Genomic DNA, 144,179 nt, shown 5'->3' on the forward strand with positions numbered 1-144,179 from the left:
TATCATTTGTACATATTGATCAAAATAACAAATTTATTATAAATTTCTATGACCATTAAACATACAAAAATAAATTTTTAACAGAAATAGACCTCTTAATAAGAAGGAAGAGCTTTGCCCCCTAACAAATTAACGTATCCATTGATAAAATTCTTTCATAGAATAAGATAAGTTTCAGCACCCATATTACCCTTATTTTTAATTTTTATAGATGCAAGTGCTAAGAAACATTCTGACATGAATGCACTGGGGGTTGGAATGTTTTTTCCCTCAGGGTGGTCTTGCCTGGTGATGGGACCTAAAGTAGTTCCTCTGTACAGTTAACATGATGAGCGCTGAGTAATGTATAGAATTGTTGGATCACTGTATTGTAAACATGAAACTAATATAACATGGTATGTTAATTAAATTAAAATTGGAGTTAAAATTTTAACTAAAAAAATTATTAAATAAATAAAGTAGTTCCTCTGTACCTTCAGTAGCTTTTTACTGGGCTATGTAATCATCATAACACTTGTCACTCTCTGCAGATGTCTTGTTTGGGAACATATGCATTGTTTGTCTCCGCTGGAACATCAGTTTCTGTGAAAGGGACTTTGCCTACCTTGCTCTCTGCTGACATGTGGTAGGCACAGGGATATAAATTCTTCTTGGTTGGGGGTTCCTGGGTGGCTCAGTCGGCTAAGCCTCTGCCTTCAGTTCAGGTCATGATCCCAGGATCCTGGGATCGAGCCCCGCATCAGGCTCCCTGCTCAGCAGAGAACCTTATTCTCCCTGCTGCTCTGCCCACTTGTGCTCTCCATCTCTCTGTCAAATAAATAAAAAAAATTAAAAAAAAAAATTCTTCTTGGATGAATGAATAAATGATACGCTCCTCTGAGAGGATCATTCATTTATGGAGCAGCCCCTGAGATTGGAACTATTGTTTCTCTATCATCATCAAACCAAGATCTCCAAGTACCACAGTGGAAGAGGAATCTCCACACGGCCAGGGGGCCTACCCTTATGTCTTGAGGTTCTCCTTGTGGTACAACTGATACTCAGCTGCAACAGTTAAACTCGGCTCAAAATAACAAAAGAAAACAAAACACGGAGGGTAACATACAACTGGAAAATCTGGGATATGTTCAGGCTGGGATCCTTCCCTTGTTTGGAGATTATGGAGACACTTTTCAATAGGGTTGGGGTTGGAGAAATACCTGCACTGAGCTGTCTTTCCACATGCATGCTAAAGCCCTACAATTTGCAGGACAATCCTGCCCACCAAAGAACTCTGCATTTTCTCCCTCATCCTGGGCTGTGCTTCCATATAGCATGTTAGCTTTGTAGATCCAGGAGCACGCTCAAGCTACAGCAGGCAACGTGAGTGCCCATTCCTGCCTACAGTCTGTTTTCTGAGTTCAGATTTTCTGACTGAGCATGTTTCTTCCCAAATGCCCACCAAAACAAATGCCCACTGCATCTGGTGCTACCTACCCTGTCCAAACAGTACAACACAACACAACACAACACAGCAGGCCCGTCATTCCCAACAGAGACAGGTGACTCTTTAAAACTGTTATTATCCTGAAATGGGGTAGGGTGGGGAATGCGCTGCAGGAGGGGGAAATGAATCTATGCTGACCTAGGAAAGGCCGGCCTAGTACTGTGATGGATGAAATAGATTTAAAATATCTGCTGTTCTCTAACCCAGTGCATTTTTACTGTGGTCTTGGGAGCTCTCATACAACCAAAGGGCAAGAACGTGGACTTTCCAGCTATGAGGCTTGTGAAATGTTCCCTGAAACACTCCCTCATTCTGTGCATAGTATTTTTCTCCCTCCAATTAAGCCAAATACTCAGGCATTTTGTAAATTGTCTTTGAGAATTGATTTATTTTTTTATAGGCTTTGTGTCACATAAAAGCATGCAAGATTGTTTTTGCTGAGATTAGGCAGGGCTGCCGATGAAAGATATTTATCTCTTCCTAGTATTTGTGTTACAAAAATTTCAGCCTTGAGGTTGAGAGATGTGTATTGGCAGACAGATTCCAGAATCTTGCACAAATTCACTTCAGGTAACCAGAAACAAAGGTTGACTTCATTGGACAGCAAGAAATAGTGTTTGATATGTTTCAGAGCCGACATCTTATTCTTTACAATCATCAAGAAACACACTGACCATCTACTATGTGCTCAATAAATAGTTGTTGATTCAAAAGACTACTTGCTGCATGTGCATGTGTTATGTAAATAGATGTATGTAAATACATGTTATTTTTAAAAGATTTTATTTATTTATATATACGTTTTTTGAAAGGGGGAGTTGGGGGGACGGACAGACAGTGGGACAAGAGACAGAATCTCAAGCAGGCTCCATGCTCAGTTCAGAGACTATGCAGGGCTTGATCTCGTAACGGGGAGATCATGACCTGGTCTCAATCCAAGAGTTAGAGGCTTAACCAAATGAGCCACCCAGGCACCCCCTTAAAGATTTTGTTTTTTAAGTAATCTCTCCACTTGACGTGGGGCTGGAACCTACAACCCCTAGATCAAGAGTTGCATGGTCTACTGACTGAGCCAGCCAGGCGCCCATGGTACATTTTAAACTATTCACTAATGTTTACATTATAAACATTTCACAGTAAGTGTAAACTTTGGTATCAAAAACTTGAAAAAGTCTGGCTGTCATTAAGTAAGTAAAAAAAACTGCCTATTTCACTCGCTCCTGCTACCGGCCTTCATTGAAGATGGGGGAAAACGGAAACGCACATCGCCTGACAGCATGACCGCCTTAGTTGTAGGAAACATACCTCAAGTAACAGGGTTTTGTTTGTTTTTAGATTTCACGAACATGTGGGGACGGTTTAGGGCTCCCCTTAGTACTGAACGGCGCGGTGGACTCGGAAACTTTCTAGCCAGAGCGGCCTTTCTCAGCCGACACACCAAAATACCGGACTTAAGTTTTTAACTTTTACAACGGGATTACAAACCCCACAACTCCGGAGCACACGCCCCGTCCAACCTGGGACTCTGCGCGCTCCTGGGACGCCAGAGGGTCGCGCGCGGGGTGACGTCAGCGGACAGGAAGGGGCGGAGCCACCGCCGCGTTGGCGGGAAAAGAGGCGCGCAGAAAGACTGTACCCCCGAGCCCGCCATCAGCCGCTGCCCGCGTCCCGGCCCCGCAGCCGCGTGAGCGCCATGCCCGCCCCGGGCTCCGAGCTGCAGCGCCCGCCGTCGCCGTCGCCGCCCGCGGCGCAGAAACCGGCCGCGGAGCCGCAGCCGGCACCCCACGGGGAGCTGCAGTACCTGGGGCAGATCGAGCATATCCTGCGCTGCGGGGTCCGGAAGGATGACCGCACCGGCACCGGCACGCTGTCAGTGTTCGGAATGCAGGCGCGCTACAGCCTGAGAGGTGACCCCCGCGCGCCGCGGGCGAGGGGGCTTGTGCCCGGGTGGGCTCCGAGCGGCCGCTGGGGGCGGGGAGACGTGCCTGGGAACGGCTGGGCTTTACCCTGAACCTGTGTTCCTAACCTCGATCCTGGGAGCTCCTTAACCCCGCTTTGCAGACCCCCAAAACAGAGACTCGGGTTAGAGGAATGATTTGCGTAACGTCAGGAGTGACAGAAGTGGGAGGTGAAACCTGGTCATTTGGCTCCGAGTCCTGTGCTTACTGTGGTCGTGTCTGCCCCAGAGTGGACACGGTCTGGTAGTGTTCGCCTCATACTAGAGAGTGGGAGAGGGTCTGCCGGGGCTTGCTCTCGGACGTGGCTAGAGGTTCCCCTTTTTTGCTCCTCCTCCTGTCTGCGCGGTCCGGCCGTTCTGTTTGGCAAAGTTTCTAAAAATTAGAGTGAAGGAGTAAGGGCGGGCCAAGGGCCGCGGAAAGAGCGCGAACGGAGAGGCTGGGCGGGAACTTGTGGTTCCAGACAGTTTTCCCGTCTGGTCCGCACGAACCAGCTTTCCTCTTAAATCTTGAAACAGGAACGCCAGAGGGAGAGTAGAAGTTCTTACTCGTCTTTTCCATTAAAACAGGATGGCTCCCGAGAAGTTTCTCTTGACTGTTTATTAGAGTCAGGCTTTCAGGGGACAAAGAGGAGGGTGGGGGGTGGGGTACGCAAGACTAATTTTCTGGACACAGGTATAGGGGTGGTTTTGAGTAGGGAGAGACGCCCTATTAGTAACGCTGATTCACTGTGGTGAATAGGGGGAGGACCCTCAACCCCACACCCATTCCAGAGACTGGAAGATACCCAGGCTGCGGGTTGGACAGGGATCTGCCTTAGGGCAGCTTCCTGCAGCTCCACACAGTGGCCTCCAGTGAGCCACAGATCTCGTTTTTTTACTCCAGCCCATCCGTTTAGACCGTGCTCAAGTTACCTCTCTGGTCTTTGGCTTCCAGTGTGCTTAAAATAGAGAAAATAATGCTCAGTAGGCAGTACTGATAAAAGTAGGTGCTTGAAAAAAAATATCTCCTTGTTAGGTGATAAGGTGAACTGAACAGGTAGTGAATTTAGAGATAAGATTTTACATTTTGATCTCTCTGCTGCTTGATGCGAACTAATACATTCCCTCCTGGTGCCTGTAAAATGGAGATCTTAAGGATGCCTCAAGGAAGGTTGTTTGGAGGCTTCCATAAGGTCATGCATACAAGTATTTAAACGGTTACTATTTTTGGTACACTAAATAATAGAGGTTAATTTGCTTTGCAAATAATTAAAAACTATGCTTTAGCTCTGGTTAGTGTGGTATCCACTGTCTCCTAGACCTGAGCAAATTTTCCCTGGGAGGATAATCAAGGAAGAGCCCTGGGAGCCTTTAGCCTTTGTTTTAGGGCACATTTCCTGTGTTGTCTTCACACCTCTGTGAAGGAATCACACTAACTGGGAAGTAGATGGTATCTCTTTTCCTGTCCACATGGGCATCCCTGCCTAGCTCGTGCCCCATCTCACCACGTGGAATTCCTGTGGTAGGTCAAGGGATTGAGGAGGGCAGTCTCAGTCTGAATTGTGTCACTGACTTAGGCAGTAGTCTGGGAGCTCCACCCAATTCTGGGGCACCTATGCGATTGCAGTCATAGTTTTCTAGTTGGTCCTGTGGTCACTCAAGGGCCTTATGTCCTGGGGGCAATCCTCCTCCGTAGAGAAAGCTGGATGATACATTCTAGTTTCCCATCTTGAAATTACCTGGCAACCTGTTTTTCAGATGAATTTCCTCTGCTGACAACCAAACGCGTATTCTGGAAGGGTGTTTTGGAGGAGTTGCTGTGGTTTATCAAGGTAAGGAAGCTGGTATTGGAAAACAGTGTGTTCTCAAACCCAGCACCAGTGGTCCTTTTGAAAGTCTGATCATGTCACTTTTCACCTGCAGCCCTAGTGGATCCCATTTTACTCAGTAAGGTCAGTAAGACCCCACTCACGGGACGTCCTGTCCCAGCTCTAGCTTCAGCGAGCCACTCACCCTGCTCCACCCACCTGTCCTCCTTGCTGATCTTTGAGGACATCAGGACATTCCTACCTAGGGCTCTGGCGCTTGCCAGTGCTGAACCTTCTTCCTCTACATGTAGCATCACTCACTCCCTCACCTCCTTCAAGTCCCTGCTGAATGAGCCTTCTCTAACTTCCCGATCTAAGACTGTGATCACCCCCTACGTACAGGCACACATCCCTCCCACCCTCCTTTGTTTTCTCTATAGATAAACATTATCAGCTGATACATAATGTCTTCCCCCTCCTTTTCCCTATATAAGGGGGGAAGGTAGACAACAAATGAACAAGTAAACTGTTAGAAGTTCCATGAGGGCAGAGGATTTGTTTTTTCCTATTCATCTTTGTATCCCCTGAGCCTAGAACACAGCCTGCCATAGAGTAGGTACTCAACATAGATTGATCATTGAATATAAATCCCAGCCATGTTCTCATATTTGTATAAGCAAGAAGGACCTCTTGAGTAACAAGCTATCCCTCTTCCAAAGAGCCAAGTAGGTACCTCTGCCAGAGGCCAAAGTGCTTCCTCTTGCTCCGTCTCCTGGTTCAGACCAGTGATATTCTGGCCAGTGCTGTTCAGAGGGTACCTGAGGAGATGGGCTCAGTTCTGGGCCATGTAGAAGCTGGGATCCCTTCTGCAGAGCATGCAGTGTGGTGTGTCTGATCTTAGGCCAAATGAGACCCAAGACTTCTTACTACATTTTAGAAAGAGTTTATTTAGATTTGGAGCCAATCCAGTCTTCCCTTACTTCTGTATTCTTGAAGTGTTTTCTTCTGTGTTGTCTTATCTCAGCTGGCAGTGAGTGTCTAGTTCCAGGTACATCATCAGAAATCTCAGAAGAGCCCCTTTGTAAACCAGCTAGAGCCCTGTCAAATGGAAGAAAAGGGAGGCATTAGAAGCAATATGGGAGGGAGCATCTGGGTGGCTCAGTGGGTTAAGCATCTGACAAATGATCTCAACTCAGTTCTTGATCTCAGGGTTGTAAGTTCAAGACTGGCGCTGAGCTCCACCTGGGCATGGAGCCTTGAAAGATTTTGTTTATTTGAGAGAAAGGAGAAAGAAAAAGAACATGAGTGGAGCGGGGGCAGTGGGAGAGGAACAAGCAGACACCCCGGATGAGCGGGGAGCCCGGTGCACGGTTTGATCACAAGTCTCTGAGATCATGACCTGAGCCAAAGGCAGATACTTAACCGGCTGAGCCATCCAGGTGCCCCCATGGTGCCTACTTAAAAAAAAAGAGGGGCACCTGGATGGCTCAGTGGGTTAAAGCCTCTGCCTTCTGCTCAGGTCGTGGTCCCAGGGTCCTGGGATTGAGCTCCACATCCGGCTCTCTGCTCAGCAGGGAGCCTGCTTCCTCCTCTCTCTCTCTGCCTGCCTCTCTGCCTACTTGTGATCTCTGTCTGTCAAATAAATAAATAAGTAAATCTTTTTAAAAAAATTTACATGGGAAAGATTGAAAAATGACTTATTGGAGGTGAGAAAGATAGTACAAACTCAAAAACAGAAGGGAGGAAACAAGATGCTCAGAAATAAAATGGATTCCCTGGTTTTATCTTAATTTACCTTGAGTTCAAAATTCCAAGTACTCTTTACCAGGAATGTGCCAGACTCTCTGATAGAGTTGCTCCCTGGGTGATGGATGAAACACAGGAGTCAGGACAACGCACACTGCGGCTAGCATCTGTAGGCAAGATGGAGACATGGAGTCTGTGCTGAGGGTAGTCTCTGTTGAGCACTGAGCACTTTCTTGTGTTCTCTAACCCTCAACAGTAGACGAGTGGGGGTGCAGCTGTGTTCTTCCCTGGGTGGGGACAGCGAGGCTAGGGGTCAGAGCGCTGTCAGAGAAGAGTGCTGGAGGGCAGGCCTGGCGTGTGTGGCACCGTAGCTATGCTTGTCACCATGACAGCGCATCATACCAGGAGGCTGCCGAGGTCTGTCCTTAACCTGAATGCACGATCAGGACACATGTTGGGATGATATGGGCCAAATTAAGTGATAAACATTGGATTGTGCTTGGGAAAAACAAAGCCCCACCTTAACTACAAATATAGCTTGGGGTAAACAGAACTTTATAGTGCACATATGAGCTAATGTGACCAATCAATCAATCTGTAAGAAAAGCTGATACTGATTAGGCCAGTTATGACCTACATACCAGGTCTAAGATCCGTTGAACAGACTGAAGGGGAGACATTAAATACATTTTGGGGGATCACACTTACACAAAACACATTTGTTAAAGAACACAAAACTTTTAGGTGAGGTGGGAATAATGAAAGGACTTGGAGGTGTTTAATCTAGAACATTCAGTTGAGAGGAAGAATCCCTTGTCCTGGAAGCGATTCCAGGAGACTGTCCTAGGGGCCCTCAGAAAGTCTGGGCTGGGACTGGCCCTTAAGGACAGGATGCACCATGTGGGACATGCTGAGTGGCTATCTCTGCTGTGTTAGCACAGGCCAGAGGAGCAGTTTGTGGGAGGCTCCTGGGGTGTCAGCTTCTTCACTCGGATGCCTGCTCTGCTCTCCTGTCTCTTGCAGGGATCTACAAACGCTAAGGAACTGTCTTCCAAGGGAGTGAAAATCTGGGATGCCAATGGGTCTCGAGACTTCTTGGACAGCCTGGGATTCTCCAACAGAGAAGAAGGGGATTTAGGCCCAGTTTATGGCTTTCAGTGGAGGCATTTTGGGGCAGAATACATAGATAAGGATTCAGGTGAGAAAACAGCGATGCCTCATATTTCCTGAGCACCCAACATAGTATGAGTTGGCCCCATTGTTTCAAGTGAAACTGGGGGCCAGTGTCTACACAGATGCCGCTGTCTGCGGAGCTGATGTATAACTTTGACCTTGTGAGAAGCTGTTTCAGATTCAGGTAGAAGTCAGTTCACACTCTTGGTTGTTAGCATTTATTGGGTACTTGGTACTTTCCATACTGGGTACTTGGTACTTTCCATACTGTGTTTCATTAGCAGATAGCTACATGGTGGATTGGTTGGTTGCTGTGTTGGGGGAATAATGTAGGAAGAAGCCTCAGGATTGCCTTGTAGTGGCTTGATCGCCCATTTGAAGGCTGAGCCACCCCGCTCACTTTAAGTGGTGCTCATGTGATAGTAGTTCTTGGGTTACCCTTTTCTCCCTGCCCTTCTCGGGTGGAAGAAGATGAATCATCTTACTGCTGGACATCCACCTTAGTCTCAAGGTGGCACCATTTGCCCCCATCCTTTGACCCTTCCTCTCCTGCCTGTCCATAGGTCAGGTGTTGCAAAAGCAAATGCCTACCTCCTCAGTATGTGTGCACTGAGTGTTTGTGTGTGTACACACATTTGTAGGAAGTGCTAGCTTGCTGGCTGGACAGAAACCATTGATAATTTTAGCACCTGTACATTTATATAAGCACCACAACCAAAATACAGAACTGTACTACCACAGTGCACCTTTTTCTTTTTTAAGAAAAGAAATTTTCTATTTCTTTGCCATTTGGGGGATCACAAAATAGCAAATTCCTTTGCTATTCCTTTTCCTGAAGCTATGATCATGACAGGACATTCTTCCCCCCGAAACTAAGAACAACTGGACTAGACTATAGTCTGACCCCAGTAAGCGCAGATTTAACCGGAGGGGATATGAAGCTCCACACTTCTCAGACTTCACAGCTCCCAGTTCCATTTCAGAAGGAAGGCAAGGAATTCAAGTCCAGAGACCAGTAATGGGAGATGAGTACAGGTGGTGTGAGAGTTACAGAGGTTTCTTGATATTTATAAATTAGTAGGTGTTTGGTTGCTAAATTGTAATTTTAGGTGGAAGCGTTGGGAGAATAGCATTGAGACCACTGTCCTCTGTTGGAGCATGTGTGGAGTGGGGTCTTCTATTTAAGATCCAGTACTTTGCTTGGCAGCAGAGTGTGATGGAATGATTGATGGGTATAGAGACAGCCCCATGAGGACCATGGAAGAAACTGATTGCTGGGATTGGAGAAAATTAGCAATGGGGAGGGGGGCTGGCAGGGAGGGGTGGTGCCTTGACAGACATTTAAAGGATTCTTTTGTAGGAAAGAAAAAACCTTTGTTATGGTTCCAGAGGATAGATAACAAAGCCCTGAATGCAGCATCAACCCAAGAGAGCTGAGGAATTTGTAGAGTGCCTTAGATATCTTGTAGCATGACCTCGGGGGGCCTTGGTAAGAGGGTGATAGATGGCCTCTAAGGTCATCTCATGAGATGCTGTGATCAACACGTGGCGTGTCTTCTCTTGACAATTCCACAGATTATTCAGGTCAAGGAGTAGACCAACTGCAAAAGGTCATTGACACGATCAAAACCAATCCTGACGACAGAAGAATCATCCTGTGTGGTTGGAATCCAAAAGGTTGGAAGCATCCCAGTTATTCTTGTGTCCAGACTGTCCACTAGACAAAGGGAAGCCCTGTGGCTTCGCATGGAGGCTGCCAGTAGAAGGCTGGACCCTGGGAACCACCCCCAGCCACATGGCTGGTATGACCCTGGGCAAGTCACTCTTGGCCACTACCTTCAGATAATGGGGTTGGATGAAGATGATCTTAATATGTGTATTGATAGTTCTTTTACTCCAAAGAGGGTTTTATTTACCTATAAAAATACATCTTGGATTTTAACAGTTTAAATTGGGGTGGATGAAGTTTCATATCTCCTCCACCTGGCTGTTAACATTTTAACAGTTAGAGTAAAATTAAACTCTACCAAGCTGTAATAAATATTACCAGAGTGGAATATTTGCTTTTCCAAAAGAGAATTTGAATACAGACTTTGTGCATGGGATGCCAGTTTCCTGTGGCCCCTGGGAATGAATGAATTCTTCCTGCTTGTAGTTTGGCGCCACGAAGGCAGCACGAATAATTTTGGCTGGATGACTGTGGCTTCAGTTATGAGTGTACATCCGTAGACATCATGTGCTGTTGGATGGGTCACTGTACGCGTTGGGCCACCCACAGGATTGGAATGGTCCGCTTTTGACCTAGTGGAGGTCATGAGGTCACTGGCCCAGTGGCCTGTTCTTATCTCCCCCATAGGAGCTGGCTCCTGTTTCTCTCCTGTTTTGTGTGTAGCTGCATTAAGACTGCTGGCACCTCATTTTCCTTTGTGCTGGCTCCTCAGATCTTCCTTTGATGGCGCTCCCTCCGTGCCATGCCCTCTGCCAGTTCTACGTGGTGAATGGTGAGCTGTCCTGCCAGCTGTACCAGAGGTCAGGGGACATGGGCCTGGGCGTGCCCTTCAACATCGCCAGCTATGCCCTGCTCACCTACATGATCGCACACATCACAGGCCTAAAGGTGGGCTGCATCCTGAAGGGAATGGGGGCTACCCGCCTGAAGCCCTGAGCTCATAGGTTATTTACCGTGGAAAAATTCTTGCAGGGAGGCCAGTGTCTGGTTAGTTTTAAAATGTGATCTGTGTGAGAAACAGCTGCTCACCTGGCAGCCTTCCAGGGAGGCTTCCTGTTTCTGCGGTCTGTATAAGCACACAGGTTGGTGTGGGTTATATACGAGACAAGACAACTTTTGTGAACATCAACTTTTCTCAAAAGCTACGTAGGTGAAATTGCTTTCTGAAAAGTGTTGGAATGTTTGCATAGTCTACATAATGTGCTTTTAAATGATGTGTCTGAAAGGAATTGAAACTAAAACATTTGCCATTTTGCTTGCTCCCATGGGATTTAGCCAGGTGACTTCGTACATACTTTGGGAGATGCACATATTTACCTGAATCACATTGAGCCACTGAAAATGCAGGTAAGAGTGATATCTGTCACACTTTGAATTCTGGTACCTTCTCTTGATAAGACATTGCCTTCTAGAACATCCCTCATGTAACAGACCTTCTGCTCTGTGCTGGGGCAGAGATAAGATCCCCTGCTCCAGCTGCAGGAACGGGTGGTGGGCAGGGACAAGGCATTGAAATGGCAATTAAAAATAAGAGTGTCTGATGCTTAATGAGCCCCAAGGAAAAAAAAAATTAACCAGATCCTTTTAGCCCCTTCCAGATGATATCCAGGTTTTGGAAGTTCCTCCTTTGTGGGAGCTTGGCTGCTTTTGTGTAAAGGGTACCTTCGGGGTTTGTCCAGTGGCTTCTGTGGCCATCTGCTCCAGTTGTGCTGGACAGAGTGATGAGGTTAGAGCCTGTGTCCATGTCCCCATTGCTACCCTCTGTTGATTCCAGGAACCCCAGCTTACATCCCTTTGTCAACAGATGTCATCTTACCTCACCCTCTTTGCCAGGGACGGTTGAGATAGGGATTATGGGACTCAAATAACCATACTTGGGTGCCTACCAGGAGTTAAAGATACAGAAGTGAAAAAGTGTCCCATCCTTAATTTACCAAGAGCAGTCAATTGTAAGATGAGCCACAAGGCTCCTGATGCAGTGTGATGCCCCCAAAGATCCTTTAGTCTCCATGTGTGGGAGAAAATCCGCCGGTTACAACCTAGGAGTATTGCATAAGCCGGGGCAGATATCTGCACTATTACACTCCTGTAAAATAATACTTCGTCAATAATACTGTGTACTTGTTTCACATGGAGCAGAATTAAAGCAGGTTGTACAGATAATGGCAAAATAATCATCTCCTATTGTTTCTAGCTTCAGCGAGAACCAAGGCCTTTCCCGAAGCTCAAAATCCTTCGAAAAGTTGAAACAATCGATGACTTCAAGGCTGAAGACTTTCAGATTGAGGGGTACAGTCCTCACCCGACTATTAAAATGGAAATGGCTGTTTAAAGTGCTTTTAAAGGAGGTACTTGAAGGCTATTCAGTCTGTAGGGTTTGGACTGAGTGCCCAGGTGAAAGCTCATTTGCCCTAGAGGAAGAGGGAACTAGGTCAAAAATCTCTTGGTGACCAGCATTTACTAACTTGTAAGAATGTTGCCACTGACAAACATAACCTTGCCTGATCTCTTAGCAACAAAATGCTTTGAATTTGGTTAACTCACTGAGGACATGTAAAAATGCCGAGATGGGGACTCAGACGAGAATAAAAACTGGAATACTCCTAAAACATGTACATGCATTTCAACCCCCCATTTTTATGAAGGTCCATGAATTTCAGGAATTACACATCAGCTCTTCCCCCAAATCTGAGCAAGCTGAATAACACCAGCATTCATTAATAATGTACAGTTGTGGTTATGAACATTTAAAGTTACTTGCTTTATATATTGCTATAATAAAGATGTGTTCTGCATTCATCTTTTTAAAAAAATTTTTTTAAATTCTGTATTGCCATTCTGCTCACATCCTGCCTAAAAGATTTAAGTGAACCCTCCTAAATAAACATATGCTCTATTCTCATTTGGATATAGCTTAGAGGTTTAGTATATTTTAGAAATGGAGATTAAACTGTATTTTTCCCTATTTTTCTGCAGTTCATCTAATTCGGGTTGCATTTATCATTAGCATATAATTATTTAGGAATAAAGTTTTAAAGACTATGGAAAAATAATGTATGAGATGCCATTTTCCTGCCCATTATCACTGTCATGGTTTCAGTATGGTGTGAATCCTCTGCTAGTACCCTTAGAGCAAGAAAAGAAAGGCTAATCTCCACTCCGGGAGATAATGCATGAAATCCTTTTACCTTTGATCGTGCACCAGCTACCCCACAGTCCTGCAGAACTATTTTTACTCTGCTAATTTTTAACAAGTGTTAGAATAAGGCAGTGTTCCAGTAGTTATGCAACCTGCTGCTTATTTTCAAAGTACAGAGTAATGTACATGTACTAGCACTTGATAGAAATTTTTCTAAGAACATCTTTCTGAACTTGGAGTTAAATCTAAATTTGTTTAGGGACTAATTAGGAGAATACGTTTATTTGTAAAAGAATCAAGTAATAATGACAGCTGATTCCTAGGGTTAACAGGACTTTTGGCTGAAATTGTTTTGAACTCTAGGATGACTTCTTTCTCCTGTTTTTGTAAAACCACACCCAAAAAGTGTATGTAAGAATTTTCACTTAGGAAAGGGTGTTAGGGCTGAACATTTAATTCCCTTAAGCAGCAAGGAGTTTCTTCCAGACTTCACCATCTGGATACTGATGTTTCTTTACAGATTCTTCCTTCATTTCTGTTGAATAACCAGCATCCTATCAAAGACAAAGAATAGAATAGTGTTAATAACTACCTGGAATAAAACTCATATATGTGTTTCTGCTGCTCAAAGAAACGCTGTTTTCAGACTATTTGAAATGGGGAAGGATACGCTTTTTATTGGCTACATCTCAGGATTAAACTAATCACTTCCTTGACAACTCAGCCTCCACTGGTGAAAATAAGCCCCAGTGTCTTGGACATGATGAAGATAAGTGGTCCAGGTAACACAACCGGTCTAAACGTTTCAGTTCACTAACTTGCTAGGTGGTGCCAAGTTTTGTTTTGTTTGTGGCAGGGGGTGGGAAGGACTTTGCACAAGAGGTGTTCATTTTAAGGTCTCAGCTGGTGTTGGGAAGAAAGGCTGGCATTAGAGAAGCTTTGTTGGGGCAATTTCACTTTAACTCCTGACCTTCAGGCCTTGGGAATTTGATATTGCTAACTCAAGAGACATTTGTAATTTCTAGATACTGAAAATAAGCTCTAAGGAGACCGCTTTGCACTCTAGGGTCTAACCTACAAGAACAAGAATACCAGGGTCTGGCAGCTCCTTGCTTCCTCAGGGAGCCTCTGGCCAAGCTCACCTGAGGAGGCATGTAGGAAGCCTTCTTGATTACCACAGGATACCTGAAATGTTCGTGCAGGTGGTCGACATATTCACACATCCTAGGAGGAAGGAATCAGATTAGGGCAGTAATTACAGTCTTATGTTAGATGATTCATGTGGTACTAACTGTTAAAGCAAAGGCATGAGAACCGCTCAAGAAAGGGTAGACTCAAATTGGGTGCATGTCTATGCAAATCTTTCAACCGCTGCCTCAGGTTCTTTCTGTAAAATAATGTGAGGGTGAAGTCTCGTGTGGGTGGGTAAAAAAGTCTGTTTTAAGTCTACAGATGGTCTCCAACTTATGATTTGACTTAAGATTTTTCGATTCCCTGATGAAACAAAAGCCATTCAGTAGAATTTTACTTCAGATTTTGAATTTGAATCTTTCCCCAGCTCGTGATGTGTGATACAATACTCTCTTGTGACGCTGGGCTGTGGCGGCAGCAGCCCCCAGTCAACCATGCCATCATGAAGGTCCACAACGAATACACTGTTTTACACTTTCAGTAACGTATTCAATAAACTACAGGAGCTCTTCAACAGTTTATTATAAAGCAAGCTTCATGCCAGATGACTGCTCAAGTAGAGACCAATACAGGTGTGCTGAGCATGTCTGAGGTAGCCTAGGCTAAGTATGGTGTTCAGTAGGTTAGGCGTTATTAAACACATTTTAAAATATATTTTCAATATATTAGTATTTATCAATATTGGTAAATATATTACTATTTCAATATTTTAGGGAGGGTTTATTGGAATGTTAAGCTATCTCAAGCCAAGGAAGATCTGTAAAGGTTTCGTGACCCCCTGAAGATACCCATTTAGACTCCATAAGTATCTGGGATTATTTGGGTACCTTTAGCGAGTGGTGAGATGAATAGATTAAAATCACCCAGTGAGATCCCATCCAGCTACACACACGATTTAGAAAAAAGCACAGGTTTTACTGTCAAACCAATCTGTTCAAATTTGTGGAGTCAACCACCTTCTAGTTTTGTGACGGGGCAAGTGACCTAACTGCTGCCTCACTTTGGTCATCAGTTAATCAACAGCTAGGACAGGCAGCCCAGGTGCCTGGTGCTGGGCACTCACCAAGGAACTGGCAAGACATGGCTGCATGGTTTCAGTGGACACGATACCAAGTTACCACCTAGAATATGTGCTATGTATCATCTATAAGAACAGACTACAGGTGAAGAACCAGCCACATGGGAGAGGGTGTTCTGGCCTTGAAGAATGAGCAGGGAATGGGCACTCCCATCTGGTCACAAAGCAGGGGTGCCCAGTGGTGCCTGGCGGCTGCCCCGCCCACACAAGGACATTCTCTAGCCCCAGAGCAGCCTGATGCACTCGCACCTATTCGCACATGCTCACAGTGTACCACCCTCCGCGCGGGCCCTTTTCTCAGCCCGCAAGACTGGCAGGACCTTTCAAGGTTGGTCTGAACCTCCCCTTGGTCCCACCTGCAGGACTGAAATGAGAGAGGGCAAAAGCAGAATAACCTAGGAATGTTCACTTTTTATTGTACAAAATATTTCAGACATAAAAGGCACACCTATGTCCTCAGCCTCCCACCTAGAGAGAGAAACCATTACTTTATCACTGAGGCCCCCTATCAACCTTCACAGGTCCCATTTCTCACCCACCGCCCGGCGTTTGGTGTTTGCCATTCTCATGCACATTTTTATGTTGCCATCATATAAAATTATGGCCAGGGATTCTTCTGCAATACCACATTTAATTCCAGGAGAAAAGAAATGCATAATAAAGTCACACGGGGAGCCTGAGAGGCTCAGTCAGTTAAGCAGCCGGCTCTTGATTCTGGCTCAGGTCATGATCTCAGGGTCCTGGGACTGAGCCTCATGTCCTGCTCTGCATTCAGCAAGAGCTTTAGCTACAGCATTCTCTCCCTCTGCCCCTCCACCCTCTCACTCACTCTGAAATAAATACATCTTTAGAAAAATAAAAATAGGGGGGCCTGCGTGGCTCAGTCGTTGAGTGTCTCTGCCTTTGGCTACGGTCATGATCCTAGGGTCCTGGGATTGAGTCCTGCATCTGGCTCCTTGCTCAGGGAGGAGCCTGCTTCTCCTGCTGCCTGCCACTCCCCCTGCTTGTGCACACGCTCGCTCTCTCTCTGGCAAATAAATAAATAAAATCTTTTTAAAAAATAAATCAAAATAAATCCATATGTGTGCAGATTATTGGAAGACTGTCTTAAAGTTCACCTGGGACATCCTGAGAAATAAGATGAAACTAGATGTGGCCAGACTATGAAAGACTCCAGCGCTGGGACCAGGAGAAGCAGAGAATATAAATGTGATGAAAGCCATGTAGATTTAGAAAGAAAGGAATTCTGGGGGTGCCTGGGTGGCTCAGTAGGTTAAGTGCCTAACTCTTGATCTACCTCCGGTTTTAATCTCAGGGTCGTTGAGTTCAAGCCCTAGCGGACTCCATACTAGGTGTGGAGCCAACTTTAAAAAAAAAGGAGTTCTGGTTTCCCCGGGTTCTACCTCACCTGCCCATCATGTACTTAGAAAACAAAGGCAGCTACCCAGAACCCACCATCTAAAAGAAAAAGAGATCTATTCACTGCTGGGACTCTAGTGAAATGGCCCCATGGGAAAAAGTGGAAAGCAAAGCCAGCTTGGCCTTTGAGTTATAGAATGTGGCAAAGAACAGAGTTCTTAGTGCCTCTGCTCTCCAGAGCCGAATTTTATCCGACATTACCTGTTCTTGAGGCTTGCAGAAACGGATATGAAGTCAAATATAATCAGATGCTGAACCAATTCACAGAGGCCAACTCCACCAGCATGGGGGCAAACCGGAACTACAATAAAGACAGATCTCTACTTAATGCCAAGTGGGGTGGGGGTGGGCAAAGGAGAGAACACCTGAGGTTTTTTTTCATTGCCCGCAGGTGATTACATCATTCATTATTATTTAGGGAGGAAATTGCAGGATGAAAATCATCAAAGATTCCCTGATTCGGCTAAAAAGACAGTCTTTCCAGAGGGACCTGCCGGTGTGCGGTGGGCGGGGAAATGGAGGGTTGGTATGTGGTTCCCAGGCGCCCTTACTTTCAAACTTTTTGGCCATCAGCAACACTGAAAGGTTTTCATTGACACTTCCCAGCCTGCAGCTGTCAATCTGGAGAAACTGCAGGGCTTTCGCTTGAAGGAGTTGCTTAAATATCACTCTATTGTGGCACTGGAAATAGAATTAAAATAAAACCAGCAGAAGAGTTAACCTGGGCCTTCAGGAAGCCTGGGCTGTATTCTTTGCTCTCATCTGGCACGAAGCGAGCCCTGACAATGCAGGTGGGGTTCCTGACTGCTCACTGCTTCATAAATCTGCTAGCGGAAGGGTGTGAGTCACGCAAAAGTCCCACTGACTGGACATCTATTAGGGAATGATGGTCAGAGCGGCTGGCAAGGGGGAGGCGAAGCGAAGCATCAGGAGGGAATGTGGTGATGGCGATGAGTAGGTGGCTAGGACGACGGAAACCCCAAGGCCAGCCAGCACTGCTCCTTTCGCTGGGCAAACCAAGAATCTGTTCTTCCACGCGGCTCTACGCGTGGGTGGACGGCTGCGGGTCTTGGCAAGCATTTGTGCTCCGTTTATAAGCACGGAGAGTGAACGCAGTAATGTTTATTCAATTTGGAAGCTGGCTTTCTTAAAACCATACTGTGCGTCTTACGCCCTTGCAGGAGCAACTTCAAACTGCTGCCTTGTAAACTTTGATTAGATACTTTGGGAAAGACACTCGGCTTTACTTCATATGAATTGTCGGAAAAGAGACAAATTTTGACTCTCTCTGACTGCAGACTCTACCGATGTGCTGTAAAGCATCCTAGGTTCTGAGATTATGAAAACTTCCCCCCTCAAAATAACACAGGTGGTGGAGCCTAACATACGCCAGTGTCCCCAGTGGGTGGCCAGTGTGTACTGACCCCAAGGAGATGTCACTTACCTGTTCTCCGGTGGCAACGCCAATTCCTAATGGGACCAGCGCCTATAAAACAGAAGACAACCTGATGTTATTTCCCAAAGATTATGAACTGAAAATCCTAATTTTAAAAAAATTTACAGTGGTTTCACCACTCAGAGCTGAAGAAGGAGATGTCCCTGCGGGGGCTGTGTGAAGTTTTAGGAAGGGCAAAAGGTCGGCAAGGAGACTATGTGTGCACACAGGAGGGGCTAGCTGAAATGCTGCCATTAGCTCCCTTCCTGCTACAGCTCTGCAGATTCTCCCCGCCGCCCCGTCAGTGGGTGTTCTAGGACCCTCTCCCTTCAAGCTTAGCCAGTGGGCTTAGATCCACTTTACAGGTCAGGCAGAGCTTGTTCCTTACCTGGTGAACTCCTCACTGGGCGAATGCTGGAGTCTTCTTAACACAGCACTGCTCTCTCTGTGCTCCCCTCTAAAGCTACCTCACCCCCTCCACCCAGGCTCCGGCTGCTCCCCAAACGTCCCTCCCGACTGGGGCTGCCACAGGCACTTTCCTCAGGCGCCTTGGGTTTCTCCCTAGCTTATCTTCCCATTGTTTAGGGAATACAGCAACATGTCTGAGTCCTGCTACCTGTCTGGTGCTGTGTGAAAGCCTGACTGAAATGGGTCCTCATCTACAGCCCGTTGGGACAGGAGCCACCATCATCCCGTCCCCATTTCACAGATGAGAAACAGATGCAGGGCTAGTAACCCGCCCCCAGATCACAGGCTGGAAAGGGGTAGAACCAAGGCCTAGACTCCAGGCCAGCTCCAGAGCCAGTGGAAGCTTCTTAACCACTAGACAGGAAAACTTCCCTGCAGAAAAAACCCTTAATTTAGGAGTCAGGGGCTCCCGATCTTGCTACCTGTCCTGCCTCTATGTGTGGATGGGGAGTCATGGACCTCCCAAGCCTCGCCTCCTTGTCCCCAGGTGAGGGGGTAGAGTGGATGGTCAGTGGGGCACCTTCTACTTTCCTGGTTTATGCTTCCAGAGACCTCTATATGAGTGCAGTTCTTTATCTCAAAACAAAACCAAAAACCAGAGTGGGGAAAAACAGAGGGGTAGGAAAGTCACTTGGCTTACTCACTCTACCATTTTAAAGTATATGTTTCTGACACTAAATAGGTACCAACTTCTATTTCTTCCTTTTAAATATTTCCTGAGCCTGCTCTCGTCTAGCTGCCCTCTCCTTTCACTGCCCACCCTCCTTGATAACTGTGAAAGCCTCCTACTTCTGCTCTTTGCCTCGTTTCTTTCTGCCTGTTTCACACAACATTGTACCACATCTCAAGCCATCCTACAAGTTTTTTCCAGTCAAATCCTCTTTGATCCCACTCTCCCCTTCAAGACACTATGGTGGCTCACTTCTGCTCAGCTGGACCCATCACCCGGTCCCAGGGACCTGTCTTCCCCACACCCCCCGACGTGCATCTGTACTCCGCTGGGCATCTCCATGGCCCCACCAGGGCTGGCTGTCTCTGCAGCTGTCCCCTGCCTTGGGTTGTCTGTGCCCAGGTCATGGGAGACTTTCTGAGGGGTTGGCCTCCCTCATAAAAACAAAACTTCAGAGGGCCGAAGCCCTGAAGAGCTTCTAATGAAAATCTCCGGGCAGGGGTGTGTGCTGGGGGGCAGGGTACAGGTCCCTGTGTGGGCTGGTGGGCAGCACTAGAGCCTGGCTGCCTCCAAAAAACCCCAAGGTGAAAATCTTTGTCAAACCATGGCCTCTGACCCGATTCTCATGACTCCTCAGAAGCTTTCAGGTCGCTTTAAACTGACACGGTCCCCCTCTGGCTCCTGTTCCTCCCCCCCAACCTGCCATGCAGCTTTGCTCAGGGTCCGCTCGTATCTTACCTCCCCAGGCAGCTCCACCGCTGTAGCCCACCCTTGTGTCTCCCTGCAGTGACCTTCCTCCTACTGTCCTCAGGACTTGGCACCCCTCCCCCCATGCCGGCTCTCTCAGGTTCACGTGTCTTTGTTTCTCTGTGGCTTGGCTGTGACGTGGGGTGAATGCAGGGCATCCCTCAAACACAGGCTTCTATGGAGGGCCTGACAGCAGGGGCTCATACGTTCGTGTCCTGAGAGAAATGGGGCAGGATGGTCCCTGTAGGACCCACAATTGCCCGTAGGACACACTGAGGTGTCCTACCTCTGGGAGGTGTTCCTCCCAGAATGTGAAACTGCCCGTCCTCAGAGTGAAACTTTCTAGATCAGGGGAAAGTATAGCAATGCAGAACCACCTCAGGGGGAAACCTGCTCAGGCAGGCAGGAAGGGACATAAGGCCAGCAAACCTATACCCTGACAGCAGAGTGTTGGGGGGAAAGGGGCATCAGAGGAAAACATAAAAGGGTAGTTAGAGGTGAGTGCTGGTTGAGGAGGGGGAACTTGAGACTCAACATGCCGGGATGCCTGGTGGCTCAGTAGGTTAAGACACTGCCTTCGGCTCAGATCATGGTTCCAGGATCCTGGGATTGAGTCTCGCATTGAGATCTTTGCTCAGCAGGAAGCCTGCTTCTCTCTCTGCCTCTGCCTGCCACTCTGTCTGCTTGTGCTATCTCTCTTCCTGACAAATAAATAAGTAAATAAAATCTTAAAAAAAAAAAAAGAAAGAAAGACTCAACATGCCTCATGCCAGGAGCAGGCACAGCCATGTTCTGTGCATAGATGCGTGGGGCCCCCTTGGATAGACACCAGTGTATTCAAATCACACAACCCATTCCTGCCCTGATTTCTCACTCATCCAACAGCCTTTGGTTTAATGTGGCTCCTTGTGGAGCTTGCTCGGGTCAGAGGATACAAACACCTAGTGTCCCCAGAAGTTGGGAGTTCTCATAAGTGACCCAGCATTCTGGCTTTCTATTTATCAGTGCCGGACACTGGCTAAAGGGGGCCGCTTCCTGAGAAAGCATGTTCCTCAGATGTTCTGATGTACCAGGGTCTCCCTAAACCCAAGAGGTGGGAAGGCCAGTAGATCTGTGAGGGGAGTACCCTGGTGCGGGGACTCTAGGCAGCCTTCTCTTGGGGTGGCCTGACCTTGGCATTAGCTAGCAAACCTTTTCTTAAAATTTTGTTTCATTCGGGGTGAATAAAATATTTTAGTATCAGTTAGATTTCTGTATTTACGAAGTATGAAGTCGTGTCTATTAATCTTGGGTTTGCTGACAGCCTTTCAATGTTTAGCAATTTACTGTCTCTAAAATAAAGAGAAACCTACAAGAAAATAAGCAAAGGAGTTTTAGGATCCTTAGCAAAGGATCCATCACAGCCAGTCCAGAAACCCAACAAACAAACAAATATACGGCAGGAGTGGCAGAAGCAGGTGCAGTTTTTCTACCTTGGCAATGGTGGCGTGTCCCAGAATGTCATCTGGGGAGGTGGGCTCCTCAATCCACAGTGGCTTGAACTCAGCCAGCTTTGCCATCCACTGCACTGCCTCAGGCACATCCCAGCGCTGGTTGGCATCCATCATCTGCAAGGAGAGAGAGGGACCCTCTACCGTGAGGTCTGCCTGGTGCTGACCTGTGACGGGGCCCTGGCTCTAAGGGAGGAAATGCTGCCACTCAGTGCTCCCGATGGCTGAGCAAGACTGTGGGAGGGAGCCTGACATTTCCCCTGTGGAGGACCAGCACACAGCCAGCACGAAGGCGGCCGAAGCGCAGCCACCACGACTGGAACTGGGGCTCCAGATGCATCTTCTGAAAGAGGTGGCCAGCCAGTCGCAGGACCACTGAGATGTCTGCAGGTGCCCTGGGCTGGGCCCAGGAGAAGTGCTCGTGGGCCCTGGAGTTCTGGCCCCATCTGCACCTAGGTGCCACCCAACCGTGTCTGTCTCGCACTGTCCATTGTTCTGGAAACGATTTTAGCACCTTCCCAATCATGCTCATCAGTTCTGAATCTGTTTACTAGTCATTTTGACTCTTGTCAACTATGAGTCTGGCACTGGTTAATCAATAACCCAGACTCTCCCATTGAGGAAGCACGTACTCAACCGGGCAATTTATGGATTTTGTCCCATTTAATATTTAGAACAACTCTATGAAGCAGTTCACATTAACTCAGTTTACAGAAAAGAAAGCTGGCATGCAGAGCAGTTAAGCAAGTTGCCAAGAACAGGAAGTCACGTGAATGGCAAGTTCAGGTCCAGGCCTCTAACGCCCAGGCCCTAGCTCTCCGGAAGCCAGGTGCTGGGCGGGCAGAGATGATGAAAGGGCCTCCCCATCCCTGACATTATCACACCCAGAGAAGACAGACATGGGGATGGATCTGTCTAGTAGGAAGTGCTAAGTGGTAGGAGTCCCCTCAGGAGCCACTATGAGGACCAGAGGACAGGACATCTAGAATCACTTTGTAGCACAAGTTATTTGGGTAAGAATGGCCCCGGTAAGACAAAAGTCACATTAACTTGTATATGTAGTGGCACTTCTGATCCTAGGTCAAGGACTCAACTTCCATTTCTGTTAACTTATGAAACATGCCTCCAAAAACCATAAAAACATCTTATCCTGACTTTATAAGAATATTTTACATGTAATAAGAAACATCTTATAAAAATATGAAGACAGGAATCACTGATCCTTACATTGATCTCAACAAAAGTTAGGCATTTCTTCCACCTTGGCTCCCCGAGACTGGCCTATCTGCTGAACCAGGAGGGACAGATTTGTTCAGGGAAACTAGATAAGACACATGAGGGCACCAGTGGGGAACCTGTCTGCTCAGGCACGTCGCTGCTAGCAAGAAGGAACAATCCCTAATCTAGCTCTTACTTAAGGTTCTGCAGAAGAGAATCATTTAAAACTATCAGCTCCCTTCATAGTTGTTTTTTTTTTTTTTTTTAAAGAGTTTGCCCACTGCAAGACCACAAAGCTGTGTTTCCTCTAACATTCAGCTTTAACTTTCTTGTTGTTCTTTAATCCTTGCCTGAAGTGAGTTGTATTTTGGCCCAGGGCACAGGCTTCATGCAAGGCTGCTCTTTCTCGGTGAAAGGGGAGGACATTTACCAGCGTCTTCTCGGGTCCAATCATATTCCGGATGAGGCGGCACCTACGGATGTCATCCTGGAGATCAGCACCCACTTTCACTTTAAACCTGTAAAAGAGATGTGGCTTGGTAACTGGGACCTATCCCCTGGCGGGGCGAAGACACGCAGGTTCTCTGCAGAAGTGGCTGCTTCCGCTGATAATTCACAGGTGACCTTTTCTAGTAGCCACTGCCCTGTCCCCCTAGGTCTCAGACAAGTCACTGGAAAATGACCTCAGGACAATAAGGCCTCCTCTCCTGCTGACCCCAAGTCAGGGAACTAGGAGAGCTGTCAGATCTTTTTTTTTTTTTTTTTTAAGATTTTATTTATTTGACAGAGAGAGACACAGCTAGAGCAGAACACAAGCAGGGGGAGCAACAGGGGGAGCAACAGGTAGAGGGAGAAGCAGGTGTCCCACTGAGCAGGGAGCCCGATGTGGGCCTTGATCTCAGGACCCCGGAATCATGACCTGAGCTGAAGGCAGCTGCTTAACCAACTGAGCCACCCAGGGGCCCCATCACATCTCATCTTTGCAGAAAGAACCTGGCCTGTGTTGAAACTTGTCCCACGCATCCCTACGTGTCAGACTGTTCCTGGACGAACCCTGGCATCCTTGGTGCCTTTTGCTCCTGGCTTGTCTCCACTGCCCAGCCTGTGACAGGGAGAGTGAAGCCCATGATCACACAAACAGGTTACCTGGTCCAGCCGTCCTTCAGTGCCTCCGTGCAGAGCTGTGGGGAAAGGAGCACAGTTACCATCACACACCCCAAAACTCTCTTTTGTCTAACGAGTACCCCAGTTGTCTCTGGTCTCCTTTCATAACCACTATGGCTGCCTCAGGAACCGGAGGAACCACCACGTGTTGGTGATGTAAAAGCAGGAGCGGCTTCCCCAACAGAGCATAACTCTTCATACTTGTAGGATGACGATCTTTCCTCACCTCTAGGGGAACAATTTCTTAAATTGTTCACAACATTCCTAGGAGGGAAATGGAGCATTTCTGTCTATCCCCCTTCTTAAAGGAGGGTATTCTGCAGCCCCCTGAACACGTGGACATAAGGGAAACAAACAGAAGCTAGTCTTCCTCTCGGCGGCGAGGACAGTGTGATGGCAAAGTCATAAACCAACCACATTCCAACTGCATGCTGGGCGCCAGCGCCCGGGCTGAGGGTCTTACACAGCTCACAGCAAGATTCTGACTCCCCCCAAACTACCCACAAGATACCTATCATTTCCCCATTTCACAGTGAGGAAATCGAGGCTCTGTGTGACACTGCTGCCTCTGCCAGGGAATCAAACCCTGGCCTGTCATGTTCCAGAAGCCAAGGGGGGACACGCTAGGTCACGGGGTCCCGCGCCCACGACGTGAATGGCTTCACTTCGCTCCAGCGTTAAGTACTTTCAGAAAGAGGCCTTGGGTCCAAAATGATTTAGAAAAGCTAACAAGAAAACTCCAGAAAGCCAGGAATATAAAACCTGTCCACAACACCAGGTCCGAGTGCCCACCTGCCTCAGCTTGTCGTCTGAGTAGCCCAGCCAGGCGCATGACGTGGTGTAGGCAGGGTAGCCTTGCATCAGCATTTGTCCTTCTGTGCAAACACAATGCCAGTCAACATTTTGTGCTTTCCAGGGACCTTCAGAATTACAATTGCCTTTATTTATTTTTTTTTTTTAAGATTTATTTTTTGACGAGAGAGAGAAAATGCGCAGAAGCAGGGGAAGTGGCAGAGGGAGAGGGAGAAACCGGCTCCCCACTGAGCAGGGAGCCCGACATGGAACTTGAGCCCAGGACCCCAGGACCATGACCTGAGCCAAAGGCGAATGCCCAACCGATCAAGCCACCCTGGCTCCACAGTTGCCTGTAGCTAAGCTGCTGCCCCCAGAGAATCCAGCCTGTTGTTCTTCTGACCCTGACTTTCAAGTACACCCAGCCCCAACCAGCCTCTGGCCACATTCACAATCCTGCAAATACCAAGGGTCTCAAACTCGCCCAGGTCTTCCTGTTTGTCACACCCAGGGTGCCGCATCTTCCAGATGCAACCCTTTGTCAGAGGGCCGGGCTGCGGGGCACGGGCATTGCGAAAGATGATGTGAACCCCAAGTGGACAGGGACCCTCAAAAGGCCAATGACAACAAAAATAATGAAGGAAATTTCCTCACCACCCACCTCTCTCTTTTTTACCAACTTGACCTTTCTGCAGTATTTCTGGAAAAAAATGAGAAGCATCATCACTTTTTCAGACAAAAAAGCAAGCTACTACATTATTTAGACATCAGCAGGTACCAGAAAACTTTCAGCTCCGTCACTCGAGTATGACTCACCATAGGCTTCCTCCTCAGTCAGGACGTCTGTGATGTACCTGAAATCAATGCAGGATAACAGCGTCCTGGGGTCCTGGCAGTGTGACAGGAGAGGGGAAAGGCCCAGATCAATTCATGAGCAGCTTAGGTTTCTAAGGATAGACTTATCCTCTCTGGGAAAGGACATTCAGGATTTGTGTTAAAGTGTTTGGTTCTGTCATTCCTTGGTACAGAGCTCTTCGGAGGGTCAGTGCCGCCTCCCCAAGACATCTTCAGGCCCTCGTGCTGCAACCCCTTACTCCCTCCCCACCCCTTCCCTCCCCAGACATCTAGGCTCCACCATCCCAACTAACATGGCTCCTGGAAGGAGGATCTGGCAGGAGGCATGCAAGGGCTCAGCACGGGTTAAGTGGAGAGATGAGTACCTGGCATCCCTCTATATTTACGTCATTGCTCCACACTTCACGGCTTACGGTGATCCTGGAGCAGCTCAGCAGGAGATGAAAGAAGGCTGGTCTCGGAACCAGGCCCTCCAGGGTCAACCCTGTGCCCACCATTTATTCGCAGCCTGACCATGGGCCATTTCCTCTCTTGTCAACTCACTTCACCGACAGGACAGAAGGGATTCACCATGAACGACCCAGCACACTGCCTGGCCCTGGACCATCACTGGCTGTTCTCTCCCCACCTCTTCCTGCCCCTCATTCACTGCTCAGGCCATGCTGCCAAGGCCAACATCCTCATCTGGGCCTCTGGCAGAGACCCCTCCTCATCTCAATCTAACAGCTGGGAAGCAACCAGTAGCTTTGCTCCCACTCAGGTTTTACTGTGACCAACAATACTCCACTGGTCTGTGAAAAAGTGTAAAAGCTGGGAACCTGGCTGGCTCAGTTGGTGAAGCATCTGCCTTCGGCTCAGGTCATGATCACAGGGTCCTGGGATTGAGCTCTACAACCAAGTCCCTGCTCAGCTCAGCGGGGAGCCTCCTTCTCCCTCTGCCTGCCTCCCACCCCCGCTCGTGCTCAAGTGTGCTCTCTCTCAAAAATAAACGAAATCTTAAAAAAATGTGGGGTGCTGGACGACTCAGTTGTTAAGTGTCTGCCTTCAGCTCAGGTCATGATCCCAGGATCCAGGGATCGAGCCCCACACTGGGCTTCTTGCTCTACGACTCCCTCTGCTTGTGTTCCCTCTCTCGCTGTCTCTCTCCGTCAAACAAATAAATAAAAATCTTAAAAATAAATAAAGAAAGAAAGATGTAAAAGCTCTTTCAATGCTGAGATTTTGCCTCTTTCTAGACTACTGGCCGCTACTGAAACAGGAAATAGGGTCCAAAAGAATGAAGTCACAGGCATCTTCTCTAGTGGCCCTCAAATCATTCCATTTGGGAAGCCACCTTTTACACCCCTCTGAAAGTTTGACCTTGTGCCTAAAGGCAGCTCATGTCTTTCCCCTTTGGATGGAGCCCCCATGCCACCTGCAACCACATCAGAGAGCCAGTGTGATAGCTTCCTGTTTAACTTTCTCCCAGAGAAGAGGCAATGTCTGCCCACCTACAGTCTTCAAGGCCATGTTGTTCTTTGTGTTTCCTTAATTGTGATGTTAAACTCTTGCTGACCGCCAGAGTTTCAGCAACCATGCAAGACATCATCACCATGAGGCAGCTGATGCTCAAAGAAGGTTAGTGACATGTCTAAGGTCAACCTGCCAGGAAGTGATAGAGCCCAGATACAAAGCCAGGTCTGCCTGGGTGTGAAGCTCATGCCCCTTAACTTGTCCAGACTTTTTTTCCTCCTCAGCTGCCAGGTGTTCAGCTCTACCATAAACATGTCAAGAAAAACGGAAACATCGAGGTGCCTTATCGTCAGCATTTGGCTCCTTCCCTTCTGCAATCAGACAGTTGGAGACCACCACACTCTGATTTGTCACTTCCTTTTAAATTCAAAGTGACCAGACAATATCTTAATAATATATAGTACATATTATATGTACAATATATGTACAATTATATGTACAATAATATATAGTACATATTATTAAGATAATAATAATATCTTAATAACCTCTTATTCTTCAGGAAGCACTTTATTTGGTCTTTAAACAAGTTCTACAAGGTTCTCAGAGAAGTGAGGACAATCCCCTTTTCATAGTTATGAAACAGAGGCTCAGGGAATTTGCATGTGAAAACTCCATAGTGGGAGAGGCAGGATCTAAACTCAGTGTTTCCTGTGCACCACTCTGCCTATGTGAGCACAGCCAGCTGTTACTTCAAATATCAGAAAAGAAATACTAGGATCTAGTGGGATTTTGCTTTGTCATCACTACAGTGACCCAAAGACAATACTGAATATATTTACTAATTACCAAAAGCAAGTAATCTGTGAAATCCATCTCATTTACATTATGTTATTATAATTCTTTAACATTATAACAACATTATACTTACCATGTCAACAAGTAACTTCCACAGAGGCTTGGAGAAAAAAAGAAAGAGAGAGAGAGAGGAAGAGAGAGGGAGAGAGAGAGAAAGAAAGAGAAAAGAATTGTAAAACATGTGTAAAGTAGCCTTTTTTTTTTTTTTTCCTAAAAGAAAAGGAAAACTCCCACTCTCAAACACCTGCCCTCTGGCCCACCTGCGTGCCCAGGTCTTGGGGTCTCTAATGCTGCCTCCTGACTCCTTAGCTTTGCTGCCCTCCTATTTCTTTCTCTGCCCTTTAAACCTACTCCTATAGTTTCCTAACTACTGCCAGGGAGATAAAGAAACAATTCTTTATATTTCTTTTGGAGGCCTGCTATAAGTCTTTTGCCTTCAGAAGGTTGCTCACAGAGTAAGTGTTCATCTCTCTGCCACATGTCGGATTTTCCACAGAGCAAGTCCTCCTTCGATGAGTTACCTTTCCCTCCTGCTTGGCCCACAGGTCCCAGACAGCGTTGAGAACGGCTGCGGTAGCCAGATGCACAACACCTTTCTCAGGACCGATCTGGTTAGGAAGCAAAACACATCAGCATTTCTTAGAAATGAGAGGTATTTGGGTCTCCTAGCCAGGGACACATTTCAAGACTTAAAAGGCATCAATAAAGGCTCATGTAGAGGTTAAGCTTTTTTTTTTTTTTAATAGTTTCTAACCTATAGAAAAGTTGCAAGAACAGCACAAAAAACTCTTATACGTTACCCCCCCACTCTCTCTCTCTATATATACACACATATACATATACAAATAGAACATATATAATATTGATTTTACTGAACCATTTAAGTTGCAGATACCATGCTTCTCGAACCCTAAGACTTCTGCATGTAGGACCTAAAAACAAGAACCTTCTCTCACATAACTGTAGTAGTATAACGATCAAATTCAGGGAACAGAACATTGATAGAATACTACTGTCTAAAAGACAGTCCATAATCACATTCTGCCAACTGTCTCAATATTTTATTAACATATTGCATTTGGTTGTCTTGCCTCTTTAGTCTCTTTTTATCTGGAATAATTTCTCTTATTCTTCTCAAGCTGCTGTTGACATTTTTAAAGTGCACAAGCTGGCTGACTTGTAACAGTGTCCCTCTATCTGGGTTGGTCTGGAGTTGCTTCATCACTGGGATTCAGGTCATACTTTTTTGGCACAAATTTTAAGTAGACAGTAATGTCACTTTGGTTTTTTATTAGGGTTATGATCTTTCAGCACTTAGGTAAGTCAGGGTCCACTGGGCTGTTGCACTGTGAGGTTACCATTTTCTCTAAGTATGGAGATTAATATTATCCCCAAATTTGGGCATGCATTGAAGATTCTTGCCTCAATCAGTTATGGCTACAACATTTGCAATACAGTGATTGTCTAACATTACCATTCTTTTTACATTAAGTTTGTATTCTACTATAATGACAAGCTTTTCCTGGTTGCTTGTTCACTATCTAAATGGACTCATGGATTCTTATGTTATTCCATGAGTTACAAGCCATCACGCTAACATATTTATTTTGATCCTTGAATTGTCCCAGATTTGGCCAGTAGGAGCTTCTTCAAGGGAATGCCCTAAAAAACAAGTTCAACTTGCTTTGCAGAAAGTTCAAAATGAAATCCAAGGCAAGATGGCAAGTGCCTTCCCTTGTGCCTTTCTCCATGCATGGACAAGAACTGGAGCAGAGGTAGCAAAAGACAGAGCTGATGTCAGGAGACAAGGGCAAGGACCCAGTTATTGGACTGACATTACAGGGATAAACTCCTTTCTCTAGAACCTCACTCTTTTCATGCCTTGAACTTAGGGTTCAAAATACAGACTTTTACACATAAAAATACTCTGGTCTCTATCTTCTTAACTTTGGTTAAGAAATGTAAGATTCACATTTCTGGCTTTAATAACTTCCTCTCTTAACTCCAATACTACCCACATTATCTCTCCTCCAGAAAGGCTGCCTATTCAGTACTTAATCTTCTAGGGGGTCTAGAACACTTCCCCATTCAAGGAGTGGGAGTAGAGATAAGGTCCATAGGGCTCTCAAGATCCAAATGTGTCCAGATTCAAGTCTTATAGAAAGGAATCAATTACTTCCAAACACTGACGGTCTAAATAGTTCAAGCCCTAATTTATCTCGATACAATGTTTGACCTTAGAATTATAAGCCTGTTTGTTTTCGTATTTGTTGCCATCAAAGGACATCTTAAACCTTAGTAACACTACTTACAGAAGCATTCTTTAAAAATGGCCCTTACCCATCTGAGCTGCCCATCACTTGTGAGCTGCCTGTAGAAACCTCTGAAGTCACCGATGATGTCCCTGAGGTCCTTGTTAAGCACATGGTGGGCGAGGGCATTCACAGCACAGACCACTATTAAGTAAGGATTCAATTCTTAAGTATGTTTTGGTATGAACTCAAAAAACTAAGACATGAAAAAAAAAAAAAACAACTGCCCAGAATATGTCTTCTGTGTTTTTCGTAAGTGATACCATCCATGTGGAATGGCTGCTAATCCATAGCTCCATCTGAGTAGAGCAAACACATTTTTTTTTAAAGATTTTATTTATTTATTTGACAGAGAACACAAGCAGGCAGAGAGGCAGGCAGAGAGAGAGAGAGAGAGAAGCAGGCTCTGCACTGAGCAGGGAGCCCGATGCGGGGCTCAATCCCAGGACCCTGGGATCACGACTTGAGCCGAAGGCAGAGGCTTCAACCCGCTGAGCCACCCAGGCGCCCCGAGCAAACACATTCTGAATGGTTGCCATGTGAAAAACAGAACCACAGATATGAAAGTTTATATAATATTCCCAATCTATTTTCTTGTTCACTTGGGAAAGTGTCTGTCCAGGCAGTTTCAAAACCAAACCTTGCTAATTCATTGTTCCTAAAAAATAAGAAGGGTCTTATTTACCACCGAAGGGGGAAAAAAGACAAAAAAGAGAGAGAGAAGTACCCTCTAATTAATATCAAGCACAGAAAATATCTTGAATTCACAATATAACACACTATTACAGATGAAAAGGGGGCACCTCCGTGGCTCAGCTGTTAAGTGTCTATCTTTGGCTCAGGTCATGATCCCAGCGTCCCGGGATCAAGCCCCGCAGCGGGCTCCCTGCTCAGCGGAAAGGCCTACTTCTCCCTCTCCCACGCCCCTTGCTTACATTCCCTCTCTCGCTGTCTCTCCCTCTCTCTCTCTCTCTGTCAATTAAGTAAATACATACATACTTACATACATACACACATAAAATCTTTAAAATAAAATAAAAATTAGTGCATTTGACAGAAATTTGGGTACTGGTGATCATCTATGGTATGGGGACAATCTACTTCAGGTTTGCTTTGCTGCCATGGGTGAGAGATTTGATCTGAAGAAACTGGCCATTGAAGGCAGTGCCTTGCTGACTGACTCCCTGGGATTGTCTAGCCCAGGAAGGACACGTCAATAAAGCCTATGAAAGACCATGGGTTCCTGTACCTTAGGGCTGGTGTGAACACTTACAGCTGTTTTTTGTCTCTTTAGAAATTTTTCTTTCTTCGTATTTTTTCCCTCTGTTAAAAGCTGTGTTTTTTGATTCTATCCATAAAACAATAACTAGAACCCTCCCTCCCTTTCTCACACACTATGCTAGCACTGCCTTCGCAGTAATGAGGAAACCACTATTTTTTACTTTTTTTTTTTTTTGATCATAAAAGAATGAACAAGTAAGTAGGCTGACAAAGGCACAGAAGAACTGTGATGGACTAATGGAATTTTTTTCAACTTTAATGCAAATGCCATCTAACACATTCAGTGAGACTGGTAAATTGCCTGAAATATGGAGGAAGGTTAAAGTTAAAATGGGTTCTCTCACATTGTGGTCGGCAAAAGGTGGAAGCCGACTGTATCACCGCCAAAGAGCCATTTATTAAAGGCATAGAGGATGAAAACTGATTTATCCCTGGCTGAGATGCCCATCAGGACAGCTGGGAGGGGATGGGAGTGGAGGAGGAAGAGAAGTCAGTGAAGGCCCCAAAGCACAGAGCTCAGCAACCAGGGAGAGGAGCCTCCTATCTCCTATCTCATGTCTCAGTGAGCACGTGGGGTCCCTCCACTGTGCACCCGACTCAGCAAAGTTCAAAGTCTAGGCTATTAACAGAGTGTTTCCAGAGGCCCGTCCCATAACATATTTTGTAAGTTTGCTGAGTTTTATGCAACTTTTGGGGGCCGCCCTATATTGCCTGCAATAGAGAGAAGGCAGCGTCATAAACTTGGCTTAGACCAGACACAATTACAGGGGCGGGAGAAGCTGACACACAGCTCACAAACCTAGCGTGGTCAGCGGTTACTGCCTTACGGAAAACATTAACAGCAAATGGTTGACTTAATGGAGAAGGAGAAGGAATCACTGCCAAGTCTCCTCCTGCTACCTGGCAAATTCCTAGCTTCAAGGAATAATCTTTAAGATTAATCTCAAAGGCTCACCTCTGTTCTGAAGCTGCCCAAGACCCTCCTGGACAATGAACTGACCTTCTCTCTGTGTAGCTTGCACCAGCTTTTGAAAAATCTATCCTTCTCATGCTGCATGATCCTTTCTTTTATGGCTGTATGTCCCTGAGACGTTCGTGCATTCTTTCTCCATATACTCGAGATTCTGTCTCCTTTGTCTGTCTCACCAAAATCTCTCTCCAGTGCCTGACACATGGGAGAACCTCAAAGGAAGTCTGTTACAGAACTGGCTGAAGGCACGATGCAAGGCCAGCCCCGTGAAAAGTGGGACAGTAGCCACTTTGCATCCACTTAAAGTCCAAGAAAAGTTCCCTTGTCCTTACACACACGCATATACACGCACGTGTGTACGTATGCACACACAACTTTTGTCTGCTTGACAATACTAAAATCTTTCAGTGGACCAAAGACTTCTACTTTACATCTAAGGGAGAGCTGACAGTGCACATAGCTGACAGGGAGAGGTATTGCATCAGCACCAAATTTAGAGAATCCGTGTCCTTCCTTCTTAGATCCTCACACCTCAACTGTCATCATTTGGCTTCAGACCCTCATGATCCACAGAAACTGATCTGGCAAAGGTCACCTTTTATACTTTTTGAATTTTCTATCTTGTACATGGATTAAGTATTTCAAAACAAAAATCAAAGAGATCATTTGTATTTAAACGTTGAGGAAAGAGGGGCACCTGGGTGGCTCAGTCAGTTAAGCGTCTGCCTTCGGCTCAGGTCATGACCCTGGAGTCCTGGGATGGAGCCCCGCATCAGGCTCCTTGCTCAGCGGGGAGTCTGCTTCTCCCTCTGTGCTCTCCCTCTTTCTTTTAAATAAATAAAAAAAACTTTTTAAAGAAATGTGGAAAGAAAGCACTTCAGGGAGGGGCTAGCTGAGCAGCTATCTGGGCCTCAGTCTCCTTATCAAGAAAATGAGGGGCCTCAAGAGCCCCACTGAGCTCTCCCCAAATCTGAGAGAAGAACTAACTCATGGCTCGTGCAAACTTGCTTTGCCCAGATGACAGCTCTGAACCTGGGCAGCCAGAGGCCCTTCCGCCATGAGGACCACTGCGCGTCTGTCTATGTCATATGTCTGGCCACCTGCCTTTCTCAGTCAGAGAAATAGGCCAAGATTCATGGATATGCCCACAGTCCATTGACCCCTGCGAGGAGAAGGGCCAAGTCCTGCCACCATTTCATTTCTCCCCATGAAACAAATAAACCACAAGACACTGTTTTTACTCACCCTGAGCAGTGTAAATACAGAGAAAAGTAAGGTCACAACTGGAATCTAAGTGAAAATGAAGCATTCTAGTACCTTATAAGAACATTCCACTCACCAACTTCCGTGCCTTTTCCCAGAGTGAAGGTAAGCCCATACCCCTTGAGCCCGTCTTCCGCATCCGTCTCTAAGATGACATAGGCAGCCGAGTAGTCAGGATCTGTGTGCTGTGGGAAATATGCACCCCACCCCACAACGCAAACATAAGAAACCCAAAGGTACACCTCAGAGCATCTCATAAGAAGAGAAAACACAACAGGGGATGTGTGTGAAGAGCTCCAGTCTGATGCAAGCCTTGGGGCACCACCCCCCCAGGGGAGGAGTTCTGAATGGACAAAGGGAAAGTCGTCCTGACAGATTCCTATCATTTCAACGAGGGCAATGTATACATTTTTAGTGCCAGTTTGCAATTATGCCTCCTCTGATGATAAGCTCAGATTGTAATCCACGAGTTTTCATCCAAGCTACCTCTGCCAGCTCTCTGAACAGAGCTGCATTCATTCACAAGCAGCCTCAAATGGAAGCAGCCAAGGCTTCAGAGCGCCTCACAGAAAACTGGACTTTTCTTCGCAGCAGCCTGTAGCAGGGCTCAAAAGCCAATGGCGCTGGTTCAGAGGAGATCACTGGGGGAACACAAGGAATTAAAACCTCAGGACAAATTAGCCTATTTTTTGTTTTGTTCTTTTTTTAAACTTGCTACTATCAAATGGTATTTTGGTAAATGTTTACTGACTGACTGTGATGAAACTCAACACTACCTGTTGATGGGGGGAGGCAGAAGTGAAAAACCCAGTCTGTGTCTAGAAATTTCTCCTACAGTGGGGAGAAGAAGCCAACACACAAGAAGCAGGGGAGGACTACTGTGTGGTCAGTGAGAAGGATCCTGAAGAGTAAGGGAGCAAGCAAAGGGGAAGCAGGGGACAGAGACATGGGGATGGACAAGGGATAGCACGGGGCAAGAGAGAGCAATAGGAAACCCTGAGCCTTGTTAGACAGAAGGGAAATGCCCCTGGGGTGGCAAGTGAATGGAGACAAGACTGGAGAGGTGGTGTGGGGGCAGATAGTGGAGACCCCCAGAAGCCAGGCAGAAGATCTGCATGCATCTATAAGGAAAGTAGGATGACAGATTTTGCATAGGGCGGTGACAATTTATTACGGTTTTTATTGTTATTATTATTACTATATAACATTTGTTGCTCTGGCACACTACTTTTTTTTTTTTTTAAAGATTTTATTTATTTATTTGACAGAGAGAAATTACAAGTAGATGGAGAGGCAGGCAGAGAGAGAGAGAGGGAAGCAGGCTCCCTGCTGAGCAGAGAGCCCGATGCGGGACTCCATCCCAGGACCCTGAGATCATGACCTGAGCCGAAGGCAGCGGCTTAACCCACTGAGCCACCCAGGCACCCCTCTGGCACACTACTTTAAAAGCTACTTGATTTAATTTAACCCTCATAACAATATCACAAAGTAGGTGCTAGATTATCCCTACCTGACAGATAAGAAAACTGAGTTGTTGTTGTTGTTGTTGTTTTTAAATTTTATTTATTTGAGAGAGAACAGGTGAGAGAGAGAGAGAAAGAGAGCATGATCTGGGGGTGGGGAAGGGCAGCAGGAGAACAGCAGACTCTCGGGGGTTCAATCCCAGGACCCTGCGATCATGATTTGAGCTGAAGGCAGATGCCCAGCCCAATGAGCCACTCAGTTGACCTTAAACTACAACTTTCTTAAGGGAAAATGTATCTTGCTCCCCCAGCAACCTGCACAACTTCTGATACGTAGCCGGTGCCCAGGAACCCTTCACACTGAATGCCCTCCACGAGGCTCTGATGCCAGACAAAGGCCGCCTGTCTACCATGTTTGCCTCTTCCCTTCCCCTGGGTTTTGGGATCTAAACTGTCTCTTTAAACTCAGTTTCTGGGGCGCCTGGGTGGCTCAGTTGGCTGGGCGTCTGCCTTTAGCTCAGGTCATGATCTCAGAGTCCCGGGACCAAGCCCCCTGTCAGGCTCCCGGCTCAGTGGGAACCTGCTTATCCCTCTCCTTCTGCCCTTTCCTTTGTTCATGTTCTCTCTCTCTCAAATAAGTAAATAAAATCTTAAAAAAAAAAAAGAATGTTACAGTTAAAAGCCATGGTTACAGAAGCTCTAATAGTAAGAGGCAGGACGTGGTAAGTCTCTGGGAGAAATACAAACTATGGAAGCCAGGCAGGGAGCACTATTAGTGGCATGGATCTGAAGCTGGAGGAGGCTTTATGATGAAATTAGAATCTGAGATCATTGGTCCAGGATGGGGAGCTGTTCAGGAGTGGGAGAGGGCATGAAGGACAGGGACAGAAGAATCACCTTTGGTGACAGTGACAGTGAAGAGACAGAAAAGGGAAAGACTGGAGCGTATTTAAGGGTTAGTGACAGCCTGATTCGGCCCCTGAGTTCCTGAGAGGCAAGATTCAGAAATGAGATCTGGAATCACTGGCATACAAGTGGGCACTGAAGCTGCACACACAGAGAGGGTCTTACTGGGACCAAAGCATGAGACCGTAGGGCCCTTGGGGCCTGAGCCTTGCAGAGGGAAGAAGCAGGGTCAGTAAAGGAAGCAGCAGCAGCAGCCAGCCAGGGTGTAGAGCGACGGCTGGAAGCGGAGGCAGCCGACAACGTGACACGCAGACCCTGAGAAAGGACCCTGGAAGCAGAAATAACAATCCATCCCAAAGAAGGATGGAGACAGAAGTTCATTTCAGATGAAGGAGGAAGGAAGTACTGTAAAGGAAGGAAGGAAGTGTAAAGGTTGGAGGCAACAGGGATGAACCAGTGATTTAGTGTTTGGTGGGGAAGGAGCAGACACAGAAGGCAGACGAGGGGTGTTAGGGTCAAAAGAAGGTGATTCCAAAGTGCGAATCCCTGTGTATATGTGATAGAAAAGGAACCACTGGGAAAAGAAACTGAGGAAGAAAATACTGGAGATAGAGGGGATGAGAATAGGGCCTCCGCAGTCAAGAAGGGTGGGGATGGATTCTTTTGGGAAAAGGACAGGACTCTCACAGAATAAAGGGAAACATGGGGGTTAGTTGGGAGACTGACGGGTGGAGATGGGGCCCAGGGTCCATTTGTTTTCAGTCTTCTCCATGATGCAGTGGGCAGTTTTCCAAGTGCTGGGGGGTGTGGGACTGGGAGCTGGAGGAGGGGGAGAGTGGTCTGGGAGCATAGCCACTCCTGGGAGCTCAGCAGACAATGGGGAAAGAAGAGGAAAAGTATGGGCTGGGAAGTGGTGGTGGTTGTGGCACATGTCAGCTGGAGCTGGGCTATGAGCCCACAGCCCTGGAACTCTCTGGAACCTTGACGAGTGTCTCGACAAGCAAGCAACTTATAATGCAGGCCTGAGTGTTCCACATTTCCTTAAAGGGGAATTAAAAAAAAAAAATCACAGCTGCAATCCTTTGCTTTTAAGAGGTTGGGGGACAGTTTCAGTTTCTTTCATGAAAATATCCCGCTTCTTCTGATCAGGAAGCCTCCTCTGTTTTTAAGTGCTGAACAGAGCTGAATTGCTGAGTTCAGCATGCCGTGAGGGCTCGGAAGCAATACCCCAGGAACTGCAAAGCAGCACATTCTAATAAGAAGGCACATGAGAATCAGCACACAACACACCCCTTATCTCTGGAAGATAAATACTTAAGTATTTATTAGTTTGTAACACAGGTATCAGAGAATCTCTCTTGATCCAGAGGTCATAAACAACTTAGACCCAGAGACAAATTCCACAGTTCTTAAATTACTCTACTTAAAACCAGGCTACTTCAACACTTCACAAATTCAAAGCAGCGAAAAATCTAGGTCAGAGCCCCTTCTATTTCAGTTTCCTCATATGTAAACAGTAATTACAGACAACAATTTCTGGTGGCATTCTCTGTATCAGACACCTTACGAGCATCTCATTTATTACATAAAGCAGATATTATTATACCCATGTCGCTGATAAGAAAACTGAGGCCTTGGAAAGAGCCTGATGTCCATTGGCAGATGAATGGATATAGTAGATGTGGCGTATATACAATGGAATACTACTCAGCTATAAAAAATTAAAATGTCATTTGCAAGGACGTGTATGGAACTAGAGGGTATTATGCTGAGTGAAATAAGTCAATTGGAGAAAGACAATTACCATATGATCTCACTGATATGTGTAATTTTAGAAACAAAGCACAGGATCATAGGGGAAGAGGGAAAAAAAATAAAACAAAACCAGAGAGGGAGATAAACCATAAAGAGACTCTTTTTTTTTTTTTTTAAAGATTTTATTTATTTATTTGACAGAGAGAAATCACAAGTAGATGGAGAGGCAGGCAGAGAGAGAGAGAGAGGAAGGGAAGCAGGCTCCCTGCCAAGCAGAGAGCCCGATGTGGGACCCGATCCCAGGACCCTGAGATCATGACCTGAGCTGAAGGCAGCGGCCTAACCCACTGAGCCACCCAGGCATCCCCATAAAGAGACCCTTAATCACAGTAAGCAACCTGAGGGTTGCTGGAGGGGAGGGAGCTGGGGGAAGGGGTAACTGGGTGATGGATATTAAGGAGGGCACATGATATAATGAGCACTGGGTGTTATATAAGACTGATGAATCACTGACCTCTGAAACCAATAATACATTATATGTTAATTAACTGAATTTAAATTTTAAAAATGGAAGAAAAAGGAAAACCAAGGCTTAAGAGAGTGAGTGGTTTAACGCACAGCTGCTACACTTCAGAGAGCCAAAGTGGTTGCATTAGAGCAATTGTTTGATTTTTACAAGCCAGTGAAATTTCAAACATTTGGAGATCCACAAAGGATTGCCAACTGGGTGTTTTTAAAGTCATTTAACATAAGAAGGAACACAAAAATTGTAAAAAGCGGGAATAACTTCACCTCAGGATAAAGGACATACTTTTAAACATAATTTGTTTAGTCAGCATTTTCCACGAGAGACCTATCTTTTTTTTTTTTTAATTTCTTTTCAGCATAACAGTATTCATTGTTTTTGCACCACACCCAGTGCTCCATGCAAGCCGTGCCCTCTCTAATACCCACCACCTGGTTCCCCCAACTTTTCACCCCCCGCCCCTTCAAAACCCTCAGATTGTTTTTCAGAGTCCATAGTCTCTCATGGTTCACCTCCCCTTCCAATTTCCCTCAACTCCCTTCTCCTCTCCATCTCCCCATATCCTCCGTGTTATTTGTTATGCTCCACAAATAAGTGAAACCATATGGTAATTGACTCTCTCTGCTTGACTTATTTCACTCAGCATAATCTCTTCCAGTCCCATCCATGTTGCTACAAAAGTTGGGTATTCATCCTTTCTGATGGAGGCATAATACTCCATAGTGTATATGGACCACATCTTCCTTATCCATTCGTCCCTTGAAGGGCATCTTGGTTCTTTCCACAGTTTGGCGACCGTGGCCATTGCTGCTATAAACATTGGGGTACAGGTGGCCCTTCTTTTCACGACATCTGTATCTTTGGGGTAAATATCCAGTAGTGCAACTGCAGGGTCATAGGGAAGCTCTATTTTAATTTCTTGAGGAATCTCCACACTGTTTTCCAAAGTGGCTGCACCAACTTGCATTCCCATCAACAGTGTAAGAGGTTTCCCCTTTCTCCACATCCCCTCCAACACATGTTTCCTGTCTTGTTAATTTTGGCCATTCTAACTGGTGTAAGGTGGTATCTCAATGTGGTTTTAATTTGAATCTCCTTGATGGCTAGTGATGATGAACATTTTTTCATGTGTCTGATAGCCATTTGTATGTCTTCATTGGAGATGTGTCTGTTCATATCTTCTGCCCATTTTTTTTAAATATGATTGAGAGACCTATCTTTAAAAAAAATATCTCAAGTACCCAAAGAGCATGGGTAATGAATGTAATGATATCACCTTCCCACGTAGGAAGCACAACATTAGAGGGCATACTAGAGTCCTCTGGTACTCATTCCCCTCCCTCCACACATAATAGGTAAGTATCATCCTAACATAGATGTTTCTCACTTCCCCTCATGTATGCACACATTCCTTACAGACCCATGCAATTTTTTCTCCTCGGTGGACTGAGGGCAATGAGGATCCAGTGGATGACAACCCTCGGGGAGACCCCGTATAGAGCTCCTTCCTATATTTGGGAACCCCTGCAGGGACCCTGGTAGGGATGGAGGGTTTCCCTCCAAACACTGTCAATAAGCAAACATGCCCTTCAGTATTTAGGTAGAGGGCTGTGGTTTTACAACTTCTCCAAAGACTGGTACTTGCATAACTCTCTACAGTGACAAACCCTTTCTAACAAGGTTTTCAGGTAATTTCATGAGAGGCCCCTCACATGCCTCAGAATTACCACGGGCTTGTCTGGTTTTCCAGCCAGAGTGTGACTCCATTTCAAAGACAGGCCCAAGATGCCAAGAGAGGTTAGCGTCTTCTCTAGGTCACACAGCAAGTTGTGGGGGAGGCAGGATCCTCACCCAGAACAGCCAGGCCCACCACCACAAACCCCACCAAGGTTTCAGTGCAGCAGAAGCCAGCAGGTGTTCTAGGCTTTCACCGGTGGGGCTCCAACAAGAGCATTTCGCTGTTGCACATTACGCATTCTACCATTTCCAGCAAAATACGAATCATAAATGTAACAACAGGAAGCGCAAAACGTCAACAAAGGCGGGGGCAGGGGGGAAGCCCAGGAGTTGTGGATAGTTTCGGGTTACTTTTACTCCCCGTCCCCTTCCCGGCCTCCTCCTCGGCAAAAGCAACGGTTCCAAAGTGGGGAATCCCCGCGACCCGCCGGACTCCCCGCGCCTACGTGGGCCCGGACGTCCGCAGCAAGAGGCACCGGGCAGTCGCTCAGCGCTTACCATGGCGTCGGAGCCGTGGCCCTCCAGCGACGTGGGGAAGCGCACGTCGCGCACCGAGAGCCTGGAGATTCGGCCACGCACCATGTTGCAGCATAGCCCGAGCTGCCCGCGCCGCCCGCTCGGCTCCGGACCCTGCGCGCGGCGGGAGGGGCAGAGCCCGGCCCGGCGGGCGCTGATTGGCCGCCTGGCGCGCACGAGCACTCGACGGGACCCCAGGGGCAGGCCGGGCTCCGGGCTCCACGGGACGGCTCCCCGCGACGGCTCCCCGCGGCGTCTGCAACCCGGTGCTGCCCCGCACGGCCCTGGCGCGGATTCGCTGAGGGTCGCGGTGGACTCGAGATTGGGGGTGGGAGGTGTCCCGCGCTGCGTGGATATTTTGTCAGGACCCTCCCCCGCCCGGACTGGAAACTGGAGAAGTAACCTTCCCGGGAGCCGCGTCCAAGAGGAAGGAGCGGGATCTGAACAAAATTCTATTGCCCCATAGCACAGCTGGGCCACGGGCTCCACTACTGATCGGAGTTAAAGCCGGCGCAGCCCGGAGGGGAAGCTAGAAAATCCTAGGTGTCTTTAACTGATCTCAGCCCGTTTGTCACCTGATAAATTAAGCGAGTCACCATTTATTACACCCCTTCGAGGCAGAGTGGTTTAAATAAACATGAACTCTTAAACGTCCAGCTCTGCAAGGTCATTTTCATTTTATTGGTAGAAATGAGATTCAGAGAGATCAAGTGACTTGTTTGAGGCCACACAGCAAGTTAAAGTTAGTGGCGGAGTGTTCCGGCTGCAAATACTGGGCTGCGTCTTCTGGACTGCAAGGACTGTTGAAGGGGGAACTTGGTGGAAGCTATGGATTAGAAGGCACATTGATCCTTGGCTTTGAAGGACAGCACACCCCCTTTCAGTTCCTACTTTTGGGGAGTGCTTTGAAGAATAAATGAAATGTTTGGGAAGCACTGCTATAGATGCTATTCTATCAATATGTTTCTGTGGGTATGGCAGGGATATTTTCAGAGATGCCCACATCACCTCTGCTCCTCAAGGATGCATATAACCCTGCTGGATGAATTCCTTAGGCTTAAGGCTTAGAAGGTCAACTAAAATGCCTGTGGAGGCTGGGTGGGCACCAACAGCAAATAGGGAGTGAAGTAATAGGCCACTGGGACAGTAGCTAAGGACCGTAATTCTTTGAAAGCAGTAGCCAGTTGACTCCAGCTTATAGTGGTCCAGTGGGAATCAGAGCCCTGGATTGCTTATGTTCTCATTTTCCAAGGGAAGTCTGAAATTCAAATGTTAATATGAAAGAGACTTTCTCTTTCTTTGTCCTGCTCTACCCACTGTGTGTGTGTGTGTGTGTGTGTGTGTGTGTCTGGAATATATGCTCAATTTACTTTTTCAGAATGGGTCTGTGGCCTGGTTAATAAATTCTGAGTACTTCGTATTCTGAAGATGTCTTTTTCTTCTGGATTTGAATGCTGGTTTTATTATATAAAAGTCTTAGTTCAAATTAATACTTAAGTCCCCCTCCCTTCCCCCCAAAGGAAGAGAGGAGTGTGGGAAGGGCAAAGGGAGAGGGAGAGAAGCTTAAGCAGGCTCCACCTTGGGTGTGGAGCCAGACATGGGGCTCCATCTCACCGCCCTGAGATCATGACCTGAGCTGAAATCCAGAGTCCAATCCTTACCCTACTGAGCCACCCAGGCACCCTTGAGTTCCGTTCTTTAAGAATAAGCTGGGGTTTCAACCCCCTCTAGATAAAGGTTGGATGTTCTTTAAAATATCACTATTTGTGTTTATGATTAATTAAAAAATTCTGTTCTACAATTGAGGGATCCTTTCAACCAGAAGCAATATGTTTTTCTGGAAAAATATGCTCTATTTCTTTCATTAGTTCATTCTTTTGGCTCCCCCCCCCCCAAAATCTGGAACTTAACTGGATTGATACTGAACTTCTCGATCTATTATCCACATTTAAAAAATATATATATTTTTTACTCTGTTCTTTTGTACTGAATTCTGGGTATATTTTTGGCTTATTATTCCAACTCAGATTTGATCTCCAACTATGTTCTTCTACTTACCCCAATTTTTTTCCTTTGGTGTTGAGGGTTTTTTTCATTCCATTTTAAACTTCCAAATTTTCTTTTCATAATACAGTTGTCCCCTCTTATCAGCAGGGGTCACATTCCACGACCACCCCCACCCCCACCATGGATGACTGAAACCACACTTAGTACCAAATCTAAAGATATAGAGTTTTTTTTATATACATACTTACCTATGATAGTTTAATTTATAAATTGAGCACAGTAAGAGATTATTGTTAATCTCTTAACAAAACAATTATATCAATATACTAAATAAAAGTTAAGTGACTGTGGTCTCTCAAAAAATCTTTTTGTAAGGGTGCCTGGGTGGCTCAGTGGGTTAAGCCTCTGCCTTTGGCTCGGGTCCCGGTCTCAGGGTCCTGGGACTGAGCCCCACATCGGGCTCTCTGCTCAGCGAGGAGCCTGCTTTCCCCTCTCTCTCTGCGTACCTGTGCTGCCAATTGAATAAATAAAATCGTTAAAAAAAAATCTTTTTGTACTGTACTCACCCTTCTTGTGATGCTGTGAGATAAAATGTCTACATGATGACATGAGGTGAATGCGCAGTGTTAGGCTACTGAACTTCTAAGGATTCATCAGGAAGACCATCTCCTTCTGGTCAGCAGGCTAACCACAGGCGACTGAAATCAGGGAAAGCAAAACCACAAATGAGGAGACTAGTGTACTTTCATACCTTTTGAAAAAAATGGCTGAAACATCTCAAAACAAAGTTTTCATTAGTTGCCTCCATTCAGCTTGGTTCCTTAGGTGTTAGTTTTTGGTTGTTGATTTCTTTCCTTTATGGTGGTTTTCTTCACGTTAGTGTTCATATGTCCATTAATATTTATTGTTGAGCATCACATTCTGCCTTTCTGGGAAGCTAGGACTTGATGCCCTATGTTTGGTGGTTATGGAAGAGAGGGGCAAATGGCCCCACATGTGTGTAACTTTTCTTCTAGGTGAGGTGGCTTCTGTCCCTTCTGACCTTTCAAAATCATGTTCAGGGCTGGATCCCAGGGGTACGTTTCAGAATAAACGACTCCATTTTCTGTTTACTTTAGGATCTGCTTATTTCCTCACCAGCCCCCAGATTCCATCTAGGACTCTCCCAAAGCAAACTGGGAACTTTGTTTGGAAAACTGTTAGTACTGTTATCAGCTTATTATACCAGGGCAGGCCTACCCAGCCATTCTAAATGTTGCCCTCTAATTAATGACCCTAAAAAAAAAAAATATCACTACAACTAATAGCTCTGTTACTTCTAGGAAAAATAAAGTAACAAGGACAGGATTTATTCTACCATCTTAGCCAGAAAACCAGCTCAAATATTTCAAAGGACTTCAGACATGGACCAAGATTGATCTTCGAGAGAGCAATTGTACCAACTCACTATCTATAGGTTACAGTGCAAGGGGCACAGGTAGCGGGAGAGCCAAACAGAGCCCTGCAGTGTTACTGAGTTGAGGAGACAAAAATGAGTATTTATTTGTATTAGCGGAGGCCAATGTGGCTATAGTCTGAAAGGCAGAGAACAGAAGGACCCCTTCAAATATTTAGTAGAGCAGTGATAGACACATGAATAAGAGTAAACTACTCAAATTTGAGAAGAGCCACTAAAAAGGAACAGGCAAGAAAATCTTGGCCGGAGGCACCTGGGTAACTCAAGTCAGTTAAGCGTCTGCCTTTGTCTCAGGTCATGATCTCAGGACCCTAGGATTGAGCCCCTTATCACATCAGGCTCAACAGGGAGTCTGCTTCTCCCTCTCCCCTTCCCCTGCTCATGCTATCTCGCACGCTCTCTCTCAAATAAAATCTTTTTTTTTTTTTTAAGATTTTATTTATGTATTTGAGAGACAGAGATCACAAGCAGGCAGAGAGGCAGGCAGAGAGAGAGGAGGAAGCAGGCTCCCCGCTGAGCAGAGAGCCCGACACGGGGCTCGATCCCCGGACCCTGGGATCATGACTCAAGCTGAAGGCAGAGGCTTTAACCCACTGAGCCACCCAGGTGCCCCTCAAATAAAATCTTTAAAAAAAAATTATTGGCAGTTGCACAGGGTTAGAAGTAGTTACATATTCCTAATTGTCTATTCTTGGCAACAATACATGGAACACTAGGTAGAATCCTCAGCAAGGTAGAGATAAAGTCTTCTAAGATTGCTTTGCACCTAACAGACCTTTAATGTAAATCTTGAAAAGAGTCAACTGATTCCAAGTAAGGAATAGACAAAACAATCCCCAAAGGTTGAACAGGGCTTACAAAAATTCCTGACCCCACCAGCCACATCAGAAAATGAGCAGGAAATCAACATTCAACATTTTTAAAAATAATTTTTTAAAAAATTTCAGCAACCCAAAACTATAATGTACAGTGTTTAGCACAAAATCAAAATCACCAGGCATATATAAAAATAGAAACACATCATCCATACAGGAGAAAGTTTAATAAAATAATAAAAACCGACCCAATAGTGCTAACATCCAGATAAAATATCTTCAAGATGGTAGAGGGAAATGTAAGCATAATGAAGAGAGATATGAAAGACATAAAAGAAAAAAATTAAAGCTAGAATTTCTGAGATAAAAAACATATACTGCATGGGATTGAAAGAATAGACACTACAAAGAAAAGATTAGTGAATATAAAGACAAAGCAAAAGAAACTATCCAGAATGAAGCACAAAGATTAAACAGAAAAAAAAAAAAAAAAAAGAAAAAAAGAATAAAGCAACCATGACCCGTGAGACAATATTAAATTGTTACATGTATCTCTGCCTGAGATACATGTAACTGAAATCCCAGAAGTGGTGAATAAAAAAAAACAAGTTGTGGGGTGCCTGGGTGGCTCAGTGGGTTAAAGCCTCTGCCTTCAGCTCAGGTCATGATCCCAGGGTCCTGGGATCAAGCCCTGCACTGGGCTCTCTGCTCAGCAGGGAGCCTGCTTCCTCCTCTCTCTCTGCCTGCCCCTCCATCTACTTGTGATCTCTGTTTGTCAAATAAATAAAATAAAATCTTAAAAAAAAAAAGTTGAGAAATAATAGGCCCAAATTTTCCAACTTTGATAAAACTGTAAACCCACTGAATTAGGAATCTCAAAGAACCCTAAGTAGAATAATCTTTAAGAAAGTTGTGCAAAGGCATATCATAAATAAACTGTTGAAAACCAAGAATAAAGAGACTATATTTTTAAAATATAGAGGGGGAGAAAAAAAACCTTTACATATAGAAGAATAAAGTTGAGAACAACAGACTTTTTGACAGAAATAATCCAAGTTAGAAGACAGTGAAGAAACTTCTGTAAAGTACTACAGAAAACTGTCAATCAAGAATTCTTAACTGAGCTAAAACATATTTCAAAAAAGAAGTCAAAACTTTTAAATGCAGTGCTATCAGATCTGTGCACCTAGAAATAGTAAAAGGAGCTCTTAAGGAGAAGGGAAATGATACTAGACGGAAATTTGGTTTTAGCTAAAGAATATTACCAGGGATAAAGAGAGACATTTAATGACGATAAAATGGTCATTTTATCATGAGCACAACAATCCTAAATGGAAATGGACCTAATAAGGGCTTCATAATACATAAACAGCCTGAACTAAAAGGAAAAGTAAAAAAAAAAAAAACTACCAGTATAGTTGAGGATTCTAACATCCAGTAATGGATAGAAAGAATAGGCAGAAAAGCAATATGAATACAGAAGATTAAGCAACACAATCGACCTGACCAAACTGACCCTTTTCCTGAAAACTCCAGCTAACAAAAGCCAAGATGCATAAGATTTTCAAGTACTCGTGGAACATTCATCAGGGCAGAATATTCTGGGCAACAAAACAGAATTTTAATATAATTAATATACTTAAGAAGGCTAAAATTATAAAAAGAATGTTCTTTCACTAAAACAGAAATAAACTATAATTAATAAAAGAAAAATATGAGGGCACCTGGGTGCTTCAATCAGTTAAGCCTCTGCCTTCGGCTCAGGTCATGATCCCAGGGTCCTGGGATTGAGTCCTGCATAGGGCTCTTTGCTCAGCAGTTTACCTGCTTCTCCCTCTCCCTCTGCCTGCTGCTCCCCCTGCTTATACTCTCTTGCTACTCCTGTCAAATAAATAAATAAAATCTTGAAAAGGAAAAAAAAAAAAAAAGAAAAATATCTGGAAAATCCCCAAATACTTAACAATTAAACAACATACATATAAATACCACGTGGGTCAAAAAAGAACTTGGAAATTAGGAAATATTTTGAACTAAATTATGATAAAAACACAACATATCAAAATATATGGGAGGCAGTTAAAGCAGTATTTAAAGGAAAATGTACTGCATTAAATGCACAGATAAGGAAAGATGAAAAATGTCCAATCAATGACCTAAGCTTCCATCTTAAAAAAACTAGAAAAAGAACGGGAACTACACCACAAAAATAATAAAGTAAATAAAACCCAAAAGGATGGATTAGTAAAGATCAGAAATCAATGAAGTAGAACACACTCATGTGCATTCATACAAAGTGGAACAAATCTATGAAATACAATGCTGCTTCTTTGAGAAAAATCACTAAAACTGACCACAAGCTATACTAATGAGAAAAAAGGGGAAGACACAAATTACCAAAATCAGGAATAAAACTGGAGGTATCCATATAGATCATATAAACATTAAAAGGATAATAAGGGGGACGCCTAGGTGGCTCAGTGGGTTAAGCCGCTGCCTTCGGCTCAGGTCATGATCCCAGGGTCCTGGGATCGAGTCCCCCATCAGCTCCTTGCTCAGCAGGGGGCCTGCCTCTCTCTCTGCCTCTCTGCCTGCTTGTGTGCTTTCTCTCTCTCTCTTTCTGACAAATAAATAAATAATATCTTTTTAAAAAAAAAAGGATAATAAAGGAAGACTATGAACAAACACCAAAGTTCATTCAAGAAAGAATAATCAACAAAATGAAAAGGGAACCTACGGAATGGAAGAAATTACTTGTAAGTCATATATCCAATAAGAGATTAATATCCAAAACATAAAGAAATCCTACAACTTTTTTTCCCCAGAATTTTATTTATTTGAGAGAGAGACAGAGATAGCGAGAGAGCATAAGTGGGGAGGAGAGGAAGAAGCAGGCTCCCCTCCGCCCCAGCAGGGAGCCCGATGTGGGACTCAATCCCAGGACCCTGAGATCATGACTTGAGCTGAAGGCAGATGCTTAACTGACTGAAGTACCCAGGCATCCCTTTTCAAAAGATTTTATTTATTTATTTGACAGAGAGAGAGAGAGAGAGACAGCAAGGGAGGGAACACAAGCAAGGGAAGTGTGACAGGGAGAAGCAGGCTTCCCAAGCAGGGAGCCCAATGCGGGGCTCTATCCCAGGACCCTGGGATCATGATCCGAGCCTAAGGCAGACGCTTAGCAGCTGAGCCACCCAGGTGCCCAAAGAAATCTTACAACTTAGTAACAAAACAAAACAAAACAAAAAACCACAATAACCTAATTAAAAAGGGTAGTTCTGAATAGTCATTTTTTCCAAAGAAGATATATATAGATAGCCAATAAGCACATGAAAAGATACTCAACATCACTTATCATCAGAGAAATGGCAAATGAAAGCTCAAGACATCACCTCACACCTGATAAAATAGCTACTAACAACAAGACAAGAAGTAACAAGTGTTGGCAAGGATGTGGAGAAAAGGGAACCCTTATACACTGTTTGTGGGAATATAAGTTGGTGCAGCCACTATGGAATTTTTTGGTGCCTCAAAATTTGAGGTGCCTCAAAAAATTAAAAACAGAACTACCATATGACCCAGCAATTACACTTCTGGGTATTTATCTGAAGAAAATATAAGCATTAATACACAAAAAAAGTATAAGCATTCCTATATTCATTGCAGCATTTAGAATAACCAAGATGTGGAAACAACCTGTGTCCATTGATGGATGAATGGATAAATAAAATGTGTGTATATATAATGGAATGTTATTCTCTCAAAGGAATGAAAGATATTTTTCCAGTCAAGACAACATGGATGAGCCTTTGTAAGTGAAATAAGTCAGACAAAGAGAAATACTATGTGATCTTACTTATAGGTGGAACCAAAAAGCAAATAAATAAACCAAGTTCAGATACAGAGAACAGACAGGTGGTTGCCAGAGGTGGGGGATAGAAATGGGTGAGGAAAGTCGAAAAGATACAAACTTCCAGTTATAAAATAAGTCATCAGGATGTAATGTTCAGCTTGGCAACAAAAGTTAATACCACATTGCATATCTGAGAGTTGTTAAGAGAGATCTTCAAAGTTCTGATCAGAAGAAAAAATACTCTGCAACTACATATGTTGACAGATGTTACTAGACTGTGATTTCACAAAATATACAAATACTAAATCATTATACTGTACATCTGAAACATGTTGTCTATTAACTGTACCTCAATTAAAGAGGTCTCTGGTTAATAAGATCTTACAGTAATTTTACACTTAATGTTGTAAGCTGCTGTTACCAATAATGTTACTATTTTGTATAAACTGTCACTTTGATGCAATAATGTAAGTTTGTTATTTTCTACTGATAGTTATTGTTGGGCTGGCAGAAAGGGCTACTTAAGATGGCGAAAGTTCCCGCCACAAGACCTGAGCTCGGACAGGAGAACAAAGGCCCAAGCAGGAATCTGAGACCCTCCAGGCCCCAGCTCCCATGGACCAATGGGACCCTGATCAAGCAGGAATCTGAGACCCCTGCCCCAGGCTCCAGTGGACCAATGGGACCCCAAGGAGCAGGCGAAATATCCAAATAAGGGAAACTTGCCAAAAGACCCCTGAGGTCCCCTCAAGACCCCTTAAAAGTCCCCTCCTCCCTGCCTTGGGCGCGACTTCTGCCACTCTGCTTTCCAGTCACAGAACCTCGCCGGAGGGTGCCCACCTCCTCCCGTCGCAACTTTCCTGGCTCCCCTTCTCCTGAGCCCTGAAACTTTGCGGGAGAGTGTTTTTAATAAATCTTGCCTTGCACCCACTTTGCCTGGTGTTGTGTTTATCTCGCCGGAAAAAAACTTTATAGTTATTAGTAGCATGAGGAATATCAGTCAGAGTCCCAGCTGGAAACAGCACAAATTAAGAAGAATCAAAGATATTTACAAAATGGCAGGCAGGATAGGGGAATCACAGGATTAATGCAGTAACAAAATTAGAAGCACCTTACCCCTAAACAGAAAAGATAAGGGATGAGAGCTGTTATTACTCCCCCAAAAGAAAAAAGAGGTATACTGAAAGGAACCTTTGGTTGAAGGACATAGGCAATCCAACCTCAAAAGGAGGAAATAGGGAAATACTTTGACCTTGTCGGTTTCCTCCCATTTTCTGCTAGAGCTCCTCTCTGGCTTACCCCAACAGGACTCCAAAATGAGGGAATCCAGTCAGCAGAGTGGATGTGGAGGGGCCAACAGATGAAGCGATATATGAGCGGCTTACTTTAATAAATATTCCTTTCTGTATTGACAATTTAAACGTTAATTAATCAGGACCGTGGTTGCTGGTGACAGAAACGCAACTTGATGCCATTTAAACAAAAAAAAAAAAAAAAGAAAAAGGAAAAACTGGAGGAAGGGCTGGAGAAGAGCTGATTTTAGGGAAACAAATACTACTGGGGCACAATTTTCTTCATGTCTACAAGCTGGTTTCTTTTGTAACAAAGTGGGTCTCCCCAGTGGAGACCCCAGAGGTCTCCAGCAGTGACTGGGGTGACATCTTTAGAGCAGAATAATGAGATGAGATGAAACTCAGCTTTCAATTCCATAGAGAAAAGTCTTAGAGAAGAACTTTACTAAGAGATGTAAATGAAGATTTGCATAAATGGGTTAGGAAGATGGATTTTAAAGATGTTAATTCTTACCAAGTTATAAGCATAATGTGAACCTAAACGTCACTTGAATTTTTGGGTAATATGAAAAATAAAGTCTCAACTTCATCAAGAATTTGCCTCAAAAAAGGAATACAAAAGACAACTTGTTCAATTATTAAAATGCATTATCAAGTGACTGGCAATTCAAAGTGTTATTTTGATGGAAGAATAGCAAGTTAATTGAACAAAGCTGGTATGTGTAGATATGTGCATAATAAAAGTAAAGAACCCAAACTAATGGGATGGGAACGGATTAACCAATAAATGGTGCTGGGAAAATTAACTATATGGGACAAAATTACACTAGACCCTTAAATCATGTTTTATACCTAGATAACTTAAAAGATAAAGATAACTTAAAGAGAAATGTAAAAAAGGAAAGCATAAAATATAACAGAGAAGATGATTATTTAATCTTGGGATGCAAAAGGCTTTTTAAGTATAATAAAGGAGATTTTACAACATACAAATGTACAACTTAATTGAGAAAAAATTACATGTAAAATAAAAGGCAAACAGCAAACTAGAAAAACATTCTTAAATGAGAAACTATTACTACACTGTATAAAAATACTAAACAAATGTTTACTAAATGATGTTTTTGTTGGTTAAATGTACTGTTCTGAAATCATCAGGGAAAAATAAAGCTGATTATTTTAGATAATAGTAAAAGAAAATGATACTACCTTATTGGAAATAAATGCTTTAGATTGGCCATTCATAATTTAGTATAATTTTATTTTCATTACACCTATAATAGAAGAGTAAAATACACACAGAAGTAAGGCTCACATATTTTTCATTTTTAGAAAATTAAGTCCATTATGGTCAAAAGTGGTCATTTTATTTTATATCCTTCACACATATTCACTGTGAATAGCTTCACTCAAACTACCTAGGTTTTGCTATACAATACACTTAACTGTAGTTGCTGGTATAATTAAAAAAACCCAAAAGACAAAAAACTTATAAAAATGTCACTCACCTGACATGGGATTAAACGCACAGAGTAAGTTCAATAATGATCTGAATTTAATAAAGAATTGATTCAACTCTGCTCAAGAGTTATAACTGAACACTTTTTTCCTAATGGAAGAACAAATTCAGAATATGCTATAATACCGATTTTTTAAAAAACTGATGAGAAAATATGAATAGTGGCTGGAAAGATAAATGAGTGCATTCAATGAGAATTTTTATTTCAATTATCCACAAAACAATATTATAATACCTTATAAAAATATTACATTTTAGGCTACCATTATTCATTAAAAAAAGTGTTTGTGCTATAAAGGTTGTTTTTGTCAACTTCCTTTCCTGGTGAGGGTTGAATTCCACATTAAGACACTGAAGATGAAAAGCTGCTGGAAAAAAAAATCTTCAAATGTACAAAGTTTTTTATTTCTCTTGGCAATTTAAAAATACAGAACCATTTAAACTGAATACACATTAAGTTAGTGTTTTATTTCCTTACTATACAATTGATGTAAGGAACTGCTCCACTTCGTTAAAACCTAATGAATACCATCAACTTTTCCTGACTTATTTTTCTGAACAAAATTAGTACATAATTTTGTTATCCTTTTTTAAATGCTTAAAAAATTATAATACCATAGTTCCCATAAAGCCCTTTAAAAATTTGACATCCCAGGTTGTAGAAGTTCTGGGTAAATGATGACAGGAGTCCTAGGAAGACTCTTGGAAGAGAGATTGAATACTAAACAGGTTACGTAAACATTAGAAACCTCCACAACTTTTAGTACCAGAGCTATGACCAACCTAAATGAAGCTCATTTGTCACGTTTTAAAATTGTCTGAATTTCAATACAGTTACCATGGCACAGAATTTAAAACTTAATGATGAAATCATATAAGTGATGGTAGTTAAAAATCATAATTACAGGGGCTATTGGTTTTCAAGGTTACAGTGGAACTTGGGGTTAGGGGTTGTGAATAGAGCAAGTACACGACAAAGCTCACTGATCTTACTAGAATAAATGTTGATCAGAAAAAAAAGAATTACAATTCTAAAATATGGGAACCTGATGTATTGCTTTAAAAGTGTGACTATAAAGGAGAATATTTTAAAACATAAATACTTTTATTTGTCAGATTCAGTTCCTTTGCTACACTTAAACCAGTAATGATGCTATTTAAATTCCTATTTTGGAATTTCTTTTTGAGTCAGTCATAACACTTTTGATTTTCACTTCTACACTTTGGGCAAAAAACCTGTCCCTCCCTTTCCACTGCTTCTATTATTCTCAGTAAGTTTTCCTCCCCAAATCAACTAAATTCTAAAAAGGGAAAAAAATGATCACCATTAAGTATATTTTAAAAGTTAATATAGATTTAAACACAGATTTGAAAACTGGAGTTCTAAAAATGTTTCACATAAAAGCTCTATCACTGGAATTAGTGGGAAGCCTTAACTTAGCTATTTGAGGCTGAACGCTCATTTAGTGTTTACGTTAAGAAAGATTAGTTTCAGACATACCTTGGAACTCTTAAAATCTCAGAACAGGTGAGTGAGGAGCTGTGAGTGCCAGCAAAGCCATTTATCACTCCTTAACGTGAACATTAAGCACAACATTCCATTCCTCTACCTATAAAATTTTCACATTTTCTTTTCTCATATTTCTTTTAAATATTTTCCTCTCTGTCAGTCTATATTCAGGAAAAGCAAAAGTGCATTCAAGTCCCTGATCTAGTGGTATTTCATATTTGTGGCACCCATCACCGTAAGTTCATACTAGAAATATCTCACAGTACCAGTCTACTTTTTCAAAAGGACTGTTTAAATATCGGGTCTTATTTTTTCATGTTATCTAAATATTAAAAGATTTTCCCTTGGATTGGACAGTACAACTTCAATTATATAGTGCCTTAAAGAAAATCAATACAACCTTATAAAAGATTAACTCACTTTCTAGTTACCTTCATTATTCTAAACTGAGCTATTCAGAAAATGATTAATCAAAGTGAAAAATTTCTACTTTCCAGTTCCATGAGTATGAGTATTAATAGTGCATTATACTTTCAAATGTCACTACAGTCGTCTAACATTTAATCAAGTTTTAGATGCTGTTTATATTCCTTTTTGCTTCTAAAAACCTGGTGCATTTCCATGCAAAAGAAGGTACATATTAATAAGATTGTATACTAACTGTTCAACTTGGAAAAAGCTTGTGAGAACAATGAATGGAAGACATCTTTAAAAACTGGAATGGAATTGTTTGGTCCTATAAAGTTCCTTGACTTTAGATTTTATTATGGTATACCTGTTTTTATCTCCCAAGTTTTGTCTACAATGATACACACTTTCCTCTTAACGACTCTGAGTTTGGGGAATAAAAGAAAGGAAGTCATTTATAAAGAAGCAGCCTTCTTGCTCTTCATAATCATGCTATCACTCACAGTATCATTAACTGTACTTTCTTTGGACCCTGAAATAAGTTGGAAAATTCATCATTGGTATTTTAGAGTTTAACATTTGGGAAAAAAAAAAAAAAGCAGTTTGTGCAACCGTATCTGGAGTTCCAGTTTACCATTAAAAACATGCAGAGTGAAGATGACTTTCTTCTTTTGATTCCTGTATGTAAAGTAAGGAAGTCTACACAAGTTCTTTACATTTTGGCAGATGTGTGCATATAAAAGGCTACTTGGATTATAAATTTTCTCCTGGCTGGTACTGTGGCTCTGTAGCAGTGAAGTAGTCTTCCAAGAAGGACTGAATATATTCAAATGTTGGTCTTTCATCAGGGTCCTTCTTCCAACAAAGGTTCATCAATTCATGTAGGGATTCTGGGCAGCCCTGAGGGCAAGGCATCCTGTATCCTCGTTCCACCTGTTCTAGCACTTCACGGTTTACCATACCTAACATACAAGAGTCAGACATTAGAAAAAGTGATCCTTAACACCACTAGCAAGACAGAACAAATCCCCTAGCCACTAACTGACTCAAGGTATAGTGAGTTTATCAAGTGAAAGAGTACTTTCAACAACAAAAATACAACAACAAAAAATTCTAAATGTCAAGTATATCAAATGCTTAGAAAATGCTAATCTGTTTCAACATGTCTAATTGTTTTTCATTCCACCTAAAACCTTAATTTTAACCCTATGCCTTCAAAACCCAACCCCATTTGATTAATGAGAATTTAGAGTACTACTTTGAAGTACTGATACTTCCTGATATTAACAGTTCACAAGGACCAAATTTGGGTTAATGAGTGACAGTGGCAAGATAATGTCTGGAAGAACTTCCAAACAAATTCAGAAGAAAGCTCTGGTCCTGGTTTTGCCAAATAGATTAACTATGAAACTATATCAACGCACTTCCCTGAAAGTTTCCTTATCTAGTATCACCTGTTTGCCTTTCTTTAAGTTATTATATACAATTTCTTTCTTGTATTTCTTTGTAATCCTGCTTCCATTAGTAGCTCACCCTGTGTTATGATAGGCTAAGCAGACCCTCAATTATTGGGGAGGGAAGGAGGTTGCTGGAGAGATGACCCAGGATATTTAAGATATGCTTATTATCTGAGAGAATAGTAGAAATAAAAGGCCCATTTGGAAAATGTCTTGAGAAAGCTGAGGTGAATATGGGTCACACCTCGTGTGTTTGCCCTATCTCAAGAATCATGATTCTCAAAGGCTGCAGTCTATCCAATGCCAAAATAATGAGAGGAAGAAAGGGAGGGAAGGGGAAAAAGAGAACAAATAAAAGTTTTTCTTCCCCTTACAGCTTTTGCTCCTAATAAACTCTAGTGAAGGGTCTTGGGATAACAAAGAGCTAAAATGAAATGTCAGCTTACCTGGATATGGCACTCTGCCCTTTGTTACCAGCTCTGTCTGTAGAATACCAAATGACCATACATCAGACTTTATTGTAAATCGACCATATAGTGCAGCCTCGGGAGCTGTCCATTTGATTGGAAACTTTGCACCTAAAATAATGACAATCTTGCTTAAGTAAATTGTTCATTAAAATCTATTTTGGGGGCACGTGGGCAGTTCAGTCAGTTAAGCGTTTGTCTTTGGTTCAGGTCATGATCCCAGGGTCCTGGGATTGAATCCCACCTTGGGCTCCCTGCTCCTCTTTCTGCCTCCCTCGGCTTGTGTTCCCTCTCTTTTCCTCTCTCAAATAAATAAATAAAATCTTTAAAAATATATATATTTTTATAAATATGGCATAAGCAGGATTAATCTTTAGTCAATATCTTTATTTTATGTGTCATCAATGTCAGAGTCTTCAAAAGTACAAGATCCATGGGAAAAATTCTTTAAAATTTGAATTCATACTACAATAAATCACATTTCTTTCTCATAAACCAGTGACATAAGAAAAAGAAATGTTGGGGCACCTCAGTGGGTTAAAGCCTCTGCCTTCGGCTCAGGTCATGATCCCAAGGTCCTGGGATCGAGCCCCGCATCAGGCTCTCTGCTCCGCAGGGAGCCTGCTTCCCTTCCTCTCTCTCTACCTGCCTCTGTGCCTACTTGTGATCTCTGTCAAATAAATAAACAAAATATTAAAAAAAAAAGAAAGAAAGAAAGAAAGAAAAAGAAATGTTGGTGGGGACAGAAAATTGTTCAAGAAAATAGAGGTAGAGGGGGGCCTGGGTGACTCAGTCAGTTAAGCATCTGACTCTTGATCTCAGCTCAGGGCTTGATCTCAGAGTCATCAGTTTAGGCCCCATACCAAACTCCATGCTGGGCATGAGGTCTACTTAAAAGACAAAAACAAAACAAAAAACAAAAAAAACCCACAAAGGCAGAAAGTCTGATAAGCAACTAAAAACATGATTATAGGATCTGTAACTTTAAGGAAGTCTAGCACCTATTGGCTATACTTAACTGTTTGTTGATGATGGCCCATTCTGTTGAATTCTAATTTTAAAAGCCTATATTTACTCAAATATTTAGTGTATGTTTCTTATGCACAAGGCTTTTGCTAATCATTATGGGAGACATAAAAACACAGCCTTTGTGAAGCTTAGACATTTAGAGTGGAAATAAGATTACAGGTGTCTTATATACTTATGTATATACACAACAATATAAAATAGTTCTTTAAATAGGGGCGCCTGGGTGACTCAGTGGGTTAAGCCTCTACCTTTGGCTTGGGTCATGGTCTCAGGGTCCTGGGATGGAGCTCTCTGCTCAGCAGGGAGCCTGCTTCCTCCTGCCTCTCTGCCTGCCTCTCTGCCTACTTGTGATCTCTGTCTGTCAAATAAATAAAATCTTAAAAAAACAAAGTAATCTTACCTTGTCTTGCTGTATATTCATTGTCTTCAATTAACCTTGCTAAACCAAAATCTGCTATTTTGCAAACAAGATTTTCTCCTACAAGAATATTAGCAGCCCGAAGATCTCGGTGAATATAATTCATTCTTTCAATATACGCCATACCATCAGCAATCTTGAAAAGGAAAACAAACAAACACATATGATACAAAGGGAAGGAGGGAGGGGGGAATCAGAAAAGGGAGAACAGGAGAAGAAACAAGAGATGCATATGGCTCACAAAGCCTAAAATATTTATATGGCCCTTCACAAAAATGGTTTGCTGAACTCTACTGTCGTGTTTAAGAGACTTGATCACAGGACCATGGACTAGGCTTGGCATATGCCAAATCCTCACATGGGCAGTTTCTTGGTGTAAAGCTTCTCTAAACTGAGAGTCTGTGGACATCTGAATGCTCACCAAGAAAGCAGTCTTAGAACAGACATGTCGACTAAAGCCAATCAAAGGCTCCTCGAACACCTCCCACATTTCTGAACAGAAACTGTTAATAGTTTTTACTCACATTTAAAAACTAAGACTCAGGCGACTAAAAGGCACAGCATAGAGAATACAGTCAACGATGCTGTAATAGCATCATATGGTGACAGATGGTAGCAACATTTGCGAACACAGTATAAAGTATTGACTTGTTGGATCACTATGCTATATACCTAAAACTAACATAACACTGTGTCAACTATACTTAAATAAAATTTTTTTTAATATATAAAATTGCTCGTACATGGTGATTTACAATTCAAAAATAACACAAATTCAGAAGAATAAAAAAATCCCATTTTTCAGTGTATATTGCCATCTTCATTCTTGTTTTCAACTATATTAAATAAAAAGTTCAGCACATTCCTTAGATTTCCAAAATTTTCTTTGGAATAGCAATCACTCATTATCTTAAAATTTATCTGCTGAAATAGAAATACATGTAGATTTCATATTTGTTAACTCAGGTTTCTAAGGTCACATGATGCATGACAGCACCATACTGGGAATTACATGCTTGGTTCTAATACTAGTAAATTATATGAATCTGTTAGATACTGCAGGTCTTCAGACACTACGTTATCTGTAACATAAGGAAATCAGACTGGATTATCTCTAATGTTCCTTCCACTCTAAAATTCCATGATTTCACTATATAAACAACAGCTCCACTATGATTACTTTACATTTTTATGTATACTATCAATGCAAATTGATGCATGTGCAGTGCACAAATACCTGAGCAGCCATATCAACCAGTTGTGGGAGCTTCAAATACTTTCCATCTCCCTCCTTCAGGAAATCCAATAAACTTCCTATAAGAGAGAAAAAATGTTCACAGAAAATAAGCAAATCTTTTTTTTAAAAAAGATTTTATTTATTTATTTGACAGAGAAAGAGAGAGATCACAAGTAGGCAGAGAGGCAGGCAGAGAAAAGGGGAGAAACAGACTCCCCCCTGAGCAGAGAGCCCGACGCGGGGCTCGATCCAAGGACCCTGAGACCATGACCTAGGCCGAAGGCAGAGGCTTAACCCACTGAGCCACCAAGGCACCCCAGAAAATAAGCAAATCTTAAATTAGGATTGAAATGAACATTCCCCCACCTCCAAACAAATCACTGCATCACAATACAAAACTTAAAACTTGTTATTCTTTACTATTTATTGCAGCTTTGGAACTTCTGAATAATTATTCTAGAAGAGGTCTCTCAACTGAAATTTTAAAAACTTCTCTAATAACATAATGGAAAACTGAATAATCTCTCTAGATTGTAGACATTCCTTCTTTGCTTTGATCAAGATCAGCAATCCCAATTTTGATCCAAAAGGCGGTATCAGATACCTGTGTATTTTTAAGTCAATATGAATCAAGGGTGCAGACAACTGGGAATATCTTGGGGTACTTAAAGTAGACCTAGGTGGCTGAGCTGACATGGGAGTGTCAGTCGAATTAACTCCTCTCAATTTTAGCAGAAGATACCACGAAACAGCAAACCACTATGAATAATAGCCAACAGAAAGGCTAGAAGTCTAGTTGCTATTCTTGTAATACTAGTTAAAAACTTCCCATGTACCTGAAGTTAATCAAGGAAAAAATAGCATATAAACCAAAATTAAGGTACATTTTCAAAACAAACATAGTGTTCTTGTCAAAAGTAACAATGTCATCAAAGACAAGAAAAGCTAAGAGAGGGACAGCTCCAGATTAAAGGACACCAAAGAAAATTGACAACTAAAAGAACAGATTAAATCCTGGATGGGGGGAAAAGTGCAGTTAATTAAGGACATCACTGGGACAACCGATGAATGTCAAAAATGGACTGGTATCAGATAATGGAATTGTATCCAATTTTGTCTTTAGGAGACAAACACTGAAGTATTTAGCAGTAAAGCGAATATGTTTGCAATGTGCTCCTCGGTTTCAGGGAAAAATCCTTATATTTTTATGTACTGAAAGATACATATATAGTTAGTTTAAAAGTATTTCAAAATAAAACACAACAAGACGAGACAAAGAGAGCCCTTTCCATGACAGGACTGTGAAGCAAAGGAGAGCTATAATGTAGTCTCTTCCTTTATAGAGATTCAAAGTCAGAGAGTATCTGTATTTCTTCTGGTCCATCTACTGCAGATGGAACATGGTATTGTGTCTTTGCCTTTATCTGTCCATTTGAATATGTGCTGAGGATCTACTCCATGTAAGGCACTATAAAAGATACAAAATACAAAGATAAATGTGTCATGGTCCCTGACCTTGAAAAGACCTTGATATAGTAAGAAAGTATAATACAAATATCTAGAAAGTATATAAGTAATATATGAAAACAAATACTGTATAGTAGGTGTGATAAAATGTACTGTAAAACCTATAATTTTGTAGACACAATGGATATGGTTAATTCTATGAAGAAGTCAGAAAAGGCTTTACAGAGGAAACTGGTTTCTAAGGAAGAATGGGGGCAGACAGGGAATTCTAGGAAGAAAGATTTACAAGTAAAAACGCAGTACTGCATGTGACATCACAGTTCAGGGAAGTGAAAACAGTCCTTTGTGTGCAAGAACACAGGGGACAAAGATGGGAACTGATGAGGAAGAGGCTACAGAGGGAAAGAGAACAAAGAAGGCAAGCATAAATGGACTTTACATGAAGTTTTATACTGAAAAGCAATACAATCAGATTTATGTTTAAAAAGCAATCATTCCAACAGTAATATGGAAAATGAAATTGGGCCTAAACTGCATAAAAAGATTAAGTTTAAAAGTTCCTAGAATAGTCTAGGAAAGACAGACTATTATGTTAAAATCTAGCAATGAAAGTGGTAAAGGAGAAAAGGCAGTATCTTCCAGAGAGATGTGATAAATGGGATCATTGGCATTGAATGGACCGTTATCACACAAGGTGGTGGGGAAGTAAAGACTGGTGGGCCCTCTCACCATAGTTTTCATCTGTGAGTTTCCAGGTGATGTTAATGTTGCTGCCATCCAGTACACTAGAGACTCTTGCACATAGGCAAGAAGAGGCAAGCACAAGGACATTCACTGCAACACTATCTGTTATAGTGACAAACTAGAGGCAACCTAAATGTTCACTGGGAAAGGAATGAGTAACAATGGTATATTCATACAGAATCTCATCCAACAGTTACAAATAGACAAATTAGATCTTTAGCCATATGAATAAATCTCAAGAACATAATGTTGAATGAAAATAAAGCTAGTAAGATTAACATAAGTTAAAAGCATACAAATACTGTTAATAGACAAATATATATCAATACAAGTACATCAATACGGAAAACACAGCTAGAAAAGGTAAGCATCAACTTCAAAATTAAGGTTACTTCTAGAAGGGAAATGGGCCCAAAAGAACCTGAAGGGAAGGCTCTAATGAGAATGGGCTCAAGTAGGGGTTAAAACAAAGATGGAATTAGATCTGTAATGTTTTGCTTTCTTAGGAGAGAGAACTGAAGCAAATATGGCAAAGTGTAAACATAAGTTAAATTTGTATGGTAAAGACATGGTTGTTATTGTATTCTCTGTGTGTCTGAAATATTCCACAATTTAAAAAAAATATGAAAAGTGTTGACATTAAATAAACTTAAGTAGTTTTTAAAAAGAGTAAATGGCTGGTTAGGAAGTGAAGACAGAGAGTATTCTTTAAAAAATCTTGGCTGTGAACGGAAGCAAAAAAGCAGAACAGTAGGTGAGAGAAGCAGATATTGGGATCTAAGAAGGGTTTTCTTTTTAGATGTAAGAAAGGATTAAAAACACAAGTAAAAAAAAATGTCTTTAAATAGAGGAAGAGGCACTTCTTTTCTTTAATTCCTTTCCCGTAAGATAAATTGACATTACATAAATACTCAACACTGCAATGCAGAGTATAGATACAGTTCTTTTGTTTTAGGATAAAGAATTTAAATAAGGTGGCATGATCGATACATTAAGTAAAAGAACATTTTTCAGTGTAACAGCTGATAATTCTGTACTAAAATAGTACAGAACTGCAATGCACAGAAATCTAAGACTTATCACTGTCATTCTGACAATTCCTGATCTTTAACCAATGACAACAAATCCTACCTCCCCCCACCACACCCATGCGCCTTATACTCTCTTTCCAGGAAACACATATAAATAAGCAAAAATTTGACACATAACTTCAGGAAAGTTCATGGACCCTTTGAAGCTCATTCATGACCCTGTCAGAATACTCAATAAGTAATAGTGAAATCAATTCAGAGGAGTCTTAAATTTCTTACATACCTCTCCAGCCTTATTTCCAACCAGCTGTCTTCTGTACTTTCTACTTCTCATGGTTTTGTTCCCCATTTCCTCATATCTTCTTACCTCTGCAGAAATCCCATACCTTTCCCTTTACCTGTTCATAGCCTTTATAACCTTAAAGATCAGTTTAAGACTTGACTAATTTTTCTCAATTTATTCCAGCCTATGTGATCTCTTCCTCATCCCTTTTTAAAAAAAAAAAAAAAAAAATTTTTATTTATTTATTTATTTATTTGACACAGAGAGAGATCACAAGTAGGCAGAGAAGCAGGCAGAGAGAGAGAGGAAGGGAAGCAGGCTCCCTGCTGAGCAGAGAGCCCGATGCGGGGCTTGATCCCAGGACCCTGAGATCATGACCTGAGTTGAAGGCAGAGGCTTTAACCCACTGAGCCACCCAGTCGCCCCCCTCATCCCTTTTCTTAATGAATGTGTTAAAACACCTGGAAATTCATTATGCTTGGGCCTATAGCTTATTTTTTTATAGTGAGCTATTATTTACTTTGTTATTGAAAATTAACTCATCAGAAGGTTAGGTCTTTTCTCTGTGAATTCAATGTAAGTTTTTTCGGTGCTTTAGTTCTTTGATACCTTATAATAAGTTGGAGAGTGTCCTATAAATTAGAGCATTCAATACATTTTGGTTGTTAATAATTTATAGAATAGTCTGTTTATAAACATTTCATAGGATATAATGATCATGACAGATAAGGATATTAATGAACGGCTTTAAACACTTAAGTATAATATGAAGGAAATATGATTGATGGCCTGGTTGAGAGACAGGGAAATCAAATTCCAGATGAAGGAATCTGAACAGATTCATGGAAACCAGAAGAAGGAAGAAGACCTATATAGCAAGGAAGGTAGGTTTATCTGGGAGCACCTGACACAGTGAGTTTGAATGGATTACTGAGAACCAACTGCTAAGTACCTGAAATAAAATGGGAAATTATGGAGTTTTAAAACCAGAAGAATCATTTATGATCTTGCATTCTTAATCTCCCAACTAGAAATAACCCTAACCCAGCAATGTGACAACATAAGATATCTATTATGTTCCGAATTAAATAATTCTTGAAATCAATATACAAAGCTAAATGGACCATTAGCTTTTACCTCCATTATATTCTTATGCTATCAATATCTTGATTTAAACTTCCTCCTTGGGACACCTGGGTGGCTCAGTTGGTTATGCAGCTGCCTTCGGCTCAGGTCATGATCCCAGCGTCCTGGGATCGAGTCCCACATCGGGCTCCTTGCTCGGCAGGGAGCCTGCTTCTCCCTCTGCTTGCCTCTCTGTCTGCCTGTGCTCACTCTCTCTCTCTCTCTGACAAATAAATAAATAAAATCAATCTTTAAAAAAAAAACCAACTTCCTCCTTGTCCCTTTCTTCCCCTCCTTATATGTTCAACCAGCGCACTCTGGAAGGGATTATTTGGCAGTTGTTTGCAGTGAAGAGTCCTTCCAAAAAGTGCCATGTACCTTGGGGCTTTAGATATGTTTTGGCCACCAATTAACAGGCTACCTCAATTTTCTTTTTTTAAAGATTTTATTCATTTATTTGACAGAGTGATAGAGAGCACAAGTAGGCAGAGTGGCAGGCAGAGGGAAACAGAGAGGCAGGCTCTCCACTGAGCAGGGGGTCCGATACGGGGCTTGATCCCAGGCCTCCGGCATCATGACCTGAGCTGAAGGCAGCCACTTAATGACTGAGCCACCCAGGTGCCCAGGCTACCTCAATTCTTATTTTTTGGCCTCTATTCCTTTGGGAGGTTTCCTATAGCAAATATATAGCTTGTAGTTGGTCCTGTCACCACTAGATGGAACTACATTGTTAGCCAAAATGGGACTACTGGAAAGGGATGACATAATCAGTAGCTTTAATTATGGAGTGACTCATTAAGAGTTGGGTGTAGGGGCGCCTGGGTGGCTCAGTTGTTGAGCATCCGCCTTTGGCTCCGGTCATGATCCCAGGGTCCTGGGATCGAGCTCCACATAGGGCTCCCTGCTCAGCCTGCTTTTCCCTCTCCCTCTCCCTCTCTCACTCCCACTCCCACTGCTTGTGTTCCCTCTCTCAGTGTGTCTCTCTCCGTCAAACAAATAAATAAAATCTTAAAAAAAAAAAACAAAAAAACAAGAGTTGGGGGTAGAGGGATGCCTGGGTGGCTCAGTGTTAGGCGTCTACCTTTGGTTCTGGTCATGGTCCCTGCTCTGCGTGGCGCGACCTGCTCTGCAGGGCTCCCTGCTCGAGGGAAAGCCTGCTTCTCCTTCACGCTCTCCCCCTGCTTGTGTTCCCTCTCTCACCGTGTCTGTCTCGCTCTGTCAAATAAATAAAATCTTAAGATAAATAAATAAAAATAAAAAGAACTGGGTGGAAGAGATAAAATTCAAGAGGGCAAAAGCAGGACTATCAACATACTTAGTGCTTACTGGTTCCTCTTCTAATGTATCACCTGTCCTGGCCCTAACCAATTCTGCTACTAAAGATCTCATCTTAGGGTCTCGAGTTTGAAAGAATGGAGAAATTTTAGTGAAAGATAGTGGAAAAAGTTTCTAGGAACTCTGACTATGAAGATTGTGTTAAAATAAAATAAGATTTACTTAACTTGACCTGATTTCTTTGTTTTAGGAATAAAGATGTAAGCTTCTTTCTAATTGAGTTATTTTAATTTGTAGAAATACTTTTTCACTTTCCTAGGTATTTCATTTCCTTTAGTCAAATGGAATAAAAATCCACTTACTTTCAACATAAATTGAGCTGGCCTAATTTTCCTTTTAAACTTTGAACTATCCTCTGGAATAACTGGAACTAATCACTATTGCATTACACAAAATGTCAGATTTTCTCTTCTCAACATCTACATAGAAATCTTAAGTTAGGGAACACTACACAATAAAAAATTTGTATGCATAAAAATAGAAATGAAGACTTAAAAAAATTATCAACATGAATACCCTAAAAGAAACTAATATACACATACCTTTTGACATGAACTCAGTGACAATGTAAATTGGCTCTTCAGAAACAACAGCATATAGTGGAACAAGTTTATCATGTCTTAATTTTTTCATTATCTGAGCCTCTTGAAGAAAAGCTTCTGGCATCATTGTACCTGGCTTTAGTGTTTTGATTGCTACTTTCGTGGTTCCATTCCATGTCCCTAGAAAAACAGAGTCCACTATTTTAATCTATAATATTAAAAGATTTTTAAAGCCAAACCTTAATGAGCAGCAATTACCTTAAATATTTCAACATAAGTTATGGTGTTTTAATCTATGGCTAAAAAAATGACAAAAAAACAGTTCAGGGTTCTTACCCATCCATACTTCACCAAAACATCCTTGTCCTAATTTAACCTCTAGTCGCAAAGATTCTCGAGGAATTTCCCAAGCATCTTTTGCTAGACCTTGAGTCTGGGGTTTCACAGTAGGACACACGGTTGTTAACTTATGGCATAAACCATCAGCATGTTCTAGATAAATAAAAAACTATACTATAAAACAAATTAATTACAATATTAAGGTACATACAGTATATTAATGTTTTTAAAAGTCTAAATTGAAGAAAACAAAAACAAAAACATGATGTCTGTTTTACTCTAAAAGCACAAATACCAAAAAGGGAGCTGTATGCATGTAAGAAGCAAAACATACAAGAGGTGAAACAATCTTTGTTAAATACATTTTTGAAGTTATAATTTACTGAACACTTATTATGTCTCAGCTATTGTGCTAATTCAGTACTTTACAAATATCTCATGTAAATAAGTCTTGAAAAACTTAAGTGACTTTCTTCATGTCACCCAGTAAGTAAGTAACGGAGATGGGATTCAAACCATAGTTCTGGCTGCCCCCAAAGTTCTCTTTTTGATCACTGGGTTTTATTTCTTCCCAAAGAGAATGCTACCATTAACTGTTATTCCTAATAACCATTAATGTAAGAAGCATATCAAAAATTAAGGAGAAAACCTCTTCATTTAAGAGACTGGTTTTCAAATAAGGGAGACACAAAAACAGGAAATCCCAAATTCACAAAGGCTTGACTTGTGAATCCTGCTTACACTCTCTCTTATTATAAGTAAGACATGTTCCCTCCCATGTTCAACAAGTAACCACACAAATCGAATTCTAAAAAGTGCAATTACAACTGATGCCACTATATGCTTGGTAACATGTTTGATCAATGTCAAGACTGGTGGTTGATTTGATAGACTATACCTGTCACTGAAGAAGAGACTGCCATTGCAATTCCCTTCCTTAGTATTAATAATTTAAAAGCTTTTGGGGTGCCTGCATGGCTCTGGGGGTTAAAGCCTCTGCCTTCGGCTCAGGTCTTGATCCCAGGGTCCTGGGATCGAGCCCCACATCGGGATCTCTGCTAAGCAGGTAGCCTGCTTCCCCCCTCTCTCTGCCCGCCTCTCTGCCTACTTGTGATCTCTGTCAAATAAATAAATAAAATCTTTAAAAAACAAACAAACAAAAAAAACCAAAACAAAAAAACCCCCAATGTTTAAAAATAATAATAATAATAATTTAAAAACTTTTAGATGCATTCATATATCAAATTGGCAATGCAAAATTTTGAGACAGAAGAATCTAATACTGAATACCTTTCAAAGGTCCTTGAAAGACTAGAAGAATGTCTACAGTTGCAATGGGTTATTTTTTCAGGAAAAGAACAATGTACCTTTAGATTAAATGTCATTGGATTTATACTCTAGGAAGTTTTATGTGGTCCATTCCATGCAGAAGAAGGTAACCCAAAAGGACATTTGATAGAGCTTTTTACATTAAGTATTTAGTTTTACCCACTTAATAAATGTCCCTAAAAAATACATGCTTTTGCGCTTTTTTATTTATTGTCAAAATCTACCTTGATACTTAGCCACTATGAAACTCCAATGTAAACGCTATGTCAGTAAGATATAAGGAATCAAATAATGGTAGTCAGATTTTAGCATGTCTAAGAACCTAACTCAGGTAAAAAGTACTACCTGCTCCTCATTTTTTTTTTAAATGTTTTATAATTTTGGGAGGTATTTTATTTATTTATTTGACAGACAGAGAACACAAGCAGGCAGAGAGGCAGGCAGAGAGAGAAGAGGAAGCAGGCTCCCCGCTGAGCAGAGAGCCTGACACGGGGCTCGATCCAGGGACCCCAAGACCATGACCCTAGCCCAAGGCAGAGGCTTTAACCCACTGAGCCACCCAGGCGCCCCTACCTGCTCCTCATTTTAAACCTAGAATACAAAAGATTCTATCGAGCACACTCTTGTGGGTAAAGTACCACACTAAACCTTAAAGAGACATGAAGACAGAGATTCTGTCCTCAAAAAACATATCAAGAAATAATTTTCACCTGTGAAATATTCACATACCTGTGTAGTGTTTTACCAACTTCTGCAGAGTATCAAATTGTGCTCTGGTTGTGATATAGTATCCACCGTTGTCAAGTTTCCTAATTTTATAGTGTTTCACATTGTCACCTCTTACCTCATCCCAATCACGGATAGAGAGAGAATAAGCACCTAGTGGGGGAAATAAATACTTTTTTGTATCTTTCTCAAAATACTGTCCAAGAAAATTTTTGTACTTCTATTACTATAATTACCTTTAGTAGTTTCACTCTCTCTTACTAAGAAAATACCTCGCTGATTCCCAGGATTCAAAAGTAATCTTTCGGCGTCTTTTCTGCCCATTTTGCCAAAATACCATCTGGAAAAAATAGTGCTCTGAGTTAGAAATGTGGAAGGTTCAGAAAGGTTATAAATAAGGATCAGTAAGAATGGAGTGGCAGGATGACAACAAAGAACTACACAGCTTAAAAACACAGCAAAACACAATAAAGGGTCTTTATTAAATAGAATTACTACAAATATTACTGTCAGAATATACTGTGCTAATATTTCCATGTACTGCCTACTCAACCAGTCTCTTCAATTCCACCTGCAAGTTACATGATCAGTACATGGAGAAAGAAAGGCAACAGTAACAGAGAAGCTCCCAGTCACTGACAGACAGAGATATTAAGACTGTAGCAGGAAGAACAGAAGTGGGTCTCTGGTAACAGTGTGATCATCTGTATTCGGTAAGGTGCAAGTGAACTATATTCATATTATTAGCAACTCTACATTAGCACGGCTTTGATTTAATACGGATTTGTGAATAAAAATGAGTATCTGCTATGGAGAAGCTCACAGTATAAAACAGGAAGTAATAAGTGTCAAGCAGAATAGAGTTATGGAGACAAATTACTTATCATAAAAGCAACAAACATTGATAGAGCATCTACTGTGTACAAGGCACTGTTGAGTGTTGTGATATGAAGACAAAGTAATATTTATGAATCCCAGATAGCCTTGGTTTGACTTAAAAAATATATCACTGAAGGTGCATTTTAATTTTTTAGAAGTTGTGAGAATAGCACACAGAACTCTTACATATCCTCCACACAGATTTCTCAACTGTTAAAATTCTACATCGTTAGATTCTTTTCCTGTGTGCATATTTTTTCTGAACTGATTGAAAGTAAGTTGCAAACATTCTGATATATTACCCCTAAATACTTCAGTGTGTTTCCTAAAGACAAGGATCCTCTCCTACATAACCAAAGAGCAAGCACCTAAATCAAGAAATCAACACTGATACGATACCATCAACTGAAGGTAAATTTTTGAAATGAGTCTGCAGAATATAAAAAAGGTTAATGTAATTTTTAAAAGTGAAAATATAAAGGATACAGACCAGGCAAAACAGTATTATTATTGCAGATTCATTTATGATCCTACTGTAAGCAAATACTATGGCATTAATTATTAATTTTAAAGTAACATCTCCTATTAATATGATATATTAGCTGTATTAAGACTGGTATGTAATTGTATGTGTGTAAAATTGTGGCTAAGTAGAATGTGCATTAAAACATTTTAAAAACCAACGTAATTAATAAAATATGAAGTAGTGCCATACTCTTCTGCCTGAATGGAATCTGCAGGGGCTACATAATTGCTAGGGATATAGCCATTCTTTCCTGTAGCAATAGATCTTGCTTCCCACCAGTCTCCTTCCCTGCAATACATAAAACAACAATTACCACAAAGTAGACAACTGCTCGAAATGCAATTTAGGGCAGTGTTGCCTTCTATCTATGTAGAAAAGAGGCTTAACTTCCATTTTTTAAATGCATTCATTTGATCAAAAATCAAACTCAAAAGAGTAATATTTAAAAATAGGTTAGTTGAATTAGGGAATAAGGCTAAGCAAAAGAACAAAAGCACAAATATTTCTGCTCCAAACAAACAAACAAAAAGGTTTAGTTTTAGTTACAAGATTGCTCTTTTACATACCTATCTTCTTCAACCTAAAACAATAAACTATACTAACTAGAACAATTTGGGAGGTAAATCTTTCAAATTACTCAGTTTCAACTGGATGTTTTCTTTTTTAAAAGTTTTACTGACATAATTTGCATATCATAAAATTCCCACTTTAAGATGTACAATTTAATGGGTTTTAATATATTCATACAGTTGTGCAACCATTACCACAATCAATTTTAGAACATTCCATCATCCCCCAACCAAGAAACCCCGTACCCATTAACAGTCACTCTCCACTACTCCACCCACCTCCCCCTGACATTGCCTAACACTACATCAGTTTTCTGTTCCTATGGATATGACTACTGTGGGCATTTCATATAAATGGAATCATACAGTAATCTGGTGTGGTCTTTTGAAATGGTTTCTTTCACTCAGCATAATTTTTCATAGTTCACCTATGTTGCTGTATGTATGTTATCAGTAGTTCATTTTTTTTTTATTGTCAAATGCTTTTAACCATATTTAAAATGATAATGCTCCTTTTTAGCCATTTCAGGAAAAGTATCAGGGTGCCCTAGAACTCCTGTAGCAAAATATTTTCAACAGACAAGAATAAAAAATTTAACTCCTAGAATAAAGTATATTTACAAAAATGTTATCCATAAATATTCAAATAAGACTAAAATCAATTCAGAACATGAACATTATGTATAGTTTGCAATACATAAGTCTTGACTTTTCCAAAATTAATGTGAAAGAAGCAAATATCAGTCTTTAATGAGGAAGATATATATGGGTTCTGCCACTAAAAATTAAATGCATATTTTGCTTTGCCAGAGAAAAGTACTGAGAGTATCTTATCTAAATTGACATTTCAGGTGCACCTGGGTGGCTCAGTGGGATAAGCCTCTGCCTTCGGCTCAGGTCATAATCTCAGGGTCCTGGGATCGAGCCCCACATCGAGCCCCACATCGGGCTCTCTGCTCAGCAGGGAGCCTGATTCCCCCTCTCTCTCTCTCTGCCTCTCTGCCTACTTGTGATCTCTGTCAAATAAATAAATAAAATCTTTAAAAAAAATAAATAAATTGACATTTCATAAATGATCAAGGGGAATTTGTTCTCTAGAAAATGAGATGAAAAATCCTTTGGCAATTCATTATTATACTCATACACTTAGTTTGTAGATTTCTAGTATACATGAAGCACTTTCAGATATACAAACTGAAAACTGCATTTGTGCTAACCAATCATGATTCATTCAAACATTTATTGACAACCCTTTAAGTAACAGACTTCATGAGACAGTGTGCTAGAAATAGAAACAGAGGTAAAAAGACAGTCTGTAACCTCAAGACACTCAGCATAGAGCAGAATTTTTCAGCCTCACCCATACTGATTCTTTGGGCTAGATGACTGTTGTTGGGGGCTTCCCTGTGCACTAGAAGAGGTTCAGCAATATCCCTGGCCTCCCCCCACCAGAAAGCAGTGGAGGCACCCTGCCTCCAGACATTGCTAAATGTCTCCTGGGCATCTTTCCTTTGGTTGAGAACCACTGGTCTAAAGGAATAACAAGCACACAATAAATTATAATTAGAAGTAGTGATGGCAGCTATGATTGAGGTCTGCATGGGGTGCTACGTCAATATCTAAGACAGACACCTAATCCAGTGGGAGAAGGGGTGTGACCAGGAAGGAGAGGAAGAATGTCAAGAAAGGCCTCCTTGAGAAATAACATAGGAATATACATTTTGAAGGATGAACAGGGTTGGCCAGATTAAAGGAAAAAAAAAAAGCTGAGACAGGAAGTCATGTTTCAGAAAAAAGACACTGTACGTGTCAAGGCATGGGAATTCATAAAATTACAAGCAACTCAGTACGGCTGGGCCGTTAAATGAGGAAGGGGAAGCAGCTGGATGACTGATGTCTACCATTGTTATCGCTTTTCTTTTATCTTGACAGCAACTGGTAGCTACTGAAAAAGGCTTTTAAAGCAGAGAGACATGATCATATTTTATATTCTGGAACAATAATGGATAGCAAATGGGAGCAAGAATGTTAGGAAATATGACTGGAAGTAAAGAGACCATAACATACGGGATCTATTTTCTCTAACAAGTACTGAATTTTCAATTCAAACACTGAATTTGTAGTGGGCCACTAAATGGCTTTTATTACTGAGTGGTCCACTAAAAGCCTAAGAGTCATCTCAAACTGAAAGTCTTAGACAAGGGGCGCCTGGGGAACTCAGAGGGTTGAAGCCTCTTCATGATCTCAGGGTCCTGGGATCGAGCCCTGCATCGGGCTCTCTGCTCGCAGGGAGCCTGCTTCCCCCTCTCGATCCCTGCCTGCCTCTCTGCCCACTTCTGGTCTCTGCCTGTCAAATAAATAAATAAAATCTTTAAAAAATAAAAAGTCTTAGACAAAAACTCTAAGAGTCACCTAAGGAAAAAGCAACTTAGTGTGGTCAGATTGGGACTGCAGGGGCTCCTTACTTGGCCTTTTCCGGTTTTTGTTAAGAGAAAGAACGAAGATCCTTAAGTTATCTTATATTCAAGGAACAAAGAATCTCTTTATAAAGATTTTTTTTAAAGTGATGTACTTACCTGCAAATATTCCCTCAATCTTCACGTTTAAATCTCTACCGTTTATGGAAGAACCACACTACAGCACAATTTGTAGAAGTCATAACTCTGGCTACAAAAGGAGTTATTATGCCATGTATCTAAGGAAACCAAATGCATCATCCAACCCAGTGGACAGAGACCCATGCTTCACCACTCTCATCTTTAATATCAACCAGCTAAATGGTTTCAGCATGAAGACTAGGTTTCTTTCAGTATTTCTCCCTCAAAATATTCCCAACACTTACGTGTTGTTAATTATTTGAAACCGTTCACCTTTCTTGAATGAAAGGTCTTCTGTAGTTCTAGCTTCATAATCATATAAGGCCACAAATATAGTAACACCACCTATTGGAGAAAAAAAAAAAAACACAAGGTAAATTATATATATAAACAGAAGAGAAAAAAATGTCAGCAAAAGAGCTTAAGCATAATTTTCTTTTAAAAAGATTTTATTTATTTATTTGACACAGAAAGAGATCACAAGTAGGCAGAGAGGCAGTCAGAGAGAAAGGGAAGCAGGCTCCCTGCGGAGCAGATCGCAGGACCCTGAGATCATGACCTGAGCTGAAGGCAGAGGTTTAACCTCTGAGCCACCCAGGCACCCCTTAAGCATAATTTTCTTTCTAGTCTCCAAAATCTACTTCTGAATGGAGACTTGGGCAGCTGGAGTTTAAGCTAATAAGAAGCTCTCTGAAGACCTTCCATAAAACTGCTGCATGCTACAAATTCTAAAATTCTATATACCCTCAGAAATAAATTTGATTCATAGTAGCAGTATCTCTGACTTAGAATCACAGTTCAAGTTCAATTCAATTCTTTGGCAGAAAAAGTATTAACAAGTACTACAAACTGGCACTAATTATCTCAATTACTTATAAACAATGGGTGAACATTTCCATCCTTAAAACTGATCTGTAGCAGTAACTAGGGATTTAGCTAGATTAGTTATTATAAAAAATACTCAAAAATGGCTTATTTTTCTTAAAAATTAAATGATATGGTTGATATGAAAAATAATTATCATACATAGAATTATACACAGATGCTTAACAGATCAGGACACCAAACAACTAAACTATTACCTTCAAACAAAGGAATAGAATGGATTATTTACTATTCTTCCCTGAGTTTCAGTCATGTATTAACTGTCTATTTAACATTGCTACTTGAATGTCTAAGCAAATGGCACTACTATCTACTCGGGTACTCACGCCAAGTCCCTTTACTAGCACTGTTATTCTATCTCTAAAATACCTCTTTATCTACTTTCTTTTCCATTTCCACAGTTGCCACCCTAATCCAAATCCTTGTTACCCCTGACTGAGTCTGCTGAGCAGTCTCCTAACCCACTTCTGTACCTGCTTCCCTATATCCATTCTCCACACAGCTAGTTGCCAGAAAATTGCCAGGCTAGTTGCCAGGAAATTCAATTATGCAAATCCTTTATAAAAACTCTTCAACTGGGGCACCTTTGCCTTTGACTCAGGTCATGGTCCCAGGATTCTGGGATGGAGCCTCACATCAGGCTCCCTGCTCAGCAAGAAACCCACTTCCTCCTCCCCCGCTCCCCATACTTGTGTTCCCTCTCTTGCTGTGTCTCTCTCTGTCAAATAAATAAATGTAATCTTAAAAATGAAAAAAAAAAACAACAAAAAACCCTCTTCAATTGCTTCTTCTTGTCTTTGAATAAAACCCAAACTTCTTATCAGAATATATGACGTCCTGAGTAATCCTGACTCTTTAATCTCGTATTATACAATTCTATCTTCTGGTATCCTCACTAGTCCTCAAAACCGCCAGGTTCATCTGTACCTCCTAAACTCTGCTTTTGTTGTTCTCTCTCCCCAGAAAGATTTCTTCCCAGGTCTGCCCAGATTTAGGTCAGTCTCATCAATCAAACTTCAGCTTTAAATGATTTCTCTTCAAGACAGCTTTCCTTGATCTTCTAAAGGGCTTTCACCAATCACTCTGGTCAGTTCCTTCAGAGCAGTTAAGAACCATTAATCATCCTGTTTAATTGTTTATTCACTAATTATTGTCCAACTTTTGTTATAACGTAAATTCCATTAAGACAAAAACCTTGTTTCTCTTGCTTACAATTCTCTGTAAGCAGCACAGAGACTCCATATGTGTTAACAGACGTATACCATGAAGGGACTTTTCACATAAATAAACTGTTTAGGTAAGTAAGTATGTCCTTAAGTATCAAAGTTTACTTGGATCATTTTGGGTTACTGTCTTTCCCAAATATATAATCCTGAAAATAACTTAAACTTGGCTGATCACTGAGGACACTATCGTGGCCATCTATTACTGAGATAGTTAGAGTTAAGGGTTTAGAATTAAGACTGTAATCGGCCTTTGATGTCCACAATTCCTCAAATGAACAGTCTCACAGAATTCATTTATGGCATTCCTCTAGCACTATTACTGGTCTGGAGGTAAGCAGACTGAAAGGACAAATTTATAGCCCAAGCCTATAGAACAGATTCCTTTTTTGCCCCCTCTGGTTGATAGTAAGGACATGTGTTGCTCAGTTTGATGCTTGCAGCTGTTTTGCCAAGCCTAAGATTAAAGCTGATAATCTAAAGGCTACCAAAAAGAGATCAAGGACTGGAGTCCTTGATGACATCAAGAAACTACTGCTGTATCAAGGAATCCTAGAGCTCTCCCTGCCTTTTTAAAGCCAGTTATGCTTTGTTATACTCAAGGAAAAAGTATCCTGATCTGGAAACCCCATAAAACAACTCTTTCTAAAGTTTCTAACTACTTTTTTAGAGCATTTCTGACTCCATGAAAAGTTGTCAGCTGTCACTTCTTGTTCTCTGAAAGGTGATCATAATGTGATAAATGGAGTTCTGGCACAGGACATTAAACCTGGGCTCCCTTGCTTCTTATCTGTGACTCTGAAAAAAAAGTTAACTCTGAGCTTCAGGACTTTCATTTTTTAAATCAGTGTCTGAGAGAAAAACTGTATTATCATCACAACATTGCCCTTTAATTAATATTAAGTAACTACTATAATATTTTAATATTGGATAGTACTTTATAAACCCGAAAACATTGGTAAGTTGTAACATTAACATTCTTGAGGAAGGGGTACATGTTTTTAATTTTTATATCCCCACTACCTGCCTCATAGTAACCACTCACTACTTGAAAAAAATAAATTAATGAAATAACCAATGGTATAACCCATAGATAATCACCAGATTATCACCAAATTTTCAGAACAATATGATGTATAATTTAAGACTACAATTTTTATGTTAGAAGCTTTAATTTTCACATAAACTTTTAAGTCCCCAAGTAAGTTATTTTTCTCACAGCAGGCAAAAACTGTATGCACTGCCTGCCTGAGGTCATGTTCTCAAGCTGACAACAGAACTGTCCATTTAGATCTCACCTGTTAAACCAGCAGGATATGAACTTGGCACCACTGAGAATGAAGAAGATGCTCCTCCAAAAGGTGTCACCCCTGAGGATCCTCCAAATGGTGTCATGGAAAGACTGCTAAAATTAACAGATGCTCCCTTTGTTGAAGATGATGGTGCCACTGCAGTGTGTTCTGCTCCATAATGGCTGACACTGCTACTGACAGGTTCTGGAGTGTTTTCGGTTCTATATTTAATGGTTGGACTTTTGTTCTCTTTACTTTTAATGCAGCCCATTATCAAATCTACAAGGAGATAGGCAAATATTTTGAGAAGTGGTTAATATAAAGTACACTTCAAAAAAACACAACTGGGTGGCTCAGTTGGTTGAGCAGCTGCCTTCAGCTCAGGTCATGATCCCAGCGTCTTGGGATCAAGTCGCACATCGGGCTCCTTGCTCGGCAGGGAGCCTGCTTCTCCCTCTGCCTCTGCCTGCCATTCTGTCTGCCTGTGCTCGCTCTCTCCCTCTCTCTCTCTGACAAATAAATAAAATCTTAAAAAAAACACACACACACACACACACACAATTGAAAACTTCACTTTAAACAAGGAATTTTTCTCCTACAAAAAAGGAACAGTAATAAAATAAAGCAAACAAAAAAACTAGACAGCTGAAAATGAAGTTTCTTCTCCTCATTTATCTTTATTACAATTCTGCTGAAGTATCATTCCAATCATGTCATTCTCCAGCTCAAACACCTTTAATGGTCCAATGACAACATGCCACAGAGTGCTGGGAAAGCCACTGGGGCTGACGCCAGAGAGGCCTTGATTTGAATCCTGGCTTCTTACTCAGTAGTGGAGTGATTTCGGATATGTTGCTCGACCTCTCCGCACCCCAGTTACTTGAAAAAGAGGGATAATAATAACACCTACTTCGTAAGGTTTTCTATGAGGATTAACTTAAACTTATCACAAGTTCTAGACAATATGTGGTACGTAGTAAGTACCAGCAAATATCAGCTGTATTCTATACTAGCCCTCCGAATAGAAATATAATCTGAGTCACATATAATCTGAGTCACATATTAATTCTCAGTGTTCTAGCAGATACATTAAAAAAATAAAAATAGATAAAATCGATTTTAATAATATATTTTATTTAACCTAGTACATCTAAAATGCAATTATTTCAACATGTCATCAATATAAAAAAATTTAATGAGTTTTCTTGTACTAAGCCTCAGAAATCTGTTGCATATTTTATTTTTTTATTTTTATTTTTTTTTTTTATTTTTTTCTGTTGCATATTTTAAACTTACAGTACATCTCAATTTCGACCAGGTACATTTCAAGTGCTCAATATCCATATGTGGCTAGCAGCTACCATATAAAGGAGCGGGTAGCTCTGTAACTTTTCCTTATCTACAGTCACACTCCCACTGCTTATCAAATTTGATCCCAATCTATCTTTCCAACTGTATCTCCCTATTATTTCCTCACGCTTATCTACATACACACACTTTCCTGTTTCCCCAAGATATATGACCTGTGCTTTCCCAGGTTTGTGAGGATTTTACACCTAAAAACTTTCTATCTGCTAAAGTTCTATCCAATCACTGAAGATCATTACAAATGCTACTTTTCCATTCAAGCTTTTCCCCATAATTGGCAAAATATCGCTTTCCTTAAAACCTCCAATGTACTTTCGGGGAGATTTTTATATGGGACTCTCTCACCTTATTCTGTTTGGTTATCTTGTTTTTTGCTTACTGGCCTAATTCCTACCCTATCCCCAAATTACTGGCACTATAGTTCTTAAAAATCAGGAGTTACTCATCTCTTACACACTGTCCAACTTACCAGTGTGATGCATATAATACCATTATTACAAAATACTCATTTAACACCATTATTACAAAATCTGCATTATATTCACTTCCTGGGAGAGCATAAATTTTCATTAATTCACTTACTTTTAAAGATCATTCTCATTTTACAGCTTTTCTTTTTTTATGTGGCATTCAAAAGGAAGTAGAGGAGAGATAAGACAACTGCCTCATAAATTCTCAAAGACTGAACATTTACAACCTTGACTATGTAACATTTAAAATGTAGCTATACTGCAGTGATCAGACAAGAAATAAAGGGCATCCAAATTGGTAAGGAAGAAATGAAACTGTCACTATTTGCAGATGACATGATACAATATATAGAAAGCTCTAAAGACTCCATCAAAAAAAAGAATCCATGAAACAAGATGGGATAGGGAGGGAGACAAACCATAAGTGACTCTTAATCTCACGAAACAAACTGTGGGTTGCTGGGGGGAGGGGGGTTGGGAGAAGGCGGGTAGGGTTATGGACATTGGGGAGGGTATGTGCTTTTGGGTAAATTGGAAGGGGAGGTGAACCATGAGAGACTATGGACTCTGAAAAACAATCTGAGGGGTTGAATGGCGGGGGGGTGGGAGGTTGGGGTACCAGGTGGTGGGTATTATAGAGGGCACGGCTTGCATGGAGCACTGGGTATAGTGAAAAAATAATGAATACTGTTTTTCTGAAAATAAATAAATTGGAAAAAAAAACTATTAGAACTAATAAATGAATTCAATAAAGCTGCAGGATACAAATTTAATATACAGAAATCTGTTGCATTTCTACACACTAATAATGAAGTAGCATAAAGAAATTAAGAAAACAATCCCACTTACAATTACATTAGAAACAAAAATAACTAGGAATAAATTGGCCCAAAGAGGTAAAAGACCCGAACACTGTAAACTATAAAACACTGATTAAAGGAATTGAAGGCAATGCAAACAAATGGAAAGGTATACCATGCCCATGGATTAGAAGAATTAATATTGATAAAATGACTATAATACCCAAAGCAATCTACAAATTCAATGCAATCCCTATCAAAATACCAATAGCATTTTCCTGATATTTGTTGGATGGAACCACGAAAGACCTGAATAGCCAAAGCAATCTTGAGAAAGAACAACAAAGCTGAGGTATCATAATTCCAGATTTCAAGATTGGTTACCAAAGAGTTATTACAGTACTCAAAATAATATGTACCGGCACAAAAACAGACACACAGGTCAATGGAGTAGAATAGAGAGCCCAAAAATAAACCCATGCTCATAAGGTCTATTGATCGATGACAAAAGAGGAAAGAATATACAACGGGGAAAGGACAGTCTTTTTAATAAATGGTTTGGGGAAAACTGGACAGCTCCATGTGAAAGAATAAAACTGGTCCACTTATACAATACATAAAAATAAACTCAAAATGAAAAAAATCCCTCAAAATGGATTAAAAACCTAAATGCAAGACTGAAATCATAAAACTCTTAAAAGAAAAACAACAAAAGTGGCAATTTCTTTGACATTAGCTTTAGCAACATATTTTTGGATAGGTCTCCTGCAAGGGAAACAAAAGCAATATAAAGTACTGGGACTACACCAAAATAAAAAGCTTTTTGCACAGCAAAGGAAACCATCAACAAAACAAAAAGGCAACCAAGTGAATGAAAGAGGATATGTGCAAGTTATATATCTGGTAAGGGGTTATTAGACAAAATATATAAAGAACTTACATAATTCAACACCAAAGTAACAAATAATGGTGGTTGACAAATGGGCAGAATGGAACAGACATTTTCTCAAAGAAGATATATACACATGAAAAGACAAAAGACACATGAAAAGATGTTCAACATTGCTAGTCATCAGGGAAAGGCAAATCAAAACCACAATGAGATATAACCTCCCAGCAGTCAGAATGATTAGTATCAGAAAGAAATAACAAGTGTTGGTGAAGACGTAGAGAAAAGAAACCTTTATGCACTGTTGGTGGTAATGAAAACTGGTGCAGCCACTGTAGAAAACAGTACGGAGATCCCTCTAAAACTTAAAAATACAACTACAATGTGATCTACTTTTTAACCATAAGTTACATATCCAAAGAAAACAAACACTAATTCAGAAAGCTTTATGCACCCTTATGTTTACTGCAACATTTTTTATAATAGCCAAGACATGGAAGCAACCTAAGTGTCCATTAATAGATAAATGGGGGCGCCTGGGTGGCTCAGTGGGTTAAGCCTCTGTCTTCGGCTCAGGTCATGATCTCAGGGTCCTGGGATCGAGCCCCGCATTGGGCTCCTTTGCTCAGTGGGGAGCCTGGCTTCTTCTCTCTGCCTGCCTCTCTGCCTACTTGTGATCTCTGTCTGTCAAATGAGTAAGTAAAATCTTAAAACAAAACAAAACAAAACAAAAAAGATAAATGGATAGAGGTGCCTGGGTGGCTCAGTTGGTTGAGCATCTGACTCTTGATCTCAGGTCTTGATCTCAAGATCCATGGTGGGCTTCATGCTGGGTGTGGAGCCTATTTAAAAAAATTTCTTTAAATAGATAAATGGAAAAAGCTGTGACAAAATATACAATGGAATATTACTCAGATACAAAAAAAGAATGAGATTTTGACATCTGCAACAACATGGATGTACCTAGAAGGTATTACGTTAAGTGAAATAAATTACCAATTCAATATCTATAAAATAAATGGCTACTCACATTCTCAATTTTTGTGACACTTTGTAACTTAGTTTTTGATTTTTGTCTAATTATCCAAATTGTTAAGTTTATATTAGCATAAAGTTATTCATAACATTTATTAATGTACTTTAGTACCACAGCCCTTAGGGATTTCTATTGAAAGTTCTCAACGGCCAACAAGGACTTTACCCTCTAGCTATAAAAAAATCAAATGCTTTCCCACCGGCTAAGACCTTAAAAGGGCTATTAGCTCATATCAACCTGATCAACTCTTTGCCTGGCTGTATAGTTTCATTCTACACACACATTCCAGTATACAGAGAGAAATAAAAAGTCAGAGAGACTCCTATTGAAGCTCTTAGACTTATTTTCCTACATAGTGTCCTTCTTTTGGAATTTTGCCTGCAACTTTCAGTTGCCTCAGCCTCCATGAATTCTGGTCTCTGTCTCCTCAACTTGTTGAGACCACTGTCCTTTGCCCAAGATCCCTCTCCCTGCTCTGTTATTCAGACTGTGCCTCTAGGCAGGAAGTTGGGGTGATTAGGTGACCATATGGCTCACTTGTTTGTTTCCTTTATTTCAGGAATCACAGTCCTGCACTGCTATTATCCAATATCTGAAAACAGTTGCTTCATATATTTTGTTCAGATTTTCAGTTTTTAGGGTTTTTTGGGGGGAGGGAGCTGGCAAATCTATCATGGCCACTTAAAATGTTCTTAAAAATTAATTCCTAGAAAAAACACCTCATTCCCTGGTTCTAATATCATTAAAGTGCAGAAAGTATTAATTTCCAAATAAATTTGTACTTCAGTTTATATAACAGATTTATTCTTTAATAATGATCACTTTAAACAAATGAACATTTTAAATATTTTACTATAATTGGTTAAAATACTCTGTGGGATTTTCTTTTTAATTTTAAGAAAGAAAAATAATTTTTAAAGTATCATTTTCCTTATGTGCCCACATGGTAAACCTAAAATTTATACTCAGCTTAAGGCTCAGCAGGCTGTTTTGAACTCAAGAAGGAGTTTTTTCTAAAGATAAAAATGGTAATGGGGAGAAGTTAAAAATCTCATAAAGTCAGAAACTACAGAAAAATCTGATCATACAGATTAATCCCAAAAGGCTGGTGTTGCACTCTGAATACACATCTTGACAGCAGGTTATCATTATTTTATTGCTAGGAGTTTATTATTTCCCTATCATATGTGGATTCAGCATCGCTATTTCAGTATTCCTAATGCTTTAACCAACTATTTGCTCTGCTTGGATAGCTATTCCCTACCTCGTATCTTCTACTTATAATTTTTATTCAATTGTGCTCTATTCCACTTTCCCACAATTTCCCACAGCCACTGCTTGAGGTGCCTATTTCTGAGTGTGCACTGATAAGAAGGAGAGTAAAAGCAAAAGCCCTAACTTGAGGACCAGTTATGGTTTGGCCACCAGGTGCCCACCTCAGGTTCTCCTTAAGAGACTGTGAGTCTAGAAGCTACCATCCTGTCTGCTCAGCTTAGCATAAGTTCTTGCTTTTAGCTATACAGATGCCCATTTTAGTAAAATATACTTAAAGTGAAAACCTTTCAAATTGAAATAAATTTCTGTGTTAGAATCATGTTAATACAGTTGACTCTTGAAAAACACAGGTTTGGTTGTGCAAGTCTACTTATACACAGTTTTTTTTTTTTTTTTTTTTACAGTTCTGTAACTATTTCTCTTCCTTATGATTTTCCTAACATTTTTCATTTTTTTTTTCACTGTACGAATACAGTGTTTAATACACATAACATACAAAATATGTGTTAATTGATTGTTTATGTTATTTTAAAGCTCCTGGTCAACTGTAGACTATTAGCCATTAAGTTTTGGGGGAGTTAAATTTATACATGAATTTTTTACTGGGTTGGGACTCAGCACCCCCAAACCCTAAGTTGTTCAAGAGGCAAATGTATATGCAAAGTTTTACCCTGATTCCTCATCACGCCTCAACTACTTTCTCATCTTCCCTGGATAATTGGGCAAGAAAAAGTGTGAAACTAAAAATATTGAGTTTTTCTGATGAGGGAAATTCTCAGGAGCAGAGAAGTAAAATGGTCTCTTTACTGTTTCTCATATGGCTGTCCTGTCATCCCCCAAAAGAATGTAAATTATTGTACTTGAAAACCAGGGCCATTACATTTGTCTTTTGTCTCAAATTCCTGAAGGAAATAAAGGATTAAAGTAGTGACAACAACAAAAAATGCTACCAGATTTTTGACTCAGGCATTCTCTTTCTTCAAACCACTAGACTTTGATAATCCTATTTCAACTTTCCCACTTCTTTTCTTTCCATATACCCCCCAAATTATTTTAGCAAAATTTATTCCAACTCCCCTATATTTCGCATACTTGCTTAAAATGTTGATTTCTGACTATGCTTGCTGTTTCCACTACATTAAAACTGCCCGGTAAGGTCCCCAATTAACTCCACATTGCTAATCCGATAGTCAATTTTCAGTCCTCATCTTACTTGAGCTGTCAGCCACACGGGACACAGGGATCATCTCTTTTCCTAAAAATGCTTTTTCTACCTGGTTTTCTAGGACACACACCCCTAGTCCTCCCCCTACTATGTAGCCCCAGTCACTTCTCTAACCTCATCTCCTACTGTGGCAGTCCAGGGCTGCCACAGAGACTTCTTCCTATCCTTCAGATGGGCCATCTCAGATCACTGCACTTTCTTCTTCCTGCCTAGAAAGCTCTTCTACCAGATACTTACACAGCTTATCCCTCAGCTTCTTTAAGTCTTTGTGCTACTGTCACCTTCTCCATGACACCATCTCTGACCAACCTATATGAGGCAGCAATACAACACACTCCCCAGAACACTGCCTATTCTCCTTTAACCTGGTTTATTTTTCTTGATGTCATTTATCACCATATAAAACACAACGGCTAAGCACACAGACTGTTTTATTTGTTTACTGGATGTACAGCACAGTAGTTAAGAGCACAGACTTTAGAGACAGAATATCTGGGTTCAAAGTCTGAGTCCGACACTTAGCTGGGTAAGCTTTGGCAAGTTACTCAACCTTCCTGTGCCTCAGTTTCCTCAGCTACAAAATGGAGATAATAAAAGTAAGCCTCCAAGAGTTGCTGAGGGTTAAATGAGTTATCTGTAATGCACCTAAAACAGTACCTGGCATATATTAATGTCTGCTATCATGGCGATGATTTTGATGATAATGATGGCTCCCCTCTCCAGAATATAAGAAAAAGAAAACTGAAAAAAAAAAAATTAAAGTATAACACATACACAGAAAAATAAAATAACAAATGTACACTTCAGTGAATTAGCAGAAACTGAATACCAATGTAACTCAACACTAAGATCAAGAAATGTACTGCCAACAACCAGTCTACTGGAAATATACCTTACAAGTACACTGCTGGGTCAGAGTACACACAGCTGAACACTGCTGAACAGAGTATACACTACTGTTTTCCAGGGTGGCTGTACCAGTTTATACTTCCAAGAGCAGAGTATGAGAGTGACCACTGCTTCACATCTTCACTAGTGCTTGGCATTTTCAATCATCTGGTGGATGTGACAATTACCAATGAAGAAAGTGCCTTTTTTTTTTTTTTAATTTAATTTTATTTTTTTTTAAATTTTTTTTTTTTAAGATTTTATTTATTTATTTGAGAGCGACACAGTGAGAGAGAACATGATCGAGGAGAAGGTTAGAGAGAAGCAGACTCCCCATGGAGCTGGGAGCCCGATGCGGGACTCGATCCCGGGACTCCAGGATCCACGCCCTGAGCCGAAGGCAGTCGTCCAACCAACCGAGCCACCCAGGCGTCCCAAGCAAGTGCCTTTTAATGTTTATTGGCCATTCTCCTTTGTCAGATGCCTGTTCAAGACATTTGTTCACTTTTCTATAGGGTTATCTTTTTCTTATGATATATAAGCATTCTCTATATTTTCTAAATATCAGAGAAGTAAAATTTTTATCCCCTTCATTCCTCTATCCCCCTAGCACAAAGCTAAGAACATATGAATGAATGCTTATTTCGTCTTCAGATCACCTCCATTTCTACAACTCTGCTTCATAATCTGCAATTTATGGTGATTCTCAATCTCTAATTCTACTGAAATTCTAACACGTTGACTATCTAATAATCTTTGCATAGTAAAGATTTATAAAGACTTTATAAAGATCTATTAAAGTATTTCAGGTTAACCTACCCAATTTACTTTCCTAACCTGCTTTCCCCATCAATAATAAACTTCTAAAACACAGGCTTAAGGGCTGGAGAAGATAAAAAATAAAATAAAATAAAAATAAATTAAAAGTTGGGACGCCTGGGTGGCTCAGTTGGTTAAGCAGCTGCCTTTGGCTCAGGTCATGATCCCAGTGTCCTGGGATCGAGTCCCACATCGGGCTCCTTGCTTGGCAGGGAGCCTACCTCTCCCTCTGCCTCTGCCTGACATTCTGTCTACCTGTGCTCGCTCTCTCTCCCTCTCTCTGACAAATACATAAAATCTTTAAAACTTAATTAATTAATTAATTAATTAAAAGTTAACTACAGAAATCAGATACTGTGTTTTAGGCAGAAATAGCAGGAAAAGCCTACAGACAACAGAGAATAAAGTGGATTTTGAAACCGTAAGTAGCTCAGTGCTGAAATACAACATAGAAGAATGAGAGGAAAGAGGAGGCCAGAATAAACAGCAACAGGAACAGAGCCTATGTCCCAAGGATTTTTTTTTTTAAGATTTTATTTATTTGACAGAGAGAGAAATCCCAAGTAGGCAGAGAGACAGGCAGAGGGGTGTGGGGGGAAGCAGGCTCCCTGCTGAGCAGAGAACCCAATGTGAGGCTCCATCCCAGGACTTAGAGATCATGACCTGAGCCAAAGGCAGCTTAACCCACTGAGCCACCCAGACGCCCTACAAGGATCTTTTTTTTAAAGACTTTATTTACTAAGAGAGCTCTAGTGCGCACATGAGTGGGGGGAGGGGCAGAGGGAGAAAGATGAAGAGAACCTCAAGCAGACTTGTGCTGACATGAAGCCCGACACAGGGCTTGCTCTCACAACCCCAAGATCATAACCTGAGCTAAAATCAAGAGTCAGGTGCTTAAATGACTGAGCCATGCAGGCACCCCATCACAAAGATATTATATCTCCTTCTAATTAACATAAACTACTTCAGATATAAGGATATTCATTTCATTTTGTTGAAAATGGTTCTGAATATTCCATCCAAAAACCAAACGAATTGTTTTCCCTAAAAAGACCAAGCATAGAAACAGTTCTACAAATACTTGCAGGTTTTCCAACCATTTCCTAACTTATCAATTCCATAAGTCAGATAAAAATGTATTTCATTTTTATAATATATACAGATGGTCATGTATCAGAATTACCCTATTGAACTTACTGTGTAACAATGTGACTAACAGAGCTGGAACATATTTGATACATCTCATAATGCATCTGGCTCAGTCATTAGCAGGCAGCACAATGCAGATGTGTTAAGGTAGTACTTTTTTTTTTTTAAAGATTTTATTTGTTTATTTGACAGACAGAGATCACAAGTAGACAGAGAGGCAGGCAGAGAGAGAGAGAGGGAAGCAGGCTCCCTGCTGAGCAGAGAGCCCTATGCGGCACTCCATGCCAGGACCCTGAGATCATGACCTGAGCTGAAGGCAGCGGCTTAACCCACTGAGCCACCCAGGCGCCCAAGGTTTTTCATTTTAATAATATTTTAAACTTTGACAATGCCTTGTTTCCAAAGTACTTTATCACTTAATCTGATCCCATAATAATCCTAATATGTTATCAGCAAAAGAGTAAGGATAATTCTACATCATATAAGGAACCTGAAGCCTGGGGAGGCTGACTTGCTCACAGAGATGAGGCTGAGTCTTCTGAGTTCTAGGTTACCTTCTTCCCAATACCCACACAGGGCCTCTAGGGAAGCCTTGTGTATACCATTTTCTGTTCTTTGATAAATTATTAAATATTAGCCCTTTAGAAAATGTTACAAACATGATGACACTACTGGCATTCAGCTTCACTGCCCCACCTATAATACAAGCTAAATGAAAACAGTACCCCACCCCTCCGCACCATGACCATGTTGTTTTATTAGTAATAGTGATTAATATTTTTCAGACAATTTAACATACTTTTAAACTGTTAAAAAAAATTAAATGTACATTGTATCTATACACTAATTCTAGGAAGCTAAGCAATTATTACATCATATGCTGTATCCAGTGATGGGGTGGGGGGAGGGGGATAATAGTTTGGCATTTTGCCCAGATGGCTCCAGTTTACAACTAAGTTTTAAATGTGTAAGAAATAAATTAGATAATAAATAATTATAGAATTAATCATAAGATATGAAATGATCAGTTCTCCACAGGTCACAGTGCTCTACAGACCATAAACATGAGGGATGATTTTTCTTTAACTTTCACTTTTAAATCTCCTCCCTTTAGCATAAAGCACAAAAGGCAGGCAGGACTAGGAAAGAATAGAAAACATGGATGGAAAGGAGGAAACAGCAAACTACTAAAGGGCGTGCACTTTGTCTTGTAAAAGCAAACAAAGAACTTAATTTTCCAAGTCAAAGGAGAACAGAAAATGTGAGCAATGGAAAACTGAGCTTGCAATGCTCACTGATAGCAATTTTCTACCTTTTGTTTTGCTTTGTTTCATTTTAGATACACTAACAACTGACTTTAAAGAAAAAAGTCTGCTCATTCTAAATTCTTAGTGGTTCCCTACAGTTATTTTAATGAAATCTGGCATAGATCAGCCATAACAAGGATCTGATGTAAAAAATATGTAAAGAATTGTGAAGAAGGGGCGCCTGAGTGGCTCAGTCAGTTAAGCATTTGCCTTTGGTTCAGGTTGATCTCAGGGTCCTGGCATCAAAACCTAAGTTGGGCGCAAAGCAGGGAGCCTGCTTCTCCCTCTTACTCTGCCCACCAGTCACCCTGCTTGTGAGTCTCTATCAAATAAATAAATAAAATCTTAAAAAAAAAAAAAGAATTGTAAAGAATACTTAAAATGTATTAGGAGCTATAGTAATAAAAATCACTTATAACTTAAGGTAAAGTCCCAAGATTTTAAAAAAATTACTATATTCAACATGGAACAGATCTGAATTATGAAGATCCCAGATAAAAGTTAATTACCTTTGGCCACTTTAGGCAATTATTAAAAACCGTTTGTTGGCAGAAAGGCACATGAGCCATCACTCCCTCTATAAATTCAGTCAACTTTTAGGGGGGAAAAAGCTTATTTTATACCTATCATAAAAAGATTTTTTTAAAAGATTTTATTTATTTGAGAGAGAGAGGGAGAGCACAGAGAAGCAGACTCCCTGCTGAGCAGAGACTCACCACCCCCCATACCCCATGTGGAGCTCGATCCCAGGACTCAGATCATGACCTGAGCTGAGGCAAACGCTTAACCCACTGAGCCACCCAGGCACCCCCTCTCTTAAAAATTTTTATTCTTTCAGATTTGCACTTTATCTACTACTGTCCTTTACCAAAATTTTATACCTTTAAATTATAGTAAATAATTTGATATTACTTAAGACTAAAGAGCAGGAGAAATTAGATACATATTTTTAGAAAGTTTATAAAATTGACCTAAAGTCTTTTAATTTTCCCCCAAATTCCCACATTTAATTTCTTTCCACCACGCTTTTACTGTAACAATACCCTAAGTTTCAGTGTATGTTTTGGCCGATACATTTAAAACTTAGAAGCTTAATTGGTATATAAATTGAATATACAGCTGTACACGTGTGGGGCACCTGGGTGGCTCAGTGGGTTAAGCGTTTGCCTCAGCTCAGGTCATGATCTCAGGGTCGTGGGATGGAGTCCCACATCGGGCTCTCTGCTCAGCAGGAAGCCTGCTTCCCCCTCTCTCTCTCTGCCTGCCTCTCTGCTACTTGTGATCTCTGTCAAATAAATAAAATCTTAAAAAAAAAAAACTGTACACGTGAAATTAATACAGACAATTTGGGGAGAGGAAGCTTTCAGCATTAGAAGTTAACAAGCAAGGAATAATCAGATGTACTTCAAAAACCAAAAGAAGTCATATGAATCACATGAAGGGAAGCATAGCTGGAGATGAGTTGGGAAGTAAGGCAAGAAGTAATCAATTTAATCTGTTCTAATTCTCAAAAGCTAGGAACCTTCCTGATCTTTGATATCTTTTGGTACAGGTCTTGTATTCTGTTCAACTACTAATCTTTTCTCAGGAATTAGCAGAAGCTATATATTTGCCTCTCATACTCAAGCTAATATTCCTAGTAATAGGAGTAAGAAAGATGATTTTTTTTTAAAAAAGTAAGTTTTGATACCCAACAATTTAATTTGTGCATATTATATATATCTAAAACCACTTTTTTCCAGTTACAAAAAACTTTGTTTTGAATTTTAGATGTACAGAAGTTATAAACACATTTTTAATGCATGTGTTGCCAAAGAGAACACAATTTTTTTTTTTTTTTAAGATTTTATTCATTTGAGAGAGAGAGAGAAAGAAAGCACGAGCAGGGGTGGGGCAGAAGGAGAAGCAGACTCACCACTGGGCAAGTGAGGGACTTGATCCCAAAGTCCTGGGATCACAACCTGAGCCAAAGAGAGATGCTCAACCGACTGAGCCACCCAAGCATTCCTAAACATGTTCTTTTAAAACACTGTCCTTTTTAGCTTATTTTCCTACATAATATTCTTTCTCAAGCAAGATGATATATTACTACATGTAGTTTATTTTGTTAGAATTTGATACAAATTAAATTCTTCAAAATTTTAATTACCAAATATTAAAAGATTTTTAAATTTTTAACCTTCATTAAGAAAATTCTATCCTGGGGCGCCTGGGGTCTTAGGAGTTAAAGCCTCTGCCTTCGGCTCAGGTAATGATCCCAGGATCCTGGGATCGAGCCCCGCATCGGGCTCTCCACTCCACGGCGAGCCTGGTTCCTCCTCTCTCTCTGCCTGCCTCTCTGCCTACTTGTGATCTCTGTCAAATAAATAAATAAAATCTTTAAAAAAAGAAAAAAGAAAAAAGAAAATTCTATCCTGTCCTCAACAAATAAAAAAGTATGGTTTTGTATACTGTTTAATTTTCTTAGCCTGTCTCTCAAAATCAATACCAATACAATTGCCTGCAGATCTACCAGGTAATGGATATATTAAATACCAATTCTGCTTTAAACAGCCCTCTTTTTTCTTCTGCAGTCTATAGAATAATGGTAATTATACAGTAGAATAGCAAAGACAAGCAATGACTTTCTAGCAATTTGTTGCAAGAGAACATGATTTTACTTTTTAAATTAGCAGAAAAAGTCTCCCACATTTTCTAAAATAAACTTATTACATATGTACCTGCAGGCATTCTCTTCCAGAAATGAGGGGTGAAGATGAAAGATTAGTTCCAGTTTTTCCAAAACACCCACTACTCATTATAGGAGGCTCTTTAAGCTGGGCAACCATTGGAACACCTTCCAGGAATCTCAAATTTACTATCTCCAAAATGGGACCTGCCATCTTTCCCATCAAAACCCACCCTTCTTCTCTGTCACCCGTGTTTCAGTGAATGGTAAGTACATACTGCCTTAATCAGACTCCTCAGAGTCATTCTTAACTCATACCTCATATATCCAATGAGTCACCAGGACCTGACCATACGACTCTGTAATCTCCAAAATTCTTCCACTTCTCCAACTAATCACTACTTCACTTGGCTACTAATCATTTACTGTCTGTACTATTGCAAAACTTCCTTAACTGACTTCCATACCCCTAGTGTTAAAGTTTCTCTAGTCTTTTATGGTTGCAGTGTGAAGATGCATTTTCTACAAAGAAAATGTGATAAGGAGTGTGAAACTGAATGGATTTGGGAGGCCAGAGGGGGAATTCTCTGCCCTAGGGCTTGAGATTGTGGGTCCCAAGAAGAGACATACCTCACATTCCCAATAGGCAGAAGCTTACTTTATTCCTTCAATAGGAGAAGGGAAGAATTTCTCCTTGGCACAGCAACAAACTCAGACAATAAAAATACCACAACTCAGCCTATGAGAAACCATCACCACTGACTTCTCAATTTCCTATAAAAGACTTTTGTTCAACTTCCAACTTTCTCCTTTTCTCTACAAGATAAGGTTCTTCTCCTTTGATCTTGACTTGTCCCTGGTGTCCCAAATTGGAATGCTCTGCTATATCCGAATACACCCATTTTCCTGCTCAAAATAACTGACAGTTTTTAAAGGTCAACAGGTTCCTTCAATGGCCCTAACCTCCTCTTGCTCCCAAAATAAAGAACAAATAACTTAATATGAAATAGAAGGCCCTGAATAATTTGATTTACCTCTCCAGGCTCATCTCTTTCCATTCATCTACTACATTCTATGCTCCCTACATACTGAATTTCTTTTAGATCTTCAAATGCACCATGTTCTTTTCACAAATGTTTGGCAAAACCTACCTTCCCTTATGCTTGACTTATGAATACCCAACCTTCAGGCCTTAAACATTCAAGGAATCTTCCCTGACCTCTCAAGTGCTCTTAAAGCACATTTTATTCCCTCCCCCACCTATTCACTACCCTGAGTTGTCACTGCCTGTTTGTCTCTATCCTCGTCTGAACTATAAACTCTGGGACAGCAAATTTTTTTTATCTCTTTTGTAGGTTGGCCTACTGTCTAGCCCACAGCTGATATCCAGTATTTTTAGAGTGAATGAGTTAAGAACTAACTTTGGAGTTAGACCTACATTTCAATCCTGGTTCTTTCACTTTTGAGCTACTGTGATCCTCTATCAGATTACTTAAATTGCTCCTAAACCCTAAGTTCTTTTTCTTTCTTTTTTTTTTTTAATGATTAATAATACCGTATGTCTTGCAAGGTTGTGACAATTAACTGACAAACAGAGAACAGCTAACACATACTCGAACAAAGGCAAGTGTTTGCACTGGTTAAGACTCTTCTGGCTACAAGGACAGAATCTGACTAAAGGTAGCTAAGCAAAAAGGGGAACTTTTACAAGTTATAGATCTGCATTTTAGAGATAGACGAGGAATTCTAAGTATGAACTCCACATTACTCAAGGATTCTAGCCCAGACCCCTCAAGCCAATGGGATCACCACTGAAACATGGCAGATGGAGAAAGTCTTAGAAAATGAGGGAGTCTAGGCACTCAAAACACTCAGGGCTTACTACTCCATCCATTAAGTAAATGCTATTAATGTTTCACAAGAATTATTTAACTTCAGTGAATTAGCTATGATAAGAATATATTAGTAGTTAGTCAAGTTTTAAGTTATACTTCTCTGATTTAACTTCTATATAAACGGGAAATGTGATATTAAAATGAAACATGTAAAAAGGATTATTCTCTTTATTTCTACCTCCCTGAACTTCTGATCTAAACAGCTAATGATACAAGACAGACTAAAGGGACACCAGGTGGCTCAGTCGGTTAAGCGTTTAACTCTTTGTTTCTGCTCAGGTCATGATCTCAGGGTCATGAGATTGAGCCCCACACTGGGCTCCATGCTCACCAGGGGTCTGCTTGAAGATTCTCTCCCCGTGCCCCTTCCCTCACTTGCTCTAGTGCTCTCTCTGAAATAAATAAATCTTTAAAAAAAAATACAGACAGACTATAAAGGCATGTACATTATATATACATATATACATACATATATACATACTATATGTATATATGTAAGTACGTATATATATACATATGTATACATACATATAGTATACATACTATATGTATACTATGTGTATGTGTGTATATATATACATACATATGAGTGTGTGTATATATATAAGGAAAAATTTAAGGATATTCTAATAAAGTTTCAAATTATATAGTATACTTCTAGCTAGAGATTGAATGAGAGTTGGGAATAGATCTCAAAAAACACCCTTTAAAATGTGAATTAGCACACTCTAAATGCCTTTCTCCTATCTTGTTCCAACTGAACAGAAAACCTTATAAAAAGCATTTTATAAATTCATTTTATAAAAACATTTGGGAAAAATCACATAACCTTTTCTAGTTCTCTAGCAATAAGTATAGATCCAAGGTTATAACAAAACTAAATCTGAGAGCTCAACTTATTCAATTGGGAAAATCAGCATAAAACAGAGTGAGTTAACATATCTACTTCCCTCACTCAACAGATTTTTCTAAGCTTCTTCATGTAGTATCACTTACTGGTTATTTTTTCACCTGCTATTAATATTTGTAATATACAGGGACGCCTGGGTGGCTCAGTTGGTTAAGCAGCTGCCTTCAGCTCAGGTCATGATCCCAGCGTCCTGGGATCGAGTCCCACATCGGTCTCCTTGCTTGGCGAGGAGCCTGCTTCTCCCTCTGCCTCTGCCTGCCATTCTGTCTGCCTGTGCTCACTCTCTCTCTCTCTCTCTGACAAATAAATAAAATCTTAAAAAAATATACTTGTAATATACAATTAACAAAGATTTTTAGCTCTTTCTTTTAATAATAAACAAAATAAACAGAGCTATTTACACTAAAGAAAACAGGAATACTAAATTAAGTGAGTCTTCCTAAATTTCTTATTGGCAAAAATGCCTATGTTGAGACACATTTTGTCACAAATATGGCCAAAACTTTTCTTGTAATTTTAAGTGTCTATAGGACATTTATTTTTATTTTTTTTTTTAATTTGACAGAGAGAGATCACAAGTAGACAGAGAGGCAGGCAGAGAGAGAGGTAGAGGGAAGCAGGCTCCCCGCTGAGCAAAGAGCCCGACGCGGGACTCGATCCCAGGACCCTGAGATCATGACCCGAGCCGAAGGCAGCGGCTCAACCCACTGAGCCACCCAGGCGCCCCTATAGGACATTTATTAAGCATAATTTCTAATTTCTTCTTGGATTAAGAGCCAAGTTTTTAAATTTTGACTCTTCTGCCTTTCTCTTCCACTCTTAAAACCCCTTGTTACTAAACTGGACCCAGCCTATATCCAGGCTGCTCTTCCTACTTTAAAATCAGAAATTAGCCACCTTAATTCCATCTACAACTGTAATTCCCCTCAGCTATGTAACCTAATACATTCACAAGTCCTGGGAGTTAGGATATGGATTTTTCAGGGGAAGCCATAATTCTGCCTATCACAGTGCCTATAATCTATAATAAACAGAATTAGTATCACTAATTCGGTATAATAAACATGCTACCAAAATCATACTGATTTGTTATGGTGTAGATAGTGAGCATGTCTTGGCTCAAAATGTATATATGTTAATTAGGTATTAAGGAATGTAACTTTTCTAAATTAGGAGCATGGTTTAATTTATTTAGCTCTCAAAGCAAAACAAAGTCAATTGAGTGAACTTCCTCATCTAACCAGGTCTTAGGGGGAGTAAGTCAGTCAGAGATATCATCTTCCTCTTCCAGTATCAAACCTCTGAAGCACTAGCCTTGGAGGGAGAAAGAGAAACAAGTTGGCCTCGTTCTAAGTGGCTGAAGGACAGAAGCACTGTAAAAGGCCTGAATCCTGGTAACAGGCCTGTGGTTGGCGTAAACCCATAAACCTGTTTGGATGACACTCGACCCAACGTTCTTCAAGTGAATCCTAATGAGAATTCAACAGAAAACTGGTCTCAGCAATGACCAAAACTATTAGGGATTTAAAGACGGGAGACTTTAAGTACATGGATGATTTCCTTCTTTGTTACACCGAACATGGAAGGATTTTCCTTTTTTCCCCTCCCTGGAGAGGAAGGGGTGATTGATATAAAAGAGAACTTCACTTGAGGGAGTTATCTGTGAATTAGCCTACTTTAGTAAGATTTATCTGTAAACCCCTAACTCAATGCTTCTGGTGTTTTTATGGTCATTTGCAGATATGTGCAGAGCTGTGAAAATTTAAGTTGCCAGAACCACATGTCCCCAGTTCAGGTCAAACAAGGCTTTCATACTGTAAACAAGTGTCCCTTCTGCAGTCTATTTAGTGTCACTTTGGTGTGTGTGTGTGTGTGTGTGTGTTATGCTGGTGATGTCACTGTTTAAGCACTGAAGTGCTGTCTAGGGTTCTGAAACCAAAAAGGCTGAAGTGTGCCTGACAGAGAATACGTAATACAAGCTTCACTTGGACATCAGTTACAGTGCTATTTGTGAGTTCAACGTTAATGAATCAACAAGACACATTAAATAAGCTACCACCCATGGTACAGAAGCACACATGGAACAAGATTATGAATTGATCAGTTGACAGAAATGTGGAACTTAGCCTTGTAATTCCTCTAGGTGCAATGAGTCAGTATTCACTAATTTGGTGTTCACAGTGACTTTCTAAAACATAATTAGTGCAAATAATGAAATTGACTATACATGAATATTTTGATAGAAAAGATATCTAAGAGTCAAGTTATGCTTTTCTAAAGTTGTGATACATATTGCCGAATTTCCTTCTAAAAAATATCCCTCTAATAACAAAAAAATTTTTTTAATCTAAAATACCATATTTTTAAAATGTTTTTTAAAATATAGCTTCTTGGGGCACCTGGGTGGTTCAGTGGGTTAAAGCCTCTGCCTTCAGCTCAGGTCCTGATCCCAGGGTGCTGGGATCGAGCCCTGCTTGGTGGGGAGCCTGCTGCTGCTTCCTCCTCTCTCTCTCTGCCTGCCTCTCTGCCTACTTGTGATCTCTGTCAAATAAATAAAATCTTTAAATAAATAAATAAATAAATAGAAATATAGCTTCTTGGGGTGCCTGGGTGGCTCAGTCAGTGGAGCGTCTGCCTTCAGTTCAGGTCATGATCGGCAGGGTCGTAGGATAGAGTCCTGCATTGGGCTCCTTGCTCAGTGGGAAGCCTGCTTCTCCCTTTGCCTACCGCTACCCCTGTCTGAGCATGCTCTGACAAATAAATAAATAAAATCTTTAAAAATAAATAAAATAAAATAAAATAAAAGGCATAGCATCTTTTTTGTTCTATTTTTATTTTTTAAGATTTTGTTTATTGATTTGAGAGAGAGACAGTGAGAGAGAGAATGAGAGGGGAGAAGATTAGAGGGAGAAGCAGACTCCCTGTGGAGTTGGAGCCCAATGCGGGACTCGATCCTGGGACTTCAGGACCACGACCTGAGCTGAAGGCAATTGCTTAACCAACTGAGCCACCCAGGCGCCCCATGTTCTCCTTTTAAATTACATCTTTAAATGAATTAAAACCTCTAACACTATCCATACTATCTTTGCATTATTAAATAAATTAAAATTCATTCAAATGAGCTGTTACATTATATTGTTTTGCCTCAAATAGAAAAAGTATTGAATTTGCTAAGCATATAACTTATCGCCAATTACTAAAACAAATCAGGGGCATCTGGGTGGCTCAGCTGGTTGAGTGCCCAACTCTTGATTTCAGTTCAGATCATGATCTCAGGGTCCTGAGATGGAGCCCCACATTGCGCTCCAAGCTCGGTGTAGAGTCTGCTTGTCCCCTTCCCTCTGCTCCTCCCCTAACTCACATGTTCTCTCTTTCTCAAATAAACAAAATCTTAAAAAATAAATAAAACAAAAATCAATGTGAACAATTAAGAACAAGTAGTTGTGACGTTCATATTTTATATGTATATTTAATAATGTGGATATTATATTCACTACATATCAAAGGGTTTTGATGAATGAGTAAAGGAAGAAACTGAACACAAGATAATGCAGCAAGTAGTATGATGAAGCATGTAGGGTAGAATAACTAATGAACTGAATATAATCTATAAAAAAATACATTTCTCTTAATTAGATGACAATGATAGCTACAAAACAACAGATGACACTTAGTGAGCAGTTACTGCATTATAGCCTGCTTAGTACTTAAAATGATTTATCTCATTTATGCCTCAAAACATCCTAAAAAACAATTACTGTTACTTTTCTTATTTACAGATACAGAACCTAATATGCAGAGGGTTAAGTAACTTGTCCAAGGTCATACACCAAGTGAGGCAATAAGACTCCAGAGTCCCAGTGGTTTACCAGTGTCAAAATGAACATATTTAAAGCTTCAAGTTGTACAAACATGTCCCCACAATAGCCTCAGGTATTTATTAAAAATGAAGATTCTTGGCTCTCAGTCCAGGTTTACTAAATTACAATTTCTAGAGGTAGAATTTAGGAGCCTGCACAACCCAGGTGATGAAAAGCAACAGTGAAGTCTGAAACCCATCACTTTTAGTATATGACTGACTCCTATTCCTATGCTAGAAGCACATATATTTCTGTGCTAGATGCACCCTATAACCAGAAAGCACCTTGCCTTTGCCATCTTTGTGTCTTTGTTCATGTTATTTGCTCCCTCTGCAATGTCCATTTTATTTATCCATCAAAACATACTCAAATCCCACCCCACCATGCCTTCCCTGAATGTTTCTCTTCTTTTGATTTGCCATTGAACTTTAACCTCAAATACAAAACTTCTTGAGGTCTATAGTAGTATACTTAATAAACAGGAAACTAATAAACAGAGTTTCCTTTTTATCTCCTAAAAAGCTTAATTAATTAACATGATGCCTTGCCTGAAACAGACATAATTTTTTTTTTCTTTTAAAGTTTGTTAGGACACCTGAGTGGCTCAGTTGGTTAAGCTGCCTTCAGTTCAGGTCATGATCCCGGAGTCCTCGGATCGAGTCTCGCATTGGGTTCCCAGCTCAGCAGGGAGTCTGCTTTTCCCTCTGACTTCTCCCCTCTCGTTCTCTCTCTCACTCTCTCTCAAATAAATAAATAAATAAGATATTAAAGTTTGTTGAAATGGGGGGGGGCATAGGTAGTTCAGTCGGTTAGGCATCTGCACTCAGCTAAGGTCCTGGGATGGAGCCCCACCTTGGGCTCCTTGCTCAGTGGGGAGCCTGATTCTCCCTTTCCCTCTGCTTGCAGCTCCCCCAGCTTGTGCTCTCTCTGCCAAATAAAAAAACAAAATCTTTAAAGTAGATAAATAAATAAAGTAAGTTTGTTGAAATGAATCCTTTCCCAATCAATGTTTATGACTGGACTCAAAACGTAAATATTAGCCAACAAACTAATGTTTGAATCTGGCCTCTTTAACTGAAGGGAGTGTAGATTTAAAAAAACACAGCACGTAAGATAAAAAAATAAATTCAACCCACAATAAGTTAACATATATCAGATTAATTCACTAGTTACCTATATCACATGTAAGCTGTAAAGACTTGATAATGTTATGACTTCAAAAACTGCTCTAGCCTCAAAATATCAGTATAAAGTGAGTGACCCGAAAATAACAGTTATATTAGAAAGGCAAAATGCATGGTGACCATTTCCAGAAACCTCTGACATCATCTTATCAATTCAGGGTGACAAAAGTAATTGATAACATTAGTTTTCTGCACTGCTTGTTATATAGCAACAGCTACCATTTCCATGTAGAAATACTATAGATACTTGAATAAATTGAATCTTATGGGAAAAAAAGTATTTGGACATATCAAACTTTTATATAATTGAGTTCCATGGACCGTATCTGTATCATAAAATCAAACAGATCTGCAGGACATATGTTAAGAACTTCATTCCATCTACAATTTGAATCTCCAAAGAATATGAAGTTGCCTGCTTTTACTTTTTGAAGTAAAAAATTAATGTGGAAATAGTGTGAATGGTTTTGTTCCAGTCTGATGAAGTTGTTGCATTAAAAGGAGATCAAGTTTCTAATTAAAGAACAGTTGATATTTTCTTTCCTTCTACCTTCATATTGTATGATGAGCCTTTTCCCCTGAGCTAAGAATGATCACTTATTCTGTCTCGAGTTCCTTAGCATGACTTAAGAATTAAAGCCAGAACACTGGTACAGTATTTCTAAACTATTCCTTATCTTTGTGCCCTGCTATTTCAATCCTGAAATCATTTTTTAAAAACATGTATATGGTAACTATTTGTAAAACATTCTCTAAAATCTTCTTTAAAAAAAAAAGAACATGTTTGATTTCTAAGGTTTCTCATACACAGGAGTGGAAGTTTCCAACTATGGAAAACTGTTAGAATTCAACAAGAATTTCTTTACTCCCCAATACTATCTTGTGCTATTACCAAATCTTAACAGCAATATTAGCAGTATTTGCTTGCTTGCGTCAAGTGTCTAAAAAAGTTTGCTGAATTGAATTACATCAACATTTGTCATGTTATTATGGTCTACATTTTATATTTCTGGTTTGGGGAACAGATATTTAAAATTCCATATATATGAATACATTATATCTGACTGGAATCAATTTTCTAATTTTTTTTTATCATTTATTGAGTACTGACAACAGAATATATGCCGTAAGATCTGAGGTAACAGCAACAAAAGAATGTTGTTTGGAGTCCCTGACTGGCTCTGCCCATAGAGCACATGACTCCATCTCTCAGGGTCATGAGTTCCAGCCCTACATCAGGTGTAAAGTTTACTTAAAAAAATTTTTTTCATGTTTTCCTAAATAAGATAAATACATAAAGTTTTTCATGATCCAATACTCTTGTGTCAAAGAAGAAACAGACTAAATTAAAAATAAAAAGAGTAACAACTTTCTACCACATCAGTGAGCTGCAGCGAAGGCTGTATTCAGAGCAAAATTCATAGCCTTACACACTTATTACCAAAAAGGAAATAAACAAGGAAAAAATAAAAACCAAAAAACCCCCAAAGAGGATTTTTATTTGTAAATCATACTGAGATTTCTTTTTCTGTTGTTTCTAACTCATTAACTTTTCTCTTAATTTTGTTCTTTCACTATTTATAAAAAAAAATCCAGTATGGTTTACAAATACAAATCAGTGAAATAAGTTGCTAGATTTAATCTTAATCAAAAAATAAAACAAAAAACAGTATTAGATACAGAAGAGTGCTAGAGCCACTGAGGGTTTGAAAAGACTATAAAAAAAACTCTACATAACACCCTGCTCAAAAAATTTTAACTAGATGAGGGACACCTAGGTGGCTCAGTCATTTAAGCATCTGCTTTCCGCTCAGGTCATGATCCCAGGGTCCCACATCAGACTCCCTGCTTAGTAGGGAGCCTGCTTCTCCCTCTGCCTACCACTTCCTCTACCTGTGCACATGCATGCTCTCTCTCTCTCTCTGACAAATAAATAAAATCTTTTAAAAAATTTAAAAAAAGTTTTTTAACTAGATGAAAAGGATGACTATCCAGCAAACAGAAAGTAATAAAATTAGTTCAGTGAAAGATAAGAGACCTAAGAAATCAATACTTTAAATCTTTTTCAAAATCCATCCAAAAAAGCACATATTTCATGGGTAAATTAAGTTTTCTGATACTTACATGAATAAATTAGTCTTATGATCTTTAATCTCTTCCAAAGCATTCAGTAAAAAGCTTCCTTGTTATTTTTTTGCTAATAGCCCAATTCTGACAGAGACAGAAAGTTGAGGGAACAAGGGGAAGATCTAGTGAAGAGGCTCTGAGTGAGATAAATCTCCCTCTTCACACCCTCACAAATTTTCTCTTGAATTGCTAGCAAATATAAGCATTACTTAGTCACAAGCTTATCAGTTGTCCTGGAGAAGTAATTGTATTGAAAATCCCTAATATTCTATAACCACCTCTCCTGCCATATTTGATCACTGAATATAATCTTTTTTTTTTTCAGATCTAGAGTCTAGAACAGTCCTGAAAATGCAGTGCAAATATATGTTTTTCTATTTTCTAATATCTAATTTATCCTTCAATTTTTCTAACCCTTTGATACAAAGATTTAGCCTCAGAGAGAAGTCCAGGCCATTTGTCCTTTAGTGATTGCCAATTTTCATGGTTATAGTATTGCTTCAACAGACATTCTGGGTTATCAAAATACCTGCTTTCCAAACATTCATAACGGAGTAAAAGATGCCAGAAAAATGCCAGAGCCAAGGAGCTCTGGCACAAAACTAAAACCCCTTGGAATTTCCTAAGTGGTAAGAGCAATAAAGGTGAAAGGAACACCTTTTGTTATTCATAATAAGTCTCTTTTACTACATCTGAGTTTATGTTAATGTGGTGATTTTTAGAAAGCCCTAAGAGTAGATGGCTGGTCACCAGGGGACCGACTTATGTTATTAGCTGGTTGGGACTGTCAGCCCCACCACACACTCCCATCTCAGGGAAGGGAAAAGAAGCTGGAGGTTAAACTAAGAACCAACAGTCTATGACTTAACCAGTTATTTCTATGTAAAGGAGCCTCCATAAAAATCCTAACTGAGAAGGTTCAGAGACCTTCCAGGTTGGTGAACACAAGGAGGTGCTAGGAGGGTGGCTTATCTGGAAGTTTATGCCCTTTCCCCCATATTTTGCATTATGCATCTTTTCCACCTGGTAGTTCCTGAGTTGTACTCTTTTATAGTAAACCATCAATCTAGTAAGTGAACTGTTTTCCTGAGTTCTGTTAGCCATTCTAGCAGATTATCAAACTTAAGGGCAGAGTTGCAGGAACTCCCAATTTATAACCTTGTTGGACAGAAGCTGTATGCAACCTGAGAATCCACTATTTGCAACTGGCACCTGAGGTTGGGGGTGAGAGAGCAGTCTTGAAAAACTGAGCCCTTAATCTGTGAGATCTAAGGCTAACTCCAGGTAAACAGTGTCAGAATTGAACTGAAGAACACTCAGCTGGTATTGGAAAATTAGCTGGTATGGGAAAACCCTACATGTCTGTTCACCAGAGTATTCTGTGGGTACTGTACAGAGGAAACAGAGTTTTCCTTTAGCTTTTTTTTTTCCCTTTCACTACTATGCTTGACAGTGCTCGTAATCACAGTTGTATGCTTCTCTACTAAAAAAAAAAAAAATTGTAGCTTATTCTCAGATCTAAGTATAGTTTTATATTAGGATGTCTACTCATAATATTATTTCAACCTATTAAAAAAATAATAAAAGCCATTTATTTAAAAAAAAAAACTCAAGAAAAAAACTAAGTCAGCATCCACCCTTACTTGACAGGATAAAACCCTCCACAACACAGTAATAGAAATCCTTCTATTATGTATCTAGAGCTAAAGCTCAAATAAACTCTGGTATCATGACTTAATGGCAAACCCTAGAAAACAGTCTTACTAAATTTATAATTAACATTTTGGTCTGTTCTGAAAGTACTAACCAATGCAATTAGACAAGAGAACCAAATAAGATGAATAAATATTAGAAATGAGTTATGGGGTGCCTGGGTGTCTCAGTGGGTTAAAGCCTCTGCCTTCAGCTCAGGTCATTATCTCAGGGTCCTGGGATCGAGTCCCGCATCAGGCTCTCTACTCAGTGGAGAGCCTGCTTCCTCCTTTCTCTCTCTCTGCCTGCCTCTCAGCCTATTGTGATCTCTGTCTGTCAAATAAATTTTTAAAAATCTTTAAAAAAAATGAGTTAGGGTTAAAATCATTATTTATGCATAATGATTATTTATACAGAAAACCTAAGAGAAATGAAAAACCATCAGAAACAAGAGATGTGTATAGGGCAATTACAAAATATATACAGAAATAAGTTTTTTTGTATACAAAAATAGTCAATTATAAAAATATACTTTAAAAACAAACCATTCAAAACCACACATACCTGCTAAAAGGAATCAATGCTCTTTTGATAAGTGGCTAGAGCAAGGTAGCCTGATATATCTCATACCCCCTCCCCAAAAAAAGAAAGAAAGTAGTACTCAGAAAATGATGGGAATATATCAAAAGTACACAGGAGGGTGCCTGGGTGGCTTAGTTGGTTAAGCAACTGCCTTCAGCTCAGGTTATGATCCCGGAGTCCTGGGATCAAGTCCCGCAGCAGGTTCCCAGCTCTACGGGGAGTCTGCTTCTCCCTCTGATCTTCTCCCCTCTCATGCTCTGTTTCTCTCAAATAAATAAATAAAATCTAAAAAAAAAAAAAAAAAAAAGTACACAGGAGCCATCTTGAAGATCTTGCTGGCCAACAACAGAACAAATTTGAGCATCGAAATGAATAAGGACGGGGCACCTGAGTGGCTCAGTTGGTTAAGGGTCTGATTTTGGCTCAGGTCATCACCTCAGGGTCCTGGGATGAAGCCCTACATCGAGCGCCCCTGATCAGAAGACTGTCTGCTTCTCCCTCTCCCCTGACTCATGCACGCTCTTTCTCAAATAAACAAGCTATTTTTTTAAAAATAAATAAATAAAGATATTAATGGATTATAACCTGTTGGCTAAAAAAGGTCTATGAATCATTCTGATAATAAACGAGGAATATGGAAAGGTTTTCTCTTACAGAATCTCAACTCAAAAATGTAGAAGGAATCATAGAATTAGAAAAGTATCATTTTGCGGGCGCCTGGGTGGCTCAGTGGGTTAAGCCACTGCCTTTGTCTCAGGTCATGATCTCAGGGTCCTGGGATCGAGTCCCGCATCGGGCTCTCTGCTCAGCAGGGAGCCTGCTTCCCTCTCTCTCTCTCTTTCTGCCTGCCTCTCTGCCTACTTGTGATCTCTCTCTGTCAAATAAATAAAATCTTAAGAAACAAAAAGTATCATTTTGCAACCAATGTTACAATAATCAATTCAGCCAATCACTGATAAATGAGCTAAAAGTACTTCCTCACCTACTACTTATTAAAAGAGAAAAATACCAATTTCACAGTGAAGAAGTCTGACAGGTTTCACCTTACCTGAGTTAATACTGCCAAATGCAACAGACTAACAAGAAGTGCCTTTTCGTGGCCTATACTAGGAATGACATGATACCTCTTATATAGCATTGCTGCCCTAAATTCATAATCTGAATCCAACCACAAGAAACACCTAACAAATCCTAGGGAACACTGTACAAAACATGTAGTCTGACTTTTCAAAAACCAGCATCTGATAGAGCTAAACAACTGTTCAAACTAAAGGAAACTAAAAAGATGGGATAACTAAATGCAATGGATTAGATCCTAGATTATTGTTATAAGGAATTATGAGGACAACTGGGAAAATATTGGTTATGGACTGCTGCATTAATTCTTAGGGCTGCTGTTAAAAAAAAAAAAGGCTTAGAACAACAGAAATTTATGTTCTCAGACTAGAATTTCAAATTCAAAGGTGTTAGCAGGGCCACGTTGCCTTTGAAACTCTGGAAAGAATCGTTTCTTGCCTCCTCTTAGCTTCTGATTGTTGCTGGCAATCCTTGAGGTTCCTTGGCTTGGGCTGGATCACTCCAATCTCTGCTTTTGTTGTCACATGGCATTTTCCTCTTCTTAGAAGGCCTGGTCACATTGGATTAGGGCCCACCAGAATCTAGTTTGAATTCATCTTAACTTGATTGTATCTACAACTACCCTATCTCTAAATAAGGTCATAGTCACAGGTACTACGGGTTAGGATTAAAACGATCTTTTGGGAAAACACATTTCAACCTACAACTATATATTGGATAACTCTATAATAGAGTTTTTAAGATTTCTAAATTTAATAATTGTACTGTGGTTGTATAAGAAAATGTTTTTTTTTTTTTTAAGATTTTATTTATTTGACAGAAAGATCACAAGTAGGCAGGGAGAGAAGGGGAAGCAGGCACCCTGCTGAGCAGAGAGCCCAACGTAGGGCTCAAGCCCAGGACCCCAAGATCACCATGATTGGCACATAAGCAGTACTCAACATTAACTGCTCTTCTTGCTATTGTTATCATGGTCCTAATCATTAGGCTATGTGGTATTGGCACAGGAATAAAGAATATCTGGAAAAGAACGAAAGCCCAAAAATGGGCCTGAGAGTAAACAAACCTCATTTAAAATATAATTTTATCAAATTGCTTTTTTTTAAACATCTACCTGTCTCCATTGATTTCTCTATTACCGAGGCCCTGGGAATATGAGAAATATCTTTCAGAACATTCAAACAGAATTCTTCTGGACCTAGAAGCTTGAAATCAACTGAAGCTAGATGCCCTCTTAACTATCTATTATCTACTTTCTTACTCTCTTTTCTATCTTTTCTAACTTAAAGAACATGTTATAGAAGCCAGGAGATGAAAAGAAGACATGGTAGGCATTTCCCACTATCTATTATGTCACCTTCCCTAAGTTGTATATCTGTGGCTTCCTTCTTACTTCCAGCTTCGAATTTATCTCTAAGAATCATCCACATTGTCATTAGTTTTTTTCTTGCAGGGATCCCATTCTAAAAACCCTATTCATCTTCTGACAATATATTAAGAGGTTCTTGACCCTCTCTTCTACCTGGCCTTTATTATGAGTTCTTCCTTCTGACTTAAGTTCTATTAATTAAAAAATTAAAATTAAAAATAAAAACAAGAACTAAGTCCCAGAAGGAGTGCCTTAATGGGTGAGTAGTAATGAGGTGAGGAGGAGGGTGTAGGGTAGGTAGGACTTGTACTCCATCATGATTCCCACTTGCTACTATCCCCACCAATTGGCTAATTACTATCTTTTCTCAATCACTAAAAGGACTACATAAATGCAGAGATAATCCACAATTCTTCTCTGACCCCCTCCCATATCAGAGTGCTTTCTAAGCTCTTCATACAATAAGTCTGGGGCATTTTTAGACTTTTCATTCCTTTAGGTGGTATACTGCCCATCAGAATCTGAAATCACAGACCCTTACTGGTTTTCAAATATGTTTCCTAAAGTCTAGAGCATACATCTTCTTAAAGTCCAAAATTACTTTTCCTGTTACTTTTAATATAAACCCAGGAAAACATGGTCCCTATCTCCAAAAGTTCTTTCTCTACTTTGCATATCAGTTTTTTCTACTGACCCTAATTAAGTTCAAAACAGCAAATACCTTTATAGCTTCCTTTACCACCTAAACATGAAGTAATATTTTTCCAGATGTTCTGCTTCTAAAAAGCAAACTTCCAGAAGGTGCTGGGATGTTTGACTTTTTCCGTCATAATTAGTTTGCCTCTGTACTAATACGTTGTCTTAAATCAAGAAAATACCATCTTGGGGTACCTAGCTGGCTGGTTCAGTCAGTAGAGCATGCAACTCTTGATCTCGGGGTCATGAGGGCATTCAGCATAGGGTTTACTTTTAAAAAAAAAAAAAAAGATATCATCTTTGTCCACAATTTTCAAATACTCTAACTATGTTTCTATAATCAAACAGCGTATTTCTATATAGATGTCTTTTTTTTTTTTTAAAGATGTCTAACATTTTTAACACAGGTTACTTTCTCTCACCTTCTGGAGCAAAGACAACTCCTCTTTACACCAAAAATTCATTCTCCCGTTCTAAGGTTGTCACTGTAAGTAGCCTTACCACAGACTATTTTTCTTAGTCTACCTGCAACCAGATATATGCATATAATTCATTTATATCAACATAATGTAAGGGGAACTGGTGTGTGCCAGAGTTTTTAAGAAGCACAGCTGCTAGAGATACAAAGAATAACATATAAAGAAAAGAAATTCCCTATTGCACATACTTTTTTTTACTGGTCTTTAACACAAGTCACTGCAAAGTCAAACCTCAGTTTCTTCATCAGGCTCAAGTACAAAGTTTATTTGAATTCACCCTGAGCACTGATGCCACTAGTTTAGCCCTGGGCCTGATACTCCAAGGAGCCTGGATTGAAAAGCATCTGTGGTTACAGCATGAGCTTCTAATGAGGAGCTAGTTATTTGTTGACATTTCTTTCTCCCATGCCCAGGAGAAGCAAATACTGCCAGCGGACTGTTACACTGTCATTGATTTTATAGCATTTATTAAGTGTCCACATTGTGCTACTGCTCCAGATACTTGAGTTAACTTTGTAACCAAAACAAAGATTGCCCCCAACCTTCATGGAGCTTACATTCTAGCAGCAGCCACTCCCATCATTTAGACTTGGCACAACAGTTTAAAACCTATCTGCCAACACTTATGTAGAGTTAATAAACATGGGCAATGATGGAACTGCTGGAGTGATGTATGAAGGAATTACATTCTATGTGGCATAATAATGCTACAAAATCAACCTCGTGTTCCCATTAGAAAACAATGCTCCAGCTTATTAAACAGGACAAAGGGTACATTCTTAGATACAACTGAAGAAATAAAAGGAAGCCAAAGAATAAAAGGCTTCTAAGGTGGCTAAGAAAATCTTTGTCAACAGAATTTGACAGTGGTAAATGAGCAGCAAACAAAATTTCCGTTTGGAGCTTTAGATGAGACTTTTCATCCAGAGAGTAAGGAATGCAAATAACAGTAGACTCATAGGAACAAGGCAGGATGGAAGAAACCTACTGTTTTCCTCCAGAAGGAAGGAAAGCTTTGAATGGCTGATGAGTCAAGCCAATTCCTACATCATTCCAAGGTGTAGGAAACTGTCATCTTATTGACAAGGCAAAAGTATGCTCTCTTTCTGCAGCATATCCAAAATGTGCTGTAGGACCATTCAGACAATGCAGACCTTCCAACTATTTCTATCAACTCATCGAGGGAAAAATGGTTTAATTAGTGGAAATAAAGGCAATGTTGCAAAAAAGAAGTTTGAGCCAGCTTTTCACTCAGAAGGTTCATATTTGAGCATAAACTCAATTCAGGGGAGGAGGAATGACAGGGAAAGAGCGAGAAGGTTACTATATACACATAGACTCCAAATACACTTTACAAACCCAAACTTACAAATGGACACCACTTGCTACAGTTTAGTTAGTGTAATACCCATCTTTTTGTCTGCTTTGCTCTTCTGTTGAATTAAATTTAGATTAAAAAAAGAAGAAACTTGATTGGAAAAACATTCAAACATTGTATCCTTGTAAATCTGGGCTGAACATCTTGTTATTAAAAGATAAAGAATGCTCTGGAATTAGTGTATCAATTTTCCATTACAATGCCAAACCTACAAAAGGAAAGCATTTGCTAGAGTTTAGTGTAATAACCCATCTTTTAAAGTTCATATATCTGACCTTGATTCCCATTATGAAATATGTACTGCAAAGCTACTTCAATTAAAAAGAAAAGTGTAGGGCGCCTGGGTGGCTCAGTGGGGTAAGCCGCTGCCTTCGGCTCAGGTCATGATCTCAGGGTTTGGGGATCGAGTCCCGAATCAGGCTCTCTGCTCAGCAGGGAGCCTGCTTTCTCCTCTCTCTCTCTGCCTGCCTCTCTGCCTACTTGTGATATCTCTCTGTCAAATAAATAAATAAAATCTTTAAAAAAAGAAAAGTGTAAGTCATTGGGAATTCTCAGCCCCAATAAAAATGTACAGTTTAGGGATGCCTGGGTGGCTCAGTTGGTTGGGCCGCTGCCTTCAGCTCAGGTCATGATCCCAGGGTCCTGGGATTGAGTCCCACATCGGGCTCCTTGCTTGGCAGGGAGCCTGCTTCTCTCACTGCCTCTGCCTGCTTGTATGTACTCTCTCTCTCTCTCTGGCAAATAAATAAAATCTTTAAAAAAAAATGTACAGTTTAAGGGAGAAGGAAAAGAAAAGAAACCCTCCCTTCTATCACTGCTCTTTATCCCTAAGGACGTTATCTTCTAGGGAACAGGCTTCCTGTCAGAGATAAATTCAGTTCTTCTAGTCATCACTAGACATATGACCTTAGAAAATTACAAATACTTTCTGATACTCAATTTCTTCACATGTAATATCATCATCCACAATTTTTTTATTTTGAAAAGGTATTTCAAATATTTAAATGCAATAATGCATATGAACTACACATGTAGCAAGCACACCACCTGCCATAAAATGGGTTTTCTTCCTTCAAGCCCAAAGCCTATGACAGTAAATGGGTGGGAAACAGAAAAAAAAAAAAAAAAAAGGTACCAAGGAGGAAATTATAAACTTCCACATTACCTTCATTCCTCATTTTCCTAAGCCCTTTTCTACTTTACTCATTTTTCTTTCTTATTTCCAATCTTTTGAAGCTTTCCCATTCCTCATACTGTCCTATAGGGATAAAGTAGGAAGTAGGGTTAAGTGTCTGGAACAAGCAGGTGGAGAAGCTAGGGACCCTCCTATACTTAAATTCAGCTTAACAGCAAGGTGTCACTGGGAGGGTCCTGGCATCCTAATATGAAACTCATAACAGAGTGATTTTTAAATGGTGAAGAGTTGGGAAGGTGAGGAGATAGAGTAACTGGCAAGGGAATGAGGTCATTCCCTGTATAATCAGAGCATTTAGTTGATCAAATATTTCGTATATTCTAAGAGCTCAGATTAAAAAAAAAAAACTTGAAAATCAATCAGAACACATTTACCAATGAAACACTACTATAACTTTGTTAAATTTTTATAAACTTTAACGATCTGCCTAGAAATCTAACCAAAAAGACTAACCTTCCAAAAAAGACTTTCTCTAGGAAAAGATTTTGATTTTCAAAGACCCAACTGACAAACTTTGGGAACACAAACTACCTATAATTTTAGTGGCTTTTTCATTTTCTTCTTTTTTACAAAATCTTGTTTGCAAACCTTAAAAAGCTAACCATTTTCTAATGTCTATGCTTATTTCATTCTAACTAGTAACTAAACGTGTTAAAGAAAAAAATCTGGAATAATTACTCTGTGTTTTTATCAATTAAAAAAAATTAAATGCCTTAATGTTAGTGGTTATTTTCCTGATATAATGTGGCAAAGCTATCATCCAAATAGTCATGAATATCTGTTAACTGACATCACATCTATTTGCTTCAATGAATAAAGCCCTTATATTTTTAATTTTACTGCTAAATAAATCTGACATGTTTTTAAAGGCCTTATTTCCAAAAGTGTTTCTAACAGTAAAACATCTAGGTAAGTGTTATGGAATGTGCATATGTATCACATGTATCTGTAACAAACTGTCTAGAAAATCAAATCAAGCCTTCCTGCCGAGAGAACTGAATCAGTTTGCTTGAGGCTACAAGTATCTAATGCAAAGGGACTCATTAAAGTTTCAGAGGTATCACACACTAATACGATAAAAAACCAGAGAAGTGTTGTACTAGATTATCACACTAAAAAGATCTACCAATCTACAAAGTTTACAACAGTCTCCTCATCCTAGCCAGTGCCACCCAACTGTGAATTCCTAAAAGGCAGCAGTCACGCTGCAAACATTTTTATAACATCAAAACTAGCACAGTATTTGTTACACAACAGGTTTAATAAATAACCACTTAATGAAATAAGTGGATACTATGTTTGCTGGAGAAAAGCCCAGTGCCAAGTCTATGGGTCAGTTTTTTACTACAACCTTTACTTACCTGTTACTTATTTTATTTCAAATTCTAGATTCTGAAAAGTTTCCTTAAAATATTATCAGTATAAAAACTTCAACTGTAACAGAACCACACATTTATATAAGGCTGAAAGGATATCAACTACGTCCGTTTCAAATGGTGAAACTGAGGCATAGGGCATTTACTGAACTGACCAACACTACATAGCTCTTCACTGTCCAAAGTGGCATTAAAATCCAGATGGCCTTCTACCTTTTAGTCCTTTCCTTATTACACCATGTTACCTTCTCTGCTCCTTTTCAAATGCCTGACAGCTATTATTCTAAAAGTGCTCTTATCTGTAAAATGCTAATTTCAAGAGAACGAATGTAAGAAATAAACTTGCTAAAGAACAATTATAAGTATTAAATTATGCAGCAAAAGTCACCAACTTTCTCTACTCCACTCCCATTTCTATGTAATGCTAACAAACTGTAAGTTACGTTTAAAAACTAGAGAAGTAACTAACCTCCACAATTAGTTTAAGAAAATCTAGAGTTTACATACTGCTAGGAACATAGGCTGAAACCAGACAATCTTTAAGTTTCAGTGGTCAGTCCATTCCTCCCAGTACTTCCTGTCTTCACCCACACCCCCAGTAAGAGCAGACATAGCCTATGAAATCACATTCTTTTACACAAATTACATCAAGAAAATCAGGACTTTCTTTTTGTCCTTGGAAGATATGAATGTAAGCCATGATTGTCGCTAGTAACACGATAGGATGACAAATGTATTTTAGAAAACTCCAGGTTTTCTTTTTTTTTCTTTTCCTGTGGATAGCTTGGGCTTTCTATATTCATTAAAACAGTAAAAAATATTTCTTTAAAATAAATCACATTAAAGACTAGTTTAATTTCTCTACAAAGAGTTTCCATTTATTAGAAATACCAAAATGACCTTTCAATTCACATTTGCAAGTGTTTACAAACTGTTTTATAAAATCATTTTCTAAAGCAAAACTTTGAGGTTAAAAATCTAAAGAATTTAACATCAGCTTATGAAAAATCACTAAGTTTTACAGATTTTTTTTTTTTTAAGATTGATTTTTTTATTTGACAGAGACAGAGAGGGAATGCAAGCAAGGAGAGTGTGAGAGGGAAAAGCAGGCTTTCTACTGAGCAGGGAGCCTGACGGGGGCTCAATCCCAGGACCCTGGGATCGTGACCTGAGCTGAAGGCAGACACTTAACCGCTGAGTCACCCAGGCACCCTGAAAAAGCACTAAATTTTATAGAATTTTAGTAGACATAGAACTTTAAAACATAAGTAGCATGAGTCTGTATATTATAGTCATAAAATACACAACCACATCTTTGTATATAATTCAAAATTTATTAAGCATTTAATCTACGAGAGACTGTTCTTAGAGATTCATACAAAACAGTTCCTTGCCACATGTATTACTGTAATGGAAAGAAATAATTATGACTTAAGGAAAATGTGCTTTCTTACCAGAGGAGTTTTGTGGGAGCAAAAAGATGGGAGCCGATATACCAGTTTTGCAAAGTATGTGCCACAACTACAATGTGTACTTGTTAACATTCAGGAGTAGTCTTCCATACCTCCTCCTTCCTTCCGGTTATACAAGCTGGAGCGCTGATTCTCCCAACGCTCCCCATTACCCATCCCAAATTAGCCAACCCCAAACAAAGTTTCAAAGCCAGAATTAGCAAAAGGAATTGTCTCTGTAGATTTTTCTGACAGTCATAATAAAAGAGAGGACGAGATGCTGCTGCTCTTTGCTTAGCAACTTTATAAAATGAGAAACATTCCAGAAGCCCCAAATTTGCCTGTGGCATCCTCCGGTCTGGGGCTTCTTGCCATATATAGCTGATAATGTGTCTGTGTTTGCTGATGTCCATCTTCTCATACCCCAGAACAACAGAAGAGAATCTAGGGTTCCTACCTGCAAAATTCAGGCAGACATGGGATATACCATATGCAAGTAGCTCTAGAAATTATCTCTCTTGAGGGTCCTCCACCTCCTGGGAAAAAGCAGTATGTCCAAAGAACCTGCATATAAGCTCTCCTGCCACTGCACAAACAGTAATAGGAGCAGCACTTCTAAGTGACCCAGCTTATAGCAGCATGGAGTATATGGTATAAACTTCAGAGAGCCTGCAGTCACATATATACACTCAAGCAGGAAAAACTGAAGGGCACTGCTATCCTGAGCACTGAGGCTTGTAACTCGGTCCATCAGTATTATCCTGTACTTTAGAATAACACGATTCTCTCTCTTTCCTGGAGTGAGCTTCAAGATTTTAAAGCGTAACATCAGGTAAACTCAATCCAGACCAGGATATGTTGCCATCAAGTCTGCTAGTTCCAAGACAACAGTAGTGCTGCCGCAGCCAACAATTCCTTGGCAGAGAGATATGTTATAATGATATTGGCAGCAGCACTGGCTCTTCTCTTTCACCCTCTGCTGTTACTATAGCTCCTTTTGCTAAATCTGCCTCTGAGTTTAGACAGGAGCTGGATGGTTCATAATCACCCAGCAGCTGCAGCTGAGCAATACTCAGCCTAATTGTGGCACTGGAGCAGCTGAGAGGAAGAAAAGCAATAATACATACCCTACCATAGCCACACACAAACTGCTGTACACTCTACCAATAAGATACCAAGATACTTTAATAGGAACAGATTATTACCTTTAAGGAAAAGCAGCTGTACTTCTCTGGAAAAACTCTGGATTTGTGTTACAGACATGTTTAAAATGTGAACTGAAGGTGACCTAAGCCATGTAGAGCACTGAACAATGGAAGATCTTAACTAAAACTTCCTGTAAATATTCACGTAACAAAGCCAGTGCCACAAACATCACCTTTATAACATGACTGAAAGTTCCTGTGATATAAGAATCTGGCACAGATGTGATCTCTTCTTTAACTCTATATTGCAACAATGCAAAGCAACAAAATCAACAACTCAAACAGCAAGCCATTACATAAAGCAAGTAGCATAATACAATGATTCTCAGCATTTTTGAAACTCTAACACCATACTGTCATTTGCTTTCTTGAAACAAAACATACTCTTGTGTTAGGTGCCATATGGCACATCTTCATAAAGCTTAAGTAAATGAAAACTTCTTATGCTGAGAATTTCATGACATCCTTAAGAATATGAAAACTAAGGCCAAAATTACTGATCCAAGGAATTACTGTTACAGAACACAGAGACTGGGGGCACCTGGGTAGCTCAGTCAATTAAGCATCTGCCTTTGGCTCGAGTCATGATCTCAGGGTCCTAGCATCCAAGCCCTGCCTCAAACTCCCTGCTCAGTGGGGAGTCTGCTTCTCCCTCTCCCTCTGCCCTCCTGTGTGTGTGTGTGTGTGGGTGTGTGTGTATACACACACATACACTCCTTCGCAAATAAAATCTTTGAAAAAGATAAACAAAATGGTTAAGACTTATTACCTTGATGTGACAGTTTTGTCATTTACATAATTTTATGAAAAATAAACTGCATTTTATATTTGATGACAGAATAGCATCCATAAGTTTAATAAACATTTTGACTATCTACTATTTACCATTTACAATATATAAGCTAAGAGGATTTAAAGGTAGTAAAATCTGGTGTTCTCCCTCAAAATATTAACATAATTAACATGTTACTTATATGTCAAATTAGTGACAAACACTAGCTAGAATATGACAACGATGATTTAATAAGTCTAATCCTGTTTGCAAAGGACAGCCCAGGCAGTGTTCTTAAAGGTAGTCACTAAATGTTAAGTTCTTTATCCAAGCACCTTATATAATATATTACACACACAGGCTTCTTAAAAAACAAACAAAACAAAACAAAACAAAACATTTTATGTGAGTCATGATCTCAGGGTCACTGTAAGCCTACCTTATATATTACATACAGGCTGCTTAAGAAACAAACAAAACATTTTATATGAACTAAAACAGATAAAGAAAAGCACACAGAACATATGTGTGGCCTGGTGAATATACTAAGGAACACCCTTGCAACCACCACCAGGTTAAAACTCATGTAACCCCTGCAGAAGCTGGGTCCCAGTCACAACTTTCTCCCATCTCCCAAATCTTTACTTTTATAGAAATCATTTCCTTGCTAGTTTTTTAAAAATACAGTTTTATTTCCTAAGTTTGCATTCCCAGACACCAGAGCTTAGTATTGCTTTTAAATTTTTTGATATTAGGCACTTCTTTTAATTGAAGTATAAACGACATACAATCCCCTGCCTGTTTCTATCATATATCATAGGGACTTGATATTTTTATACATCATGAAACACACACCCCCATAAGACTAGTCACCACTTATCACCATACAAAGGTATTACAATATTATTAACCATATTCCCTATGTTGTACCTTACATTCCCACGACTTTTTTAATAACTGGGTTTGTACCTTTTTAAAATATAATCCTAATAGGAACTAATAAATGACATCTATATTAAACACTAGATTGAGAGTTACACATGTCATTAAGAAAAATTACTCATGTTAAAAAATTATTCACTGCCTTAAAAGATGGAAATTTGGACTTTGGACTAATAAATCTTATACCATGTGTTGGTAACACCGGCTTATTGCTATTAGCTCAGAACATTTATTCTTTTAACATCATATATCAGGAAGGAGATTTATTTGCATGCACACAGATTTTTCAGTTTGAGATTTTCCTGAGTTTAAAAAAAAAACAAAACTTAAGCCATGTATTAATATTATACTTCAACCATTAGACAAATTCCACCTATCCTAGGAAGACTGGTCAAAGCCGTAATTTCACTTTCGGTTGAATAGAAAGGAGTCAATTTTGTGGTTTATGAAGTCAGCAAAAACATACTGCAAAATTAAAAGCTATTATAACATTATGGTGGTTACACCAGAGTATATATTCTAAGAGCCTTTTTATCTTTTATTCTGGAAACATGGATATAAACTATCTTGTATTTAGATTCAGATCAAAGGCAATTGTTTCATTTTGTTTTTTCAAATTTAGGACCCTATGAATTGTCAACCAGCTTTCAAAATCTCCACTGAGATTTAGGTATGTCCCCAAATTTAAAATAATTCAACTTCCTGTTCTGAAATGTCAACTATGACAGGAGTCTCACATATTAGTAAAACATTATGTATGGCTTAGTGAGATACAGCTTTCTTACAGAATATATGAGAATCATGTTTGATGCACACAAGATCCTCTTTCTCCTAAACACACTCCTTCATAACCTGCCCATTCCAAATGTTTTCTGTCCACTGTATGCCACTGCCCTCATTATTAGATTTACCAGGTACTATGCCTTAAATGCATAATTACATGTACACATTTAGTAATATTTTCCTTAGTGCGTAACTTAACTTTAGAGATTTAACAAGATGGTTTAAATATACTCGGAATTATGGAGATACTTTTGGCACTGTAAGCCTACAGTTACATGGACACAAATGTACTACAATCAAATGCACATGTGTAATCATGTATGTGAAAACACACCATGAAACACATATACGTAATGGCATGAACATAAAGCTGCGGTTCCATTAGATGTCTCACTTCTTTAATAATTTATAAATTGTTAGAACGTGTATTATTCCATGCCTGTTTCAATAATTACGCAGAAAACAATTCAACCAAATGAGAACTATGTTGTGTCCCACTCGCTACAAAACAAAAATTAAAGCGATCCCTCCATTGGATTTATTTTCCACTCACCAAACAAAAATTAAAGCAATCCCTACATCGGAGTTGGTTTTCGAAGAGCTCCTTAAAACGACGCTGTCCCATGCCCAATAAAGCAAATACTGGAAGCAATTATCAAGAAGAAAAACACACTTTAAAACAATATTTTCTGTAAGATGTGGACGGAGAACAGAACCAAATGGGGGGCTGAGTGGCATAATACTGTAAAAGTGGATGCTGAATGGCATACTTCCCAACCCCCAACCCAAAACAAAGGAAAACTTTAACATGTTGCGGTTTTCAATCAAACCAAGTAAAGCGAGAGGCTCACCCACTCGCCCCCACACACACCCACGTCCGCTCTCCCAGCACAGTTGCCACCCGGCGTCAGCTAACACGGAGACCCTCAAGCTCCGGGACAGAAAAGGGCCGCCGGTCTTGGCCCTCAGTCCCGCCGACGGAACCAAAATTAACCTCGCCCCCAGGCACCGATGGGAGCTAGCGTACCGCTCCAAGGACCTGAAGTCCGACTGGGGCGGGACCGGGAAGGACTGGACGGGGCGGAGACGAGGCAGGGGGCAAGCAGGTAGCGCCGGGAAGGAGACACGCCCGCCAGGCGAGCCGGGACGGGGGAGGGGAGAAGTTTCTCCCCAACTTCCCGACTCGGAGCCTGCGGGGGCGGGGAGCGCCGGCGCCTTTCCGCGCGGGCGGGCGCCGGGGCCTAGCACTGCCCGGACCGGGATCGGCCGCCTCCGTCTGCGGGGCCCTGCCGGGTACTTACCTGCCCTCCAGCCGCGCTCTCATGAGTCGCCGCAACCGCGGCTCGGGCTGGCGAGGAGGGGGCGGCGGGCGGAGGCGAGGCCCGCGGGGCCCTCTCCCTCCTCCACCTCCTCGTCCCGAGCGCCCGGCTGCAGCGACGACGGCACAGCCGCCCCGCACTCGTTACTTCAGGAGGAGGGAATTCCCGGGCTCCCCCACCCCTCGGCCTCACTCTCCACCTCCACTGCGCGCGGCGCCCGCCCTCACTCCCGGCTCCGCCCCTCCTCAGCGGGGGCGGGGCGGGGGCGAGGGCGGGGCGGGGGCGAGGGCGGGGGCTGCGGCTACCTGCGCGCGCGGCCGGCCTGCTCACCGGAACTCGCGCCGCGCCCGCCCGGGCTCGAGCGCCCCCCGCCTTCCGGCGCCGGCGCGCTCCGCGAGCTGCGGGCGGTCCCCTCTCTGTCCCCGTCGGCTACTGGTCCGAATCACTTATCCGGACCCAACATGGCGGCAGGGTCCGGGGCGGATTCCCGAGGCGGCGCAGGCTGAGGGGGCGTGAGGAGGTGGCGCTTCTTGCACGGGGAGAGCCGACCCACAGCGCCCCCTCCCCTTCCGCGGACCTTGAGGCCGCGGACTTGCCTGCCCCTGGAGATGGAGTGAGGGGCGCCGCTTCCGTTCCCTCTGCCTTTCTCCATTCCCTTTGCCCTGTTCTCTAGTGCCGAGGGCTTTGGGGCTTTGTTTGTTTTTGTGGAGGAGGACAGGGTTGAGTTATTTTGGTTGACTGTTTGCTTTTTAGTACTATGCTTCCGCACCCTTTGTCGCTGATAGTAAAATCTCAGCCCAGCCGCGTGAGCCAGGGGGGCGTTCCTAACGCTCTCATCACCTGCCTGATCTCCGTCTAAAAACGCTCGCGTCTGGCCTCCTTCCGAGCCGGTGATCCTGTCCCAACCCCTGGAGCTTCCTGTTGACTGTTGGTTGAACTAGCCTTGCGGAGGGAGAGAACCGAAGCTGAGTTCCCTTGGCGACTCTCCCAGTAATGGTGGCCTTGGCTTCTCTGGAAACAATGTATTCTTGTAGGGTCCCGGCAAGTTCGCAGTGAGGGACAGGTATTAATAATCCTGTTTGACAGCTGTAGAAACTGAGGCTGCGACCCTGAAAGTGCAGCAGCCACAACTGGAATTCTGCTAATCCCAATCCAAGCACCTTTCCTGCCTACGCAGTAGCCAGTTCCTGAAGGAGAAGGGAGAGGATCCAGAAGAACAGGGCTAAAGATGAGGATTCGTCAGTGTCGGAACTGAATATTGAGGCTGAATATTGAGGCTCTTCTGCTAAAATCACTTCTGCCCTATCAGACTTGTAGATTAACTTCCTCTCTGTATTTCCTCCTTGGTGGGGTTATCAGAACTATTCATGTGGGTCTGTCGGTTTCCTTTGTGGTTTTCAGTGAAATTCAGAATCGTCTCTGACAAATAAGAAATAGTACAATCATATGTCAGTAGTCTGGCATTCTAGGAACTTAGGAAAATGCATATAAGGGTTTGAATTATTTTTTTTTTCAGCTCACTAAATGAACCAAAAGTAGGTATAGCCATTCACCTTAACAAAAAGGTACAATATAGGATGGGGCTTTAATTTGATTTAGCTACTAAAATTTCATTTGCCCTTAGCTGTACAGGGGATTAAACATTTTCACGCAGATTTATGTTCAGCTTTTTTTTTTTTTTTTTAAACTGGAAAATAAAGCTTTAGCTGTTACTTTCCTAAACTGGATAAAATAGAGATATTTTTGTTGTTCTAAACCCGCAGCCTCAAAAAATGAATTCTAAACTCCTAGTATAGGGGTAGCTGGCTGGTTCGATGGGTTAGGTCTCTGCCTTTGGCTCAGGTCATGGTCTCAGGGTCCTTGGATGGAGCCCCACATCCGGCTCTCTGCTCAACAGGAAGCCTACTTCTCCCTCTCTCTCTGCCTGCCTCTCTGTCAAATAAATAAATAAATAAAAATCTTTTAAAAAAATAAAATAAAATCCTAGTTTACCCCAGTTTAAGGAATGAGGTGGCTTTGAAAATGTTCTATATGGAGTTTTAAAGGTGGGAAGTGGTGTTGAAATCTACATGTTCTGTTAACTTACTGAGTTTTCTACTATTTACCCTCATTTTGATTCTTTTTGTTACCTCATTCCCTGTTTTGTCTTTTGGAATATTCACCTACAGTGTCAAGTTTTACTCTGTAAATAACCTGGAAACTTCAATTTTAGACTCAATGGCTCACTTATTTCCAAGGATATTTAAAACAACAACAAACCAAAACCAACAACAAAACAGCAACCAAAAGCCAACACTAACACCATCAAAAGCAAAAAATGTGAGATAGAGAATCTCTAAAGTCTTGCTGAGTTTGATATAATACAAATTGCTTTTATTTTTTATTTTTTTAAAGATTTTATTTATTTAACAGGCAGAGATCACCAGTAGGCAGAGAAGCAGGCAGAGAGAGAGGAGGAAGCCGGCTGCCTGCTGAGCAGAGAGCCCTATGCAGGGCTCAATCCCAGGACCCTGGGATCATGACCGGAGCATGAAGCCAAAGGCAGAGGCTTTAACCCACTGAGCCACCCAGATACCTCACAAATTGCTTTTAAATGAATGATCTGTGGGCGCCGGGGTGCCTCAGTGGGTTAAGCCTCTGCCTTTGGCTCAGGTCATGATCTCAGGGTCCTGGGATGGAGCCTCACATCTGGCTTTCTGGCCGGCGGGGAGCCCGCTTTCCCCTCACTCCCTGCCTCTCTGCCTATTTGTGATCTATCTCTCTCTCTGTGTGTGTCAAAATCTTAATAAATAAATAGATAAATAAATAAAAAATCTGTTCCTTCAGAAAGACAAATGAAACGCAACCCTGTATCCCTCCCACACAGCACAGAGGTCTGGTATGTATGTGTTAAGTAATGGTAAGTCTTGGAATCCCTGGGAGAGTCTGCTGGGTGAGGAAGCTAGGGGAATACATGAAACAAAATTAATGAAATATAATAAGTCCCCACAGAAGTGAAATGTATCATTTATTCAAGTTTATTAATGCTTGCTGGATGCTTTGAAAGTTTAAAAGATCCAGAGTTTAGCTAGGGCACATTTGATCTCACCCTAGAACATGTGATTTTGCCAGGAAATGTTTGTGTTTCGGATAAAGCTACCTGCTGCTGCTGCTTCCATCACTGAGGCTTTGATGATGATTTTCTTTTCCTGATAACTAGAAAGTCCTACACGGGATGCATGCACTGGTCTTTGCTCTCTAATTATCATCCCATTACAACCATCCTCAAAATGCCTTCCACTAGACTTGTTCTAACTACTCAAAGCCTGGATCTCCTTATGTCCACTCTATGTCTGAAGTTACCTATAGCCCATTAACTTTGCCTCCTCTACCTGGCCAAAACTGCTCCCAGGCCCAATTAGGAAGAATATGAAGACCCCTCTAAACAAAGAGCTAGAAAATCAGGCAAATGGGAAGTATTCATCCTTGAATGTTAGGCTAGTTTTGCCAAGCTTAGGGAGAGGTGCAGTAACCCATCAATTTTTGAATGCTCCTGATGCCTTCATTGCCTCAAGGACTGGTGCTAGTGTGTTATATTTTACTTCCCCTCAACTGGGCAAGGCCTAAGGGAACCAATTCATTGGATGTGTAAGGATACATCCTACAATGAATAAACGCAATAAATGCCAGTCTTATAAAAGCTTCAGCAAATCCAGCCCATGTTTTTGCTCTGTTTTATTGTTTTCTCCAGCTTCTAAACTTGGTTACCTCGTCTAAAATAGAATTGCACAGTGTGCCACATGGGCCTCCCCAGTTCTAGGACTACTTTTTGGAAGTCTGGTCTTTGGGTTGGAATCTACTTTGGGTTCATCTCTTAGTTCATTTCTCTAACTCGTGTTCTTTCTAGTTCTCCCACAATTTGGTCCCAGGATTATTATATCTAGCAAAATCCCTAGTTTCTGCTCTAGCTCCTCCTGGTACCCACTTTGTCTATTCCTAGGTAGCCTTACCTGTAACTTTAAATTTTCACACTCTCAACTTAGTTCTGTGTCAGCAATTTCTAAGCTGTGATCTGAATACCACTATTCCCAGGCTTCGGCTTGGAATTTTGAATTTTGAAGGAGTGACGCAAAGGTGACTCAGTGATTATTCATGGTGACTGTGGTATTGAGAATCCAGTGGCAGAAGACTGAAGTCTAGGGGTAAGGGAGCCCAGTCGCTGTAGGCAAGAGTCCAGTGCTGAAGGTGCCTACATCCTAAGCAGACAATCCCTATGACAGAACCTGAACTCTGTGTTGCTTCCTTGGCTCCTGCCTGAGTGTGCTCCACCAGTCTTCCTGCTCCTTCTCTGAACTTCCAAAAGAAAATTCTTTCTGCTTTAATTAAATATGGACCTCTGTTCTTTGCAAATAAAAAGCACTACTTAGTCTCTGTTACTTGTTTGTACTACTGACAGGAAACTCAAATGCTGTAAGGAAAGCATCTCCTGTCTCATGCACATAGAGGGGGTGGGCCTGGGATGGGGGAACTGGTTTTCAGAGAAGATGACGTAGCTGTACAGTGAAAAACAGGCATAATGTATTGTAGGACGCCAAGGCTAACTCTAATTGCCTTGAGCCATATGGAACATCCCAAACCTAGAACACAGCTGGCAGATCCTACCTGCCCAGGGCAATCATTGACATTAGATCACAACATAGTACAAACCTTTTCTCCCAGAGCACGAACTCCCATCCTCAAAATCCTCAACACAATTCAGGCAGCTAACACCTGAAATTGGTGTTAGATGTTGAAACTCATTTGCTATCTCTGCCTTACAGGCTTGTAATTTCCTCCCAAGATCTATATTTGTAATTCCTATAGCCATTACCAAGTATTTGGCCCTTACTTTTCTGGTACATTAAGCTGGTGTGTGGTCATAATATGTCAGTGTCTCTGACATTGAGTTTAAGCACGACTAAAATTGCTACCAGATTGCTACTTCCTGGAAATCTTTACAAATGGGTTACGAAAAGTAGAACATAACTTTGCTTGAAGGCAAGAAGTTAAAGTTTGAATGTTTACCTACATCAAAGATTTGGAAAAGAAACTATAAATCAGGTATGCTCTTATCTCTTAAGTTAACTGACATCAGATTATGAAACATACATACAGGGTTAGTAATAGGGAACCTATGATTAGATATTTTACAAGCTAACACTGTGGTTGGCTTTTTTAAAAAATATGTTGAAAATAAATCTATGCATTTTGAAAAACTTTAATATCCTTTTTAAACTAAGTCTTCTTTCTGCATATTCGGTGGTATAGATAATTATTTTTCACATTTGTGAATAGTAAATTAAATCTGAGCAAATTAAAATCTGACCAGATTTATAATGTTATGTAAACCATAATGTATTCAATCCTTTAGTAAAGTGTATTTACACTCCTTTTGATTTGTATATAAATAGGGCTTTTGAGTACTTAAAATAGCTACTTAATTTTTCTTCTTTCTAAGGGAATAACATAGGCAACAAATAAGATCTATGCTTTGGTGAAATGTTTTAGGTCATGTGAATGAATCAGTGAGACTGGCAATACAGACACCAGGACTGATAACAAGGACAACAATGGCTATCTTTTATTAAGCCCTCACTGTATGTATGACAAGTGCTTTACCTACATCATTCACTAAATCCTCATAATCACCCTAGAGGTTGATAGTATTATTCCCGATTACAGATTGGATTCCTCCAGCTTGGAGAGGGTAAGCAGCACACTAATAAGAGGAAAGTTTCCAAACCTATTCCACTGGAAGTCTTTGTGATTACAAAAAGAAAATTATTTTCAAATGTTTTTTCAATGACTGTGAAAACAGCATTTATTTCTCCAAATTCTGGAATACTTAAAATTGGTAAATTGTTTGTATAAATTGGAGTCTATAAATAAGAAATGTGGAATTCTACAGATTTGTAGGAAATCATTTTATCATCTTGTATCTCTAAGAAAAGTTTGGGGGCCAACTGAAAAAGATGTATGAGACTCACCTAAAAAGAATGAGTTCAATTCAGAAAAACAACATGTGTTAAGTATAACTTTCTGGAGATTAGCATTTGGCATCTGTTGTCAATCTTCCAATGACACCTCCCCCAAACCATGGTCTTTGGACAAAGAACCAAATGTCTGAGAAATGACAACATGTACAACATAATCACTTTGCCAATACAAAACGTCTAGGCTACATCAATGTTAAGGTTTACATTTTAATCGGCCACGGCTTGGTAATTGTAGTTAAGCCTTCCCTAGTAAAGATAACTCAGTGATTAGAGTCAGTAAACAGTTAATAACCCAACACTAGGAAAGGTTGTTTAATATTTTAAAATCAACTTATTCATTCATTCATAAAGCATCTATACAGTATTTCCTGATGAATTCTGTATATTTTAGTTTATATTGTATTTAAAAGGTCTTAGGCCTTGGAGAACTTGAAATTAATGGTAGGATATTTTCTTTGTGTTGAAATTCAAGGGATATAAATATTAATAGATTTTCAAAACTTTTAGTGTTTTTTTTTGAGAAAAGGGTTAATATCCTACCAAATTTGACATAAAATACGTAGTTTTCTTTTGAAAGTTTTCATTAGAGACTAAAGATCAGTTTTTATAGTTTATACCTAATTCGATTAATTTTTAAATTTTGTTTAAAAGAACTAGCTGCTATATTTTTTAAATTATTTTTTGGCTTTATTATCATTATCATTATTTTCATTTTTTCTAGTGCACTAATCTACAACCATTTCAAATTTTTTGAACCCTGAGTTCTTTTTTTTGAGCCCTCAGTTCTGAATCATTAATTTGCATGGGTGTATGTCCTTATGAATACTTGAAACTGTATTTACTAAAGAATCATCAACCCTGCACTGAAGAACCAAAAAATATACAATGACTCACACTTTAGAGAATACTATTTAAATAATCCAAATGTGACAGAGATTTTTCTTTTAGAGATCTGGTAGTTTCGGCATAAAATAGAAAATAGGCACTCATGTTCATTTTATGTGAAATTCCAACAAGTTAAAATAGAAGCAAAGCCAGAGACCAAGGGATGGATATTTTAAAAACCAGAGTGAAAATTTTGGTTATATTTCCATGAGGCACTTTTAAAATTTATTTGAACTCCTGCTCAAGAAAATATGTAGGTTTTCCTTAGACAGCTAAAGAGCCTATTGTCTGGTTGTGAGTTTTATTTGAAAACCTTGAAATAGAAAAAAAAAATTCTCCTTTTGTGAAAAGCTCTAAGTCTCACATATTCTCTAGAAGTCGCTAGTCTCATTTCCTTTGAGATGATGAGCTATACATCCAAAAAACAAAACATTTCCTGAGTCTGTTTAGAATACATAGGATCTGTTCCCAAGTGTTTGTCGTGTACCGTTAAGGATATGGTAGATATTTTTTAAAAAAGGATATAGAAATTTATATAAAATCTTAAGATAGTTAATGGCACAGACTCATGTAAAGTCCAAACATGTATTTGATAATTTTGGTCATTTAGACCTATTAACCCTTATTAAATTTACTTACCTTAAGATAATTAATTTGTAAATTCATATAAAACTTTGACAGTGGAAACATCTTTGGTCTGGGAGTGAATACTAATTTTGGTTCCACTGCTAGTGGGTATGGGGTTTCTTTTGGGGTTATGAAAATATTCTGGAATTGGATAGAGGTAACAATTAGACAACTATGTGACTATACCAAAAACCACTGAATTATACATTTTGAAGGGTGAATTTTATGATACGTAAATTATATTTCAAAAAAAATTCTGATCCCAGAATTTTATGCCTTTATATACTTATGTAATCTTCATCCTCAGCTTTACTGAGCTATAATTGACATATAACACATATAAGTTTAAGGTATAGAACATGATGATCTGATACACATATCTATTATGAAATGATTACCACAATAAGGCCAGTTAGCATATTCATCACCATTTATATTACATAGAATTGATCAAAAGTATAAAGTACATAAATATAAGGAAATAAAACACTACTAATGTAATTTCCAAGAATAGGACACTGGGACATCTGACTGTCCGTCTGAAGAAAGAGAAATTTGCCTAGAGAATTTGTGGACATTTATTGGCCATTCATATTTCTAATTTTACGAATTGTCCTTTACCAATTTTGCCGTTACATGTGACGGTTCTTTCTTTATGGAATTGTAAATATTCTTTGTATTTTGAATGTTTGAATTCCTTATTTTTCATTAACAATGGCAACATTTCCCCCATGTTTTCATGTACCATTTAAATGTATTTGCAGATTTTCTTTTCAATACAAAAAAATTGAAAAATATTTTAATCTTTTTATTGATCTCTTTGGTTTCTTTTAAATTGACAGTCTTAAAATTTCCTTTCTAATCCTAAATTTATTTATATATTTTTCTAGTATTTTTGTGATTTCCTTTTACATTAAAATATTCAGTGCATTTGAATATGTTTGCTATTGACACAGAATAGGAAGTAGTGACCTAATTTTCCCCTTTTTCCAAATAGACGGCCAGTTGTCCCTGTATCCTATTCTTTCCAATGGAAATTACACTTATTTACTTTTCTTGCCTAATTGCTCTGACTAGGACTTCCAGTATTATGTTGAATAGGAGTTGTGAGAATGGGCACTTTGTCTCATTCCTGAATTTAGAGAAAAAGCTTTCTGCTCTTCATCATTGAGTGTGATGTTAGCTGTGGGCTTGTCACATAGAGCCTTTATGTTCCTTCTATTCTTGATTTGTTCAAAGCGTTTATCATGAAATGGTGTGCAGTTTTGTCAAATGCTTTTTCTGCATCGAGAGGATTATAAATTTTTATCCTTTGTTCCATTAATGTGGTAAAACATGTTTTCTAGCTATGTAATCTTAAATGACTTCCGCAGGTTCTTAAGACTCCAGTTTTCAAAAAAAAAAAAAAAAAAAGACTCCAGTTTTCTACACTGTAAAGTGAAGGCATTTTATTAGATTAACTTTTTCACACAGTGTATTATAATTCCTTAGAAAGTAGCAAAACAATTTAGTACATGGCAACCAACATCTTTTAGAAAATGAAACAAAGAAATATGAGCATGAACCACATATAAAAAGTATTATTTTACCAAACTCTTGTTTCCCTTATAGATGTTTACATTCTGAGTCATGATGTAAAATTTTTTTTTCACCATGTGTTACAATTAAGTCTGCAATCCACATTAGCTGACTTTTAATATCTCTCCTTCTATAAAATTCTGTCAATTTACACTATTTGATTTGGTATTAGCAAAATCTCTACCTGATCTCGTAAAACTTACAGGTAACATTCTTTGAACACTTACAGTATATCAGAAGTTCCTGTCCTATAGGCAAAGAAAATGAAAGAAAAAGAAGGTCCTAACTAAGACAAAAATATATAGCTGGAAGTGGTAGAGCTGGTAATTAAATCCAAATAGTTTAATTTTTGAATCAACAGTTTTAACCGCTATGTCATTCTATTAAAAATTCTGGCAAAAGACTTCAAAGTTTTAAATTGATCTACAATCTTATAGTCATTCTCCACTTCATATTATAAAATTACATGTTTCAAGTGGCGAATATTGACTTAAAGAAAGAAAAAAGTTTCCTTGATATTAACAAAACCACATTTGAGAAAGCATTAAAAGAGGTGGGATTAGGGCGCCTGGGTGGCTCAGTGGGTTAAACCTCTACCTTTAGCTCAGGTCATGATCTCAGGGTCCTGGGATCTAGCCTCGCATCGGGCTGGGCTCTCTGCTCAATAGGGAACCTGCTTACCCCCCTCTCTCTCTGCCTACCTCTGCCTACTTGTGATCTCTCTCTGTCAAATAAATAAAATCTTAAAAAAAAAGGGGGGGTGGAGTTTAGTCAACATATTATTTCAGACCATCAACTCTCTTCCCAGAAACTTCCATAAATCTTAAGGTTTTGGCCAAGTAGCAGAAAATTTTCACTTAAAAAGAGACAGAGAGAAAGAGAGAGAGAGAGAGAGGGAGATTTCTTTGCAATAAATAGTCTTTCCTTAAGAAAAAACACACGTGGGTGCCTCGGTGGCTCAGTTGATTAAGCGACTGCCTTTAGCTCAGGTCATGATCCCAGTGTCCTGGGATCAAGTCCCGAATTGGGCTCCGTGCTCAGTGGGGAGCTGTCCTCTCCCTCTCCCTCTGCCCCTCCCCCTGCTTGGACTCTCCCTCTCTCTCTGTCAAATAAATAAATAAAATCTTAAAAAAAAAAGCCACTTTAATTTCTTTGTTTCATTCTACTAATATAAAGATTTCTTCAACTTTAGTTCGGTTGAATTTGGTCACAAAAATGTTTAGTGTCTTTCCAAATCTCAGAATTGTTCTAATTATCTTCTAAGAAAGGCAAATGATAATAAGATGCATGAGAAATGAGAAACAGAATTTAAATGAATGGCTGAAGTCAATGCAATTAAAACAACAGCAACAAGTTCTAGATTCTCTGTCTTCCTATTTTTTTTCCTTTTGAGGATAGCTATATTCTGTGGCACACATACATACTCACTCTTCTACTAACTCAATAAACATAATAATTGTTTTGACATGGTCTCTGCTTCTCAAGGAGCTTCCAGTCTCTTGGCAATAAAAATTGGAAACTATTTGGGGTGCCTGGGTGGCTCAGTGGGTTAAGCCTCTGCCTTCGGCTCACGTCATGATCTCAGGGTCCTGGGATCGAGCTCCTCAACAGGGAGCCTGCTTCCCCCTCTCTCTCTCTGCCTACCTCTCTGTATACTTGTGATTTCTGTCTCTCAAATAAATAAAAATAAAATCTTAAAAAAAATTTGGAAACTATTGCTGGCTAATTGAACATAATAAAAAAATTAAAAAATTAAAAAAAACACAAAATAGAAAATAAATTGGAAACTATTATTTGATGAATGTTTGTTCTTTACCAGGCACTTGCCCTGATTTACATGCTCATTCACTTTAATTTGTCTTCTCCACCATCTCTGTGAAGTTACCCCCCCTTTTAAACTGAAACTTAATTAAAATAATTTGATATTGGGGCGCCCGGGTGGCTCAGTGGGTTAAAGCCTCTGCCTTCAGCTTGGGTCATGATCCCAGGGTCCTGGTGATGAAGTTCTAGAACCTAGGTCGGGTTCGGTGGGGTGAGGTTCGGAGCCAACGGCTAAAGAAAGAATTCTTAAGTCTTAAGACGTCTCTGGTGCAAAAAGGTGGTTTATTAGAGCACGGGGACAGGACCCGTGGGCAGGCAGAGATGCGGCCGCCCCGAGTTGTGAGGGTAGGCGTGTTATATACCTTGCGGTTGGGGGGAGGTGGTGAAGGGATGGGAGATTTCAACAGAGCTCTCATGTGCTTAGGTGGGCCTACAAGGTGCCGGGGGGAGTCCTTGCCCTTATGGCTTGATCAATGTCGTTTTTAGGTCAGGCATTAACATTAAGATAGTTGGGAGATTCTTAGTGGGGCATTATGACCCTGCTGTCATTCACATTCCCTTCTACCTCAGTCTCCTCCAGTTTATGGTGGGGAGGGGGACATTAGGGCTTCAGGACATGAGAGTTATTTGCCTCTGGAAATTTGTGCTATTGATAAGGTAACCTCCCTGTTTAGATCTCTAGGATACCTGTAGAGCAAGGGAGATTCCTGTTCTGCAGGATTGCGATCCCTGCAAGTTAACTATTTATCGTTTTATGGCAATAAGGGGTGCCTGAGGAATGCTACACATATGGAGGGGAGCGGGTGAAGAGGGGGTGCAAGGCGCCAGCTTTTGCTTTGTCCTCAGCCAGCCTCCTGCTCCCTCATCACTGGGATTGAGCCCCGCATCGGGTTCTCTGCTCAGCAGGGAGCCTGCTTCCTCCTCTTTCTCTGCCTGCCTCTCTGCCTACTTGTGATCTCTGTCTGTCAAATAAATAAATAAAATCTTTAAAAAAAAAAAAAACACCAAAAAAAAATTTTAATATTAAAAGATCCATCTTGAGTTAAGCCCCAGATTCTCTGAGCCACACCTGGTAGTTTTTCCCACTAAGAGCCCTGAAGTGTTGCTCTTCACCCCTCCAGTATACATGTATTTAGTATGTTTTCTGTTGTTGCAATTATTTGAAATAAATATAATACTCTCATTCTTTGGCTTCCATCTGCTATGGAATCTATTTTACTATTCCAGTCTATTTAGCAGTTTTAGTTTAACTACAGGGAACATTATTATATTTTTTTTACCTTTGGTTCAGCTCAAATCATTTCCTTTATATTTACAATCATATGTACATTTTTCACATTTCTTTTTTAATGCTTCACTGTGAATTATTAAATTTAAATCCTGCTGCTAATGCCTAATGGACGAGGAACAATGCAGTTATTTAGATGGAATTTTGCAAATTCATCACAGAACTTAAAGAGGAAGGGAGACCCCTGGTTGGGTTTCTTTTAATCAAAACCTCTATAATCATACCTTTGGTGCCATGCTTGAGATAGTGATCCCCACAAAGAACATTAAATAGTGTAAAGTAAAAGCATTTAAATAAAGCATAACAGAGAGATAAACTTCTAACCTATAAAGCCTATTTTGGAAAAACCAGATGACCAACTTCTTTAAGGAAGAGGAAGACCACATTTAACAGACAGGTACCTGGATGGCTCAGTTGGTCAAGTATCTGCCTTCAGCTCAGGTCATGATCCTGGGGTCTCAGGATCAAGCCCTGCATGGCATCAGTGGGGAGTCTGCTTCTCCCCCTTCCTGTATTCCTTCCCATGTTCATGCTCTGTCTCTCTCAAAAATAAATTAAAAAGATCTTAAAAAATAAGTAAATAAAAAAGGGGTGCCTGGGTGGCCCAGTGGGTTAAAGCCTCTGCCTTCAGCTCAGGTCATGATCTCAGGGTCCTGGGATCAAGTCCCGCATCGGGTTCTCTGCTCAGCAGGGAGCCTGCCTCCCCCGCCCTTCTCTCTGCCTGCCTCTGCCCACTTGTGATTTCTGTCTGTCAAATAAATAAATAAAATCTTAAAAATAATAATAATAACAAAAAAACCCCACACATTTAACAGAAATTTTAGCCACATGGAAATAATGCAGAACTAGTATAAAGAACTTAGTGTGATGAGCCACATATAAGCTTCTGGCCATTTTCTTTCTTTTTTTTTTTTGTAAGATTTTATTTATTTATTTGACAGACAGAGATCATAAGTAGGCAGAGAGAGAGGAAGAAGCAGGCTCCCCGCTGAGCAGAAAGCCAGATGTGGAGCTTGATCCCAGGATCCTGGGATCATGTCCCTAGCCGAAGGCAGAGGCTTTAACCCACTGAGCCACCCAGACGCCCATTTATCTTCTAAGTCACGTTTAAAAAAATTCAACTGGGTAAATTTAAAGATTTATTTATTCAGCAATTCCTGAATCAAGAGCATCCCATCTAGCAAATAGAGAGATACTCTGAGGAACTGAACAAAATAGGAGACTTTCATTTATTTTTATTTTTTAAGATCTTTAAAAAAGGTTTTATTTTTAAGTAGTATCTACCTCCAATGTGGGGCTCAAACTCACAACCCTGAGATCAAGAGTCACATGCTTTATCAACTGAGCCAGCCAGGCACCCCATGGGGGTTGTCAGACAGATTACCTCACTACTGCTGACCAGGAAATTTCAGATTCCCTAGTTCAAGATTACATTCCTAGGAGAGATTGAAATTGCAATTAGGTTGGGTATCAAGTCTCGGTGTGCTGAGGTAAGTGTAGCACAAGTTACTCCATTTTGGATTGTTGTCTCTTCTTAATAGCAGGTACCATTTATTTCACAATCACTAAGTACTGCGCAAATTACCAGTACTTCAATCATCATAGCTCATTTAATCCCTCCAAATTTGGGTATTGATGAGGTTCAAATGTCCTGGGAATCAGAAATATTCTTCTGTGATGACTATCCTTTTCTTATCCCAAATAAAAAGAGAATAAAATTCTAATTTATAAATTTTCATTGTGAGATTTTATAAGACTAGTGTGTCCAAGTTTGTACTCTGATAACTGGTAGCATCACTATTATAATCTGAGTCTGATTCATAATCACTTTTCTCCACTTCCTCCACAAATTAAAAGGAGCTCCCAGCCCTACCTGTTTTCTTAGGGAGCTCAGTTACTTAACCACATATCAATAAATTTGAACTGTTAATTGTATCTGGCTTAAGCATTTTTCAAAAATTAGAATTTAACTATTGAATATAGATTAGAATCCTTACATAAGGGAATACTTTTGGATATTTGTCATGGATAGAAAATATCTAATCTCGGTAATAGAGTTGATTAATTTCCTTATTGTCATAATGACATTATGAACAGATTATTCTATTTGTAACCTACTTAATCTTTTTCTCTCTTGGTAACAAAAAATACTTTACATAAAATTCCCATTATCAAGTATTTTCTTCATTGTATAAATTATGAAAAATCAGGACATTGAAAAGAGGTGATTCTCCAGTTTCTCTTCACTAGTCAATAGTAGAAATCATTAGTGTTATTCAAGAAATGCTCATTGTACTGAATGAAACAAAGAAATACAAGGATATATTCTGCTTTTAGAAGCGTAACACCTAGAATATTATACACAAAGAAGGATAATAGCTCATATCTAATATATGTTAATGAAGATCATAGAAAATAAAAACTTTGGGAAATTAAAGTAGAGGGAGATCTTACTAGCAGTTGAAAAGAACTTTGAAAAGGCAGTGGGACATAATGGAGAAATCCATTCCATAAAGACATTTCTCAAAGGGGAGGATATGACTTAGGCAGAGTTTCAGAGCCTAAAATGTGTGTGGAGATAGAGTGCAAACAATGCCAGAAGGACAGAGTTTGTGTGGGGAATAGATAGGAAATAAAGGAGTCTGATGATTCAATATTTATGATTCTTGACCCTGGGCATGAATTTTTCTATCAAATGCCTCCAGCTCTCTTTCTACTGAATTTTTTAAGAGTGGGAATTTATCTTATCTACCCCAATATCTTTAGGGCTTAACAGAGTACACTTGGTGCCTTCTGAAAGTGTTTGGTGATTGAATGAATGAATGAATAAATGAGTCTCAGATTAAGTGAATTACTCAAGGTCAAACAACTAGAAAGTGATAGAGATCTGACTGGAACAGACCATTTGTTTTTATCCTATTCAGACATGATCTGTAAAACATTATATAATCATTATTTTCCCATTCTCCTTGGCTTTTTGAACATTTTCTTGAGTGGCCCTTAAGTTTGTATTAGTCAAAGTTCTCCAGAGAAACTGAGAAACAGAACCAATAGAAAATGTATGTATGTGTATGTATTGAGACAGAATGAAAGAGAGAGATTATGAGGAACTGGCTCATGCAATTACAGAGGCTGACAAGCTCCCAAATCTGCAGGTTAGGTCAGCAAGCTGGAGACTTGGATGAGCCAATGCTATAGTTTCAGTATAATTCTCAAGGCCTGAGAACCGTGACAAACTGATATTTTAGTTGTAGTTTGAAGGGAAAAGTCCCAGTTTAAAGTCATCCAGGCAGGAGCAATTCTCCTTACTTAGGGGACAGCCAGCCATTTTGTTCTGGACAGGCCTTCAACTGCTTAGATGAGGCCCACCACACCAGGAGGACAATCTGTTTTACTCACTCTACCAATTTATTTATTTATTTATTTGTTTGTTTATTTATTTTAAAGATTTTATTTATTTATTTGACAGACAGAGATCACAAGTAGGCAGAGAGGCAGGCAGAGAGAGAGAGAGAGGAGGAAGCAGGCTCCCCGCTGAGCAGAGAGCCTGATGCGGGACTTGATCTCAGGACCCTGAGATCATGACCTGAGCCGAAGGCAGGGGCTTATCCCACTGAGCCACCCAGGGGCCCTCACTCTACCAATTTAAATGTTAATCTCATTTAGGAGCACCCACACAGACATGCCCAGAATAATATCTGACCAAATATCTTGGGATCACATGACCCAGGCAAGGTGACACATAAAATTAACCATCAAAAAGCTTCCCTACTCACAAGTAACATGATCAGTGAATATTCCAAATCTATTGCATTAAAATGTCATGGTTAGGGCAGGGAGTCCTGGGGGAAGGGAGGGTAAAATGAAACAAGATGAGACTGGGGAGGGAGATAAACCATAAGAAACTCTTAATCTCAGGAAACAAATGGAGGGTTGCTGAGGATGGTGGGGAAGGGACAGAGTGACTGGGTGATGGATATTGGGGAGGGTATGTGTTATGGTGAGTGTTGTGACTTGTGTAAGACTGACGATTCATAGACCTGTACCCCTGAAACAAATAATACATTATATGTTAATAAAACAAATAAATAAATAAATGTACATATGTCGTGGTCTATAAATTTAACTCTAATTGTAGATTTTACAGCAGTTCCTTTTGTTGAAGTAGTACAGAATGGTGGTGAAGAACACCTCTGCCTGGGGTAAAATTCCAGTTACTAGATGTGGGACCTTCATAAGTTACTTCTGTTGTGTCAGTTTCTTTATCTATAAATTGGGAATAGTAATTTTTCATCAATCACATAGCTGTTTTGAGAATGAAATAAAATAAGAGCATAAAGCACTTAGCACAGTGCATGGTTCATAGTAGTCACTGACAGTTACTATTAACTGACAGTTACTATTAAAAGATATTAATAAAAACTTTAATGAGGCATACCACTACTACTCCTTTGAGTCTATCACAGAAATATTATTTTAAAATGCCAAATTATATTTTTAATTTTAAACACTTAAGTGGAATAATAATACTCTCCCTGGCAGATAATATTCATCTATATTTCTATTTTTAATTCCTAGTATCATGCCTGATACATAGTAAGTACATGACAAAAACTTTAGGAATAGTTGATACTGTTATGTAGGAAAAATGTGATTTGGGGCATTTGAATTCTGTAACTCTAAAAATATACAGTTTGAGGGTAACTAGTATTTTCTTATTAACAAATGTTAATGTGATTTTAAATGAAATTTACTGGAGAATTTGGAGAAGTTGTAATGGCAGAAGGCAGGTACTTTCATTTATTTCCTGTTAATTATGTCGCCTTAGAAACTTGTATGTCTAAAACAGTTTCCATTAAGCAACAACATGAACTTTAAGTTGACTCGATCAGTAAAGTATATAATTTGTATCACAACATCTTTAAATCTCAGTGGCATAAATGTAATAGTAATGCTTTACACATAATAACCATTTATAGTTTTCAAATTAATTGATCATACGAACACATTTGACTCTTAGAATGATCTCGAAGAGTGGGTAAGTAGATGTCAGTCACCATCCCTGTTTCACAGGTAAGGAAACTGAGAAATGACAGATCCAAACATTAGTATGCAAACCATCACACATCACATTAATGACTGAGCTTGAACCCACTAACTTAGTGTGCTTTCTAATAACCAAACTTCATTAGACTAAGAGAAATGGTATAAAATATCAGTACAATCTTTAATTAGGAAATGATTTTCCTCTAATACATGTGATTATTAGGCAGTATTTATCCCATGTTAAAAATCTCAAAATTGTATATTAATAGGAATACAATATAAACCTTTTTCTATCACACCAATAATAGGAGATTATAAGTACAGTAACTTATTTTCTACTTTTGAGTGTTAGTGAAGGTAGTTTGGTTTACTAAATAAAATAATGTACTCTAGCTTTTCTCATGTAAGAGAGTCTTGGGCTATGCACAGCTGCCTTTTTCTACATTACTGTAATATGTTTCCCACTGTTTACTGTGGTCTTAAACTCAATTAGAAACTTTTTAAAATAGGATCTTGGTTTGCAGTGGAAAGAATAGTTTTTGTGATTTTTCATATTCTTTTTTTTTTTTTTAAGATTTATTTATTTATTTGTTAGAGAGAGAGAGGGAGAGAGAGCACAAGCAGGCAGAGTGGCAGGAAGAGGCAGAGACAGAAGCAGGCTCTCTGCTGAGCAGGGAGCCAGATGCAGGGCTCCATCCCAGGACCCTGGGATCATGACCTGAGCTGAAGGCAGCCGCTTAACTGACTGAGCCACGTAGGCATCCCGGGATTCATATTCTTAACACCAATTTAAGACTCAAATTTGTAAGCGAAGATATAGTCCTTTCTATTTATTTATTTTTTTAAAGTAAACTCTATGTACAACATGGGGCTTGAACTCGCACCCCCCAGATCAAGAGTCACATGCTCTGACTGAGCCAGCCAGACGCCCCTGAACTTATAGTTTGACAAGATGATACAACAATTAGAATTACCCCAAATCTGCCACTCTGGTGGTATACTGGTATCCTTACATAATTTCCTCCTGCAATTCTGTCCCCTTAGTGTCTAAAGGAGAGTGAATTCCAGTTGGGTTTACAAAAACCCAACTTGAATGGCTTCCTGGTAGTTCTACCATGTTTGTACCCCTTCTTACAGTGCCCAGAACAATGCCTGGCAGGCAGAAGGTGTACAATATGTTCTTGAGCAATGAATATATAAATGGAATTGGTTTAGAAGAGAAATGGGACGTCTGGGATGGAAGAATGGGAAGACTCTGTTTGTTAGAAGTAAAGATGGATAGACACCTCAACACTGGGACATCAAAAATGGCAATCCTGTGTAGCAACTGATGAAGAGAAGCCAAAAATAAGGGGGAAATGAAGTACAGGCAGGCATAGAGGCAGTCCAAGGAAATAAAGGCAAGCTTTGACCATGAGACGAAAGACAAGGGGGTGTTGGGGAAGGGAATGATGTCATCAGAACAACAATAGAGGAAGACAGTTTTGGCAGCAGCTTTTGAATAGACTTTGAAGAAAAAAAATTAGAGAGAGGGGAAAAAGGAAACGGGAAAAGGAAGCCTGCTCAGAACTCAGCATGACATTTGGAGTGGGTGGGGAGCTTCCTGTCACAGCTTGATGTTTGGAACATCTGGTCACCTCTTATAATAACTTCAGCTTTCTCAAGTGACCAGGTTAGAAAATGTATGGATTCCATGGCCTAACGGTCATCACTGGTAGACAGGCATAGCTGAAGAAAAAGAAATACAGATGGGAGATGAACTCCTCTCTTGCCCTGAGAACACTCCCACTAGTTTTTCAAGGTCAGTATTCACATTTGTAATTGTACATGCTTTATGTGTTTGGGGGATTTATTGGTTTTGTATTAAAATTAAAGTATTGCAAATTCACTTTTAATTAAATGATCTCAAATGGTGAAATGTAGCTAACAGGTTTACAAAGAAGACAACTGTTTCAAAAGCTAATGATTTTCACCACTCATTTTTCTGTTGCATTGTTTAATTTCTACAAGATTGCATGCCTTACTTCGTTTACCACAATGACCAAAAATTTCTAAAACTCAATTGTGCCCTCTAGTGTTTCATAGTATTTAATGCAGGGCTACTTTGGAATTTTTTAAAATTGGTCACAGGAATGTGTTAATAAAACTGACAATTCACAGACCTGTACCCCTGCGGCAAATAATACATTACATGTTAATAAAAATAATTAATTTAAAAAGTGGTCACAGGTAAAACCAACCCTTGCAATGAGAAGGGATGCTAATAATGATTCCAGTTTTATCAACTGTAGTCATCCTGCTATAATAGCCCGTATCAGGGGGCTATGCTATGGTAACAAACCTCCAAATCTCAGTGGCTCAAAAAACGAAAAATTTTTTCTCACCAAAGGTCCAGTGCAGGCTGGCCAGGACTGTCAGTGTGTTGGACTTCGGGGATGCAGAATTCCTTCTTCCTGTGATTCTGTCACTTTCTTACATGCTCAAGTCACCAGGACAGGAGAAGGTGGGTTACACTGACTTTGATGACTTCCAGCCTGGAAGTGAAATGTCACCCTGCTACTTTCTATTGACCAGAACATAACCTGCCCCAGCCTGACCCCAGGTGGGGCTCAAACTCACAGTGCCAAGACAGAGAGTTGCACGCTCCTCCAGCTGAACCAGCCAGGTGCCCCAAATCTCCACTTTTCAAAGGAGGGTTTCTACACTGTAACTAATGGTGCTCTGGGAATAGTTAACCACACACATGGCCTCCAGTATAAACACGTGACGCCACTAAACTTCTAAACTTTTTCTTTTCTATCTTGAGACTGATTTTGTTGAAGTTATCTTATATAGAGATGCTATAGAGTGACAGGCATTTAACCACCAACTTCACCATGTTTATAAAGTCTTTGTCATAATTCTATTCCTAATTATGTTATGAACGTTCATGTAATAATAGCTACTGAGTACAGTACTATTTGAAATGCACAGTACATACCGATGCTAGTTTGTTTGTTTTTCAAAGATTGTATCTATTTATTTGAGAGAGAGGGCATGAGAGAGCACAAGCAGGGTGAGGGGCAGAGGGAGAAACAGAATCACTGCTGAGCAGGGAGCCTGATGTAGGGCTCGATGCCAGGACCCGGGATTACAATCTGAGCTGAAGGCAGATGCTTAACCGACTGGGCCACTCAGGCATCCCTGATGCTAGTTTTTGAAATAGAAAACACAGGAAGAAAAGCAGGGTGGAAAGGAGGAAAATGAGAACTTGAGTTTTGGACATGTAGGGTTTAAGGTGCCTGAGGAAAGAAGTATTATTTTGGAAGACAGCCCATGGAAAACACGAATTTGCGTCAAAATTCAGGAGCATTGCCAGGGCTGGAGGTAGATTTGGGGATGAATAATAGGTAGGCAAGAGCTGCAGCTGCAGAACAAATGACGTTGCCAAGGGAGAGAAGACTACGGAGTTTCCGCTTAGCCCAACACAAGCCCGGAGCTGAGCCCACGGCATGAGTAGGAATTAGTCAAGTAGGAAAGCAGGTAGGGACGTTTCAGGTGGAACAGGCAGCTCCCGGTAACCTCTGTTCTTCTTTTCGTCTCCATGAATGTGACACCTGGGTACTTTTTATAAGTGGAACCATTTGCATATTTACCTGTTGTGTCTGGCTTATTGGGAACAGTGGTTCACCTGAGATGCTTTGAGAAACGACAAATGCCTGAACTTCTGAGTCAGGAGTTCTGAGTTGTGTGGTCTGAGGAGTTCAGCATCTGCACTGAAACAAACAAACAACAACAACAACAACAAAACAAGTGAGAACATCTGCTGTAGAAGTAGAAGGTCAGGGGAGGGCAGTGTCACTTAAAATAAAGGGGGCAAGGCTCCAGGTCAGGGGACTAGCTGACAGAGAAAAAGGGCTTCCGGGGGGGCTTAGCAGGGAGAGGACTCTGGAGCAGCCATGGGTTTGGCAAATAAGGTTTTACCAGAAGCTTCCATGGAATACTTTCAGTAGAGGGATACAGGAAAAATAACTGGCAGAGAGAACCTTCTGGGACACCGAGGGAAATTGGGATCAAAATTATGGGTAGGAAGGGAAGGATTCAAGGACAGGTGGAAATACAGGTTAGTGAAGAGATGGGCTGGGAGGTGGGGGGAGGGCATGGAGGGACCCACCCCTGAGAGTTTCTGTTTTCTTTTTCTTTTTTTTTAAAAGATTTTATTTATTTATTTGACAGAGAGAAATCACAAGTAGGCAGAGAGGCAGGCAGAGAGAGGAGGAAGCAGGCTCCCTGCTGAGCAGAGAGCCCGATGCGGGGCTCGATCCCAGGACCCTGAGATCATGACCTGAGCCAAAGGCAGCGGCTTAACCCACTGAGCCACCCAGGTGCCCCAAGAGTTTCTGTTTTCTAAGGGGAGACCACACGAGGGGTGATGAGAACACACACTCAAATTCTGCCTCCACCATTTCCCCGGCCTGTGATCTCCGTACCTCAGATTTCTCATCTGTAAAATGGGGATTTCAAGTACTATTTCCTGCCGGGTAGAACTGTAGTGAATGGTCTTCGGACAGGGCGTGGCGCTCAGTGAAGACACAAATTCATTCACAGATGTGGAGGTGAAGGTTGGGCTTGACGACCACCCACCTCTCAGGCAAATGGAAAAGAAACCAACTTGAGCTGAAAAGGGAAGTTGTGGGGTCAGTGATGGTGGCGCAGCCCAAGCTGGAAACCATTGACCTGTGGCAGAATAGTTCAGTATTCGTTTGACTTCCTTGGCTGAATTCAGCATCAGGAAGCAGCGAAGGCGGGGCATTAGCAAAGGAGGGGCAGGGGGCGGGCCAAGAACCACAGGCACCGCCCAGACTGTGGTTGGGGGTTCACCCTCCAAACTAGGAGGGGCTGTGGGGCCCGGGATCTGGAAGGACTTCCGGTGCCTGCACCCTGCAGAGGTTCCAGAGAAACCTGCTTGTGCCTGCGAAGCCGGTGGAGATGCGGCAGGGGAGGAACTTAGGGTTTGAGAGAGAAATTCTATAAGGAAAACACGTTTTAGGACTTCTAAGTTTATTCCACCCATCAATCATTTTCAAACTCCTCTTAAGATAAGGAAACTGAAGGGACCCCATAGAGGACTGCTTGTTTTGCTCATTTTCCTGCTAGGACCTGCACCCATGCTTCACACACGCCTCGTACACAAATAATGCGTGTCCTCCTTGTAAGGGATAAGGAGTTAAAGGTGTCTTTGGAGTGTTCCAGCATAATAGATAACGTCTAAGAAACCACTGGGGGCGTTGTTATGTTCATCCAAGACCACTGACTGCAGACACCTTGACGCCAGGACCCCTGGCTCCAGGACACAAGTGAGTTGTGGAGGACATCTGAGCACTTGTCCTTGTTTTCTTCAGTTCCTGGATGCCTGAGAGGACATGCACACTGGACCACAATCCTCAGTAAAAACCCCAGATCCCAAGCAAAGACTCTCTCTCCTTTTCCTTTGAGTTTCCCAGGTGCTCTGGCTTTATCTGTTCTCTCTCTACATCTTCAATAAAGTCTACTCTCATTTCTTCTCTGCTTGTTTTTGATTTCCATCTTGCACAAAGCCAAGAACCCCCTCTTTGCTGGTTCCTAGGGACCCCTCTGGGTCCTCGGAGTCCCACCAGCCTACATCACTCTGAGGAGGAGGTCAGAGCGACTCTATTGGCATTTGTCTAGACAAGTAAGAGGGAAGGGTGTGGAAGGCTAGAAGAAATAAAAATTTGGGGGGTAAAATTTTCTTAGAAAAAGATGTGTTTTTGTTGTTTGCTTGTTTGTTTTGGTTTGAAAACCATGGCCCTTTGGTGGAATGAATTTGGGATTGACAGTGTGGAGACATGGACCTTGATCATGCCCTTGTGAAAATAGTCGTGTGGTTTGGGCTGGGTCATTTACCTTCCTTGGGTCTCAGTTTTGTCATTTGCAAAATGACAGCTGCACTCAGTGACCCTTTCTGCTCTAACATCCCCTCGTTCTGGCTGGTGAAGGCCGGGATTCAGCCATTCCGGCTCATAGCGCCTGCGGAGGTTGCGGACGCCACCTTGTGGTAGAAATGGATACTGCTGTCCGCATGCTCTGGCCAGACTTAAGACCCAGGGACCCACACCACTTTCTCCATGGACTTTTATTTACGTACAGAAAAATCTCTCCAGGGACAGGGAGCCCTATTCGGATAAGAGTGCTCCCTTGTTAGGATAAATTGAGGATGAGCTGGTCATGGCACAGTGGCCAGAATCTCATCACAGCGACCAGAATAACTCATCAACACACATGAATAATTTATGGCTTGCTCAGCCTGTTGGAGAAAGAAGGCCAATAACGTGAGCCAAACCTTACTCAGAGTCTGCTTACTTCGATTAAATTTTTCTTGATTGAAACAGTGACCTTGAAAATAACTCCATCTTTGTATTCAGGCCCATCTCCCAAGTTTCCCAGTAGAGTTGCAAAACTGCTCTGTGTTTGCTGTTTATGTTACCGTACCTGTTGAGTTGAAATGAAGTCAGGGTCACTCTGCAATGAGCCACAACAGCCTCGTTGGTCTCTGAAGGATTTTTAAAATGACTGATGAGTCATAATGGAGAGCCAGCTATTGATTCAGAAGGGTTGTTGGGACAATAGTTTCTGGAAATGGACTTGGATTATGAATTTCCTACCCATGGGCAGAAAGGGTGTCTGACATGAAGGTTGTCAGGAAACAGATACAATAAACTGATAAGAGAGTAGAAATCGGAGGGACTATGTCTGTCATTGTGCGCGTCCTTGAACTCTCAAGTAATGAGATCCATGCCTCTGGTTTCGGATTGCACATACTCTAAGTTTAACCTCAATTTTTTTTTTTTTTTTTTTTTTTTTTTAACAGCAAAGCTTAAGTTTTTCCCTCCAAAGAGCTGGCTTCAAAACTGTATTGGAGGCGGATCTGGGTGGCTCAGTTCAGCATCTGCCTCTGGCTCAGGTCATGATCCCAGGGCCCTGGCATTGAGCCCCACATTGCAGAGAGCCTATTTCTCCCTCTCCCTCTCCCTCTGCCTTTTCCCCTGCTTGTGCTCTCTCTCTCTCTCTGTCAAATAAATAAATAAATCTTTAAAAAAAATGTGTTCCTTTATATTTTGGATTATTTCATTTCCTCTATGAAGAAATTTATTGATTAAAAATTATAGTATCCAAAATGTATTATAGGCAGGTACCAAACCAGTCACCTCCTTTAATAATTCTGTAGGTCAATCCTGTACTCCTGCCCTTCAACTCCTTGCCCTTGGTCTCAAATCTAACTTCCAGCACACTGTGAGAAATCTAGACTCTCGACTTCCAACCCCCAAAGTCTACATCATTTATACTCATTCATTTCACAGCAAAAGTAAGTGCCCTCACTCATGTCCTGGATCCTAGGACCGCTGACCTCCTCTGTGTACATCCACTATCATCATCTTCTGTATGTCCAGCTTCTCCTCCAGAGTATATCACTATGCATATGTAGATGACCAACATCTTCAGACAAAGAATCAAACTTGACCTTATTCTCTGCTTTGGTTACTGTCTTCAGCCTCCTCTTCTGGTCTGAGCCAACCCTCTTAACAGAGAAGGGTTGAGATATCTCCAGTCCCACATCTTATAATAATTCCTCAGATGATAGGAATAAGGTTTCCAACTCAACCGTGCTATTGAAACTGCTCTGCGGGAGTGACCACCGCCAGATTCAGTGGATCGTCTTCTGGTCCCTCTTGCCCTCTCTGTGGCATTTAGTACCTCTGACTGCCTTCATTTCTTAGCTCTCACCTCAACCGGCTTTGGTGACACAACTCTCCCAGATGCTCCTTCCTCTTGAGAAACTCCTTCTTAGTTTCCTATTCAGGCTTATGCTGTGTGTGTGTGTGTGTGTGTGAGAGAGAGAGAGAGAGAGATGCGTGCCATTCATTGAGGCCCTCCTAAGTGCCAGGCCCTATAACAGTTTGCATATATTATCTCCTTGAATATTCAGAACAACCTTATATAAGGTAGGTGTTTTTAATTCCCATTTTATATGAGGATCTCAAGACTCAGAGAGTTAAATAACTCCCTGAATAACATGCAGAAACCCAGTGTCATCTTCCTTCTGAGGCTAAGCTCTTACCCTCTGTTGTTACAGTGCTGCTTCTTCATCGGGCCTCTTTTATTTTTAAGATTTTACTTTTTATTAGAGAGAGTGAGCATGAGTGGGGGAAGGGGCAGGGGGGAGGGGCAGAGGGAGAGGGAGAAGCAGATTCCCCACTGAGCAGGGAACCCAATGTTGGTTCTTGATCCCAGGACCGGGAGATCATGACCTGAGCCAAAGACAGACTCTTTGCCAACTGAACGACCCAGTCACCCCTTCATTCAAGCCTCTTAAAGTCCCCCGTGCTTGAAGACTCTGTCCACATTTTCCTCGCCTTCCTCAGGACGTATCATTTCCACCCTGGGGTTTGACGACTGCTTCTGTGCTGATCCATGTGAAATCACCGTGGGCACTGTCACTCCCCGAAACTAAAATCCCACAGGTCTCTCAGCCTTAACTTTTCAGTCTTTGTTAATTATGGAAAGAACCCTTAATATGAGATTTAGCCCCTTACTAAAATGTTGAATGTACACTATGTTATTGCTGACTGTGGTCGTACCTTATCAAGCCCAGAGACCTACAGGCAGGAACCTCACCACCTCCAGCCTCACTGCTTCCTGCCCCCCTCCTCGAGTGTGGCGCTCCAGACACACCCACCTACTTGCTGTTCTTCCCATCTGGGTATGTCCTACTTGGCACTGCCTCAAGGCCACTGTCCATGCTGTCCTCTTCTGCTGCAACTTTTTTTTTAAAAAGATTTTATTTATTTGACAGAAAGACATCACAAGTAGGCAGAGAGGCAGGCAGAGAGAGAGAGAGGGAAGCAGGCTCCCTGCTGAGCAGAGAGCCCGATGCAGGGCTCGATCCTAGGACCCTGAGATCATGACCTGAGCCGAAGGCAGAGGCTTTAACCCACTGAGCCACCCAGGCGCCCCTGCTGCAACGTTCTTAACCATAGCTTATTTCGCAGTTGGCTCCTTCTTATACTTGATGTATCAGCTCATTTATTCTCTCTGCAGAGAAAGTCTCCTGACGGTCCCTGACCGTCCTATCTATAGAAGTCTTTCTTCAGTTTTTCTTGATCATATCATCCTCTCTACTTATCTCGTGTTTACTCGGTCATTGTCTGTCTGCTCTCACCATAACAGAAGCCCTTTGAAGTCAAGTGACTTGTCCAGGGCCACCACGAATATTTATACAGGTCATGCGCTATAGGAGGGTGCCCAGCAGAGGTGAATAAAGGTGCTCAAATCTGCTCTGCCTCTACTTATGTGCCAGAAGAGCTCCCTTTAAAAAAACTGTCCAAAGATACCATCCAGGCCGGCAATAGTCTTTAACAATTGAAAATCTTCCATTGGGTTCCATGCTGCATAGAGTAAGGTAAAAATTCTTTATGTGGCCCATTGGGTTAGGCACGCCCTGCCTCTAGCCTCTGTCTGCAGCCTCATTATACACACCTTCCCCAGGAATTGTTATGACCAATGGCTGTCATTCTGATCTGCTTCACGACAGACAAACCACCAGAAATCTTTTGCTAATCAAACTCTAATTACAAGTCCAGAGCCTACAAAACATAGGGAAAGCTGTTTCTTGCTAAGTTTCAGCCTGTATGAAGGGGTAGTTTGTATTCCAGGACTCAGCTGAAGATGTCTTCAACCCTTGCACTTTCTCCCCATCATAGGAACCCATTTGGTTGGGACACTTCACCAAAAACTGCCTAGTAACATCAGTTCCCTCAGGTCATGGGAGCCCGAACAAATTTACCCGAACAAATTTGCTTCCTTATTAATTTTTACTTGAACATCCACGGAAGTGGGAATTCTGTACCAATTCTGGAAGTTCTTTGACACTCTCTTTAGTAGCTATCTCTAGCCACTTAGTTTCTTAAAGTAATTTCTCCTTCGATTTCTGCTGTTCTATTAGAGTCTCATCTTCACCGAATTCTGTTATACCCATTATATAATGGCTGCTTCTGGCTGTCTCATTGTGTCATTTCTCCTCTCCATTTTCACAAGTGTTGCCCACCAGTCCAGGGGACACCTCTGATTCTGGCGGTAATAGTAGTGAAGCAACTGTAGAATCGTTCCTGTCAAGCTCTCCAGGCGAATGATGTGTGTGTGTGTGTGTGTGTGTGTGTGTGTGTTTCCCTAGTCTCGAAGATGACTGGAAATTCATATCCTAATGACTAACTTCCTTTTCTGGGGTAATGTGACAGCAAGGGAAGCAAGGCAAAGACCCCAACCTCTAAACTCCCTCCTAGGCTTTCATAAGATATGTTTACACAGGAACAATTTTAGAATACCAAACCAAACCAAACCGAATCCATGGCCAACGTTTCAGATTATTCCTTATTCACTCATGTAGGAAAGTAAGTGGTGGTGGTAAGGGGGGAATGGCTAGGATGACCTTCGTTAACACCAAGAACGTGTGATTGCTCTTAGTCCAAATTTCTGCGTAGCCCTGCTTTAATATGCAGTGTACTTGAAACTCTTGGATCTCTGGAACAAATGTGACAGCCTCCTAAGCCCTCATCAGAAGCTTAATAATTTTAGGAAACTGTGGCACTGGAGTGCTCCAAACTCCAACCGCAAGAAGCCTGGTGTGGAGAGACTGCTTTTCCAGGGGTCATTTCTCTGGGTTTCCAAATGGAAACCATGTGGCCAAGGGAATTTATTGTCATGAGCTAATAATACCGTGTATTTTCATTTCGATTTAAAGAGCTTGGCTTTGGGAAAAAAGTGGCACTTTAATAGTCAGTTGTTCTTATTTCGGTTTGGTGTAGATATTTGAAAAATAAATTTTAAAAAAATATTTTATTTATTTATTTTAGATAAAGAGAGAGAATCGGAACATGGGCGGGGGAGGGCGGTGGGGAGCAAAGGGAAGAGAAGTAGACTCCCCACGGAGCAGGGGCTCGATCCCAGGACCCTGAGACCATGACCTGAGCCAACATTTAACTGACTGAACCACCCAAGCTCTCTGAAAATTAAAATTTAAATTGAATTAGAGATGGGCACCTGGCTGGCTCAGTTTGTAGAGTGTGTGACTCTTGATCTGTAGGTTGTGGGTTCAAGCCTCATGTTGGGAGTAGAGATTAGTTCAAAATAAAACCTTTTTTTTTAAAAAAAAGGTTTTATTTATTTATTTATTTATTTTATTTATTTATTTATTTATTTCTCTCAGAGAGAGAAATAAAGAGACAGAGAGAGAGAGAGAACACAAGCAGTGGGAATGGGAGAGGAAGAAGCAGGCTTCCCACTGAGGAGAGAGTCCAATGCGGGACTCGATCCCAGGACCCTGAGATCATGACCTGAGCTGAAGGCAGTTGCTTAATGACTGAGCCACCCAGGTGCCCCAAAATAAAACCTTTTGAAAATAAATTTAGTTAGTGGTAAAACTAAAAGTGATCATTTTTCTTTGAAAATATATTCTGGCCCCTGTATGGATGATTTTCAAGAATGCATCGGACCATCCTTAACTCAAATGGTAAGGTAATGATGACAAAATGTTAAGAAAAAGTAGGCATCTTTCCAATCCCATGAGAAACTTTCCATCGAAAGGGTTTTTGACAGAGGATTCCCTTATATATAGTGCACATTTTAGATAGTCTGGAAGCAGACTAGATGATTGAGGTAATAATGGTAATAAGAGCTATCAATTATTAAGCATAAAATACATGCCCTACTAAATATATATGTTAAGTATTTTATATGGAGA

At 40.6% G+C, this 144,179-nt stretch overlaps 3 protein-coding genes across 6 annotated transcripts; 1 reads left to right on the plus strand and 2 right to left on the minus strand.

Annotated features, from left to right (window-relative positions):
• The first annotated feature begins 3,132 nt into the window (after positions 1-3,132).
• TYMS (thymidylate synthetase) lies at positions 3,133-12,677 on the plus strand. Its single transcript, XM_044243319.1, has 7 exons — positions 3,133-3,393; positions 5,181-5,254; positions 8,000-8,174; positions 9,725-9,826; positions 10,591-10,766; positions 11,154-11,225; positions 12,073-12,677. Exons 1-7 carry the CDS (start codon positions 3,180-3,182, stop codon positions 12,208-12,210), a joined length of 951 nt encoding a protein of 316 aa, XP_044099254.1. The 5' UTR covers positions 3,133-3,179; the 3' UTR covers positions 12,211-12,677.
• A 594-nt stretch (positions 12,678-13,271) lies between these two features.
• Positions 13,272-40,694, minus strand: ENOSF1 (enolase superfamily member 1). 2 transcript variants are annotated; one of them, XM_044243317.1, is made up of 16 exons: positions 40,566-40,694; positions 33,757-33,865; positions 30,195-30,310; positions 28,376-28,462; positions 27,928-27,954; positions 25,506-25,578; positions 25,351-25,389; positions 24,690-24,772; positions 23,880-23,914; positions 23,164-23,251; positions 21,498-21,632; positions 18,150-18,191; positions 17,257-17,386; positions 16,907-17,006; positions 14,160-14,241; positions 13,272-13,571 (listed from the first exon to the last, which is right to left on the minus strand). In XM_044243317.1, the coding sequence occupies exons 1-16, from the start codon at positions 40,647-40,649 to the stop codon at positions 13,479-13,481; spliced, it is 1,323 nt and encodes a 440-aa protein (XP_044099252.1). In that variant the 5' UTR covers positions 40,650-40,694; the 3' UTR covers positions 13,272-13,478. The 2 variants fall into 2 exon arrangements, with proteins under 2 accessions (XP_044099252.1, XP_044099253.1); XM_044243318.1 differs by lacking the exons at positions 30,195-30,310; positions 40,566-40,694 and having other exon boundaries at positions 33,757-33,819.
• Positions 40,695-51,243: 10,549 nt separating this feature from the next.
• YES1 (YES proto-oncogene 1, Src family tyrosine kinase) lies at positions 51,244-115,452 on the minus strand. Of its 3 annotated transcripts, XM_044243322.1 has the most exons (13): positions 115,109-115,307; positions 114,361-114,449; positions 74,947-75,219; positions 71,786-71,885; positions 68,564-68,662; positions 67,206-67,309; positions 66,973-67,122; positions 64,912-65,067; positions 64,576-64,755; positions 58,049-58,125; positions 56,794-56,947; positions 55,344-55,475; positions 51,244-54,402 (listed from the first exon to the last, which is right to left on the minus strand). In XM_044243322.1, exons 3-13 carry the CDS (start codon positions 75,209-75,211, stop codon positions 54,194-54,196), a joined length of 1,626 nt encoding a protein of 541 aa, XP_044099257.1. In that variant the 5' UTR covers positions 75,212-75,219; positions 114,361-114,449; positions 115,109-115,307; the 3' UTR covers positions 51,244-54,193. The 3 variants fall into 3 exon arrangements, with proteins under 3 accessions (XP_044099257.1, XP_044099258.1, XP_044099256.1); XM_044243323.1 differs by lacking the exons at positions 114,361-114,449; positions 115,109-115,307 and adding an exon at positions 115,432-115,452; XM_044243321.1 differs by lacking the exon at positions 114,361-114,449.
• Between the last annotated feature and the right edge of the window lie 28,727 nt (positions 115,453-144,179).

This window comes from Neovison vison, chromosome 3, assembly GCF_020171115.1.
Source record: "Neovison vison isolate M4711 chromosome 3, ASM_NN_V1, whole genome shotgun sequence".
Lineage (NCBI taxonomy): Eukaryota > Metazoa > Chordata > Mammalia > Carnivora > Mustelidae > Neogale > Neogale vison.

Excerpts from the sequence above, each read along its gene's own strand:
- YES1 (XM_044243323.1), bottom strand. The coding sequence starts at position 75,211 with ATGGGCTGCATTAAAAGTAAAGAGAACAAAAGTCCAACCATTAAATAT. Across the intron at positions 71,886-74,946 it reads ATATCCTGCTGGTTTAACAG|GTGGTGTTACTATATTTGTG; the intron begins GTGAGATCTAAA and ends TTTCTCCAATAG. Across the intron at positions 56,948-58,048 it reads TGGTTGATATGGCTGCTCAG|ATTGCTGATGGTATGGCGTA; the intron begins GTATTTGTGCAC and ends TTCCTTTTCAAG.
- ENOSF1 (XM_044243317.1), bottom strand. The coding sequence starts at position 40,649 with ATGGTGCGTGGCCGAATCTCCAGGCTCTCGGTGCGCGACGTGCGCTTC. Across the intron at positions 30,311-33,756 it reads GGGAAAAGGCACGGAAGTTG|TGGTCTGTGCTGTGAATGCC; the intron begins GTGAGTGGAATG and ends CTTACTTAATAG. Across the intron at positions 14,242-16,906 it reads TCTGCAAGCCTCAAGAACAG|GATGTGTGAATATGTCGACC; the intron begins GTAATGTCGGAT and ends CCTTCCTCCTAG.
- TYMS (XM_044243319.1), top strand. The coding sequence starts at position 3,180 with ATGCCCGCCCCGGGCTCCGAGCTGCAGCGCCCGCCGTCGCCGTCGCCG. Across the intron at positions 3,394-5,180 it reads GGCGCGCTACAGCCTGAGAG|ATGAATTTCCTCTGCTGACA; the intron begins GTGACCCCCGCG and ends CCTGTTTTTCAG. Across the intron at positions 5,255-7,999 it reads AGTTGCTGTGGTTTATCAAG|GGATCTACAAACGCTAAGGA; the intron begins GTAAGGAAGCTG and ends TGTCTCTTGCAG.